General features: G+C 46.1%; 7 protein-coding genes, 2 long non-coding RNA genes and 2 pseudogenes across 11 annotated transcripts; 4 read left to right on the forward strand and 7 right to left on the reverse strand.

The window, feature by feature from the left end:
- Positions 1-3,021: 3,021 nt before the first annotated feature.
- Positions 3,022-9,329, reverse strand: LOC109745056 (uncharacterized; annotated as a pseudogene).
- Positions 9,330-9,867: 538 nt separating this feature from the next.
- On the forward strand, positions 9,868-10,830 carry LOC109745057 (uncharacterized). The gene has a single exon (XM_020304195.1). It carries the CDS (start codon positions 9,868-9,870, stop codon positions 10,828-10,830), a length of 963 nt encoding a protein of 320 aa, XP_020159784.1.
- Positions 10,831-31,976: 21,146 nt separating this feature from the next.
- On the forward strand, positions 31,977-33,233 carry LOC109745058 (GDSL esterase/lipase At5g03610-like). The gene is made up of 4 exons (XM_020304196.1): positions 31,977-32,082; positions 32,203-32,483; positions 32,593-32,869; positions 32,998-33,233. The coding sequence occupies exons 1-4, from the start codon at positions 31,977-31,979 to the stop codon at positions 33,231-33,233; spliced, it is 900 nt and encodes a 299-aa protein (XP_020159785.1).
- A 16,688-nt stretch (positions 33,234-49,921) lies between these two features.
- LOC120968013 (uncharacterized) lies at positions 49,922-66,513 on the forward strand. 2 transcript variants are annotated; one of them, XR_005761937.3, is made up of 2 exons: positions 49,922-50,405; positions 66,101-66,513. It is a non-coding gene; the product is annotated as an uncharacterized lncRNA (long non-coding RNA). The 2 variants fall into 2 exon arrangements; XR_005761938.3 differs by having other exon boundaries at positions 66,106-66,513.
- A 15,133-nt stretch (positions 66,514-81,646) lies between these two features.
- LOC141027690 (uncharacterized) lies at positions 81,647-83,227 on the reverse strand. Its single transcript, XM_073504907.1, has 3 exons — positions 83,030-83,227; positions 82,836-82,882; positions 81,647-82,736 (listed from the first exon to the last, which is right to left on the reverse strand). Exons 1-3 carry the CDS (start codon positions 83,115-83,117, stop codon positions 82,446-82,448), a joined length of 426 nt encoding a protein of 141 aa, XP_073361008.1. The 5' UTR covers positions 83,118-83,227; the 3' UTR covers positions 81,647-82,445.
- Positions 83,228-88,772: 5,545 nt separating this feature from the next.
- On the reverse strand, positions 88,773-93,704 carry LOC109745060 (uncharacterized). Of its 2 annotated transcripts, XM_020304199.4 has the most exons (7): positions 93,121-93,704; positions 91,298-91,334; positions 90,934-91,170; positions 90,816-90,863; positions 89,781-90,211; positions 89,582-89,669; positions 88,773-89,081 (listed from the first exon to the last, which is right to left on the reverse strand). In XM_020304199.4, the coding sequence occupies exons 1-6, from the start codon at positions 93,441-93,443 to the stop codon at positions 89,594-89,596; spliced, it is 1,152 nt and encodes a 383-aa protein (XP_020159788.1). In that variant the 5' UTR covers positions 93,444-93,704; the 3' UTR covers positions 88,773-89,081; positions 89,582-89,593. The 2 variants fall into 2 exon arrangements, with proteins under 2 accessions (XP_020159788.1, XP_073361007.1); XM_073504906.1 differs by lacking the exon at positions 88,773-89,081 and having other exon boundaries at positions 89,166-89,669.
- A 6,196-nt stretch (positions 93,705-99,900) lies between these two features.
- On the reverse strand, positions 99,901-105,424 carry LOC141027311 (uncharacterized). Its single transcript, XM_073504306.1, has 4 exons — positions 104,836-105,424; positions 102,456-102,661; positions 102,005-102,182; positions 99,901-101,918 (listed from the first exon to the last, which is right to left on the reverse strand). Exons 1-4 carry the CDS (start codon positions 105,422-105,424, stop codon positions 99,901-99,903), a joined length of 2,991 nt encoding a protein of 996 aa, XP_073360407.1.
- Positions 105,425-106,937: 1,513 nt separating this feature from the next.
- LOC109745064 (alpha-L-fucosidase 2-like) lies at positions 106,938-117,561 on the reverse strand (annotated as a pseudogene).
- LOC141028091 (uncharacterized) lies at positions 111,246-114,420 on the reverse strand. The gene is made up of 3 exons (XM_073505952.1): positions 114,243-114,420; positions 113,165-114,181; positions 111,246-113,015 (listed from the first exon to the last, which is right to left on the reverse strand). Exons 1-3 carry the CDS (start codon positions 114,418-114,420, stop codon positions 111,265-111,267), a joined length of 2,946 nt encoding a protein of 981 aa, XP_073362053.1. The 3' UTR covers positions 111,246-111,264.
- A 4,576-nt stretch (positions 117,562-122,137) lies between the features above and the next one.
- On the reverse strand, positions 122,138-135,120 carry LOC109745063 (diacylglycerol kinase 1-like). Its single transcript, XM_020304202.4, has 13 exons — positions 134,848-135,120; positions 133,885-134,101; positions 133,697-133,819; positions 133,477-133,605; positions 133,016-133,101; positions 132,699-132,822; positions 124,336-124,384; positions 124,018-124,100; positions 123,821-123,888; positions 123,488-123,565; positions 123,177-123,261; positions 122,975-123,091; positions 122,138-122,812 (listed from the first exon to the last, which is right to left on the reverse strand). Exons 2-13 carry the CDS (start codon positions 134,098-134,100, stop codon positions 122,483-122,485), a joined length of 1,488 nt encoding a protein of 495 aa, XP_020159791.1. The 5' UTR covers position 134,101; positions 134,848-135,120; the 3' UTR covers positions 122,138-122,482.
- Positions 135,121-135,565: 445 nt separating this feature from the next.
- On the forward strand, positions 135,566-140,213 carry LOC109745069 (uncharacterized). Its single transcript, XR_002228442.2, has 7 exons — positions 135,566-135,800; positions 136,346-136,488; positions 136,610-136,756; positions 136,843-137,479; positions 138,066-138,267; positions 139,722-139,796; positions 140,031-140,213. It is a non-coding gene; the product is annotated as an uncharacterized lncRNA (long non-coding RNA).
- The last annotated feature ends 3,339 nt before the right edge of the window (positions 140,214-143,552 follow it).

Below are 143,552 nucleotides of genomic sequence, written 5' to 3' on the forward strand. Positions count from 1 at the left end.
CGTTGGAAGCCCTAGCATGTCGTGAAGCTCTTGCTCTGGCTACGAACCTAGCCTTATCACATGTGATCATCGCCTCTGATTGCCAAGGAGTGGTCAAGGACATTCACAAGCAGGAGGGAGGGATGTATGCAAGCATTGTGAAGGAAATTGTAGAGACAGCAAGAACCATCGATGACTGCAACTTCATCTTCGAGGGTAGAGTTACCAATCTTGAGGCACATAGCCTCGCTAAGCACGCTTTCGGTCTGGATTTTGGGCGCCATGTGTGGCTATTAAACCCCCCGGACCTTCGATGTATTCCCATGAACATTACTAAAGTTATAATAAAGTGTGTTTAGATTCAAAAAAAAGCCAGATTGTAGGATATCTCGCGGGATTAGATGATTTTGGCACACTTTATCAGGGGTTCGATGGTTTGCCCCAGGATTTTCTCAATGACCAGTGGCCCCGGCCCCACCCGTCAATCTGGGGGCGCAAATGATCAAAGTGAAAAGTAAAGTCTGGGTTAAGATCTAATATCTGTATCGCTGAAGCGGCTTTGCCCATTTCACGCACAGTTAACAAAAAGAGAAGAAAATGTGAGAATTAGGGATCGATCCCAGGAGCTCCAGGAAGATAGGGAGCACTGCTAGCCCTCGTGCCCGCCTATGTTAAGTAACAGAGGCGCGACCTACTTGAATCAAGTCGAGCCGGTTTTTTCTTTTTTTTCATTTCTTTTTTCTTCTTCTATTTTTATTTTTTTTCATTTGGTTCTTCAGTTGTTTCTTATTTTCCTTTCTTTTTGGTTTGTTATGTTTCTTTTTCTATATATATATTTTTTGGTTTTCTTTGTTTCTTTTGGTTTTTATTCTATATTTTTTATATGTTAAAAACATTTTTTAGAAAAAATATAACATTTTTTAATACGTGGTCAACAATTTATTTACACACATTTTTAACATTTTTCAAATGATTGGTTAACATTTTTCAAATGCAAGATTAACATTTTTTAATAGATGGTCATTTTTTTCTATACATATTTAAACATTTTCAAATGCTTGATTAATATTTTCTAAATACAATATTATAATTTTTCTAATACATGGTCATTATTTTTTACTAGTAGAATGCCCGTGCGTTGCCACGGGCTAACAAAATATATGCACAACAAAAAATATGCTACTAAAAATGTATATACAAAGAGAAATGTCATGTGATATGGGAGTGATAGACAATTGACATGTGATGATATTTCATACTTGTGATGCGGTAGATAAATGCATCTCCTCGTCATCTTTCTCTTCCCCTCCCTATCTCACTATCTTTTCTTCTTCGTGTGTTTCTCATGGGGGCAAGCACAATCATTGATATGAATAGTCATGAAAATATCATATCACTACAACCAACAATCTATCATCTGCTCCAAAATTGACACCTATGCTTATCATACATACCAGAAAAAACAACTACAATGTTGCAGTCAAGACAAAATTTTGAAAGAGTATTAATGGACCAGGCATTGACAAAATGATTCTGTTAGTGTAATGCAGACCAAATGACATGGCACACACATCAATCTATTCAGGAGGGTTACATTAATCAGACAATTTGTTCAGCACATGGTAGCTATATAAATAGTCCAAATATCATTCATGTTGACAAAAATTAGCAATGTTCACAGCTACATACAAAATTGGCCAGAGACAATTTTCTAGCATCTTCTATTTTTACACAGCATCACATGCCAAGTTTCCAAAGATTGAACTTAATAAAGACATGCCTTCACGTCCATGCAGGAGCTTTAGTGTCGATCTGCCCAATAAATTGCTCCGATGCTGGCGACGAATCTTTCGTTCGAGCTTCTATAGCCCCTCTGCTGCACAGATCTGACCATCTCCACTCACTCGCCTCATAGGCAGCTGCTGCTCCACGTGTTGATCCACTCATACTCACTTCCCTCGTAGGAATACTGAACCATAAAAATATTTTCAGAGTATCAGGATTGTATCATGAATTATGTTCACTTCTATCAACACCTCAAGACACAAAGCTTTTGTGTTTGGTAAGAAAATTCAGCAGATATGAAGGTAAAATGAAATCATCAATATAATTCCCACCTACACTAATGCATGGAACATACATGAAATGTCGCGGAAACTGTTGAAACTTACTTCTCTGGAACAATAATACAGAGCGTTCAATACTGACTTGCACATAATACGCAATTAGCGCAGCTCCCCGCTCGGCCGCCGCCCCGCTGCAGATCCAGCCCCACCTCTGCCCCCGCCGCCGATTCCACCCCGCCCGGGCCTCCGCCCGCCGTCGTACAGGCGGATCGGGCCGTCGCCGCACCGCGCCGCCCCGGACCCGTTCGCCTCCGCTTCGGCCGCCTCCACCCCGCCCCGGCCCCGTCCGCCTCAGCCCCGCCCTGCCCCCGCCGCCTCCGCCCCGCCCTCCGCCCGCCGCCATGTGCGTTGCCATGGGCTAACAAAATATATGCACAACAAAAAATATGCTACTAAAAATGTATATACAAAGAGAAATGTCATGTGATATGGGAGTGATAGACAATTGACATGTGATGATATTTCATACTTGTGACGCGGTAGATAAATGCATCTCATCGTCATCTTTCTCTTCCCCTCACTATCTCACTATCTTTTTCTTCTTGGTGTGTTTCTCATGAGGGCAAGCATAATCATTGATATGAATAGTCATGAAAATATCAGATCACTGCAACCAACAATCTATCATCTGCTCCAAAATTGACACCTATGCTTATCATACATACCAGAAAAAACAACTACAATGTTGCAGTCAAGACAAAATTTTGAAAGAGTATTAATGGACCGGGCATTGACAAAATGATTCTGTTAGTGTAACGCAGACCAAATCACATGGCACACACACCAATCTATTCGGGAGGGTTACATTAATCAAACAATTTGTTCAGCACATGGTAGCTATATAAATAGTCCAAATATCATTCATGTTGACAAAAAATAGCAATGCTCACAGCTACATACGAAATTGGCCAGAGACAATTTTCTAGCATCTTCTATTTTTACACAGCGTCACATGCCAAGTTTCCAAAGATTGAACTTAATAAAGACATGCCTTCACGTCCATGCAGGAGCTTTAGTGTCGATCTGCCAAATAAATTGCTCCGATGCTGGCGACGAATCTTTCGTTCGAGCTTCTATAGCCCCTCCGCTGCACAGATCTGGCCATCTCCACTCACTCGCCTCATAGGCAGCAGCAGCTCCACGTGTTGATCCACTCATACTCACTCCCCTCGTAGGAATACTGAACCATAAAAATATTTTCAGAGTATCAGGATTGTATCATGAATTATGTTCACTTCTATCAACACCTCAAGACTCAAAGCTTTTGTGTTTGGTAAGAAAATTCAGCAGATATGAAGGTAAAATGAAATCATCAATATAATTCCCACCTACACTAATGCATGGAACATACATGAAATGTCGCGGAAACTGTTGAAACTTACTTCTCTGGAACAATAATACAGAGCGTTCAATACTGACTTGCACATAATACGCAATTAGCACGCAGGTTTCATCTAGTATGTAGATGTGGCGAACAGGAGCACGTACTTGGACAGAGCATACCGCATGGGGGCGAGGCTCCAGTCCAACACTTCCCCAGCCCTCCGATTTTATTGCAGTACTTTGTATGTCATAGGTGGCCTTTATTCACACGTCTAGTACTATTTTTCGTTGACACGGATGATATCTTAAATAAAACTTCCTAGACTATTACCTCAAATACAAGCTCCTTTCGTTCATATTTGTGGAGCACTTCTCAAAATATACCAAAATCTGAAAGTAACTAAATCACAGTATTTAACCTATTTTATCTTCTTGGCAAATGAAAGTATAGCTATAGCTTTGTATCAAAAGTGGCAGAAGAATTCAACAGCAGTACATTAACTGAGACCTCGGGTATGGGAGTGTTTCTGTCCAAGTACACACACACACACACACACACACACAGAGATATATCTTGGGAGAATATTGCCTTGAGGCAAGCAAATAACAGATTATAAATTTGACAAGCATGTTGGTTGATATTTAAACAGGGTAATAAATAAACCAAGATGTGAGACTATTCTATGGTGTACCTAATCAAAAATAAAATCCTTTGTGATTCAGTTGTATATATGTAACTGTAGAAAAATATTGACATCCGCAAGAGATTAAAAAAAGCACCATGTCATACCTACACGTATTTGATTGGTTCCCATGTTCTATCCACCTTCCCATTCTCCACTAATTCCTCCTTCAAGTCTCCATCTTCTGACTGAATTCAATCATATCTTAAGCTCATGCATCCTCCTATTTGTATTGGTCTTCGTATGGTCTTCCTACCTTTTGTATTGCCTGCATTTATAGCACAGATCTAAATTTTGCAACCAAGATTTGAGTTCCCAATTAATATGATGTGTAACAAATTTTGTAGAGTACTAATAATTTCTAACGACCATTGTTGGCTTTGCTTTCTTCTACTCGGAAATACCAGAGCATCTTACAAAAATGAGGCTTTCCAATACTACTCTTTACAAGTTTAATCCAAGAAGCTCCACGACCAATTGTAAAGAAAAAGGACAACCAAAAATCAATTTACCCGCACTTTACCAAATTTGGCAAAATACTCTTTGAAGTCCTCCCTTAAAACTATTTCTTTATGAAGCTTGTATGAAGCCGAATCTACATGATTCTATTCTGCAAGAGACACCACTCTTAAGAGAAATAAAATAAAATAGGAACTTAAGAGGTCATCTGGAAGACATAAGAAAATAATGACTACCATGCAGCAAAAATAGCATCAAGACCAGGTGCGAGTTCACACACCCTTATGATGATCTGGTATAGTTCCTAGGGCTGAAATTAGGGAGGAAATTGCAGTAACATTAAACCTGAGCATGCTTACCAATGAGGCGTTGATACAAACAGGATTCTGTCCTGGGCATCTCACTCTTCCAATAAGAAACGTAAAACCAACCTAGAATAGCATATCCGCATAGTCAGGGTAAGACCGGAATCCAAATGCAAGAGGATCAGCGCATAACTTTATGCCCAAAAACAAACATGTCATCATTCTGTTGTTAGTATCAACTACGTACAGATTATTATACAAGATTTCCATTGCCCTGAACATTAGTACAAGAGACGAAAAGGAAATCTATAAACTAAGAAGATTTCCACAATAAACAGAAGAAGCTACTACTGTGCATTATATCACACAATTAATTTATGATGCTAGCGAAGCTGTACAGGAGCCCAAAAGGAAACCTATAGTATTAAGCGCAGACTTCATCTGAATAGCCTTGCTTGTTCGGTGTTCCTAGTTATTGTGCAGACTTTAATCCTAATTTAACCGACCTCATCGGGTCTCGAATCAAATGTACCACAGCTCAAAGAGCCGCAAATCTAAAGATATACTAAAGAGCCGCAACTTTCTTTGCTTCACCTTCCGCCCTAAAATATCAAGTGCCCATTGCCCTGAACATTAGTACAAGAGACGACTTTGAATATATCTTCCGCCCTAAAGATCTATTCAGTGTTCTGCTTGCTTCAAGCTCTGTAAACAACACGGACGCCACAGCACATGATAGTGAGGATTTACTGAACCACACGTGCAGCATTTAAAAGGTGTGCATTACCACATAATCATTTATCTAAAATATGATGGCCACATATAGTTTAGTAGTACATCATAGAGAAAAGCATACATGTATTTTAGAGCTGGAAGGAATCACAGAAGCATGAGCATTGCTCGTAGACTATAAATCCAAAGCCACAAAAAATCTCAAGAACTAAATGAAGTTGGTCTGACATAGCTTCTAGCTGAGTAGCCAAGGTCTAGGATCTGAACCTCGGGCTGGTGACAATGGCAGAATCCAAGTCATTCCAATGGCACAATGGATCTGAATCAATGAACAACGCTGACGATGGATCCCTACATCACAATGAACAGATGCAGATGTTTCAGTCGGGACTGGGGGTGCATCAAGAACTTAGGAATTTGAGCAAATGTGGGTTGATGGAGATGTGAGGAAGCATGTATAACTGGTTACTACCTTGTAGAACTTGTGCTAGGATCTAGACAACACCGGCTTCTGAAGGTCTTCAGGGTGCTGAGCTGCAGGTCTTCAGGGTTTATAATGCCGGCCAGGATTTTCAGCCTCTCTGTGTAGGGCATGTTGATGTCACCCGGGAACCCCTTGACCTTCTTCGTTTCCTCATTCATCACACTCTGCATAACCATGAACTCATCAGAAATTTGTTCAGGCGTACTCAGAATGGGTTATATTATGATGCCATGGAAATGCAATTAATTTGGCTTACCTTGATGCTGTCCTTGAGCCGAGGAGAAATCTCCTTGTCGAAGCTGTCGAATATCTTCAAATACAGGACCGTGCTTACACCGTCGCCGTCATTCTCACCGAACATGGTAGTGGGATAGGTAGGCACAACTGTACAGATTATTTAATAAACTCTTAAGCTCAGACTAACAAATCATTTTTCTCAAAAAAAATGTACTAAGCAATCAACACTACTTGGTTAAGTAGGTGAAGAAACATGAGAAAATTACCTGAACGCTCACAATGAGAAGCGAAGGAAAGGAGTCATGGGGATTCAGCGACGGGAGCGCAATGTGGCACACCTTCCTTGCGCGGGCAAACATGTCTGCTTCAAACGGGGTGTAAGGGGAGTAGTTTGGGGCTAGGGATTTCCTGTTGTCTCTGCAATCAATTTCGAAAGATTCAGTCAGGCATCCTGATAGAAGGAATAGACAGTGGATGAATGCATATCAGGAGTCTCAGTAACATTGCTTCTTACTTGAAGAAGCCTTCCCCCCTCTGACTCTGAACACCGACGGCTGGAGGACCGACCAGCAGCCTTCCGACGGTTTCTCGTCGGTCGAATACGGCAGCCTCAGGCCCGCTCTCGGCGGGTACAGGTACTTCGCCGAGCCAGCTGAATTTATCGTCAGTTTTGTCAGCAAAGCATAAACGAAATGCTGATGAACAATTTAAATGGTACTGCTGGATAAGCAGATGAAAGTGCTGTGGTTGACTCACTCATTTCGGTCATTTCATCGCCCTCATACGATCTCCTCCGGAAGGAGAGCCTGACGATGGCCAATTTCTTCCTCGGGTGGTGCGGGCTGAACCTGGCGACCGACATCCTCTGGACCTTGTAGCTCGGGACCAAGCCCGGGAAAGGCCGAGGCGAGCACGACGTCGCGGTCTGCCGTTCTTTCAGGCTACCAACAACAACAGGAGCAGCAGCATCCGGATCTTCGCTTTTCACGGGGGGTCGGAGGAGTCACCCTGGCACGCCTCCGCGTCCACCAAGCACACCGCGTCCTTGCACGGCGACGCGTTTGTGCCGCCAGCGACGTCTTCCGGGAGACGGGGAGAGGATCTGGATTTACACGGATGGGGAGCATCTGATGCTGAGTACACTGCGAGCCTGAAACGGCACTGCAGGGCATGAGAAACCGGGCGAGCAGAATACCTCCACTGACGCTGGAGTAATCGTTGTCATCCTTGGAGCCGGCCGAGTCTCCCAACATGCTGAAGGAGTCGTACCACGCCTCATCGCAGATCACTGCAAAAACAAAACAAAAATCAGGGGTCTAGTCGAGCAGGTCGGCGCCGGCCAGAGAAAATGAGGCAAACAAACAGCAGCGGCATCTCCAGCTAAATCAAAGGAGAAATCTCTACTACCTGGGTGGCTGGTGCTTGATGGATGCAAAACTGGGTGGATGGATCTCGCAGCTGGCGGACGGCCATCCTTCAACCTGGCTCGGCTTGTGAGGATGGCAGCGACGGTTGTCAGCCCGCGTGGCCTAGGCTACGGGGTGAAAACAGTGTCACGACGCACAAGGACAGTGAGGCACGGGCGCTCTGGTTGGGGCTCGACAGTGTTGAGCAGCCTGGATCTGAGAGATGGTGCCACAGAGAGGAGATGAGTGATCACGGCGCCCAACCGTGGCCTGGGGCAAGGCCTTGACCGGCGTGCGTGGGCTGGCGGCGGCGCATGGAGAGCAGGCGGCGTGCCTGGGCCGGCGGCACCTGGAGGGCTGGTGCCGTCGCGGAGGAGCGGCTGTAGGCGAGAACCGGAGGAGGTGGGGAATGGGGTGCGGAGTGCGGAGAGGCCGGCGGCGGACACGTCTCGGCACAGCGTGCATCCTGCTGTCCCTCGTCTCTTCCCTTGTGCGGCGGCTAGGGTTTGCGGAGGGAGAGCAGCCTCGTTTGTGTGAGGGGCTTCGCTCCCTGGTTCGTGCGATGGGTTGTCGGTCGATTTTTTTTTCCTTAGGTGCGAGGGGATGGTGGAGGTGGGAGGAGGACGAAAAAAACTACGAAAAAAACTACGAAAAAAACCTACGAAAATGGTGGGACGAAAATTGACCGGAGACTATCAACTGCTCCATTAGGAGTAGAGATGTGCACATTTAAGATTTTCAAATTCTTTGATTAAAATTGTAAATGCAATATTAACATTTTTTAACACACAGTCAACTTTTTTCTAAACACATTTAACATGTTTCAAATACTTGTTCAACATGTTTTTAAAATTTTTATTACGTTTTTATATACATGATAAAAAATTCATTACTTTCTTATACATGGTCAACATTTTTTAATACATATTTAACATTTTTTATACTTCCTCCATTCCGTTTTATAGTACGTATAGTTTCCAGCAGCAATACCAATGAGTGAGCTGGCACATGTACTTGGGTCTAATATACCCCTCCACCAACTCTGTACAGCCCCATGTGCGCATCACCTCAGCCACGCGTAATCCCGCCACGGAGTGAAATTGGAGGGAAAGTTCAGGGCATTCCCGCGTCCACGTCTGCGTGGCCAGCCCCACCCACGCCCGCTCAGCCTTTTCAAATTTGAATCAGCTCTCCTGGACGGGACCAAGAGTGTACTAGTACACCATTTTTCTCTCCCCATCTCATTTCTCTCTAGTTCTTCACCCTGCAATGGCAGGGTTAGATTTAAACAACCAGATCAACTGGGAAGATGTCCAAGAAGACTACGGCGGTCTTGCCGGAGAGCTAGACTACGATCTGGAGCTAATCGTCTCGGATGAAGGTACGTCTTGTCTCCCCGCCGAGGTTCATATTTTTGTTGGTGCTCTCGTCTTCTTGCTGATCATTTGCTCACCATCTTGGTTTGTTGATTTGTTTTGCCAGAGGACGAACCTCACGAGCATGTGCATGCTGAAGCTGAGCCTGGCCGTGGACGCGGTCATGGCCGTGGACGCGTAGGCGCCGGCCGCGGAGACACCGGCCGTGGACGCGGTCATGGCCGGCGCGGACGTACGAGGTTGGGACTCACTGGAATATCACCAACCGTTAGGTGGCAGGCTAGCCAACCTCCACTCGGTGACGCCGGCCTCGGCCAACCTTCCGTTCATGTCGATACTGGCATTGACTTGAACGTGGAATCCGGCGGCGGCGGCGGCGGCGACGACGGACATGGAATGCTTGGCATTGACTTGAATGTTGAACTTCATGCAGTCGATGCCGGAGTTGATGCTGAAAATGTTGAATGAAACGACGAGGAACATCCAGCTCCAGCTGGTATGCATGCTTGTACTGGTTCATGCATACATGTGTGCTATGCATTGTGGATCATGCATGCTTGCACTGATCGCATACATGCGTACTGCTTCATGGATTCTGAATCATGCATGCTTGTACCGGTTCATGCATACATGTGTGCTGGTTCATGGATACTGGTTCATGCATGCTTCTAGTGGTCATGTATACTGGATCATGCATGCTTGTACTGCTTCATGCATACATGTACTGGTTCCTGCATGATTGTTCATATAGTTAGCAATGTACAAAGATGAAGGCAAGAAAAAGAGAAGGCAGTACAAAGATGAAGAAAAGCAAAATCTATTTGCCATGATCTTGGAGAGGTCTTCTTTGGGTAAATTGAATCATGGAATTACTAAAGCTATCGCCGAAGAAACAAACATTCCTTTGCGAACTATACAACTGAGATGGCTGGAGGGAAAGAAGGCTGGTGGATTGCAGGGAGTCTTGAGCAAGAGGACCAAGAATTGTGGCCGCAAGAGGATTGCTTTCAATGAAGATGCCATAAAGGATATTGATCTAAGAAAGAGAACAAGTCTCCAAGATCTTGCTAATGAGTTGAACATGGCAAAGACTACCTTATTCAGGCGTTTGAAGGAGGGCAGACTCAGGCGGCATTCTAATGCCATCAAATCAACACTGACAGAAGAAAACAAGAGGGCTAGGGTTCAGTTTTGTTTGTCTATGTTTCAGCCATTAAGCATCCCAGAAGAGCCAACATTTGATGGAATGTACAACGTCATCCACATAGATGAGAAGTGGTTCTATCGCACTCGGAAGAATCAAAAATTCTATTTGGGTCTCAATGAGGAAGATCCGAAGCGTACCACACAAAACAAGAATTACATTGAAAAAGTGATGTTCCTTGCTGCGGTGGCGAGGCCTCGATATGATGATGATGGCAACATGACATTTGATGGCAAGATTGGCATATGGCCTTTTACATTCCTAGAGGAGGCTAAGAGGGATAGCAAGAACCGCGACGCGGGAACAATTGTTACTAAGGTGTTGCCGGCGGTGACAAGGAAAGTTAGCCAAGATTACATGGTGAACAAACTTCTTCCTGCCATTAAGGAGAAGTGGCCTGCTTCGGACCGCGGTTATCCTATAATCATACAACAGGACAATGCCAAAACTCATATTCCCGTCAGTGATCCATGTTTTGTGAAGCCGCAATGGCAGATGGATGGAACATTAGGTTGACGTGCCAACCACCTAATTCTCCTGATCTGAACATATTGGACCTAGGTTTTTTTGCAGCCCTACAAGCTTTATTTCAGAAGTTGTTCCCAGGTTCACTAGATGACATTGTTACCAAGGTGCTCCAAGCATATGGAGAGTACCCCCCCCCCCCCCCCCGAGAGGAGCAACCGCATCTTCCTCACTTTGCAGTCCTGTATGCGGGAGATACTCAAACTTAATGGCGGCCAACACTACAAGGTTCCACACATGAGGAAGGTGGCCCTAGCAGGAGCTGGCCTTCTCCCAGCTAGGTTACCATGTGATCCAGCAATTGTAAATGCCGCGATCGAGTTCCTAAGTGCCACCATGTAGACATGGTCATTGTCTGCTCATGCAACAGTTTGCACTCTGGACATATTTTGGGTTCAATTGATCAGAGAAGTCTGGGCATATTTTGGGTTCAATTGATCAATGTATTCTGGACATATTTTGGCAACAAATGATCAATGTAATCTGAACATATTTTGGCAACAAGTGATCAATGTAATCTGGACATATTGATCCATGTATTCTGGATATGTTTTGTGTTTAGTTGACCAATGATAATTTCCATGCATGCAATTGAGGTTGAGCTATTTAATCTGGAGCTAACCATGAAGCAAAAATAAACATAACATGAACACAACCAAGTTTGAGCAATGTAATTCAAACACTTTCTATATTCACTTGAGAAGATACACATCACAGACTTCCCAAACAAAATACACATCACATCTGTTTACCATGTCCATGCATGCAAGTTAATTTTGATGCATAAACTCACGTCGGATAACCAGGAATTAATAGGTTCAGCATAATATCCCTTACCTCCATCGTCGATTCATCGAGCGAGTCGCCACCGTGACCGGGCATAGAGTCAGGCACGAAAGATACATCATTCTCACCATCCTCAGGCAGCGCCGCTTCACCGTCGTCGGTCTCGACATCCTCGGGCAGCAACTCTACGCCGTCGTCGGTCTGGGCGTCCTCGGTTAGCAACTCGATGCCATCGTCGGTCTGGGCGTCCTCGAGCAGCAACTCTATGCCGTCGTCATTCTGGGCGTCCTTGGGCAGCAACTCTATGTCATCGTCGGTCTGGGCGTCCTCGAGCAGCAACTCTACGCCGTCGTCGGTCTGGGCGTCCTCGAGCAGCAACTCTACGCCGTCGTCGGTCTGGGCGTCCTCGGGCAGCACCTCATTGCCGTCCCGGGTCTCGGCGTCCTCGGGCAGCACCTCTCCGCCGTCGGTCTCGGCGTCCTCGGGCAGCACCTCATTGCCGTCCTGGGTCTCGGCATCCTCGGGCAGCACCTCTTCACCGGCCAACATGAGCTTGTTACTGTACATGCATCCTGTTCGTGTACTTGGGCAGCCGCCAAGTACATGGACACCGTGATGAGCAAAACTAAGCGGCATGGGCGAGGCATCTTCTACACGGACGCCGACATCGGCATCCTGGGTCACGAGCGAACCTTGGTTAGTGTCGCCGACATCAAATCCGTTGACGTACTCGAGCAGGTCCTCCTTATTGAGGGCGTCCAGCCAGTCTCCAGCGCAGCCCTCGCCAGGGATCTCCTCCTCTTCTTCCTCCTCTGTTTCTTCGAATTCCCGCTGTCGCTTGCCGAATCGTTGAGCATCTGGACCGTCCAACTTGGGTGTGTGGCCTATCAACAACTCAATTTGCTGTATTGACGCCTTTGCGTCCTTCAACAGAGCCAGAATCTTCCTCCTCACCTCTCCCTCAACTCCTCCGGCCATGAAGACCGCCGCCTCCGCCACACCTCTCGGCCCAGATCTGTTGGATGGCTACTGACGTGAAGTGGAGAAGATCGATGAGAGAGGGAGAGGAAGCGTTGTGGGAGGTGGGGATCAGCAAGGGAGGTGGGGATCGATGGGGATCAGCGAGGAAGAAGGGAGATCGGTGGGGATCAGCGAGGTGAGGAAAGCAGCGAGAAGAAAGAGATAAGGGAGAGAGAGGCTAGCAATGTGGTGGGCTGGGGGCGCTGGCTGTTCGATTTGGTGGGGGGCATTTTCGTCCAAAATCGCTCGAGGAGGGAGATACGCACTACAGTGTGGAATTTCTCTCAAAAACTTGTACGCACTATAAAACGGAATGGAGGGAGTACATATTTCACTTTTTTTCCAAATGCTTGATTAGCATTTTAAAACAGTTGTTCAATTTTTTTTCAAATTCGTGATTTAACTTTTAAAAATATATGATTAAATAATTCATGCTTTTTTATTTTTGTATAAATTTTTCGTATACGTGATAAAGATTTTCTCTATACACGGTTAACATTTTTCAAACGTGTGTAACATTTTTCAATTCTGTATGTAAAGTTATTTTCATTATAGACATAACTAGAATATTACGAAATATAAGCAAAATACAAGGCAACAAAGTGAAAAAAAAAGCTCAACCCACGGTCCCTGCTGGGATGGGCACTGCTTGACTCGAGCGCTCGCTTCATCTCGCGTGAAGCAAGACATATCAGCGCCCAAGTCATTTCCTATTCGGCGCCTTAAAGGCCGCTTACTGCTGTGTAAACGGTACGCAGCGTCCCACGTGAGTTTTCTACAGGCCGGCCATTGTACTCCTCCAGTTGTTTTTTTTTTCTGTTTTGCTCCGTTGGTTTCCAAGAGAGCAACTAGCTTTTTTGCGACAAAGAGAGTTGCTGACGGTTACCATTTCAGGGGCAACTGCAGCGGTTGCCTTTATTTCTAGCGTCTGGAGCACGCCAGGTGATGCACCTGCATGTCGTCATGTGTTATATTCTGGACGCATCCTTCAAAGCATGATTTTGCTTTCGTTTTCTACACGCGTTTTTAGGTTTTATTTAATTTTTTTGCCTTTTGGATGGCTTTTCTCAGTTTTTTTTATTTTTAAGAGCAACTTCAATGAGGCGATCCAAACGTATACGGATTTTGTCTGTTTTTTTCGTTTAGGTCGCATGTCCGCCTAGCGGGTATGAGACGGACACACTCAACGCATGGATGTACCCAACGCACGATGTCAAAAAATCTATTCTGTCCGGCTCGCCAGCCCCGCGCCAGCAACATCACTCGCCGGCCAGCGCTCCAGCCGCGCCCGCCCGCAGCCGTGCTCGTCAGCAGCGGCTAGCTAGCTAGCTTGCCCGCCCGCGCCATGCCGTAGCTAGCTAGCTAGCACGCCCGCCGCTCGTGTAGTGCCACGCGCTCACGCTCGCCCTGCCGCCGCACCCGCTCGCAAGCCCGTCCGCCGTCGCAGCAGAGCTCGAGCTCGCCCTTGCCTCCCCGTGCGCACCCTTCTGCCCGCACCGTCGTGTTCCTCCGTCGCCGCCGCGTTCCTCCTGTGCCGTCGCGAGGCTGCCGGTGTGGAGCTTTCTTGTCGCGCCGCCGCGTTCCTCCCGTGCTGTCGCGACCTGCACCACCGGCACCGCCGCCCGCCCGCCCCGCTGCTGCCGCCGCCTCGTCCAAACACGGCCTGCACTCCCGGCCGCCCGCCTCCCCCGCTCCCTCCCCGAGCTCGCCGCGCCGCGCCCGCTCCGAGCTCGTCGCGCCGCGCCCGCCCCGAGCTCGCCGCCGTCGTGGCTAGCTTCTGCGGCTGCGACACCGGGCGTGGCGCGGCAAGGAGCCCGACGGCGAGCGACCCGAGCGCGCGGAGCAGCGAGGCACCGGCGAGGGCGATAGGCGCGAAGTAGGCGCCGGCGAGCGGCAGCCTTCCCCACTTCCGTCCGTTGACGAGGCCAACGACGGCGCCCTCGATCCCATCTCTTCCGACAGTGAGAGCGAGAGAAGAAAAGGGGAAGGTGCGGGGGTCGCTGATTTGTGGGGCCAGGGCGGACACGAGAGGCCACCAGCGGATGGGAGCGGATGACGGGAGTGCTCTCGCGGACCCATTTGTTTTCATATTTGCATTCAGTTTGGGTCCGGGGCGGACAGTAAGCGGACAGCGGGTGGACGCTTTGTCCGTTTGGGTCGCCCCATTGGGCCATCTTTTTTATCCGGATGACCCAAACGGATAAAATGGGTTGAGTTGCTCTAAATTCTTTTATGAAGCACAACATATGCAGTTTTTCTATGCAATTCTTCATATGTTGTGTTTTTAAACTAGTGATTTCAGTTTTTCTATGTGTTTGTGCGGTTGGCTTTCTCTGTTTTTTTTCTTTTTTTAAATTCATGAATTTTTTTTATACACACAAAATTTCCAAATCCCTGAATGTTTTTTATTTTTAAAATTCATGAATGTTTTTTATACACGCGAAAAGTTCATGAATGTTTTTCTATACACGCAAAAACTCATGAATGTTTTTTATACTCTCACTAACGTTGATGGTGCTCCATCCACCACTAGGGAGAGGTTGCAGAGCCAATATCTTCATCTCATATATAAACTCTAAAGTTACCTAGATTTACGACTTAGAGTGAAAGGAGGTGCCTTCCACTCTTTCTATCATGATTGTTGTGTTGTGATGTAGATGGTTGGCAGTGTCTTGGGACATGAATGCTAGGGCGACGGCCTTGGGATGGTGGTTCGCATGGTTGGCTCCCCAGCTAGTACCAAGGTGGTGGTGGTGGCTATGCTGGCTGTGGTGGCTATGCCTCTTGGTTGCCTAAAAGGCGGAGGGGTGTAGCGGTGGGTGGCTCAGGCTCGCGGTTGTAGTTGGCAGTTGCGACACCCAGATCCTGATCTGGAGGGTTGTGTGCGTCATGGTTGTCCTGGGCACCTTGTGGTGGCACTGGTGAGCTGTCGAGTAAAACCTCCGCACTTTGGCGCCAACAGCGCTGACACATGTGGTTACCGCTTTCCTCTTGAGGGCGTCGTTGTGGTTCTCTCTGTGCCAGGGTTTCGGTGAAGACCCATGTTCATCTCAGACTTGATAGCGACGCGCTTAGCGTTGTTCCCCTTCCTGGGTGCATTGTTGTGGAACGTAGGTGTCCTAGATTATGCCGTGGCATAGTCTCAAGCCTACTTGGGTTATCTTTTGGCAATGTAACCACGGGCGTTTATATTGACTGGTTATTTCGGAATCTACATTGTAAGAGGGCCTCCTTACTAGTATTTTTATTGTTTGGCCATGTAGTTTGTTTTGCGCTTTATCCATAAAACAGGGTGAGTGCCCGTTTCAAGAGAAGGCCGAGACGCAACAAGCTACCATCGCATCTGCTAGGTGACAACAAAGGCTAATGATGTTTTTTTTTAAGATCCAGCAATTGCTGGAGCTCGTTGATTAAGCAGGAGAATATTTACATGATTGCAGGCGTGACAAGGATCGAAGTAAGAGAAAAATAAAGAGGTAATATCACGAGAAGTTATAGAACTTGCGCTCGATATTAAGTTTAGTGCTAGAATTTTGAAAATACGGATTTATGGTCACGTAACTTGATATCTCGTGCAGATACGGTCACAAAATGTGTATGCGGATGTATTCGTGTGTATGGCCTTACCTGTCAGTGAGTGTCTCGGCCGACACATTTTTGCACAACACACCCTTGTATTTTTTTATTTGCAAAAAGGGAACCATTTTTGCAGAAAACCCCCTCATATTTTCTTATTTGAAAACCCCCTCATATTTTCTTATTTGTAGAAAAGTCAACCACTGTACTATATATTGGTACGAAAGTTTATACACAGAGAAAGAATGCGCCAAGTTGGTCTCGAACTCGGGACCAACGATACAACCCGAGCCATACTAGCCAATCTACCAATCACGTGTTGGAAATATGCCCTAGAGGCAATAATAAATTGGTTATTATTATATTTCCTTATTCATGATAATCGTTTATTATCCATGCTAGAATTGTATTGATAGGAAACTCAGATACATGTGTGGATACATAGACAACACCATGTCCCTAGTAAGCCTCTAGTTGACTAGCTCGTTGATCAATAGATGGTTACGGTTTCCTGACCATGGACATTGGATGTCGTTGATAACGGGATCACATCATTAGGAGAATGATGTGATGGACAAGACCCAATCCTAAGCCTAGCACAAGATCGTGTAGTTCGTTTGCTCAGAGCTTTTCTAATGTCAAGTATCAGTTCCTTAGACCATGAGATTGTGCAACTCCCGGATACCGTAGGAATGCTTTGGGTGTACCAAACGTCACAACGTAACTGGGTGGCTATAAAGGTGCACTACAGGTATCTCCGAAAGTGTCTGTTGGGTTGGCACGAATCGAGACTGGGATTTGTCACTCCGTGTAAACGGAGAGGTATCTCTGGGCCCACTCGGTAGGACATCATCATAATGTGCACAATGTGACCAAGGAGTTGATCACGGGATGATGTGAGTTACGGAACGAGTAAAGAGACTTGCGGGTAACGAGATTGAACAAGGTATAGGGATACCGACGATCGAATCTCGGGCAAGTAACATACCGATAGACAAAGGGAATTGTATACGGGATTGATTGAATCCCCGACATCGTGGTTCATCCGATGAGATCATCATGGAACATGTGGGAGCCAACATGGGTATCCAGATCCCGCTGTTGGTTATTGACCGGAGAACGTCTCGGTCATGTCTGCATGGTTCCCGAACCCGTAGGGTCTACACACTTAAGGTTCGATGACGCTAGGGTTATAGGGAAAGTTTGTACGTGTTACCGAATGTTGTTCGGAGTCCCGGATGAGATCCCGGATGTCACGAGGAGTTCCGGAATGGTCCGGAGGTAAAGATTTATATATGGGAAGTCATGTTTTGGTCACCGAAAAAGTTTCGGGTGATATCGGTAATGTACCGGGACCACCGGGAGGGTCCCGGGGGTCCACCAAGTCGGGCCACCGGCCCCAGAGGGCTGCATGGGCCAAGTGTGGGATGGGGACCAGCCCCAGGTGGGCTGGTGCGCCCCCCCCACAAGAGGCCCAGGGCGCAGGACAGGGGGGAAGGGGAAACCCTAGGCTCAGATGGGCCTAAGGCCCATCTAGTGGGGCGCCCCCTCTCTCCCCCCCTTTGGCCGCCCCCAAGCCCCATCTAGGGCTGGCCGCACCCCTTGGGGGAGGGGGAAACCCTAGATGGGGGCGCAGCCTTCCCCCTCCCCTATATATATTGGGGTTTTGGGGCTGCCCAAGACACGAGAACGTCTCTCTTTCGGCGCAGCCCTACCCCTCTCCCTCCTCCTCCTCTCCCGCGGTGCTTGGCGAAGCCCTGCGGGATTGCCATGCTCCTCCATCACCACCACGCCATCGTGCTGCTGCTGGATGGAGTCTTCCCCAACCTCTCCCTCTCTCCTTGCGGGATCAAGGCGTGGGAGACGTCACCGGGCTGCACGTGTGTTGAACGCGGAGGCGCCATGGTTCGGCGCTTAGATCGGAATCAACCGCGATCTGAATCGCTACGAGTACGACTCCCTCATCCGCGTTCTTGCAACGCTTCCGCATCGCGATCTACAAGGGTATGTAGATGCACTCCCCTTCCCTTCGTTGCTAGTAAACTCCATAGATTGATCTTGGTGATGCGTAGAAAATTTTGAATTTCTGCTACGTTCCCCTACAGTGGCATCATGAGCTAGGTCTATGCGTAGTTTCTATGCACGAGTAGAACACAAAGTAGTTGTGGGCGTCGATGTTGCCAATTCTTCTTGCCGCTACTAGTCTTATCTTGTTTCGGCGGCATTGTGGGATGAAGCGGCCCGGACCGACCTTACACGTACGCTTACGTGAGACAGGTTCCACCGACTGACATGCACTAGTTGCATAAGGTGGCTAGCGGGTGTCTGTCTCTCCCACTTTAGTCGGAACGGATTCGATGAAAAGGGTCCTTATGAAGGGTAAATAGAAATTGGCATATCACGTTGTGGTTTTACGTAGGTAAGAAACATTCTTGCTAGAAACCTATACAAGCCACGTAAAAACTTGCAAACAACAATTAGAGGACGTCTAACTTGTTTTTGCAGCATGTGCTATGTGATGTGATATGGCCAGAAGATGTGATGAATGATATATGTGATGTATGAGATTGATCATATTCTTGTAATAGGAATCACGACTTGCATGTCGATGAGTATGACAACCGGCAGGAGCCATAGGAGTTGTCTTTATTTTTTGTATGACCTGCATGTCATTGAATAACGCCATATAAATTACTTTACTTTATTGCTAAGCGCGTTAGCCATAGAAGTAGAAGTAATCGTTGGCGTGACAACTTCATGAAGACACAATGATGGAGATCATGGTGTCATGCCGGTGACAAAGATGATCATGGTGCCCTGAAGATGGAGATCAAAGGAGCAAAATGATATTGGCCATATCATGTCACTATTTGATTGCATGTGATGTTTATCATGTTATGCATCTTATTTGCTTAGAACGACGGTAGTAAGTAAGATGATCCCTCACTAAAATTTCAAGAGAAGTGTTCCCCCTAACTGTGCACCGTTGCGAAGGTTCGTTGTTTCGAAGCACCACGTGATGATCGGGTGTGATAGATTCTAACGTTCGAATACAACGGGTGTTGACGAGCCTAGCATGTACAGACATGGCCTCGGAACACATGCGAAACACTTAGGTTGACTTGACGAGCCTAGCATGTACAGACATGGCCTCGGAACACAAGAGACCGAAAGGTCGAACATGAGTCGTATAGCAGATACGATCAACATGGAGATGTTCACCGATGATGACTAGTCCGTCTCACGTGATGATCGGACACGGCCTAGTTTGACTCGGATCATGTATCACTTAGATGACTAGAGGGATGTCTATCTGAGTGGGAGTTCATAATCAGATGAACTTCATTATCATGAACATAGTCAAAAAGGTCTTTGCAAATTATGTCATAGCTTGTGCTTTAGTTCTACTGGTTAAGATATGTTCCTAGAGAAAATTTAGTTGAAAGTTGATAGTAGCAATTATGCGGACTGGGTCCGTGAACTGAGGATTGTCCTCATTGCTGCACAGAAGGCTTATGTCCTTAATGCACCGCTCGGTTTGCTGAACCTCAGCGTCGTCTGTAGATGTTGCGAAACATCTGACATACACGTTTTGATGACTACGTGATAGTTCAGTGCGTAATGCTAACGGTTTAGAATTGTGGCACCAAAGACGTTTTTGAAACGTCGCAGAACATGTGAGATGTTTCGAAGGCTGAAATTGGGATTTCAGACTAATGCCCGCATCAAGAGGTATGAGACCTCTGACAAGTTTCTTAAGCCTGCAGACTAAGGGAGAAAAGCTCAATCGTTGAGCGTGTGCTCAGATTGTCTGAGTGCCACAATCGCTAGAATCGAGTGGGAGTTAATCTTCCAGATGAGATAGTGATGGTTCTCCATAGTCACTGCCACCAAGCTATTAGAGCTTCGTGATGAACTATAACATATCAGGGATAGACATGATGATCCTTGAGCAACTCGCGATGTTTGACACCGCGAAAGTAGAAATCAAGAAGGAGCATCAATTGTTGATGGTTAGTAAAACCACTAGTTTCTAGAAGGGCAAGGGCAAAAGGGATACTTCATGAAACAGCAAATCATTTGCTGCTCTAGTGAAGAATCCCAAGGTTGAACCCAAACCCGAGACTAAGTGCTTCTATAATGAGGGAACGGCCACTGAAGCAGAATTACCCTAGATACTTGGTAGATGAGAAGGCAGGCAAGGTCGACAGAAGTATATTGGATATACATTATATGAATGTGTACTTTACTAGTACTCCTAGCAGCACCAGGGTATTAGATACCGGTGCGGTTGCTAAGTGTTAGTAACTCGAAATAAAAGCTGCGGAATAAATGGAGACTAGCTAAAGGTGAGATGACGTTGGAAGTGTTTCCAAGGTTGATGTGATCAAGCATCGCATGCTCCCTCTACCATCGAGATTGGCGTTTGCGTTGAGCACAAACATGATTGGATTATGTTTATCGCAATACGGTTATTCATTTAAGGAGAATAATGGTTACTCTGTTTATTTGAGTAATACCTTCAATGGTCTTGCACCTAAAATGAATCTCGATCGTAGTGATACACATGTTCATGCCAAAAGATATAAAATAGTAATGATAGTACCACATACTTTTGGCACTGCCACTTGAGTCATATTGGTATAGAACGCATGAAGAAGCTCCTGTTGGGAATCGTAGCATAATTTTAAAATTTTCCTACGCTCACCAAGATGCATCTATGGAGTATACTAGCAACGAGGGGAAAGGAGTGCATCTACATACCCTTGTAGATCGCGAGCGGAAGCGTTCCAATGAACGTGGATGACGGAGTCGTACTCGCCGTGATCCCAATCACCGATGACCGAGTGCCGAACGGACGGCACCTCCGCGTTCAACACACGTACGGTGCAGCGACGTCTCCTCCTTCTTGATCCAGCAAGGGGGGGAGGAGAGGTTGATGGAGATCCAGCAGCACGACGGCGTGGTGGTGGATGTAGCGGGATGCCGGCAGGGCTTCGCCGAGCTTCTACGAGAGAGAGGGGTGTAGCAGGGGAGGAGGGAGGCGCCCAAGGCTGTGATATTGCTGCCCTCCCTCCCCCCCTTTATATAGGCCCCCTTGGGAGGGGGGGGCGCCGGCCAAACCCATCTAGGGTGGGGGGCGGCGGCCAAGGGGGTGCCTTGCCCCCCAAGGCAAGTGGGAAGCCCCCCCACCCTAGGGTTTGCAACCCTAGGCGCATGGGGGGAGGCCCATGGGGGGCGCCCAGCCCACTAGGGGCTGGTTACCTTCCCACTTCAGCCCACGGGGCCCTCCGGGATAGGTGGCCCCACCCGGTGGACCCCCGGGACCCTTCCGGTGGTCCCGGTACAATACCGGTAACCCCCGAAACTTTCCCGGTGGCCGAAACTTGACTTCCTATATATAATTCTTCACCTCCGGACCATTCCGGAACTCCTCGTGACGTCCGGGATCTCATCCGGGACTCCGAACAACTTTTGGGTTTCCGCATACACATATCTCTACAACCCTAGCGTCACCGAACCTTAAGTGTGTAGACCCTACGGGTTCGGGAGACATGCAGACATGACCGAGATGCCTCTCCGGTCAATAACCAACAGCGGGATCTGGATACCCATGTTGGCTCCCACATGTTCCACGATGATCTCATCGGATGAACCACGGTGTCGAGGATTCAATCAATCCCGTATGCAATTCCCTTTGTCAATCGGTATGTTACTTGCCCGAGATTCGATCGTCGGTATCCCAATACCTTGTTCAATCTCGTTACCGGCAAGTCTCTTTACTCGTACCGCAATGCATGATCCCGTGACTAACGCCTTAGTCACATAGAGCTCATTATGATGATGCATTACCGAGTGGGCCCAGAGATACCTCTCCGTCACACGGAGTGACAAATCCCAGTCTCGATCCGTGCCAACCCAACAGACACTTTCGGAGATACCCGTAGTGCACCTTTATAGTCACCCAGTTACGTTGTGACGTTTGGCACACCCAAAGCACTCCTACGGTATCCGGGAGTTGCACGATCTCATGGTCTAAGGAAAAGATACTTGACATTGGAAAAGCTCTAGCAAACGAAACTACACGATCTTTTATGCTATGCTTAGGATTGGGTCTTGTCCATCACATCATTCTCCTAATGATGCGATCCCGTTATCAATGACATCCAATGTCCATAGTCAGGAAACCATGACTATCTGTTGATCAACGAGCTAGTCAACTAGAGGCTTACTAGGGACACGTTGTGGTCTATGTATTCACACATGTATTACGATTTCCGGACAATACAATTATAGCATGAACAATAGACAATTACCATGAACAAAGAAATATAATAATAACCATTTATTATTGCCGCTAGGGCATATTTCCAACAGCTCCATGTAGATGGATCTTTGGACTCACTCGTTTTTGAAAAGAATGAGACATGCGAACCATGTCTATTGGTATATATGCATGAAGAAACTCCATGCAGATGGATCGTTTGGACTCACTTGATTTTGAATCACTTGAGACATGCAAATCATACCACATGGGCAAGATGACTGAAAGGCCTCGTTTTCAGTAAGATGGAACAAGAGAGCAACTTGTTGGAAGTAATACATTTGATGTGTGCAGTCCAATGAGTGCTGAGGCACGCAGTGGATATCGTTATGTTCTTACTTCACAGATGATTTGAGTAGATGCTGAGTGTATTTACTTGATGAAACACAAGTCTGAATTATTGAAAGGTTCAAGTAATTTCAGAGTGAAGTTGAAGATCGTCGTGACAAAAGGATAAAATGTCTGTGATATGATCATAGAGATGAGTATCTGAGTTACGAGTTTGGCACACAATTAAGACATTGTGGAAAGTGTTTCACAATTAATACCGCCTGGAACACCATAGTGTGATGGTGTGTCCGAACATCTTAACTGCACCCTATTGGATATGGTGCATACCATGATGTCTTTTATCAAATTACAACTATCGTTTATGGGTTAGGCATTAGAGATAACCGCATTCACTTTAAAAGGGGCACCACGCAATTCCGTTGAGACGACACCGTTTAGAGAAACCTAAGTTGTCGTTTCATAAAAGTTTGGGGCTGCGAAGCTTATGTGAAAAAGTTTCAGGCTGATAAGCTCGAACCCAAAGCGGATAAATACATCTTCATAAGAATACCCAAAACAGTTGGGTATACCTCCTATTTCAGATCTGGAAGCAAAAGTAATTGCTTCTAGAAACGAGCCCTTTCTCGAGGAAAAGTTTCTCTCGAAAGAATTGAGTGGGAGGATGGTGGAGACTTGATAAGGTTATTGAACCGTCACTTCAACTAGTGTGTAGCAGGGCACAGGAAGTTGTTCCTGTGGCACCTACACCAATTGAAGTGGAAGCTTATGATAGTGATCATGAAACTTCGGATCAAGTCACTACCAAACCTCGTAGGACGACGAGGATGCGTGCTACTTCAGAGTGGTACGTGATCCTGTCTGAGATATCATGTTGTTCGACAATACTGAACCTACGAGCTATGGAGAAGCGATGGTGGGCCCATATTCCGACAAATGGTTAGAAACCATGAAATCCGAGATAAATGGATCTTTGAGAAGAAGACGGACGTGGACGGTAATGTTACCGTCTATGAAGCTCGACTTGTGGCAAAGAGTATTTCCACAAGTTCAAGGAGTTGACTACGATGAGATTTTCTCATCCGTAGCGATGTTTAAGTCCGTCAGAATCATGTTATCATTAGCTGCATTTATGAAATCTAGCAGATGGATGTCAAAACAAGTTTCCTTACCAGTTTTCGTAAGGAAAGGTTGTATGTGATACAATCAGAAAGGTTTTGTCGATCCTAAGGATGCTAAAAGGTATGCTAGCTCCAGCGATCCTTCCATGGACTAGAGCAAGCATCTCGGAGTCAGAATATAAGCTTTGATGGAGCGATCAAAGTTTTTGGGTTTATACAAAGTTTGTTAGAAACTTGTATTTACAATAAAGTGAGTGGGAGCGCTACAACATTTCTGATAAGTATATGTGAATGACATAATGTTGATCCGAAATGATGTAAAATTTCTGGAAAGCATAAAGGGTTGTTTGAAAGGAGTTTTTCAAAGGAAGACCTGGATAAAGCTGCTTACATATTGGGCATCAAGATCTATAGAGATAGATCAAGACGCCTGATGATACTTTCAAAGAACGCACACCTTGACATGATTTTGAAAGAGTTCAAAATAGATCAGCAAAGAAGGAGTTCTTGGCTGTGTTACAAGGTGTGAGTATTGAGTAAGACTCAAGACCTGACCACAGCAGAAGAGAGAGAAAGGACGAAGGTCGTCCCCTATGCTTCAGACGTAGGCTCTACAGTATGCTATGCTGTGTACCGCACATGAAGTGTGCCTTGCCATGAGTTGCTCAAGGGGTACAATAGCGATCCGGGAAAGGATCACATGACAGCGGTCGGACTTATCCTTAGTATCTAGTGGACTAAGGAATTTTCTCGATTATGGAGGTGAAAAGGAGTTCGTCGTAAAGGGTTACGTCGATGCGAACTTTGACACTAATCCGGATGACTCTGAGTAGTAAACCGGATTCGTATAGTAGAGCAGATACTTGAAATGGCTCCAAGTAGCGTGTGGTAGCATCCACAAGATGACATAGATATTCGTAAAGCACACACGGATCTGAAAGGTTCAGACCCGTTGACTAATAACCTCTCTCACAAGCATAACATGATCAAACCAGAACTCATTGAGTGTTAATCACATAGTGATGTGAACTAGATTGGTGACTCTAGTAAACTCTTTGGATGTTGGTCACATGGTGATGTGAGCTATGAGTGTTAATCACATGGTGATGTGGACTAGATTATTGACTCTAGTGCAAGTGGGAGACTGTTGGAAATATGCCCTAGAGGCAATAATAAATTGGTTATTATTATATTTCCTTGTTCATGATAATCGTTTATTATCCATGCTAGAATTGTATTGATAGGAAACTCAGATACATGTGTGGATACATAGACAACACCATGTCCCTAGTAAGCCTCTAGTTGACTAGCTCGTTGATCAATAGATGGTTACGGTTTCCTGACCATGGACATTGGATGTCGTTGATAACGGGATCACATCATTAGGAGAATGATGTGATGGACAAGACCCAATCCTAAGCCTAGCACAAGACCGTGTAGTTCGTTTGATCAGAGCTTTTCTAATGTCAAGTATCAGTTCCTTAGACCATGAGATTGTGCAACTCCCAGATACCGTAGGAATGCTTTGGGTGTACCAAACGTCACAACGTAATTGGGTGGCTATAAAGGTGCACTACAGGTATCTCCGAAAGTGTCTGTTGGGTTGGCACGAATCGAGACTGGGATTTGTCACTCCGTGTAAACGGAGAGGTATCTCTGGGCCCACTCGGTAGGACATCATCATAATGTGCACAATGTGACCAAGGAGTTGATCACGAGATGATGTGAGTTACGGAACGAGTAAAGAGACTTGCCGGTAACGAGATTGAACAAGGTATAGGGATACCGATGATCGAATCTCTGGCAAGTAACATACCGATAGACAAAGGGAATTGTATACGGGATTGATTGAATCCCCGACATCGTGGTTCATCCGATGAGATCATCGTGGAACATGTGGGAGCCAACATGGGTATCCAGATCCCGCTGTTGGTTATTGACCGGAGAACGTCTCGGTCATGTCTGCATGGTTCCCGAACCCGTAGGGTCTACACACTTAAGGTTCGATGACGCTAGGGTTATAGGGAAAGTTTGTACGTGGTTACCGAATGTTGTTCGGAGTCCCGGATGAGATCCCGGACGTCACGAGGAGTTCCGGAATGGTCCGGAGGTACAGATTTATATATGGGAAGTCCTGTTTTGGTCACCGGAAAAGTTTCGGGTGATATCGGTAATGTACCGGGACCACCGGGAGGGTCCCGGGGGTCCACCAAGTCGGGCCACCGGCCCCAGAGGGCTGCATGGGCCAAGTGTGGGATGGGGACCAGCCCCAGGTGGGCTGGTGCGCCCCCCCCCCCCACAAGAGGCCCAGGGCGCAGGAAAGGGGGGAAGGGGAAACCCTAGGCTCAGATGGGCCTAAGGCCCATCTAGTGGGGCGCCCCCTCTCTCCCCCCCTTTGGCCGCCCCCCCAAGCCCCATCTAGGGCTGGCCGCACCCCTTGGGGGGGGGAAACCCTAGATGGGGGCGCAGCCTTCCCCCTCCCCTATATATATTGGGGTTTTGGGGCTGCCCAAGACACGAGAACGTCTCTCTTTCGGCGCAGCCCTACCCCTCTCCCTCCTCCTCTCCCGCGGTGCTTGGCGAAGCCCTGCGGGATTGCCATGCTCCTCCATCACCACCACGCCGTCGTGCTGCTGCTGGATGGAGTCTTCCCCAACCTCTCCCTCTCTCCTTGCTGGATCAAGGCGTGGGAGACGTCACCGGGCTGCACGTGTGTTGAACGCGGAGGCGCCGTGATTCGGCGCTTAGATCGGAATCAACCGCGATCTGAAGCGCTAGGAGTACGACTCCCTCATCCGCGTTCTTACAACGCTTCCGCATCGCGATCTACAAGGGTATGTAGATGCACTCCCCTTCCCTTCGTTGCTAGTAAACTCCATAGATTGATCTTGGTGATGCGTAGAAAATTTTGAATTTCTGCTACGTTCCCCTACATCACGTTTGCTATTTTTTTACCAATCACGTTTGCTTTTTTTTTAACACGCAAGCGCTCATATACACGCGTATACACTCACCCCTATGAACGCACACACGCACACCCTACCCCTATGAGCACTTTCGAAAATACTGAGCCGGCATATCATCTTGAAATTTACGAACCCTGGTGGGCTGGGGATACCGTAGTCCCTCTAACCATCCAACCACAGGTTGCTTCGCATTCGTTTTTTTTTTAGTGGTACCAATCATGTTTGTTGACCGAGGATATAACAAACCTATATGTAATAAAGCCGGTCGCATGTGGACCTTAATTGGGCTGCAGATAATGCGACCATTTTGCACGCGCTATTTTTTTAAGATATTCGTATAATGTAGTTAATAAAGTTATGTTCTAAATATATTATATACATACAAATGATCATTAGTAAATATAAACTTGTGCATTATATAAAATATTCCTGCAAATAAATATAAAAATATGAGATCTAAACGCTCTTGTATTTCTTTACAGAGGGAGTACTTAATACCGACATTGAGAATGTTAATTAAATAAGTATGTTCAATGAATCCACAAAAAATTATATACTCATGGCTTATATTTAAATTATCCAAAATGATGAATTCACTAAAATATTTACGAATATTCACTTGTGTATAATTTTCAATTGTGAAAATATTAAAATTAAATTTATAATTAAATATTAGACATGATTTAATATTCATATCAATAGTTTAAATTTAAATTATGAATATTTTTAATTTTACAAACATTGAACTATACAATTGTGTAAGTAGTTATTTTATTGTTTATATAGTGGCTTGAGCACCTTGCGTGCTTACCTTTCGTTGTCGGTTCGAAACCTGGCGGCCACACCTTTTCCGGTTAATTTTCGTCATATAATGGCAGGTGGGACCCACTGCTCATAGATGCGATTTTTTTTTCATTTTAAGCTCTACGTTCAATACATGTATATCTGTTATCCTTAGATGACAACCTAACGTCATGAACCGATTTGCCACCGTGACTCAGGCCATATGCGTTGGTCGCGGGTTCATGACCGGGGCGCCCCTTTTTTGGGGTGTTAATTTCCGTATCTTTATTCGGTACAGCAACAGCTTTTCTGCAAATTAAAATAACACAATGGGTTTTATGCAAAAATGCGTCGGCTGGTCACCTTCACTAATTGACAGATGGGTCCATACACACGGATAGGTTCACATACATATTTCGTGACCGTATTTGCAGGCGATGTCAAGTTAGGTGACCACAAATCCGTATTTTCAAAGTTCTAGCACCAAACTAAACATCGAGCGAAAGTTTTATGACTTTTCGTGATATTATCTCAAAAATAAAAGGCACAGCCAAAGAAACCTGAAGCATCAACCTGGATCTTCCAGAGGCGTTTCCAAGCATCAACTCTCCAAGCATTTAGCGCCTACAAGACGCCAAACAGCTATGGATCTTCTAGAGGGTGACAAAATCTCTCTAACAGTTAGGGCGCGTTTGGTTCATTAGCTAGCCTTGCTTAGCTGGGGTAGATTTTCCTAGCTGGTGTGAGCAAGAGCTCGTAAGAGCAAACCTGGCTGTTTGGTTGCAATGAGCTGTACGCCGGATAGCAGCACGTGAAGACAATTCGAATAGAAGTGGTGCATCGTGGACCATGACTCATGGACGAAGGAGTTATGTTACGGGTGTACAGGGAAGTGGGGTTGCTGTTTTTGTGCCTGTTGGCTTGCCCGCATGAGCGAGCCGAATTGGCTCTCCTCCGTGAGCAAGGTTTTGACAGCGGTTACAGGCTTGATTGCCATCAAAAGCTAGATTTTTCTGTCCATACCAAACACCTGACCTTGCCTAGCGAGGCTAGTTTAGTTCTTGCCTTAGATCCAAAATATCACGCCAAACAGCTATGGATCTTCTAGACGGCAAGGCGGCAAGACTCTCCTTTTCAATCATTCGATGTATAAATTTCTAATTTTCTGTATCCTCTTTTCTTCATAATTTTCTAGTCATCATTGACACTGCAATTCTTTCATTGACTAGTCTCTTTGAGCACTCGAAGAAATTTGAAAAGGTGTTTGGGTTTTTATTCAATTCAAAAAATCTAAAGTCCTAGGATGATAGCAATCTACGGGAATGTTACACTACTTTTGCAAAAGCTTTTTCTGATGATAACTCATCTGATTTGATCTTGATGATTTTGTCTCTAAGTTGAAAGTGTTGTAGTAACTTTGCCAGATGGTTTGATGTCAGAGCTTGAGATTCTTCAATTTGTTATGGATGTAGATTGCTATCCAAATGTCTCTCTTGCCTATCAGATCCTCTCAACATTGCTTGTGTCTATAGCCTCAACTGAAAGAAGTTTCTCTTAACTGAAACTATTGGAAAATTATTTGAGGTCAACTATGTTGCAAGACAGATTGAATGACTTGGCTATGTGCTGCATTCAGAAGGATATCTTGGACAATGTTGATCTTGAGTGTGCCCTTAATGACTTTGCATCAAGAAACGTCTGAAGAAACTTTTTTTGAAGCACCGAAATATTATTGTTGTCGATGGAGACAATCGAATTTGGTTCTTATTTAAGGTAATCATGTCATGTTAGTTCCGTTTTGCTATATTTTTAGTAAGTTCCGTTTTGCTATATTTTTAGTATTTGTGTCGTAATATGACATTGTCCAAAAATTATTATAGTCAAATCTCAAACAAAAGACGTGTGGTTGAAAGTTTATCTTTCCCTAATATTAAAGGGAGGATTGTTTCTCCACTTTTTATTGTCCACGGTGGGACCATCAATTTTTTCGTCCGTCTTTGGTTTCTATATATGTTGGTTCGTTCTTAAGGAAAGAAAAGAAAAATACTGAACTAGAAAAAACAAAACACCAACAACAGGATTCAATCCTTGGCAAATGAGGTTGATACTCGCGGTGCCAACCAGCACGCTAGGTAGCTGTGTGCATCAAATTGAAGCGCCTGGGTGCTTTTGATATAGAGTTGGGCATGCGAAAATAAAGTATGAAGTTGCGCGGGGAGTTCTTTTTGTACTTCTTTTTGAGTTTTTTTACATAATATCGTCCACTGCGACGAGGCCGGCCCAACTAATCGACAACCTGGACTGAGCCCGTTTAACAACGCAACCACAATTAAATGCCCACCTTGTGTTTCTTATATTCAACCCTTCCAATTTATATATCTCTTTAAAGTTCCTGCGTGTCAAGGAAGTGTCTCCGTAATTAGTAAGCAAGGATAACAAGGGATGCGGAATAGAGAACACTTCGGCCCAGGCGCCCAGCCACGTGATGGCAAAAAAAAGGTCTTCAAAATTCATAACTGCCATATTCTTTATGTTCTTTATTATTTATCGGGTACAAACTATTACTTTCTTAGGTAGATCTATGTATATGTATTCATTATTCTGATCGTTACTTGACTCTTTCAAGTAAAGTGCACTAAGTGGTTGTACTAGCTATGTCGTTTGTTTCCTCCTAATGTGTATTTGAATCATATATTGAATATGTTTAAGTATAACAGTTGCGGTATGAGGAAGACATGCATGAAAAAAGTGATTAATTAAATACACGGTATATGTTGTTTTTCTCACTAATCTGTTTTTTTCTTTATTTACATCCTATGTTTCACATGATTTTATGTGTTATTATTGGGTTAGGGCCATATAACATTTTATATAGTTTTCTTATAAAGAATATTTTTTTTTTGCTTCTTTCCACGGCCATCCTGGATTTTTGGTTGTACTGAGTAATACATATTTCAATTCTAGAAAAATATCATTAAAAAGTACATGTTTCAATTCCAAACTTTCTATCTCAGTGGTAACAGCTAATCAAACTTTTGCTAGCTTTAAGAATAATTGTATTATTAATTCAAACATAGCTGACATAAGTTGGTTGTTCGCTGTAACAAAAAAAATTAGATAGATATTTATCAGTTTAGATATATTCTGTCTTTAGGATAGAGGCTACGTATGCGGATAACTTTTTCCATTGTGACGCACTGTAAGGTCTTTCGAAAGCAGCGTGCTAGAGTGTGCTGACCAAACTCATTGCCTTTGAGATTGTCGGTAAAATTGACAAATTTGACCTACGGACGAAATCAAATCACAGAATGAACTGCCCGTGAAACTATTTCACGCGGCTGACCTTTTTGTGTGACGCCCGACACGAAGGCGCCACACTACACTGTGCAACGCCTCACAGATAGGCGCTACACGCCTGGCCAGTGTCGCACCCGTGTGATCCGAAAATTACTAAGTCAGTGTGCAGCGCCTGAGAGCTAGGCGCCACACTATATAGTGTAGCGTCTAGCTTCTAGGCGTTGCACTAGTGGTTGCTTCATTTTGTAGTGCAACCACTAGTGCAGCGCCTGAGAGCTAGGCGCCACACTATACAGTGCAGCGCCTAGCTCTTAGGCTCTGCACAATGACTTAGCAATTTTTAGGCAGTCTGGGGTGCAACGCTGGCCAGGCGTGTAGCGCCTATCTGTGAGGCGTTGCACAATGTAGTGTGACGCCTTCGTGTCGGGCGTCACACAAAAAGCTCAGCCGCGTGAAATAGTTTTACGGGCAGTTCATTATGTGATTTGATTTCGTCCACAGGTCAAATTTGTTAAATTTGCCGAGATTGTCATGTCCGACTCCCACTGTGGTGTAGACCTGTAGTGTACTCCGTACATATACCCGACTGGGTTTCCGACTCCGACCGAGCGTTGAGCCGCTTCTTCTTTATTCCCCAGATATAAGTTGAAGAGAAGAAGTGAGGACCAGGCCAGGGTCGCAGACAAGCTAGCTTTGTATTCCTGATTTCGATCGAGCTTTTTCTTTCCCAAGCAACGCCGTTCGACGCCGCAGCGACAGAAGAGGGATTGCTTCGATGAAGTTTCTTCCGGTCGCCCTCAGCCTCGTCCTCGTCCTCCTCCTCGTTGTAAATCCCAATGGTGTGGAGGCCCGGCCCGCGCCTACCGACGGCCATCAGAAGAAGCCGTCGAGCAACACCTTGTTCGTATTCGGGGATGACTTCGCCGACAACGGGAACCTCCCTCTCACAGTCCCCGTCACCAAGATGTCCCGGCAATGGCCTACCCCTACGGCTCCGGCTACATCGACGCCGATGGGCTTCCGCGGCCGAATACTCCGTCCGGCCGCTTCTCAAACTATAAGATCCAATCAGATTTCATCGGTAAGTACTATGTCATATTGTAATCTCATATTTAGCTACTTAGGCACCTAGTTCTAAATTAATATGTAATCCCTTCCCTGGCGCATCATAATTAACCCTCGATTTGTAAATTACTTGCAGCAACAATGTTGGGTTTGGAGGAAGCCCCTCCGGCGCATGCCCGCGCAGCAGAGAAAACCTGCGACCCCTCGGGCATGACCTTTGCTTATGGTGGCTCTGGGGTGTTTGATAGTACGTCAAACGATGTCCCCATCCTCGCCAAGCAGGTGGAGACTTTCAAGAAGATGGTCAAGGACATGACCATCACAAAGAAGCAATTGAGTCGCTCAGTAGCGCTCGTGGCCTTCTCCGGCAATGATTATGCAAGCACCGGCGTCATCGGCCTAAGTAACCCCAAGGATGTGAGTAGCTAGCATAGAGCGGAATGCATGCATGCATGCATACACCAATTTGAACAATTAATATGTATGTGTATATCTTACTAACTTAGTTTTTATGTGTGCAATGCAGATCAATGCTTATATTGGGAAGGTGACCAAGGAGATTGCGGCCAATGTGGAGCAATTGCAGAAGATTGGGGTGAAAAAAGTTCTCGTGAACAACTTGCACCCCATCGGTTGCACGCCATCACAAACTCGAACCAACAACTACACCGCATGCGATATCTTTGGAAATTTGGGCGCATCGATCCATAACAGTAACTTGAAACAAGTGATGGAGGCTGAGAAAAATGTCCACATTATTGATCTATACACCGCGTTCACAAATATTGTGGATCATGCGCCGGGTATGTGTGAACGTGCATACACAAGTGTCTCATTATTTTTGAAATTTGTAATCTATTAGATGAGAGATCTGATTGTTTGTTCGAATTACTTCATATGAACATTGTTATTTGATGTAAAATTAATACAGGTAAAGGCTCAGAGCTATCCAAACAGTTCAAGCGCAAGATGTCGCCGTGTTGCGAGAGCTTGAATTCAAAGGGTTACTGTGGAGAACAGGGCGAGTCATCGGGGCTTCTTTACAATGTGTGTGATAAGTCCAACAATTTTTTCTACTGGGACGACATGCACCCGACGCATGCCGGGTGGGAGGCGGTCATGAAGCAGTTGGAAAGGCCTCTGAGAGAGTTTATAGATCAAGACTAGCTTAATTAGGATCTATATAATCTTCATAGAGCCATTCATACATGGTGCCTATGTACTTCTGATTGTTTCTTCTTCTTTTTTGGATAGTTTTGAGTATTTTAGAGACTAGTGTTTCTGGATTCTCAAAATGTATGTTATATATTCACTTTCACGATATATGTACATCTTGTTATGTGGAGATTGTCTTAGAAGTAGTAATGTCTTTCATCTGGCACGTACGTGTTCAACACAGATGTGTTTTAGCTTTTCACAAATTCTGCTGGAAAACAAAACAATACTTGGAACTTCAACCCAATTGGCCTCGTTGGATTTCCTCAAAAAAATAGTGAGCATATATGTTCACCTTGACGGCGCGGAGGAACTAGTCTCCTGTCTCCTCTGACCAAAGTCGTTGTTGGAGACCGGCGGGGTACCTTCCGTTGCAAAGCCAAGGACTTGGGTAGCGAAGACGTACGACGCAAAGGAGAATGCACGGCCGGTAGAGTCTCCCCGGCCAATTCACTGAATCCACCTCAGTTTTGACACACGTTGACTGCTATGTATATTTCCTCGTGAATGTGGAGGTGGAATTTCATACCGAGGGGTGCGGGATTAATGGAGATAGATTCAAATTGGACAAACTTCAGAGTTTCACTCACACTTACTTATCCATCTCCACCGTTAATGGTGTTTACTAGCGAACCCTGCACGGCGGCACGCCACGCCCGTTGAGACGGACATATTGTATGCATTGGAATATTTGCCTGCATACCATTTATATCAGAAGGCAAATAAAGGAAAAAAGATTTCATTCATAACTACCTTACATATAATGTACAGGTAAAATAAAAAAGAGATAGTATTACATTCTGGTGAGGATTCTCTTATTCTCACCAAACATGGTTTACTGAAAAGAAACTGATACTGTGAAAATCCTTACGGTGGCAAGACACCCAAGATACCACAATAGTCCAAACATAATCTACCTGGCAGCAACCAACGACATGAGATAGCTCTACCGTGGCAAGATGGAGCGTAAGTGACATCGGAGTTTGAAATCAAATCATCCTGGTGTAACCCCCCGCGGGATTAGTACCAATAATGAAATGATAAAGCGCTTTTGCAAAATGTTCCAGTCGTCCCATAGGTGGGTGTCCACCCGTGTAACTGATGATACGATCTTCAGTAAATGGACGCTGTGGGTACATATGGAGGGGCACCACATGCGAGAAGTCGGTTGCATATGCACGTTGTTTATACGGTAGGATGAAATTTGTTGTATAACTTGAGTCTCTCAAAAGCAAATTGTTTTGGTCACGAAAATTTAGATAAGCAAATATGTATCTTTTATATAGTCAAAAGTAAAGATCTCCGCCTCCCATAGCTAACATTTAATAAAAATTCACATTTCAAATAAAAAAACTAATTAAAACTTACATCTGATCTCAAGTACAACCAATGACATGGTAAAAAAATCAACTATTTGATCACCACAAAATCTTTAATGCGCATTTGATGGAAATTTTTGAAAGAAAAAAAAATTTGCCAAGAAAAAACCCACTTGTTTTTTAACTACTTGACATCATATTGAATTGCTAACTTGCCAACTAATCAAAGATGAACAATGCATGTATCTATTGCATGCCATTCTTTGTCTAAGGATAGGAAGTATGGAAGAAAATCTTGGCTAAATTTTACACACCTTTGTCAGATTATTAATATAACTACCAACGGCTCTTCCCTACACCCATCATCGTATTAGCACCTGCTCCATCACCAAACAACAAAGTGTGCACCCTCCGCCAAACCGCTGTGCAATTCATTTCATCTGACGAAGACCATTTCACATACTACAACAAACAACTTATGGTCAAAAAATTGCTAATAGTAAGTTGGAAAAAACTATTTATAGTTAGCAAAAAGAAATACTTCAATGTAGATCTCAACTATGTAGCCAAGATTTCATACTTCTTCCATTACAAATAGCTAAAAGAAATACTCCTAGTTCTTTATACATACATATATCACCTTTTTTTTTGAAAACCACCACATATATTAATTAACCAACATAGTTATTACAATCACTCGTTACAAAATTCACCACACAGGGTGGAACATCATTAACAAGAATACCATCTGATCTATTGTCAAGACTATACTTAGCAATGAGATGAGCCACCACATTGGTTGAACGATTAATCTTTGAAATTTTGAACCCATTTAGCATCTTGGAGATATTCATTGCTTCGTTCTACAAATCAAAAAGTGCTGACCTGTCAAAATTATCCTTTGCAAGAGACGCAACAACAAACGCACATTCAGTCTCTAAAATTTCAGGATTGTGTAGAGTAATACCTATATAAAGGCCAGCAATACATGCCCGGAGTTCTGCTTCCTCCGCGCTTTTACAAAGCCCAATGAAATCCCAAGAAGAAACTATGACATTCCCATAGGAATCCCTGGCTACCACACCCACACTTGCAGCGCTAATGTCCTCCACAAAACTTGCGTCGACATTTATCTTGATGTATTCCGAAGGAGGGGGTTGCCAGGCCACCTGAGTTCCCAAGGTATTAGGAGCAGTTCGTAGTCCAGGAACGAGGCTTTTACCTTTATTCTTCAAATCCACCATTGGATAGGAGTGGCAAGCAACAAAAGACGTCCAGTAATTCACCACAAAATTAGCAGAGCTTGAGACGGATTCCTTCCCCTTACCAAAAATCAAATCATTTCTCAAATGCCAGGCTCTCCAGAAAATGAAGATAATTCGGTCACGCATCATAGGACTCAAATGATTTAGAAGAATAAGAAACCAATCCCTTCCCGTGTACCTGAACACCTCCTCCGCCGGTAAATCCCAAGTGTCCCTCATAGCCATACGCGAAGCATAAGCCTTCGGGCACTGGACAAGCGCATGAAACATACTTTCATCATCCACTCCGCAAATTGAGCAAGTACTAATAGTGGCTTGGTGATGCACCACTCTGTTAACCTGGACAACCAAGCTATTAGTAGCAGCCCGCCATGCAAAAATACGAATCTTCTGAGGAACATTAGCCTTCCAGTTCAAATCCCAAATTTTCCTCACCCCCGACACAGTCCCACTATATTGCCTCTCATCTTCTACTTTTTCCTTTAAAGTGAGCGCAAGCTTGTACACACTTTTAACCGAGAACAACCCATTCTTCTCAAAATGCTAAGCAACAAATTAAAGTCACCATCCCCTACTGACTGAATGTGCAAACTAAGGATCTCCTCCGCATCATGCGAGTAAAACAGATGCCTAAGCAAATCCTCATCCCAACTCCTAGTACCACTGACGATCAAATCCGACACCCATTTAATTCTGGTCATATTCTTCCTAGCAGTAACTTTAAGGCCAGAGTTTCTAGGTAGCCAGTTATCTCTCCAAATATTAATATTAGACCCATCACACACTCTCCAAATTACTCCCGATTTTAACAGGTCCAATCCATGTAAAATACCTTGCCAAGAGAGTGATGACGCCTGTGGAAAAGCGGTATCAAGGATATGGCCTTGGGGATAATATTTTGCCTTGATCACCTTGGCGCACAAGGATTCAGGGTTAACCACCAATCTCCACGCTTGCTTAGCGAGAAGAGCTTGATTAAATAATCTGAGATCACGAAATCCATGCCTCCCTCACCCTTAGGCCTAGTCAATTTATCCCAAGCTAGCCAATGAGTTCTCCTCCTATCCTCCTCATCACCCCACCAAAAATTCCTTATAATTTGTGAAAGTTCCTCACAAAGCGATGCCGGGAATTTAAAGATGCCCATAGCATACACCGGAAGGGCCTGCAAGACAGATTTAATCAAAGTTTTCTTCGCCCCACGGGACACATATTTTTCAATCCAGTCCGACAGAATTTTGAGAGCTTTTTCTTTGGTAGACTGAAATTTACCAGCCTTCATTCTACCTTGAGGCACCGGCAGACCAAGATATTTGTCCTCAAAACCCTCAGCAGTGATGCATAGGATTACCATAACGGCCACCTGGCTTTCCATACTGCAATTCTTCCCAAACATAATAGAGCACTTATCTGGGCTCAATAATTGACCAGTTCCCTTGTCATAAGTGGAAATAATATTTTTAATTGCCAATGCTTGTTTAATGGTCCCCTTGAAAAATAATAGGCAATCATCGGCAAACATAAGGTGGGAAACACCCGGAGCATGCCTATTGACCTTGAAATCCAGAAGAGCTCCTTTAGTACACGCATCCTGCAACAACAAAGATAGCGCCTCCGCCACAAACAAGAATAAATACGGGGATAAAGGATCCCCTTGCCTAATACCATAGGAAGGGGAAAATGAATTCAAGAGTTGGCCATTGAAGCGTACAGAAAATTTTACTGACGTAACACAAGCCATAATCCATTTTATCCACCCCGGAGCGAAACCCAATGCCCCCAACATGCTCTTCAAAAAGTTCCAGTCAACCCTGTCATACGCCTTTGCCAGATCCAATTTATAAGCACAAAATTCACCCCGGCTATCCTTAAGCGTGCTCAAGGAATGCATACATTCAAAGGCAACAAGCGCATTATCAGAGATTAGTCTCTCAGGAATAAAAGCACTTTGGGTTGGAGAGATCATACCATCAAGAAGCGGTCTCAATCTGTTGACGAGGCACTTAAAAATAATTTTATAAATAACATTGCACAGACTGATGGGCCAGAAATCTTTAATCAGTTGGGGGTTCTTCACCTTAGGGATAAGAACAACAACCGTATCATTTACACCCTCCGGCATGACTCCAGTGTCAAAAAACCTTTTTACAGCACGAATAATATCTTCTTTGAGTAAACCCCAATTCCGCTGAAAAAACCTTGCTGGAAAACCATCTGGACCTGGAGCTTTAAGGGGTCCAATTTGGAAAATAGCATCACTGATTTCTTGATCCGAGAATGGCTTACATAAATCATCATTCATATCATCAGTAACAATTGGATTGACAAGCGGAATAATAAGAGAAGGATCAACCATACCATCGCAGGTGTACAGCTGCTTAAAAAAGGAATTAGTGATTTGATGAATTTCTTCCACCTTCTCAGTAAACGTACCATCGTTCCTTCTCAGCCTAGAGATATTATTCTTTTTGGCTCCCAGGTAGCTTTTGATCCAAAGAACTTTGTATTCCTATCCCCCCATTTTATTTTATCAATCCATGATCTTTGTTTTCATAACATTTCTTCTTTATATAGCAGCTCATCCATGTCTTTGAGAATTCTTTCTCTTTCAACCAGATCCTCAGGATTATTTCTTTTATAGAGCACATCAAGTTTCTTCCTGGCTAGCTCAAGTTTCTTTGGAATATATCCAATGTATTTTCTACTCCAGGCATGTAATTTACCAAGCACTCTATTCAAATTATTGGCCACATCCTTCAAATCCTCAACATACATACCTTCCTTCCAACCAGATTTAATCTGATCCTCTAACATCATACCCTCCCTCTCCCAATAGGCTTCATATTTTAGTTGTTTAATAATTCTACCCGGGCGAGGAAAACCCAATAATTGAATGAGCAGAGGACAATGATATGACCTTGAACTAATAATATGAGAAATCTTGCACTCTGGAAATATCGAAGACCATTGGGGGCAAGCCACCGCCCGGTCCAATCTCACCTTGACATTTTTGTTGCCGTCCTGCTTGTTATTATATGTCCAAGGAACACCATGATAGCCCAGATCAAAGAGATTGCAGTCAGAAAGAACCTTCCTGAAGTTGGCCATCAGCGGCGCGGGTCTCCTATGGCGAGAGAAATGCTCATTCTGCCACATCGCTTCATTAAAATCCCCAGCCATAAACCATGGCCCAACACCGAGGGGTTTGATTCTTCGCAAAAGATCCCGCATGACATACCTTTGACTTGCCTTAGGTTCCCCATATACAAAGGTACTCCTCCACTTTGTGCCATTAGCAGAACAGAAGTACATGTCAATGAAGTGCTCACCAAACTTGTTCAATTCCAGAGTGTAAACATCATCCCAGAACACAGCAAGACCACCACCTTTGCCTTGAGCTGAAACAGTAAACATATTTTTCATACCCAACCGAAAACGCAAATATTCAACATATTATTTATTTTTCCTTGTTTCAGAAAGAAAGATAACATTGGGTTGGTGCGTCTTCGAGAGACACACAAGCTCTTGAACTATACGAGGTTGACCCAAGCCTCGACAGTTCCAGCTTAAGATTTTCATGGCTCCTGACGGGCACTCACATCCGCGCCCGTCAGTTGACCAGCAGCCCCAAGGCCGGTAGCTTCCTTAGATGGTTCACCTATATCTTTCCCCTCACCTACAGATTCCCTCTTTTCCCCCTGATACACTTCCTCTCCCCCATCCACTTCCTTAGTTACATGAGAGACTAACCCATCTACCCCTACCACGGTCTCAACTCTCTCAACACAAACTCTCTTACAAGCAGAAAACTCAATGCTATCAGAACTAGTGCTATTCATGTTGATGATGAAATTTTGATCATCTGGGCACCGCTTCTTGGACACTCCAGAACTCTCAAGGATGCCCACGAACTCAGCTTTGCGGTTGGATAGCTCACTCCCACTGTTCGGTGGCGTCGACACTCCGAACATGGCATGCTTGACTCCGGCGTACTGCACTACAGCACACTCCTCGCGCTCCTCTCTATGGACACGCTTCCAGCGTCCCCATATGGTCTCGGCGCCGCTAGCGTCGAAGCTCGGACCTGTCCTCCATGATCCGGCTTAGCTGGACCCTCCACCGGACCACCCTTAGGTAGCCCACCAGTCTCTGATAGCTACTTGCCTCCCACCTGCATCTCCCCAGGCACCATTTGCTGGGCGCTAGGAACAGCCACGGGAGGCTACACCATGCCCTGCTCAAGTGGCTGGCCCCTGGAAGCACCAAAGGTGTTGACGAGGTGCTCCCCAGGGCCGCTTTTGGCAGCAGCCCCAAACTGGCCCGCGACCACTCCCAGGTTGGTGTCGAGGGGAGCGGCCAGGCCTTGCTGATCCATCAAGTCCGACAGCACCGCATCACTGGGGACACCCTTGCGGGTGACGGTGGTGCCCCCAGCAGCCTGCCCGGACGACTCCAGGTCCAGAGGAGCAAGGTCCGTCGTGGTCGCCGCACCCTCTCCGTGCAGCGTCAAGGGCTGGAGCACCGAACATGCTGCCACGGACAGGTTTTGGACCGCCGTAGCGACCACTGAAATCACCTTATCCGGCAGCTTGGTGTTCTTCATGTGATCATCATCTTCACTGGCTCCCAGGGACGAATCCAGGGGGGACGAGGGGGGGCTAGACCCCCCCAACGATTTTCGTTTTACTCGTTGGCGATTAGCAGCCCGGCAGGAAAAAGTGACTATTTTGCTAATAGCGCCCCCCCTGACCACGTGAAGCCCAACAAAATCACCAAAGCCCATCTTTAGCACGCCTGCAGCAGTAGCCCAACAAAAAGGACAAGATTGCTCAAAAAAAAAAAGGGCCAAGATCAGATCAGGATCGTTTGTTTTTCTTGCGTGCGATGCCTATCGATGAGGTCTAGCCGTCTAGGGCAGTTCTTGACGAGCGCCAACCCTAAAAAAATGTTCTTGACCAGCGGCGTTTCAATCTGAGCCTGAGCCGACGATCCTTGCGCGCAAGAGGGCGTGTGTGTGCTGATGAGGGCCGAGGGCCATCCTTGCATGAACGCGCGGCCGGCCGGCCGGCCGCGACCACATTGAGAAGCGGCGAGCAAGGAAAAGGGGGTTAAGGTTAGTCTCGTTAGTTATTCTATATCAGATTAATCCATGCCTTCAGAACCTCACAATTCGAACTGTGGTTACTATATAAGAATGAAAGATTAATTAGGGAATATATCCCTTTACCGGTTTACCCATAGGACAAGGTTTTGCATTGTTTATCACATCATGTACGGAAAGATTTAGGTTAATTAACACATGAGTTGATTTTGCATTTTCTTTATGATAAATTTTGAGAAAAAAATTGAAATTGATCACAGAAGACACATGTTCTGATGAAGATTTAGGCTGTCTCCCTCACAAAAAAAAACGTAGACTGTCTCCGTGTGTTTCTTTACGAGTCTCTACATTAGAGGCAAAATTTTGCCCGCCCCCCCATGTTTGAATCCTGGCTCCGTCCTTGCTGGCTCCCGACATGCTCCAAAAATCAAGGTTCCTTCGAATCGACCCACCCCATGTTGGCGCCTTGAGCTCGACGGAGTAGTTGGGAGTGCGCTGCTCAGAGGGGATGCTGCAGTACTTGGCCGTCATGTGTCCCACAACACCACAGCATAAGCAAAAGTTAGGCAATTTCTCATATTTGACCTTGAAACTGATTTCCTCAGCAGCTCATCCACCTTGTGAATGACTCGGACACGGAGATGCTCGTTGACGATCTGCTTGTTTTGATGCGACACCGCGACCACCTCCCCCAGCTGGACACCAAGGATCCTGCCTGTGGCCTCGGTCTTGATCGCCACCGGAAGGCCGTGGACTTGCACCCAGACCATGAACGAGTCTAGGCGAACATCAGCGGCGTTGCTCATTCCGTCGAACTCCGCGATCAACACGGCGTTGTTCCTGAAGTGCCACGGTCCAGCCCGAAGCACATGCTTCAGGTCTCCCTCCACGGAGAAGGTGATGACGAAGCTGAAAGGATCGATATAGTTGACTAGAGGGGGGGGGGGGTGAATAGGCAACTAACAATTTTTAGCTTTTCTTTACCAAATTAAACTTTGCATCAAAATAGGTTGTCTAGATATGCAACTAAGTGAGCAACCTATATGATGCAATGACAACAAGCACGCAAGCAAATAAGAGATATAACACGAGTAAACTTGCGAAAGTAAAGGGACGAGATAACCAAGAGTGGAGCCGGTGAAGACGAGGATGTGTTACCGAAGTTCCTTCCTTTTGAGGGGAAGTACGTCTCCGTTGGAGCGGTGTGGAGGCACAATGCTCCCCAAGAAGCCACTAGGGCCACCGTATTCTCCTCACGCCCTCACATAATGCGAGATGCCGTGATTCCACTATTGGTGCCCTTGAAGGCGGCAACCGGACCTTTACAAACAAGGTTGGGGCAATCTCCACAACTTAATTGGAGGCTCCCAACGACACCACAAAGCTTCACCACAATGGACTATGGCTCCGCGGTGACCTCAACCGTCTAGGGTGCTCAAACACCCAAGAGTAACAAGATCCGCTAGGGATAAGTGGGGGGAATCAAATTTCTCTTGGTGGAAGTGTAGATCGGGGCCTTCTCAACCAATCCCGAGCAAATCAACAAGTTTGATTGGCTAGGGAGAGAGATCGGGCGAAACTGGAGCTTGGAGCAACAATGGAGCTTTTGGGGGAAGAGGTAGGTCAACTTTGGGGAAGAAGACCTCCTTATATAGTGGGGGGAACAATCCAACCGTTACCCCCCCACACCAATCCCCCTCGCGGCACTGCCGCTGGGCCCAGAGCGGTACTACCGCGGTGGTCAGGGCGGTACTACCGCATACGAGCGGTACTACGGCCCCCACTGCCGCGGCTAGTACCGTAAAACCCGACACGAAAAAAGACCCCGCGAATCGAGGCGGTACTAGCACGAGACCGCAGCGGTACTACGGCTGGGGGCTACCAGCGGTACTACCGCTCCGGCCCGCGGTACTACCGCTGGGACCAGAGAGGGCACACTGAGAAGGGGAACGAGCCCATCATAGAAGCGGAAAGACTCGGAGGGGGGCAAAGGAAGTGTACGTGATGATTCCGCCCTAGCCTTTCCAAAGCGGACCCCCTTTTGATAGTACGGTGATCCCTATGAGACTAGTCCACCAAACTAATTCGAAAGGACTACACCGTCTTCGCTTCAAGCTCCGACGGGAGGGAATCGTCTCGTGCCAAAAGGATGAATCTCTGAAAACACTCAATGCACACGATTAGTTCGCAAAAGCATTGTCATCAATCACCAAAATATCTTAGGGATAAATATGCCCTTATAATCTCCCCCTTTTTGGTGGATTGATGACAATACGGGATTTGCACAAACGGGAAAGGACAAAGGACATAAGCAAACCCCAAATCTCTAAAATATAGACGGGCTCCACCTAGATGTGTGCCATCAAGATAAGTGCTTTGGACTGCACGACACACATACTAGGATCAACACTCCCCCTGTATTTTAGAGACCAACAACCTAAGCGAGATACAAGAGAGCAGGATATATAACATAATAAGCATGCAACTCATGAGATACCAAATGACTAGAGACATAGATAAAGATATGATAAGGATAAGGTAGCATATGTCTCACACCATATGACTGGAACTAAGGTCTCACTGAACACAAAACCAAACAAAGCACAAGGTAGCAAACACAACGAAAGCACAAAGACAAAGACACACTCGCAACACAACGACGCAAATCCCTAAACTCTCCCCCCTTTGGCATCGAGACACCAAAAGGGGCAAAGAGCTAACCTACGGCTCCAGGTGAGAGCATGCTGAGGATCTCGAACATCAGGACTCTACGTGATCATCTGCACTGCCATCCTCGGCCGGAAACTGCTCGGCATCTGAATCGGTCCACGGACAGTGCTGCTGGATCCACTCCTCCTCCTCAGTGATCTGACCCTCAGAGCCGCTGGTGACTGTCGCACCCAACTGACGCATAAGCTCCTTGTGACGTCCCTTTGCCTTCTTCTCAGCCACATGAGTCATGTACTGACCGTGAGACTCCATGCAGAACAGCTTCTTCATCTTGTGTTTGAGCTTCTTTGCCCAAGAGGCAAAAGTAAAGATCTCCGCCTCCCATAGCTAACATTTAATAAAAATTCACATTTCAAATAAAAAAACTAATTAAAACTTACATCTGATCTCAAGTACAACCAATGACATGGTAAAAAAATCAACTATTTGATCACCACAAAATCTTTAATGCGCATTTGATGGAAATTTTTGAAAGAAAAAAAAATTTGCCAAGAAAAAACCCACTTGTTTTTTAACTACTTGACATCATATTGAATTGCTAACTTGCCAACTAATCAAAGATGAACAATGCATGTATCTATTGCATGCCATTCTTTGTCTAAGGATAGGAAGTATGGAAGAAAATCTTGGCTAAATTTTACACACCTTTGTCAGATTATTAATATAACTACCAACGGCTCTTCCCTACACCCATCATCGTATTAGCACCTGCTCCATCACCAAACAACAAAGTGTGCACCCTCCGCCAAACCGCTGTGCAATTCATTTCATCTGACGAAGACCATTTCACATACTACAACAAACAACTTATGGTCAAAAAATTGCTAATAGTAAGTTGGAAAAAACTATTTATAGTTAGCAAAAAGAAATACTTCAATGTAGATCTCAACTATGTAGCCAAGATTTCATACTTCTTCCATTACAAATAGCTAAAAGAAATACTCCTAGTTCTTTATACATACATATATCACCTTTTTTTTTGAAAACCACCACATATATTAATTAACCAACATAGTTATTACAATCACTCGTTACAAAATTCACCACACAGGGTGGAACATCATTAACAAGAATACCATCTGATCTATTGTCAAGACTATACTTAGCAATGAGATGAGCCACCACATTGGTTGAACGATTAATCTTTGAAATTTTGAACCCATTTAGCATCTTGGAGATATTCATTGCTTCGTTCTACAAATCAAAAAGTGCTGACCTGTCAAAATTATCCTTTGCAAGAGACGCAACAACAAACGCACATTCAGTCTCTAAAATTTCAGGATTGTGTAGAGTAATACCTATATAAAGGCCAGCAATACATGCCCGGAGTTCTGCTTCCTCCGCGCTTTTACAAAGCCCAATGAAATCCCAAGAAGAAACTATGACATTCCCATAGGAATCCCTGGCTACCACACCCACACTTGCAGCGCTAATGTCCTCCACAAAACTTGCGTCGACATTTATCTTGATGTATTCCGAAGGAGGGGGTTGCCAGGCCACCTGAGTTCCCAAGGTATTAGGAGCAGTTCGTAGTCCAGGAACGAGGCTTTTACCTTTATTCTTCAAATCCACCATTGGATAGGAGTGGCAAGCAACAAAAGACGTCCAGTAATTCACCACAAAATTAGCAGAGCTTGAGACGGATTCCTTCCCCTTACCAAAAATCAAATCATTTCTCAAATGCCAGGCTCTCCAGAAAATGAAGATAATTCGGTCACGCATCATAGGACTCAAATGATTTAGAAGAATAAGAAACCAATCCCTTCCCGTGTACCTGAACACCTCCTCCGCCGGTAAATCCCAAGTGTCCCTCATAGCCATACGCGAAGCATAAGCCTTCGGGCACTGGACAAGCGCATGAAACATACTTTCATCATCCACTCCGCAAATTGAGCAAGTACTAATAGTGGCTTGGTGATGCACCACTCTGTTAACCTGGACAACCAAGCTATTAGTAGCAGCCCGCCATGCAAAAATACGAATCTTCTGAGGAACATTAGCCTTCCAGTTCAAATCCCAAATTTTCCTCACCCCCGACACAGTCCCACTATATTGCCTCTCATCTTCTACTTTTTCCTTTAAAGTGAGCGCAAGCTTGTACACACTTTTAACCGAGAACAACCCATTCTTCTCAAAATGCTAAGCAACAAATTAAAGTCACCATCCCCTACTGACTGAATGTGCAAACTAAGGATCTCCTCCGCATCATGCGAGTAAAACAGATGCCTAAGCAAATCCTCATCCCAACTCCTAGTACCACTGACGATCAAATCCGACACCCATTTAATTCTGGTCATATTCTTCCTAGCAGTAACTTTAAGGCCAGAGTTTCTAGGTAGCCAGTTATCTCTCCAAATATTAATATTAGACCCATCACACACTCTCCAAATTACTCCCGATTTTAACAGGTCCAATCCATGTAAAATACCTTGCCAAGAGAGTGATGACGCCTGTGGAAAAGCGGTATCAAGGATATGGCCTTGGGGATAATATTTTGCCTTGATCACCTTGGCGCACAAGGATTCAGGGTTAACCACCAATCTCCACGCTTGCTTAGCGAGAAGAGCTTGATTAAATAATCTGAGATCACGAAATCCATGCCTCCCTCACCCTTAGGCCTAGTCAATTTATCCCAAGCTAGCCAATGAGTTCTCCTCCTATCCTCCTCATCACCCCACCAAAAATTCCTTATAATTTGTGAAAGTTCCTCACAAAGCGATGCCGGGAATTTAAAGATGCCCATAGCATACACCGGAAGGGCCTGCAAGACAGATTTAATCAAAGTTTTCTTCGCCCCACGGGACACATATTTTTCAATCCAGTCCGACAGAATTTTGAGAGCTTTTTCTTTGGTAGACTGAAATTTACCAGCCTTCATTCTACCTTGAGGCACCGGCAGACCAAGATATTTGTCCTCAAAACCCTCAGCAGTGATGCATAGGATTACCATAACGGCCACCTGGCTTTCCATACTGCAATTCTTCCCAAACATAATAGAGCACTTATCTGGGCTCAATAATTGACCAGTTCCCTTGTCATAAGTGGAAATAATATTTTTAATTGCCAATGCTTGTTTAATGGTCCCCTTGAAAAATAATAGGCAATCATCGGCAAACATAAGGTGGGAAACACCCGGAGCATGCCTATTGACCTTGAAATCCAGAAGAGCTCCTTTAGTACACGCATCCTGCAACAACAAAGATAGCGCCTCCGCCACAAACAAGAATAAATACGGGGATAAAGGATCCCCTTGCCTAATACCATAGGAAGGGGAAAATGAATTCAAGAGTTGGCCATTGAAGCGTACAGAAAATTTTACTGACGTAACACAAGCCATAATCCATTTTATCCACCCCGGAGCGAAACCCAATGCCCCCAACATGCTCTTCAAAAAGTTCCAGTCAACCCTGTCATACGCCTTTGCCAGATCCAATTTATAAGCACAAAATTCACCCCGGCTATCCTTAAGCGTGCTCAAGGAATGCATACATTCAAAGGCAACAAGCGCATTATCAGAGATTAGTCTCTCAGGAATAAAAGCACTTTGGGTTGGAGAGATCATACCATCAAGAAGCGGTCTCAATCTGTTGACGAGGCACTTAAAAATAATTTTATAAATAACATTGCACAGACTGATGGGCCAGAAATCTTTAATCAGTTGGGGGTTCTTCACCTTAGGGATAAGAACAACAACCGTATCATTTACACCCTCCGGCATGACTCCAGTGTCAAAAAACCTTTTTACAGCACGAATAATATCTTCTTTGAGTAAACCCCAATTCCGCTGAAAAAACCTTGCTGGAAAACCATCTGGACCTGGAGCTTTAAGGGGTCCAATTTGGAAAATAGCATCACTGATTTCTTGATCCGAGAATGGCTTACATAAATCATCATTCATATCATCAGTAACAATTGGATTGACAAGCGGAATAATAAGAGAAGGATCAACCATACCATCGCAGGTGTACAGCTGCTTAAAAAAGGAATTAGTGATTTGATGAATTTCTTCCACCTTCTCAGTAAACGTACCATCGTTCCTTCTCAGCCTAGAGATATTATTCTTTTTGGCTCCCAGGTAGCTTTTGATCCAAAGAACTTTGTATTCCTATCCCCCCATTTTATTTTATCAATCCATGATCTTTGTTTTCATAACATTTCTTCTTTATATAGCAGCTCATCCATGTCTTTGAGAATTCTTTCTCTTTCAACCAGATCCTCAGGATTATTTCTTTTATAGAGCACATCAAGTTTCTTCCTGGCTAGCTCAAGTTTCTTTGGAATATATCCAATGTATTTTCTACTCCAGGCATGTAATTTACCAAGCACTCTATTCAAATTATTGGCCACATCCTTCAAATCCTCAACATACATACCTTCCTTCCAACCAGATTTAATCTGATCCTCTAACATCATACCCTCCCTCTCCCAATAGGCTTCATATTTTAGTTGTTTAATAATTCTACCCGGGCGAGGAAAACCCAATAATTGAATGAGCAGAGGACAATGATATGACCTTGAACTAATAATATGAGAAATCTTGCACTCTGGAAATATCGAAGACCATTGGGGGCAAGCCACCGCCCGGTCCAATCTCACCTTGACATTTTTGTTGCCGTCCTGCTTGTTATTATATGTCCAAGGAACACCATGATAGCCCAGATCAAAGAGATTGCAGTCAGAAAGAACCTTCCTGAAGTTGGCCATCAGCGGCGCGGGTCTCCTATGGCGAGAGAAATGCTCATTCTGCCACATCGCTTCATTAAAATCCCCAGCCATAAACCATGGCCCAACACCGAGGGGTTTGATTCTTCGCAAAAGATCCCGCATGACATACCTTTGACTTGCCTTAGGTTCCCCATATACAAAGGTACTCCTCCACTTTGTGCCATTAGCAGAACAGAAGTACATGTCAATGAAGTGCTCACCAAACTTGTTCAATTCCAGAGTGTAAACATCATCCCAGAACACAGCAAGACCACCACCTTTGCCTTGAGCTGAAACAGTAAACATATTTTTCATACCCAACCGAAAACGCAAATATTCAACATATTATTTATTTTTCCTTGTTTCAGAAAGAAAGATAACATTGGGTTGGTGCGTCTTCGAGAGACACACAAGCTCTTGAACTATACGAGGTTGACCCAAGCCTCGACAGTTCCAGCTTAAGATTTTCATGGCTCCTGACGGGCACTCACATCCGCGCCCGTCAGTTGACCAGCAGCCCCAAGGCCGGTAGCTTCCTTAGATGGTTCACCTATATCTTTCCCCTCACCTACAGATTCCCTCTTTTCCCCCTGATACACTTCCTCTCCCCCATCCACTTCCTTAGTTACATGAGAGACTAACCCATCTACCCCTACCACGGTCTCAACTCTCTCAACACAAACTCTCTTACAAGCAGAAAACTCAATGCTATCAGAACTAGTGCTATTCATGTTGATGATGAAATTTTGATCATCTGGGCACCGCTTCTTGGACACTCCAGAACTCTCAAGGATGCCCACGAACTCAGCTTTGCGGTTGGATAGCTCACTCCCACTGTTCGGTGGCGTCGACACTCCGAACATGGCATGCTTGACTCCGGCGTACTGCACTACAGCACACTCCTCGCGCTCCTCTCTATGGACACGCTTCCAGCGTCCCCATATGGTCTCGGCGCCGCTAGCGTCGAAGCTCGGACCTGTCCTCCATGATCCGGCTTAGCTGGACCCTCCACCGGACCACCCTTAGGTAGCCCACCAGTCTCTGATAGCTACTTGCCTCCCACCTGCATCTCCCCAGGCACCATTTGCTGGGCGCTAGGAACAGCCACGGGAGGCTACACCATGCCCTGCTCAAGTGGCTGGCCCCTGGAAGCACCAAAGGTGTTGACGAGGTGCTCCCCAGGGCCGCTTTTGGCAGCAGCCCCAAACTGGCCCGCGACCACTCCCAGGTTGGTGTCGAGGGGAGCGGCCAGGCCTTGCTGATCCATCAAGTCCGACAGCACCGCATCACTGGGGACACCCTTGCGGGTGACGGTGGTGCCCCCAGCAGCCTGCCCGGACGACTCCAGGTCCAGAGGAGCAAGGTCCGTCGTGGTCGCCGCACCCTCTCCGTGCAGCGTCAAGGGCTGGAGCACCGAACATGCTGCCACGGACAGGTTTTGGACCGCCGTAGCGACCACTGAAATCACCTTATCCGGCAGCTTGGTGTTCTTCATGTGATCATCATCTTCACTGGCTCCCAGGGACGAATCCAGGGGGGACGAGGGGGGGCTAGACCCCCCCAACGATTTTCGTTTTACTCGTTGGCGATTAGCAGCCCGGCAGGAAAAAGTGACTATTTTGCTAATAGCGCCCCCCCTGACCACGTGAAGCCCAACAAAATCACCAAAGCCCATCTTTAGCACGCCTGCAGCAGTAGCCCAACAAAAAGGACAAGATTGCTCAAAAAAAAAAAGGGCCAAGATCAGATCAGGATCGTTTGTTTTTCTTGCGTGCGATGCCTATCGATGAGGTCTAGCCGTCTAGGGCAGTTCTTGACGAGCGCCAACCCTAAAAAAATGTTCTTGACCAGCGGCGTTTCAATCTGAGCCTGAGCCGACGATCCTTGCGCGCAAGAGGGCGTGTGTGTGCTGATGAGGGCCGAGGGCCATCCTTGCATGAACGCGCGGCCGGCCGGCCGGCCGCGACCACATTGAGAAGCGGCGAGCAAGGAAAAGGGGGTTAAGGTTAGTCTCGTTAGTTATTCTATATCAGATTAATCCATGCCTTCAGAACCTCACAATTCGAACTGTGGTTACTATATAAGAATGAAAGATTAATTAGGGAATATATCCCTTTACCGGTTTACCCATAGGACAAGGTTTTGCATTGTTTATCACATCATGTACGGAAAGATTTAGGTTAATTAACACATGAGTTGATTTTGCATTTTCTTTATGATAAATTTTGAGAAAAAAATTGAAATTGATCACAGAAGACACATGTTCTGATGAAGATTTAGGCTGTCTCCCTCACAAAAAAAAACGTAGACTGTCTCCGTGTGTTTCTTTACGAGTCTCTACATTAGAGGCAAAATTTTGCCCGCCCCCCCATGTTTGAATCCTGGCTCCGTCCTTGCTGGCTCCCGACATGCTCCAAAAATCAAGGTTCCTTCGAATCGACCCACCCCATGTTGGCGCCTTGAGCTCGACGGAGTAGTTGGGAGTGCGCTGCTCAGAGGGGATGCTGCAGTACTTGGCCGTCATGTGTCCCACAACACCACAGCATAAGCAAAAGTTAGGCAATTTCTCATATTTGACCTTGAAACTGATTTCCTCAGCAGCTCATCCACCTTGTGAATGACTCGGACACGGAGATGCTCGTTGACGATCTGCTTGTTTTGATGCGACACCGCGACCACCTCCCCCAGCTGGACACCAAGGATCCTGCCTGTGGCCTCGGTCTTGATCGCCACCGGAAGGCCGTGGACTTGCACCCAGACCATGAACGAGTCTAGGCGAACATCAGCGGCGTTGCTCATTCCGTCGAACTCCGCGATCAACACGGCGTTGTTCCTGAAGTGCCACGGTCCAGCCCGAAGCACATGCTTCAGGTCTCCCTCCACGGAGAAGGTGATGACGAAGCTGAAAGGATCGATATAGTTGACTAGAGGGGGGGGGGGGGGGGGGGTGAATAGGCAACTAACAATTTTTAGCTTTTCTTTACCAAATTAAACTTTGCATCAAAATAGGTTGTCTAGATATGCAACTAAGTGAGCAACCTATATGATGCAATGACAACAAGCACGCAAGCAAATAAGAGATATAACACGAGTAAACTTGCGAAAGTAAAGGGACGAGATAACCAAGAGTGGAGCCGGTGAAGACGAGGATGTGTTACCGAAGTTCCTTCCTTTTGAGGGGAAGTACGTCTCCGTTGGAGCGGTGTGGAGGCACAATGCTCCCCAAGAAGCCACTAGGGCCACCGTATTCTCCTCACGCCCTCACATAATGCGAGATGCCGTGATTCCACTATTGGTGCCCTTGAAGGCGGCAACCGGACCTTTACAAACAAGGTTGGGGCAATCTCCACAACTTAATTGGAGGCTCCCAACGACACCACAAAGCTTCACCACAATGGACTATGGCTCCGCGGTGACCTCAACCGTCTAGGGTGCTCAAACACCCAAGAGTAACAAGATCCGCTAGGGATAAGTGGGGGGAATCAAATTTCTCTTGGTGGAAGTGTAGATCGGGGCCTTCTCAACCAATCCCGAGCAAATCAACAAGTTTGATTGGCTAGGGAGAGAGATCGGGCGAAACTGGAGCTTGGAGCAACAATGGAGCTTTTGGGGGAAGAGGTAGGTCAACTTTGGGGAAGAAGACCTCCTTATATAGTGGGGGGAACAATCCAACCGTTACCCCCCCACACCAATCCCCCTCGCGGCACTGCCGCTGGGCCCAGAGCGGTACTACCGCGGTGGTCAGGGCGGTACTACCGCATACGAGCGGTACTACGGCCCCCACTGCCGCGGCTAGTACCGTAAAACCCGACACGAAAAAAGACCCCGCGAATCGAGGCGGTACTAGCACGAGACCGCAGCGGTACTACGGCTGGGGGCTACCAGCGGTACTACCGCTCCGGCCCGCGGTACTACCGCTGGGACCAGAGAGGGCACACTGAGAAGGGGAACGAGCCCATCATAGAAGCGGAAAGACTCGGAGGGGGGCAAAGGAAGTGTACGTGATGATTCCGCCCTAGCCTTTCCAAAGCGGACCCCCTTTTGATAGTACGGTGATCCCTATGAGACTAGTCCACCAAACTAATTCGAAAGGACTACACCGTCTTCGCTTCAAGCTCCGACGGGAGGGAATCGTCTCGTGCCAAAAGGATGAATCTCTGAAAACACTCAATGCACACGATTAGTTCGCAAAAGCATTGTCATCAATCACCAAAATATCTTAGGGATAAATATGCCCTTATAATCTCCCCCTTTTTGGTGGATTGATGACAATACGGGATTTGCACAAACGGGAAAGGACAAAGGACATAAGCAAACCCCAAATCTCTAAAATATAGACGGGCTCCACCTAGATGTGTGCCATCAAGATAAGTGCTTTGGACTGCACGACACACATACTAGGATCAACACTCCCCCTGTATTTTAGAGACCAACAACCTAAGCGAGATACAAGAGAGCAGGATATATAACATAATAAGCATGCAACTCATGAGATACCAAATGACTAGAGACATAGATAAAGATATGATAAGGATAAGGTAGCATATGTCTCACACCATATGACTGGAACTAAGGTCTCACTGAACACAAAACCAAACAAAGCACAAGGTAGCAAACACAACGAAAGCACAAAGACAAAGACACACTCGCAACACAACGACGCAAATCCCTAAACTCTCCCCCCTTTGGCATCGAGACACCAAAAGGGGCAAAGAGCTAACCTACGGCTCCAGGTGAGAGCATGCTGAGGATCTCGAACATCAGGACTCTACGTGATCATCTGCACTGCCATCCTCGGCCGGAAACTGCTCGGCATCTGAATCGGTCCACGGACAGTGCTGCTGGATCCACTCCTCCTCCTCAGTGATCTGACCCTCAGAGCCGCTGGTGACTGTCGCACCCAACTGACGCATAAGCTCCTTGTGACGTCCCTTTGCCTTCTTCTCAGCCACATGAGTCATGTACTGACCGTGAGACTCCATGCAGAACAGCTTCTTCATCTTGTGTTTGAGCTTCTTTGCCCAAGAGGGCTCTGCCGCAGAAGGCTCTGTCCCAGAAGGCACATAATCCTCATTGTCATCAGCCTCGCCCTCGGTTTCCATGGCAGCAGCAAAAGATGGAACTCCAGATCTAGGAACGGATGTGCCCCAATTATCCTTCTTCCTCAGACGCTTGATCTCATGAGAAACCAACTCTCCAGTTTCCAGCTGCTCCTCAGGATAGGTACGTCTCCAGGCCTTCTCAATGAGCAACATAATGAATGGACCATAAATCGGGCACTTGCGCTCAGAAATAGCAGCAAGAAGTTCAGACCACATAACATGAGAGATGTCCAGGGACTCGCCAGTGTTTGCGTCCTTCTCACGCTGGCAGAAGAGAAGCGTGTCCACGAGATAAGAGTGTACCATGTCCAGATTCCCGATACGAGGGAAGAGAGTCTCGCGGAAGATACGGTGAAGGATGTCCAGAAAGGCAGACAACTCATAGGTTTCCTTCCTGGTCTCAAGGTTGACCTTCCGAGTACAGTAGGGCCAGAGGGCTTGCTTGTGAGTGGAGGTAACATTGCGGTGAGGACGAAATCCGACTGGAGTCTCGAGCCCTTGATCTTCCACCTCAAGCAACTCCATGAAGGCCTTCCACTTGACAGCTAGCAACTTCCCATTAGTCATCCAAGTCAGAGTCCTGTCTTCATCAGTTCCTAGGTGGACAGTGGCAAAGAACCGAGCCAGCAAATCTGCATCAAAGTCCTTGTTGAACTGCATGATCCCGAGAATGTTCAACTGAGAGCACATCTGAAGGGCATCACCAAAGTACTCAGGGTCCTTCTCCATAGCATCCATGTTGATGGTATGAACATTGACAAAGAGGTTCTTCTTAGCCTTGATCACGTCAAAGTAGGTGGCATACTGAAACCGGTTCCAGAACGGGCGATTGACAAGGTTGGATTCTTGGTCTTCCTCATATGGGTTGCGGCGACGCCTGTCCCAGAATTCCTTGCTAGTCATCTCAGTCACCTTCTTGCCACTTGGCTTCGGCCTGTTGGCAGTCTTCTTCTTGAGAGGAGGATTAGCACTTGAGGAAGCACCCACTGGCGGCGGTGGAGCACTGGAAGAACCACCTGCAGCCTCAGATGAGCGGTACCGCTTTGACGTTGAACGCCCGGGGTTGACACGGCGGACTTGCTGCTCAGGATGTTCATCACTGGAACCAAACACACGGACACACGAAACAACCAGAAGGAACGATCAAAACCAAATAAACACAACAAATATGGATCAACATGTGGTAGGAAACTATGGAACTGGGCATCCGGCGGTAGTACCGTGCCTGCACAGCGGCAGTACCGTGCCTCCACAGCGGCAGTACCGCTCCAGCGGTAGTACCGCGCCAGATGGGCGGTAGTACCGCCCGAGACGGGGCACGGAGGATCCCTACTGCCGTGGTCAGATCCGGCACTACCAGGGATGCCAAATTCAAAAATAAACCTACCAAACATCAATCCAAAGAGTCTAGTTGCCTTCTCCAACCTACTCAAGCCTAGATTTGGCCAAAAATCTAGAGATGCAACCACTATTGCCCCTAAAACGCGAGATCTGAAAACTAGACAAGAAGAGAAGAGGAACGGGGGCAATACTGGCATCCATGGCAAGAGGACGAGGTGGGGATCGACTCCACCGAAGGAAATGGAGAGGAACGGTCCGGAGACGGAGGGCCGCCGGAGCCCTCCCGCGGCGAGATGGCGCTGGAGAGAGAGGAAGAGGAACGAGGGGACGAAGCAAATGGGTATGGGGGGAGGAAACCACCCCTGCCCACGACTTAACCCCCTGGCCCCGCCCCTCAGCGGTAGTACCGTGGTGATGGGCGGTAGTACCGCTCCAGCGGTAGTACCGCGCCTTCACAACGGTAGTACCGCCCAGCGCAACTCAAAACAAGACTCAACACCTATGGCACAAAAAGAAAAGAAGGGAAACGACGGCAAGAAGAGAAAACCAACACAAAGCAACAAGAGCACCAGCAAGAGAACAAGAACCACACACCTCTACACGAGAGGGCGGTGGCCGAGGCCACCTATGTTTGAGTCAATTGGTATGGCACCGCGAAGAATTATCCTTGGGCCCATGACCAAAACTCGTCTTTGAAGCACAAGTACCATCAAAAATGGCTAATGTGAAAGAGTGAGATTAGTTTATGCATTATGGGGGGAGGAAGAGTTCATTGAGAGAACAACACTCCCCCTAAGTCCATGCCTACACCTAGACAAGAATGCATGATGAATGTGAGGGGTGTGCAAAGGTTCAAACCACATTGCTCGAATCAATGATATTTAGCTCATGCCTTAACTCGCGAAATCTTGCTTCATCCAATGGCTTCGTGAAAATATCTGCAAGGTTATCATGAGTGTTGACATAGTTGAGCTCGATCTCTCCTCGCCTAATATGATCCCGGATGAAGTGATACCGAATCTCAATATGCTTCGTCTTGAAGTGTTGCACCGGGTTGAGAGAAATCTTGATGGCACTTTCATTGTCACACCAAAGAGGCACTTTATCACAAATGACACCGTAATCCTTTAAAGTTTGCCTCATCCATAAGAGTCGTGCACAACAACTCCCGGCCGCCACATACTCCGCTTCGGTGGACGAGAGAGACACACAACTTTGCTTTTTAGAGGACCAACTTACCAAAGAGCAACCAAGAAATTGGCACCCTCCGGAAGTGGACTTCCTATCCACTTTGTCTCCCGCCCAATCAGAGTCCGAATAACCTACAAGCTTGAAGTTTGCTCCTCTTGGGTACCATAAGCCAAAGTTAGGGGTATGAGCCAAATATCGAAAGATTCGCTTGACCGCCACAAAGTGGCTTTCCTTAGGTGCGGCTTGAAACCGTGCACAAATTCCCACACTCAACATGATATCCAGTCTAGATGCACAAAGGTAAAGCAAGGATCCAATCATGGAGCGATATACCTTTTGATCCACCGCTTTACCATTGGGATCAATGTCAAGTTGGCACTTGATGGGCATTGGAGTGGAAGCCGGCTTGACATCACTTAGCTTGAATCTCTTTAGCATGTCTTGAGTGTATTTGGCTTGGTTGATGAAGGTTCCTTCTCTTCTTTGTTTGATTTCGAATCCGAGAAAGAACTTCAACTCTCCCATCATAGACATCTTGAACTTTGAGGTCATGAGAGCGGCAAATTCTTCATTGAAGGCTTTGTTAGGGGAACCAAAAATAATATCATCAACATATAGTTGGCACACAAACAACTCCCCTTTGACCTTCTTAGTAAAAAGAGTGGGGTCGATTTTCCCGATTTCGAATCCACGATCTTGTAACAACTCCGTAAGATGTTCATACCACGCACATGGGGCTTGTTTAAGGCCATAGAGCGCCTTGTGGAGTTGATACACATGATCGGGGAAATAGGGATCTTCGAACCCGGGGGGTTGTTTGACATAGACCAACTCATTTATGGGACCATTAAGAAAAGCACTCTTCACATCCATTTGTTGCAACGTGAAATTATGATGAGAAGCATAAGAAATCAACAAACGAATAGATTCAAGGCGAGCGACGGGGGCAAAGGTTTCACCGTAGTCGATACCCTCGATTTGGGAGTAGCCTTGTGCCACCAAACGAGCCTTGTTGCGAACAATGATTCCATGAGCGTCTTGCTTGTTCTTGAATATCCACTTGGTTCCAATGACATTATGATTCCCGGTTGGCCTTGGCACTAATTTCCACACTTGGTTATGTTCGAAGTTGTTGAGTTCTTCATGCATGGCATTGAGCCAATCCGGGTCCTTGAGCGCTTCATAAACCTTTTGGGGTTCGACACAAGAAACAAACGCATGATGTTCACAATAGTTTGCTAATTGTCTACGAGTGCTTACCCCCTTTCTTAGGCTTCCAACCACATTCTCCATGAGATGACCTTTGGTGGTGAGCTTGGAAGCGATCTTAGCGGCACGACGCTCCAATTCCTCCTCGGAAGTGAAGTGAGGAGGGGTTACTTGATCATCTTGAGTGTCGTCTTGAGCTTGTTCTTGATCTTGAACTTGCTCGAGGGGAGGAACTTGACCTTGGGCATCATTTGGTGGATCACCACCATCTTGAGGTTGATCTTACCCTTGATCTTGTTCATGAGGTTGAGGGCCTTCACTTTGTTCTTCGGAAGAGTGTGGGTCTTGGGTTGGTGATGGCTCCACTTGAGTGGAGCATTGTCCTTCTCCTTCGGCCACAAGGGGTTCCTCAATGGGTAGGATATATCCAACACCCATTCTTCTTATGGCTTGGGGAGGAATTTCATCACCTACATCACAAGTACCACTTTGCTCCACTTGGGAACCGTTATTCTCATCAAACTCCACGTTACACGTCTCCTCAATAAGTCCCGTGGACTTATTGAGAACATGGTAAGCATGGGAGTTTGTAGCATAACCAACAAATATGCCCTCATGAGCTCTAGTCTCAAATTTAGACAAACGAACACCTTTCTTGAGAATGAAACACTTACACCCGAACACCCGAAAGTACTTGAGGTTGGGCTTGTTACCGGTGAGTATCTCATATGGAGTCTTGTTCAAGCCTTTGCGGAGATAGAGCCGATTTGAAGCATGACACGCGGTGTTGATGGCTTCGGCCCAAAAGTTGTATGGAGACTTGAACTCCGCCATCATGGTCCTTGCCGCATCCATCAACGTCCGGTTCTTCCTCTCCGCAACACCATTTTGTTGAGGGGTGTAAGGTGCGGAATATTGATGCTTGATCCCCTCATCACTAATAAACTCATTCAAGGTGTAGTTCTTGAACTCGGTGCCGTTGTCACTTCTTATAGTCAAGATCTTTGCATTGTGTTGACGTTGGGCTTCATTTGCAAAGTCAATGACTGTTTGTTGGGTCTCACTCTTCCTCTTGAAAAAATACACCCAAGTGTATCTAGAATAGTCATCCACAATTACCAAGCAATACTTTCTACCCCCAAGACTATCAAAGGATGGAGGCCCAAAGAGATCCAAATGAAGGAGCTCCAAAGGCCTCTTCGAGTAAATGAGAGTCGTGGGAGGGTGAGCCTTCTCATGAAGCTTTCCTTTGATACAAGCACTGCAAGCACGATCTTTAGCAAAACTAACGTTCGTTAGTCCACGGACATGGTCCCCCTTGAGAAGACTTTGCAAAGATCTCATATTGACATGGGCTAAACGGCGATGCCAAAGCCATCCCACGTCAACTTTAGCCATTAGGCATGTCGCGGTCTTAGTGGGTCGCTCCGAAAAGTTAATCACATAGAGACCGTTCTCGACATGCCCAACAAAGGCTACTTTAAGAATCTTGCTCCACAAGAGGGCCACGGTATCAATATCAAAGAAAGTGGCAAAGCCCATGGTAGCAAGTTGACGAACGGAAAGTAAATTGTATGCAAGGGACTCAACTAGCATGACCTTCTCGATCGTGAGATCATGAGAAATGACAACTTTGCCGAGTCCCAATACCTTAGAAGACGAGGCATCACCCCACTCGACATTGGTGGGCATAGATGGAATCTTGTGCACGTCCACCACCAAGTCCTTGCTTCCGGTCGTATGATTTGTAGCTCCACTATCGAGCAACCATGATCCCCCACCGGAAGCAAACACCTACAAGAGATCAATGCTTGGTTTTAGGTACCCATTTTGTAATGGGTCCTTTGATGTTAGTAACAAGGGTCTTAGGAACCCAAATGGACCATTCAATATACTCATGAGGAGAACCAACAAATTTGGCATAAACATGCCCATCACTTGCACGACATAACACATAAGAAGGATTAAAATCGCCGGCTTTGTTGGATGGGGTGGAATTACCCTTCTTGACACCGTCACCCTTCGCATTGTTCTTCTTCTCCTTGGAAGTACCCTCTCCCTCCTTCACAAAAGTTTGCTTGAGAGGGGGAGGTCGTTTGGTCTTGTCATTCTTCTTCTTGTTCTTGGGCTTGGGTGCGAACCCAATCCCCTCCTTGGCCAGAACTTCCTTTTGGTTTCTCAAAAGGTCGTTGAGGTTCTTCTCACCTTGTATGCATGACACAAGGCCTTTCTCAAGTTGCTCCTTCAACTTAGCATTCTCCTCAACAAGATGCACATGCTCACAACAAGAGTTAGTAGCATTTGCATTATCAATTAACACCATATGAGGAAAGGTGGCTTTCTCCTTAGTTAGCTTTACTTGGAGTTGATCATGAGACTCCTTGAGGCTAGCATGAGCACCCTTCAAGACTTTGTGAGCCTTGTCGAGAATGTCAAACTCCTCTTTAAGTCTAGCAAGATCAACCCCAAACTTTGCCTTCTCGGAGTTTAGCACACGAGACACAACAAGAGCATGATCAAGATCTTTCTTTAACTTAGCATGATCATCGTTGTATGACTCCTCAAGAGCCAAACGAAGACCACGCTCTTCGTCAAGAGCATTGGAAAGATCCGAAATCTCATCGGCATAGTCACGACTATGCCCCTCCATCTTAGAGATGGTATCTTCGTGAGCCTCGATCATGTCATTGGCTTCACCAACTTGTTCCAAGAGAGCAACGAAGTGCTTCTTGGATTTACCCTTGAGTTTACCCATAAAGATCTCAAACTCATTTTCCTCCACATTTGTCCCCTCATGTTCATCAATGCTATCCGTCGAAGAAGGATGATTAATGATGGTAGTTTTGATGTTGGAGGTTACCTTATTGGTGGCTTTAGCCATGAGGCACTTGGCGGTGATGTTCTCATTGGGTGAGTCGAAGAGAGACACCCGTGGAGTCTTCGCAATGGCAACGGAGGCCATGGCAACCGACTCACCATCTTCATCATCGTCATCATCCTCATTGTACTCTTCTTGTACCACCAACGCCTTGGGAGGAGTCTTCTTGGTGAAGTTGCTCTTGTTTGGGAACGACTTGGCCTTGTCTTTTCTAATGAGCTTGCCACCATTGTCTTCCCTCTTCTCGTAAGGGCACTCCGCAACAAAGTGGCTCACATTGCCACAATTGAAGCAAGTCCTCGCCCGTTGCTTGCCCTTTGCGCCACTTGAATTGCTCTTGTTGAAGTTTGGCCTTGTGTTCTTCTTGCTCCAAAATTGCCTTGAAGCAAGAGCCATGTGTTCATGATAGGCATACTTCGTATCTTCGAGGTTGCCCTCCTCTTCTTCCTCTTCATCCTCTTCCTCCATACTAACCTTGGCCTTTAGAGCAAGGTTGGGCTTATTTACTCTTTGAGAACGAAGAACCGCATTGTCGGCGGTCTTGTCCAAGATGCTCATAGCAACAAATTCATCCAACACTTCACTTGATGACAAGGTGTGGAAGTCCGGCCTTTGACGAATTACGGAGGACATGGCTTTGTGGTAGGGCATCATTGCCTTGAGGAATTTGCGCTTGATCCAATTGTCATCCGTGTCCTTACTTCCATGATCTCGGAGAGAGACCGCGAGTTTGGTTACTCTCCGAAAAAGCTCGCGAGGTTCTTCATCTTCTTTCATTGCAAACTCGTCGGCTTCATCTTGCACCACTTTATAGTTGGAGCATTGAATGCTTGCGCTTCCGCTATAGAGGGAAACAACTTGGAGCCAAGCATCTTTGGCCACAGTGTAAGGCCGGAGATGAGGAAGATCTTCGGGTGGGATTGCTTCTTGGATGATGAAGAGAGCATTCTCATTGAATTGATGATCCACAACTTCTCTAGGAGTGAAGTTACTTCGGTCATGCGGATAAAAACCCTCTTCAATTATTCTCCAAAGGTTAGTGTTCACATGATTTAAATGACGCTTAAAACGATATTCCCAAGAATCAAAATCTACATTCTTCTCAATCTTAGGGGCTGGGCCGGCATGATTCAAATGAGTGGAAGGGAGCGGTCCACCATAGACAGGTGGAGGTTCCACATGGGCAAAGATGCCGGTCCCATTTTTATCACTAGAAAAAGGAGCTTTCTCGCTAGAAGCTTCCCCCTTCTCGGAGGTAGCATCCGTCACCTTGTTAGCGGGATCACCCACTTTCAACGGTGCGGTGGTAACTTTAAGCCCCTCTAAGAATTTATTCAACATGCTTTTGACCTTGGTCGTCATGGAGGTTTTCAATGTGTCTAACGCCACATTGAATTCCTCACGAGAGACCGCGGTTCCCCCATCTCCCGTAGACGAGACTAGATTCTCACCGGAGTGCTCCTCCACACCGTCTACGACGTCAACCAAACTCTTTGGACGGTAAAGTCCTTCATAAAGAGACGAGGCTCTGATACCAATTGAAAGGATCGATATAGTTGACTAGAGGGGGGGTGAATAGGCAACTAACAATTTTTAGCTTTTCTTTACCAAATTAAACTTTGCATCAAAATAGGTTGTCTAGATATGCAACTAAGTGAGCAACCTATATGATGCAATGACAACAAGCACGCAAGCAAATAAGAGATATAACACGAGTAAACTTGCGAAAGTAGAGGAACGAGATAACCAAGAGTGGAGCCGGTGAAGACGAGGATGTGTTACCGAAGTTCCTTCCTTTTGAGGGGAAGTAAGTCTCTGTTGGAGCGGTGTGGAGGCACAATGCTCCCCAAGAAGCCACTAGGGCCACCGTATTCTCCTCACGCCCTCACACAATGCGAGATGCCGTGATTCCACTATTGGTGCCCTTGAAGGCGGCGACCGGACCTTTACAAACAAGGTTGGGGCAATCTCCACAACTTAATTGGAGGCTCCCAACGACACCACAAAGCTTCACCACAATGGACTATGGCTCCGCGGTGACCTCAACCGTCTAGGGTGCTCAAACACCCAAGAGTAACAAGATCCGCTAGGGATAAATGGGGGGAATCAAATTTCTCTTGGTGGAAGTGTAGATCGTGGCCTTCTCAACCAATCCCGAGCAAATCAACAAGTTTGATTGGCTAGGGAGAGAGATCGGGCGAAAATGGAGCTTGGAGCAACAATGGAGCTTTTGGGGGAAGAGGTAAGTCAACTTTGGGGAAGAAGACCCCCTTATATAGTGGGGGAACAATCCAACCGTTACCCCCACTTCTGCCCCGCAAAGAGCGGTACTACCGCTGGGACAGCGGTACTACCGCTTGCCACTGTACGCGGTACTACCGCTCCTCCTCGCGGTACTGCCGCTTGGCCCAGAGCGGCACTACCGCGGTGGGAGGGCGGTACTACCGCATACGAGCGGTACTACGGCCCCCCCACTGCCGCGGCCAGTACCGTAAAACCCGACACGAAAAAAGAGCCCTCGAATCGAGGCGGTACTAGCACGAGACCACCGCGGTACTACGGCTTGGGGCTACCAGCGGTACTACCGCTCCCAGAGCGGTACTACCGCTTGTAGCACCCAAGCGGTACTACCGCTCCGTCCCGCGGTACCACCGCTGGGACCAGAGAGAGCACACAGCTGGGGGCTACCAGCGGTACTAGTGCTCTGGAGCGGTACTACCGCTTGTAGCACCCAAGCGGTACTACCGCTGCGGCCCGCGGTACTACCGCTGGGACCAGAGAGAGCACACTGAGAAGAGAAACGAGCCCATCATCGAAACGGAAAGGCTCGGAGGGAGGGGCAAAGGAAGTGTACGTGATGATTCCACCCTAGCCTTTCCAAAACGGACCCCCTCTTGATAGTACGGTGATCCCTATGAAACTAGTCCACCAAACTAATTCGAAAGGACTACACCGTCTTCGCTTCAAGCTCCGAGGGGAGGGAATCGTCTCGTGCCAAAAGGATGAATCTCTGAAAAACACTCAATGCACACGATTAGTCCACAAAAGCATTGTCATCAATCACCAAAACATCTTAGGGATAAATATGCCCTTACAATGTAAGTGTTGGTTCCAACATTACATTCTAATCCTTACATCCCTGGAGCAACACACACACACACACAGAGACGCACACACAAACACACAAACACACACAAGAAGAGAGAGAGAGAGAGAGGGAGAGAGAGAGAGATAAGGATGGTCGGAGGGCCGGTGGACCGTCAAAGGGAGCTAAGGATGGCAATTTTACCCATGGGTACGGGTACCCGCGTGTACCGTACCCGCATGGGCAGGGTATGGGCACACTTTTATACCCATGGGTAGTACCCATACCCTACCCATTAAGTCATGGGTAGGGTACGGGTATAACCTTGTATCCGCGGGTATACCCATACCCTGCCCGTTTGTGAACTAATGTTAAGTTGTCGTCAGTTAGTCATTAATTTGTCAAGTGACGCGTCTACTCCTATTGAATTAAGAGTATGTTGTGATTTCTAAATTTTGATATATGTCATTTACTCATCTGCCAGTTATTGAGCTGAGATAATTGATTTTTTTTAAATGTGCTATCAATGAGCATAAAATTGTGAACAACTTGTGTACTATTTGTTCTACCCGTTGGGTACCCAATGGGTATGGGTATGGGTAAAGTTTCATACCCATGGGTACGGGTATGGGTAGAATTTTGTACCCACTGACTATACGGGTATGGGTATGGTATTGCTCTACCCTACCCATTGCCATCCTTAAAGGGAGCTGTTCGACCAGGGTGGTGCGCAGAGGGGGTATAATGTTAGAGTTATAAAAGGTGCCCATTCCAATAAAGAGAGTTCACACATACGATGTGCAAGGTTTGCGCAATGGAAAATAAAAGTTCCCGTGTCATTATGATGATACAAGGATACTAGGCCACCGTGTGGGGTATAAGTTTCATGTTTCATTTACAATGTTTGTTCATAATTGTTGTGTCCTCTTATGCCAACTCTGCAAATGTTGGTGCCAACATTACATTCTAATCTATCTCTCCCAGATCTGGCCGCCGGCTCCTTGGGGGCGCGGGGCTCCCTTCCGTTCATGCTGGTGGCCCCGGGATGGGCTCCCCTTCGGTGGCAGATGTTGGCTCCAGCTGGGGCTCTTTCGTGCTTCGGGCTGGTCGGCATGGGGAGGGAGCTCGTGGTGGTTTGCAGTGGCCGTCGGCGTGCTCGTGGCACAGCTGTCGGCGTCTGACGGCGGGGTGCGGGGTGATGGAGGCTGCCTCCTTCTCCTTGGTTTGGATCGACGATGCGCGGGGCTGGGCGGGTGCCGGAGGTGCCGGCCGCACGCGTAACGGGGAAGGTTCAGATCTAGGGTTCATGCTCGGGCGGGCGGGATCAGGGCCCGGGGCAGATCGGAGCATGTGCTTCGGGTAGGAGAGGTTGGGCTTGGCCCGGGATGTGCTCGCGGGTCTCCTTGCGGGTATGGTGCTCAATGGTGATGGCCGTGTTAGCATTGTGTCACGGATCGGTGCAAGTGACCACGGGCATGGCGTCATGTGAGCTCGCTTGCCCAAGGGCTGGGGCTAGCTCGCCGTCGGCCGTCGGCAGTCTTGGAGTCGTGTCCCACCCAGTCCACTAGGATTGGCTAGGAATGCAGGTGTTGGTGCCTCCTAGGGTGGAGGCGCCGACCCAGACTCCTGAACTGATGCCGGGCTAGGAGTAGATGGTGTGTCATCTCTCTTCCTACCGTGGTTGAGTGCGTTGTGATGTGTGCGGCGCACGCTATCTCGCGACAGGGATGCCGGGGCGGTGGCCCCGGATGGCGGTGCACATGGTTGCTCTTCGGCGGGCATCATTGTGGTGGTGGTGGCTCCCCTCCTGCGTTGTGTGGGCAATGGGAGGTGTTGCGATGGGTAGCCCAGACGTGCCCTCTCTGTCGAAGGGCGGCGTCCTGATCCGGATCTGGGGATCTGACGCCGTCGCGTTTCTCATGGTGGCACCGGTGAGTTGCCGAGCGAAAGCTCCGTGCCTTGGCGCCGACGGCGGCGACACTCGTGGGTGTCGCGCACTTCTTGAAGACGTCGTTGTGGTTCTTTTCTCCGTGTCAGGGCTCCAAATGAAGATCTTTGTCCGTATGGACTCGGCAACGGGCTCTGCGCCTTTCTCTCTCTTGGGGGCGTTGTCGTGGAGGTTAGGTGTGCCATGTCGTAGTGTGGGGTGTGTTTAGTTCTCTCGGTGCTCTTTGCACTGGTAGCATAGTCGCATGCGTTGGCCGTGAACTTCTTCGGATATTGCTTTATCTATAAAGCGGGACGAAAGACTATTTCAAGAGACCATCGACTAACAAGCTAGGGCCATTGTACCTGCCAGTGAGGGCAAGGGTAAACGGTCGTAAAATGGATCTTTCAAAAAAAATCGTACAGCAAGAGGAGGGGTAGCTGGCGGGGAGGATGGGGAGGAGGGGCGAGGTTGACTGGTCGTGTGGAGAGAGAGCCTGCCAGTGTTCAATGAATCATGGGCACCCAGCCACAAGCGCTGGCATAACAGCAGGATGCACAGTTGCAAAGTGTGCAAACCTGTCTCAAAGAAGAAATGTGAAGCATCAATAATATGCTCCCACAGAGCTGAACCATTCTATTCTCATACTTCGAGCGTGTTGACCAAGTCTGGGGCCAAGAGTCACGGGAGTAGTTGTGGTCACGGGAGTAACTCTATATATGTGGTGGGTTGGGAGGCTGGTTTTCCAGTTCACTAAAAATGACAAAATAATGGGTACACCCGGTTTTACATTATATCTTCTGGCTGCAAAATACTACTAAACAACGGTTATTTTACAATACGAGGCGTTTTACATTATTTGTTATCTGCTAGAGTTACTCTATGCCCATATAAACTATGGTCCTTTAAAGTAGGCTGCATGGTTTTTTAATTGTTTGGATTATTTACCCATGTGTGGCCTCGCTAGCACAGGACCACTAGATTGACCATAAATTAGAAGACTGTCTGTGAAGACCATATATTAGGCATGAGTCAAGCTTGGAGCTGAATTTGAGACCAACGCCGGTGCCCATTCTAGAAACCTGCTAGTTGCAGAACGCCATGAGTACTGTTGCATGGAAAGTGGGATCATTGTTTGAGATATTTGACTATTCAATTGTTCATGGAAAGAACTTTGCTCTGCCGAGGTGAAGGCCTAGAGACAGCATCGAGCTATGCTCACGGCGACGAGGATGAATGCAGGAGGAAGAAGAGTTTGGCATCCCAAAAATTTGAATGTAATTTTATTTTTTTGGTATGTGTGTGTTTGTAAGGACTTGTGATGCTTAAATACAAAAATGCCTTATGGCCTTACGCAAATAAAAAGTAGCATGCAAATCATACCAACTAGCCTTTTTGTACAAGCCACAATGTGTTGTATTTTTGTTATCAGTTTTTGCATATGCACATAATATAGCATTACTTACATGTATGAATTATTTCAATTGGTGAATAGAGATAAATGCAGTGAGTTTGGGCGTAAAATGTTGAAGCCGTAAGGTGATATCCTCTCGTCATCAGTCATGCGCCGAACAACAACAGAGAATTGGAGGCTCTGGAAGTGGTCGCGCGAAAGCTGAACACCAGATGGGTAAGTACTCTTGAGCAAAACCAAGCTACAATGCTAGCGTTTGACCTGCAAGCTTGTGTGCGTGCTAGCCCACGAAGTGTTTCTTTCTCGTTGTATCATCTGAGCTAAAATCCAACGAGCCCTTTCGTCTTGGCAGTACAAAAAAAAATTCAGAATATGTGTTCTGTTCTAGAACACACTAAAGCAGAAGGCAGTACATGAGGCAAATGCTGTATGTTTTGCGCTCAGCTAACATTAAAATTTAGCCTCCATAGAAGCTGGAGACCCTATTAATTGTTCCAAGAGAACAGGTAGCTTTGAGCATTATGCGGTCATAAGAATTGAACATAACCAGTGGAAGCCTTTTAAAAAAAACACGACTTTATTCATTGCAGATAATAGTTACATCCTTTATGAGGAGAGGTACAATTTAAATTCGAGGTTAACCAGTGGAAGCCTAGCTAACTGTACGTTTACGTATACGTAAACAAAAGCAAGGCTCGCTAAAAGATCTCAACGTTAAAATCTCGAACGTCTGTACATAAGATTACTTGGTTTCAGAACACAAATACAATTATTTCACCCATCAAATTTGATGCACAACATGGAAAATAATGTAGCACCTACCAGATTTCTCAAAATCTCAAACCAAGAATAATTTAGTCACCAAAGTTCACCTTTGATCATCCATCTGAAAGGGAAAAACAGTTATTTCATTTAGCATCCGAACAAGCTTTCCACTACTCATGAGTAAAAAACTTTATTCTGTATTCACCTTTGTTCATCCAAGTGAAATGATGAACAGGCTTAAAACTTGGATTTGCTAACATAATGGATTATCTTGTTTTCCTCTAGTGTGGAATGGTCTAAATCCCATAACTTTTTGGTCAAGGTAGTGATACTAAAACACAGGAATTATGTCAAAGTAATTCACCATATACATGGCATCAAATTCTTGTGCAAAACAATCACTTGAGACACTAGCTAATTACCGAACGAGTTCGTATGGCATCATCCCAACTCTAACTCCACAATTTGGGACATTTTGCCAAAAAACGTAGTACTACTAGCTAACAAAGGGGGAGGACCACTCGTTCCAATAAAGAGGTGTACAGAATTGCTCGCCTTGTGTCACTAGTGTGAATTCTGAAGCATATGCCATTTTTTTCGCAAAAAAAGAAGCATATGCCATTTAGTGTTCTCAAATTCAGATTCAGAAGCAGTACACACAAATAGTGTTTTCAAACAGAAGGGATGAAAAGCTAGTTTGAAGCAGAAGCAACTCACCTGTATCAAGATTTAAGATGGTATAGAGTAGACCTATCATCAAACGACACAATAAACTGCCAAAGAAGTAGATACACACCAGCTCCGATTCAGTCAAGGAGACCAAATCTCAACCCAGGAAAAGCAATTTCTCAAGCCAAATCAAGCAACGGAGAACTAATAGACGCGGGGTTCTCGGAGTAGGGAACTCATACTGGATCCGCGGCGGCAGGGCAGATCCGGCAAGGTCCGCACACCTAAACCTGGGAATAGTTTGACATCCAAATTAAATCCAAGCCAAACTATAGGACTGCATGTCCGTCATTGAAACCAAATCAAACCAAACTTTGTTGACTAGAGTCCAGACCAAACCAAACTGTATGAGCTTTTCACCCAAACCAATCCAAATTGTCTCCTATTTTTGGATGGAATCCACAGATTCAAACCATAGACAGATCCATATGCACATGCGCATCTAACGGACTGGTACTCTAGTAAGAATCCTGTACTGGAATCAGCGAGCGCAACACAGGGGAGGTAGAAGTAGAACCAGCTGATTTCACACGCCATCACGCCGCTAGTGACACCGGCAAAGCAATGGCGTGTACTATGTGTCGCCCCCTTTTGCTCCTTGGCCTCTTCCTCATCCTGACGCCGCTGCTGTGTGGGTGCACCGACGGCGGGTTCAGCGTGGAGCTCATCCACCACGACTCCCCCAGGTCGCCGTTCCATGACCCATCGCTCACCCCCCCCCCCCCCCCCCCCCTCTTGCCGCCGTGCGGCGCTCGTTTTTTTCGAAAAGGGGGATCGCCCCGGCCTCTGCATCAGAGTGATGCATACGGCCATCTTATTAACGAAATAAAATGTTCCAACAAGGTTCCAAAGTCTCCGACTGAAAAGTAGTAAAAAGACAGCTCACACAGAGCTAAAGAGGCTAGAAACACAGACTAGCCAAGATAAGACGCCATAACCGGCTGGCTAAAGATAGATGGGTAAACTAATTGCCTATCCTATTACATGACCGCCATCCAAACCGGTTGAAGATATCCCGAGCTACCATCTCCCAGCGGATAGATCCAGTAACCAAATGCTCCCTGGCCTCCATCGGAGTGAGTAGCGACCATGAACGGATCACGGCCGTGGCTCGGAAAATAACCTGCAAAAAGTGAATACGTGATGTTCTGTTAAAAACCAAATCATTTCTGCAAGTCCAGATAGTCCACAACAAAGCGCAAACTCCAACACGAATATGTCTCGCTAAGTCAGGCTCAATCCCAGTGAGCCATGTCCCAAATAACGTAGTGACAGAATTTGGTGGAGTAATATTAAAGGCAATGTGAACCGTCCGCCAAAGGACTCTGGCAAACGGGCAATCAAGAAAGAGATGTTTGATCGTCTCGTCCCGATTACAGAAACTACACCTCATAGGTCCTGTCCAATTACGCTTAATCAAGTTATCCTTGGTTAAAATAACCTGTTTATGGACAAACCACATAAACACTTTTATTTTCAAAGGAACTTTGACAGCCCAAACATGCTTGGAGGTAGGAATGGAGCTCGAAATAATTACATCAATATACATTGATTTAACCGTAAATACTCCAGACCTAGTCAGTTTCCAGCGTAATTCATCGGGTTGTTGAGAAAGATGTACATCCATTAGTCTCCGAACTAGAAGGAGCCAATCTTCCCAACGATTGCCCACTAACGACCGTCTGAACTGAATATTAAGGGGGGTAGATTGAAACACCGTAGCAACGAACACCTCACGTCGTTGAACAATGCGATATAAAAACGGATATTGAATGGCCAAGGGTGTCTCGCCGAGCCAAGTATCCTCCCAGAAGCGTGTACTAGCGCCGTTGTCAATAACAACCTTTGTCCTATTAAACAGAGATTGTTTGACTTTCATCAGTCCTTTCCAGAAAGGCGAGTCAGTTGGCCTGACTGTGACCTGGGACAAGGATTTTGTCTGTAGGTACTTGCTGCGAAGGATTTGGACCCACATGGCATCAGTCTCAAAAGAAAGCTTCCACAGCCACTTGCTAAGAAGGCATCTGTTCTTAACTTCAAGATTTTCAATACCAAGACCCCCGTGCGGCGCTCGTACGCCGGCTCGGGCTCTCCTGACGCTGACGGCGCGGTGTCGGAGGTGATCTCAGGCACGTTCCAGTTCTTCATGTACGTCAACGTCGGCACGCCGCGCACCCGGATGCTGGCCCCTCGTCGACACCGGCAGCGACCTCGTGTGGCTCAGATGCACCAACGGTTCTGCATCTCCGGCACCGGCACCGCCAGCAGCAGCCGGCGGGACGAACAGCGTGTTCGACCTGTCCTCCTCGTCGAACAGCCGTGCAGGTTGACCGGTCCTATCGTTGCCATGCACGTTGGGCCATGCGGTGCCGTCAGGACCTCATCTCCTGGAGCTCCAGGATGGACGCCGCTGTCGTCGCACTCCGTGCTGCGCCGAGACACCGAGGGCTTCGACCGCCCGGCAGCCTCCGCCTCTGCTCGGTGCGAACACCGGGACGAAAGTGAACTCGCAGCATGCGCTAGGCCTGCGTCGTGCGCAAGCGCGCCCCCATCCCGAAATACAGTTTGGTCGCTGGATTTGGTCTTTGACCGTGGGTTGAAACAGTCTGAAACCATTTTGTTTGTGTCCAAACCGAACCAAACTAATCCAACAATACACAAAACCCAGACCACACCAGATTACGCTAGGGGCTCAGCCCATTCAATCCAATCCAAAGACAGTCTTGTAGGGAAACCGAACTGAAACTAAGGTTTCAATCCAAACTATTACCAGGTTTACGCACACCCTTTGGCGAGATGCCGGAGACGGTGCTGCAGAGGGGCCCGGCGGCGATGCGCTGGGGGCTTAGGGTCTTTTCGGCCAAGGGAGGGACATGGACGCTGCTGCCTCGCTTCCTGCCACGCCTAATTTCTCTTTTGTGCTAAGCCATGGGTGACGGTGAGTAACGGGAGGAGGGGCGGCCATGGTTGGACTCGAAGGAGAGCGAGAGAAAGAAAAGATGCGCTCGAAAGAACGAACCGGCATCCCACGGGCTGCGTTCATGCCCAGACGTGGCGGGGGTATAGCAGCCGATGCTAGCAGAAGACAAAGAAGGAAAAAAAATCAGGAACCTTTCTTGGAATCGATCGACGACGGGGACCTTCGGTGGGCTGGGAACCGTTCGCTCACGGCCCGAAGCCTGGCGCGGTGCAGGCATGCCAGCCTATGGGCTGGGCCTAGTGCCTATGCACATGCGCATGTGGTCCAGAATCTTCTCAAAGAGGAAATAAGCTTCACACACTTGAAATGAAAGAAATGTTTAGAGGGAAAGAGAGTGGACCGGATCCCAAGTAGAACATGTGGCTCAGATTGCCACCTCTAGTGAGAAAGGCAATAGCCATGCTTTTCCATGTATATATATATATATATGGAAAATTCATCCTACCACCCGGTGGTAATTACCCTACATATTTCATATACTACCATGTGGTACTATATATATATATTATTTTATTATTTTAAATATGTTTATAGACTATATCTAAGATTTTTCAAAGCAAGTTACATGAAAAAAATTGCATATGAGCCCATAGTTTTTGTTATATTTGTGAAATACGTACATATTTGTACGTAAAAAAGAGCATACACAAAACATGGTACAAACTACCTAAAAATTAGTATATATACTATCTAATCATTGTTATATACTACATACTACACGTATATACTCTCGATTTTGATAAATACTACATACAACATACAAAACGCAAGTGGTGGTAACTACCAGTGCTTATAGGAAACATTTGTCTACCTTATGCATTTAAAACGGGCAAGAACCCGGATGACCAAAGGCTAATTACAATACAATGTGCCCAAACTTGGAGCATAGAAGCATCTTGTCATTACAAACAATGTTGCCAAATAGAGTTTCTAACTTTTTTGTAAAAATAAGTCATTTTCCATTTTCTAAGTGTGAAAAATGGGTATCTTTTATGAAGCGAGCACAAAAACAAGAGTGTAGAATGGCATCACTCCAATTTTCACAGAAAATATATCATATTTGATGGACAATTCTCAAGTTTTATGGACTTTCTAAATTTCTTGCTATTACCGAGTGTTATGCTCGGTAAAAGTCATGTTTTTTCTGATTGGTCGAGAGAAAGCATACTCTCAACCAATCTAAAAACAACACACGGATCTCAACCAATCTAAAAACAACACACGGATCAATGATGTGGTGTGGTGGCAGCCGCACATCTCTTACTCTCTCTTCTATCTCTCCCTCCTCTCTTCTATATCACGAGCGTGTGTACATCAGCATCTCATTTCCTCATCCGTCTCCTTATCTTCTCTCACATCCACCATCCGCGGGCGGCGGCCGACCACAAGCACCGCCACGACATCGCGAGCACGCCGGGGAGGACAAGGCCCACTGACATTCGTCTCCTCTGGCAGCTGATCTCGCCCTTCTGACGACGCGCCGGATCGGCCGATACGTCGAGGTCATGCGGGACGACCCACCGGACTCCCGCCTGTTGAGTATATGTGTTATGTGCATATTGTGTATTGGGCTCGTCTCGTAGTTCCTTGTGTAGTTGAGGTCTGTGGCCCACCTTTGTACATCATATATACATGCCTATGCACGAGTGCAATACATAGTGCAATTCCGACAACATACATGGTATCGGTTTTTTAGGTTTTCTTTCCTCGCTTCCGCTCCGCCCCCACCCCCGCCGCCGCTGCTCCCGACCGCCACCGCTCGCGCCCTCCTGTCGCGACCCGCCGCCGCTGCTTTCCAACTACACGCGCTGCCGCCTGTGCTTTTCCCATCGCCAACCCGAGCCGCCGCTGCTAACTTTTCCACGCGCTGCCAACCCGAGCCGCTGCTGCCTTTTCCCATCGCTGTTGAGCCGTTGCTGCCGCTTTTCCCATCGCGCCTCCATCCCAGCTGCTGCTGCCGCTTTTCCATCTCCACGCGCATCGCGCCAGCCGCTACCCGCCGAAGCTGCTCCCGACACGAGCCGCTGTTGCCTCGACCCGTCTCCCGATCGCCAGCACGCTACTCGCCTCGTCCGCCTTGTCTGCTCGCCTTGCCAGCGCCCGCTCGCCTCGCAAGCCGCCGCTGCCGCTGACCCAAGCCACCGAGTCGCCTCGTCATGTCGTCTGTCACCTCCTTCGCGTCGACCAACTCCAACCCGTTCGTTGATGCCAACCCTCTCGACGTGAACGACATCCGCAACCTGAACATCTTCGAGCGGGTGCCGGCTCGTCTCTCGCAGGCGGACTCCTCCTACTACACGTGGAAGACGTATTTTTTTCTCGTGTTCCGGGAGTATCACCTCATCGACCACGTGGACGGCATCGTCGACTCCAGCCTCGTCCCCGAGTTCCATGACTGGTCCACCATCGACACCACGATCATCCGCTGGTTCTTCCTCACCATCTCGACGGACCTCTTCCATACGGTCGTGGCGGACGGTGACGATGCCTGCGCCGTGTGGACCAGCTGAATGGGCTCTTCACCGACAACCAGCTCCAGCGTCGCGTTTTTTTGCAGCAAGAGATTTTTGGGTGTCACCAGGACAGCACCTCCGTCGACGACTATTGTCGCCGCCTGAAGACTCTCGCTGACGAACTCCGCGATATTGGCGCGAAGATCGATGATGACCTTCTCCTCAGCACGCTCACCGCCGGGCTCAACGAGGACTTCGGCAACGCCGCAGCGAACCTTAGCCTCATCCCCAACCCGTGCTTCGCCAAGTTCGTTGCGTACCTCCGCTTGGAGGAGCGGCGAATGAAGCACGTGAAGGCGCGGGCCATCCACACCGCTCTCACTGCCGGCACCACCCACGGCGCCTCCAACCGCCCCGGTCGCCCCCCCCGCTACGCCACCAGGCGCCACCGCCGTACCCAGCCACCCAGCAGCTGGGGCTGCTCCCGCTGCCCTATGGGCCGCCTGCCCCTCCCGCTCCTCCCGCCGAACGGCGTCACGTGGGCCGACTTGGTGAGGGCCGCTGTGGCGGTCAGCAGCAGCAGTCGTAGGGCGCCGGCCAGCCCCGTCAGCAGCGGCAGCAACAGTAGTTCCAGGTGCCCCCTCCGTGGGCCTCCGGCTACAACCCGTGGACCGGTGTCGTTCATGCCTACACCATTCCGGTTCCACGGGCTCATGCACCGACCCTTCCCGTGCCGCGCCCGCTGGCGCATCAGGCGTACTACGCGGCTCCGCAGCCGTACGGAGGATACCTACTACCGCAGCTGAGCGGCGCCTACGGTCTCCCTGCACCCCCCCCCCCCCCCCCCGCCGCCCTCGCCGGCCCTGCCGTTGGCGCCTTGGGATCCGGTGCTCCTCGCCGCGCTGCACGACGCGCCTACGCCGAACAACTACACTGGAGGCGGTGATTGGTACATGGACACCGGGGCTACGGCTCACATGTTTGCTCATCCTGGTAATCTTGCCTCCTTCACTCCCGTCACCATCGACCGCCGCATCATTGTCAGCGACGGTTCCACCCTCCCTATCACACATGTCGGGCACACTTCTTTTCCTTCTAATTCCATGCATGCCTATTACTTTGTCTAACATACTTGTGCCACCTCATCTTATTAAGAACATTATTTCCGTTCGTTGCTTAACTCGTGAAAATCCTGTTACTGTTGAATTTGACGGGCTTGGTTTTTGTGTCAAGGACGCTCGAACCAGGTACTTCACCGATGTGACGGTCTCGACGAGCTCTATTCGGTGCATCCGCCGTCCACCTCCACCAATGCACCGGTTGCTCTCTCCGCCGGCGTCGATCTCTGGCACGGTCGGGGTCATCCCAACCCCGTCACACTTCGTCACACATGTCATGCCTGTCGTGTCGGCAAACATGTCATGCCTGTCACACAGTTTCAGTTTCAGTTGTAATAAGATAGAGGGTCACACATGTCATGCCTGTCATGTCGGCAAACATGTTCCCCTCCCGTTTAATAACTCCACCACCATAGCTTCTTTTCCTTTTCAGTTGATTCATGGCGATGTGTGGACCTCTCCGGTTATCCTTGATGATTATTTTCATTATGTGTGGACGTTTCCTTTACGACAAAAGTCAGATGCACTCTCCACTTTGACAGCTTTTTACTCCTATGTCAGCACGCAATTTGGGCGCCCATCCTTGCTCTTTAGACTGACAATGGACAAGAGTTCGACAACCTTGCTTTCCGCACTTTTCTGTCGCACCATGGCATAGTTTTTCGTCTCACCTGCCCGTATACTTCACAGCAGAACAGTCGAGCCGAACGCGTCCTTCGCACTCTGAAGGACTGCGTTCGCACGCTCCTGTTCCATGCTAATGTGCCGCCTCGTTTCTGGCCGGACGCACTCGCCACTGCTTCACTTCTCCTTAACCTTCGCCCTTGCCGCCCACGGTGGAACTATGCAGTTCACCATCTTCTCTTCGGTACGCCCCCATCTTTTGATGGCTTGCGTATTTTCGAGTGCCTTTGCTATCCTAGCACTGCCGACTCCGCTCCTTACAAACTCGCACCTCGTTCTGTCGCTTGCGTCTTCATCGGCTACCCCTCCAACTCTAAGGGTTATCGGTGCTACGATCCCGTCTCCCACCGTGTGTTCACTTCCCGGCACGTTTACTTTGATGAGCATGTGTTTCCGTTTCAACAGGTACCCCCCGCTGTTCCTCCCACCACCGGTGACACAGGATCCTCAACGCCGCTCCCAGGGCGCTCGCGCGCCTCTCTTGGCCCGCCCCTGGCTTTGAGCCCCCCCCCGCATGCGGCGCCTCCTACAGCCCCGACGTTGGCGCCCGTGGCCCCCCGGTGCCTGTAGCCGGTCCGGTCACCCGCACCTGTACAGGCATTTTTCGCCTGAGCTCGCGCTACGCCACGGATGACTACGTCCATGCGGCGTCCACCTCTGAGTCGTCGCCGTTGCTTTCCTCCGTTCGAGCCGCTCTTCGTGACCCGCTCTGGATGGTTGCGATGCAAGAGGAGTTTGATGCCTTGTTGCGCAACCGGATGTGGCAGCTTGTTCCCCGTCCCCGGCACGCCAACGTGATTACCGGGAAGTGGGTCTTCAAACACAAGCTCCATCCTGATGGTACCCTTGATCGCTATAAAGCGCGCTGGATCGTTCGTGGCTTCCGACAGCGTGCTGGCATCGACTTCACCGACACCTTCCCTCCAGTCATAAAGCCCGGCACGATACGCACGGTTCTTCACCTTGCGGTCTCCCGTGCTTGGCCGGTGCGCCAGATGGATGTCTCCAACGCCTTCCTCCATGGTCACCTCGAGGAGCAGGTCTTCTGCCAGTAGCCCACCGGGTTTGTTGACCCGGCGCTTCCCGACCACGTGTGCCTGCTCTCGCGGTCCTTGTACGGACTTAAGCAGGCTCCGCGCGCTTGGTACCAGCGCATTACGGCGTTTCTTCACCAGCTTGGGTTCCGCTCTACCTGCTCGGACGCCTCACTCTTCGTCTATCATCAGGGCGCTGACACGGCCTACTTGCTACTCTATGTAGACGACATCATCCTGACGGCATGTACTACTGGTCTCCTCAGTCAGCTCACGGCTCGTCTTCGCGCTGAGTTCGCCATCAAGGACTTGGGTCCTTTGCACTACTTCCTCGGTGTCGAGGTGGTGCGCCGTTCGGATGGTTTCTTCCTTCATGAGCGAAAGTATGCTCATGAGCTCCTGGAGCGCACCAGCATGCTTAACTGCAAGCTAGCCGCCACGCCTGTTGATACGAAGCCAAGCTTTCTGCCACGGATGGTTCTCCTCCTTCAGATGCTTCTTTCTATCGGTCTATCATTGGTGCTCTTCAGTACCTCACTCTGACTCGACCGGAGATCCAGTATGCCGTACAGCAGGTGTGTCTTCATATGCATGCCCCCCGAGATGTTCACTAGGCTGCCGTCAAGCGGATTCTCCGCTATGTCTGTGGTACTATGGACCATGGCGTCACGCTTCACACCTCCGCCGACACCGCCCTCACCGCCTACTCCGATGCAGACTGGGCGGGCTGCCCTGACACTCGTCGCTCCACCTCAGGCTATTGTGTCTACCTTGGACCCTCACTTATCTCGTGGTCGTCCAAGCGGCAGCCTACGGTCTCTCGTTCCAGTGCTGAGGCTGAGTATTGTGCGGCAGCTAACGCCGTCGCCGAGTGTTCGTGGCTTCGCCAGCTGCTTCAGGAGCTCTCTTGCCCCGTTGACCGTGCCACAATGGTCTACTGTGACAACGTCTCGGCGGTCTACCTCTTCGCCAACCCGTTGCATCATCGTTGGACCAAGCATATTGAGTTGGATATTCATTTTGTTCGGGAACAGGTGGCCCTTGGCCATATTCGTGTTTTACACGTCCCTACTTCCCAACAATTTGCAGATATCATGACCAAGGGCTTGCCTACGGCGTCATTTGAGGAGTTCCGGTCCAGTCTTTGCGTCAGTCGCGGTGCTGCTTCGACTGCGGGGGGTGTTGAGTATATGTGTTATGTGCATATTGTGTATTGGGCCCGCCTCCTAGTTCCTTGTATAGTTGAGGTCCGTAACCCACCTTTGTACATCATATATACGTGCCTATGCACGAGTGCAATACATCGTGCAATTCCCACAACATACACCGCCTGCACGTGCTCGCCTCCCCCGTCTTTGCTCCTCGTCACAGCCTAGCTGTTATTCCTTTTCCGAGCGCTCCGTCTCTTCGTCGACCAAGCAAGCAGCAGCACCAGCGGTGCAGCTAGCTAGCTAGTATGCTGGTGTGTCTAGCTAGCTAGTACGCCGATGTTGTGGCTAGCCGGTGCACTTGCAGCTCAGGAAGACGGCGAGGATCAAGAGTAGCAATAGCGCACGCGACAAGCAGCAGCGGGAACGCGATGGCAAGCAGCAGTAGCGATCGGCGGCTGCAGTTGACCACCAATGGATTTGGGCGTGTTAAAGATATATTATGGCGGCTGTTATTGATATATTATGGCGGCTGTTATGGCACATGGCTTGGGTTACACGCCCTGGTAGATATAGGATCCTTTATTGTTATGTTGTTACTATGTCTTTATCTTCCTCCTCTAACATCACTCTCTCTGGTAGGAGTCCTACTAAATGCATCTTGTAACTCTCATGACCAGATCAATATAAACTCATGCGAGCTTCTCTATTGGGAGTTGAGACGCTTTATCCATCTTGACTTGGTATCAGAGCCTCCTTCTTCCATCACATCTAGCAAACCCCTCACCACGGCAGCGTTCAACTTCCACCTTGAGCCACCATGCATGTCCTCCTCCACCCAAGTCTCTTCCCTTGGCCTCAATTGCACCACATCCAAGCCTCTCAACCGAACCAACTATGTCCTCTGGAAAGCCCAAGCTCGCTCCCAAATCATGAGAGCTGGGCTATATGGGTACATCGATCAATCCACACCCAGATCCACCAAGACCATCGTGACCAAGAACTCCGATGGAAAAGAAGAGACCGTTCCCAATCCCGCCTACAACTCCTGGCTCGTCCAGGACCAGCAGATCATGGCCTATCTCCTCCGGAACCTCTCCAAGGAAGTTCTCGTTCAGGTTGCATCCCTAGAAAAATCCCACGCGATCTGGTCAGCACTCGCTAACATGTTCGCCGCCCAATCCCGCTCCCGCGCCAACAATTGCCGCATTGCCCTCTCAAACGCCCAAAAAGGCTCACAGAGTGCAACAACTTTATTATTGCCTCTAGGGCATATTTCCTTCAAAACCATATGCTACTTGATCCTTTGAATGAACAAACCGAATCTACAACTCCTTATTAGCACCTCTTTCCCTCACAAAATGATAGTCAATCTCTATGTGTTTGGTTCTTGCATGAAAGATAGGATTAGCAGATAGGTATGTAGCACCAAGGTTGTCACACCAAAGACATGGGGTTGGTGTGTGACATATGCCAAGTTCCTTAAGAATGGACTTCACCCATATAATCTTTGCTGTTGCATTTGCCAATGCTTTGTATTCTGCCTCAGTATTTGACCTGGAAACCGTGGCCTGTTTCTTTGCACACCATGAGATCAAATTAGGTCCAAAGAAGACTGCAAAGCCACCTGTTGATCTTCTATCATCTATGCAACCTGCCCAGTCAGAGTCAGAAAACACACTAACAAGTGTGGATGATGACTTGCTAAATATTAGGCCAATACTCAAAGTATTTTTCACATATCTCAGTATACGTTTGGCAGCAGTCCAATGAGGCGTAGTTGTTCGTCCGAGTTAATTGTTGGCGCGGGAGCGGGATTGGGCGTCAAACATGTTGTACCTATACGTGCCTATACGTCGAACGAACAACTATGCCGTGTGCAATATCTTTGGGAACTTGGGTGCATCCATCCATAATAGTAACTTGAAACAAGTGATGGAGTCAAAGAAAAATGTCCATATTGTCGACCTATACATTGCCTTCACTAATATTGTGCATCATGGATCAGGTATGTGTGAACATGCATACACAACACAAGTGTCGTATTATTTTAAAATTTGTAATCTAATTAGAGGAGATTTGGTGGTGTGTTTGAATTACTTCATATGAACATTTTTATTTGATGTACATTATATAGGTAAGGGCTTAAAGCTATCCAAACAATTTAAGCGCAAGTTGTCCCCGTGCTGCGAGAGCTTGGATGCAAAGGGCTACTCCTGACAGCAAGGCGAGTCGTCATCAGAGCTTTTTTACACTGTGTGCGACAAGTCTAGTAAATTTTTCTACTGAGACGACATGCACCCGACCCATGCAGGGTGGGAGGCAGTGATGAAGCAGCTTGAAAAGCCTTTGAAAGAATTTATAGATCAAGACTAGCTTAGGCTCCATATGATCCAGACTAGCAATTCATGGTGCCTATATACGTTATGATTGTTTTTTTTTCTTTGGATGGTTTCAAGTACTTCAGAAGCTATATCATTTCTGGATCCTCAAAATGTATGTTATATATTCATCTCCGAGATATATTTAAAAAGGAAAATACAGAGCATATGCACTTGATTTCATAAAAATTGTTGCTGGCCGCGTACATCTTAAGTGTATGTTTGAGATTTCTTTGAAATAGAGATAAAAGTGGACCGAAATGCCTCATCCCATGATTGGCGCTCCTGGCCGCGAAGCGACTCGACGGCGGACACCAGCCGGGATCACTACCACCGCTCCACCGACCGACCTACACCAGAGATACCAAGGGAAAGAGAGAGAGAGAGAGAGAGAGAGAGAGAGAGAGAGAGAGAGAGAGAGAGAAGGAAAAGGATGGAAGCGACGATCCGCTCGTGGGCAGGCGAGGTGAGGAAAGGCTTGGAGACATCAGGAAGATATACACTATAACAGATTTTTAATATATGTTTGTGATGTCTACTTTTTTTCATACACGTTGTACATTTTGGTATATAGCTCGAAGAGTTTTGATACACATTTAATATTTTCCAAATAAATGATTAACATACTTTTATTATATGTGTTGTTTTTTATATTTGTTCCAAAACATTTTTTAACATGAGTTAAAAAATTTAATCTCACAAACAATTTTTTTAATGTTATCAACATTTTTTTAATTGAAGTTAACATTTGTTTTACTGCATTAACCTTTTTTTAATTTCGATCGTTTTTAAAAATTGATAGCTTTAAATTTTGGAATTTTTGTATTTAGAATATTTTTAAAAATATAAATAAATAAAGAACGGACAAATGGAAATTGAAAGAAACGGTAGACTCGCTACTAGGCCAGACCACTATATCCATCCTTTATGCGATGCTGCCTTCCAACCTTGCATTAAGCCAGACACACCCTCCCACCCCATATCCATGCTGACATGTTTTCTTTGAAATGGCATGCATTGGCACAGAAATTCACAACAAAATTGTGCCTTTCTGTTGAGCATGGCCCATGCCACATATATGTGTCAGCAAGCAGACCTATCTTACCTGACGGAGCGGCACTCAAGTCTTCACAAGTGTGATTTTATGTTCTTGAACCCGGTTTTTCTAGAAAGAGGCAGGTGGGTGCGGGTATACAAATTTTTTTTGTTAGCTAAGTGTGCGATGAGTGTTAATCAAGTCATTTAAGAACTGCCTTATCATTGTTTATCACGCGAGAGTATATGCCGTAAATAATGTGATCGTTCAATTTCCATGCTTTGTCTACCCTTCTTAAAGGAGAAGAAAAAGATGAACCGAAAACTTCATGCAATGAGTAGCTCAATCTCAATTACATGAGGAACAATAGAAATCTCATGACCATGATGTCCAACTTATAAATACTCCCGTTCAAGTCTAGCCTGTTCAAGACTTGCTCGCAAATGCCAAATCAACGAACCAAGAACTCTGGAATATTGGAGAAAAACAAGAGATGAGGAGCTATCCGAGCAATTCAAGCGCAAGATAGGGTGCATCCATCCATAATAGTAACTTGAAACAAGTGGGAGTCAAAGAAAAATGTCCACATTGTCGATCTATACACTGCCTTCACTAATATTGTGGACCATGGATCATGATGACCTCGAAAAGCCTTTGAAAGACTAGCTTAGGCTCCATATGATCCAGACTAGCAATTCATAGAGCCATTCATACATGGTGCGTGTATATCTTATGATTGTTTCTTTTTTTTTCTTTGGATGGTTTCAAGCACTTTCGAGGCTATATCATTTCTGGATCCTCAAAATGTATGTTATATATTCATTTTCGAGATATATTTACACCTTGTTATGTGAAAATTATCTTAGAAGTAGTAATGTCTTTCATCTGCCACTTATGTGCGCACAAAGATGTGGTTTAGCTTTTCGGAAATTCTGCTAAAATACAGAATAATACTTGGAACTTCAAACCAATTGGCCTCGTTGGGTTTCCTCAAAAAATAGTGAGCATATCTGTTCACCTCGACGGCGCCGGGCAAAGTAGCCTCCTGCTGCCTCCTACCGAAGTCACTGTAGGAGACCGGCGGGGTGCCACCGTGTTGTGGCGGGGAGAGTCTCCCTGGCCAGCCTCCACTGAATCCACCTCGATTTTGACACACGTTGACTGCTATGTATATTTCCTTGTGAATGTGGAAGTGGAATTGGACAAATTTCAGAGTTTCACTCATACCTACCTTTATCCATCTCAACCGCTATTGGTGTTTTTTTCTATCTCCTGCATTATTGAGAACGAGGGAATATCAAATCCAGCAGAAAATGTTAGTGTGTCAGTTCATGAATTCTTCCATTTCGTTGCTGAGAATGACTTCTGTGAAATTAAAAGCTGGCAACATAAGCTTCACCCTTTCTAAAGTAAAAGCACTGATATTACTAAATTATGACACAGGAGAAACACAACACCACTAAACACCTATATCTAACAAGAAGGAAGGCCATATCTGACAAATAGAATGGCCAGCCAAAAGAAAAAGAAAAAAGGTAAGGGAAACAAGCTAGCTATACCCTATCCACCACTAGTTGTTCTTGGGCGGGTGGTTCCGTGGTCTACGGTAATCAGCGGTGAAGGGTATGTGGCCATCGAAGTAAGCCCCTGGATGAAGTTTCCTACCCCTAAAATAACAGTCCATACTCAAATCCTTCCCTCCTCCATGCCCACATTGTCCAACAGGATGTTTTGCACCTGAGCTTGCTGTGCTTCTATCATCCGTCTTCTCCATGGCTGCATCTCCAAGAACCATCTTTCCTCTTGTCAGTGCATTGCTTCTGGTTCCCTCATCTGTTATGGTTCTGTCAACGGTGGGCTCCTGCATATCAAGACTAACTTTAGTTAGACATTATCCCCGGCGGATAGTGCATTTCATCGAAATACCTACAAGTTTTTGACAACCCCTTGCAGTACTTACCAGCCTGGTTTCCGGTCCTCTCTCGCTGTCAGTTGCCGTCGGCAACTCTGAGAACAAAGAGTAAGCATGTCAGAGTTTTGTTCAAAATCACAGAAGAGCATGCCTGTGCCAGTGTGAACTATAAGAAAGAAAAGAGCAGTCGAATGAAAGGCCATATAGCTCTGGCATGAACACTCAGGAGCATCGGTGTATACCTCTGTGCGCAATGGCGACGAAGGGCTCAAGGGTGGCCGATAGGACGGCCACCCCAAGCAAGAAGCTTACGCAGTTCAACGGCTGCATAACTAACCGTGGCCCTGTTCGTCGAGTATGTCGGTCGTGCAACTAACGAACAGGAAAGGGAAGGAGAAAAGCAGGACACTGAGAGGGCGGATTTATAGTGACATTCGACACCTCATTGGTCAAAGCCCGACCTTGTGGCACGTATCTCCCGCGCATGGAATGCCGCATCTGTACTTGCAGGCCATATAGTACTCTGATCCCTCGGCATTTTCTTATTGGCTTGAGTATATTCACGTCCTTGGGAGTGCTCAAAGTTTGTCCCTTGTCGTTTGGCAAGCAGTAGTTTCCGATGATCTCTTGTGAACTGTGAATTAAAACTGCTCCAAGGATCTGCCATTGCTTGCGGCTGAAGATTTTGGGTGCATTGGGCATTCTGCCCGCGTGGATGCATGCAACAAGCAAAGTGTAGTGGCCAACTAGAAAGGATTTCGGTGACCAAGGCCAGAACCTAGGGCTTCGACCTCTCCTCCATTTGATCTAAAGTAATGGTTCTGGTTCTCAACACGTACTCCCAGACGATGTTTACTTATCAGACTCCCAGACGATGTTTACACATCAGACTCCCAGACGATGACCGCAAACAACCGGTGGCGGGCGCGAATCAGACGGGCGCGCACGCAAGATCGCACACACACCTGTGTTACACCACCGCCGTTGTCGGTGCCATTGAATTTCAGGAGCTTAGGAGTGAACGCTCGTCGGCGGCAAAACCATTCGCAGTCGGCTGAATTTGGTCAGTTTTCAGAGGTGGAGAAGCACATGATTCGACTTTCGAGCGTCAACTGTTGCAGACTTGCAGTTGGATGGGTTTGGTCGGTACTCGGTACACTGATTCGGCTTTCGAGCGTGGACTAACTTGACGGTTCCTCTTTTCAGCTGCTGATGGCTCTTAAAGCACGAGCGAGATGCCGAATGAGAGCTTTGGTACTGGTGCTTTGGGGAACAGGCACTGGCCCCGGAATGCGTTCTTGGAGACGGTCAACTCGGTCTCCTGGGACTTCAGGCTGTGCCAGCTGTGCTCGTGTACGTCCTCGCGATTCACACTTGGCCGAGAGGTTCATGGAACCGAAGTTCTTTCCGTTTGCCTATTCGCTGAACCTACCAAAAATAGGTATACGTACATTCGAATTTGTTGTGGAGAAGCAGCAGTCAGGCGACTTCAGAACGCACACGTACGCCAGCAGCAAAAGGCAGCTCTTGCGTTTACCATGCGAGCTGCTAGCACGTGCAACGCCGCGTCGGGCTCCGGCGACGGCATCATTTGCGCGCACTGGGAGCGGCCGGAGCACGAGGGCGCGACCTCCGAGCCGAGCGGGCAGGCGGGCCCGTCGCTTCTCGCTTTTCTTTCTCGGCGCGTCCCTGGTTCTGGACGGATGCAGCAGGGACACATTTTCTTCCTTGCAGGGGCAGCAAAGCGGCTCGAACCGAGAGCTGATGTAGTACCAGCGAGTACTCTACCTTTTCACAACTTCCGTGGATCAACTTTTCCATCGTCCTAACTGTTGTTGTGGGCTGCTTTGTGGTGGATCTGGATGGATGCGCTGCCAGCGCTAACGTACGGCAAGCCAATCTAATAGGTGTAGGTTTTCTTTATTTAGGCCACGCCCAATGCAGGGGGTGCTTTGCCTTAGACGCCTCTGTGAGAACAAAGGGTACTACACATGATCACATAGCATTTCTGTGGGAGTCTTTATTTCCAATGTTAAGTAGGAGTACTACCTTCTCTCGGGTTTACAAGGCTCGGACACATTTTTTGACACTCATTTTCACCATCAAGTTAACTAACAAAATATTAAAATGTAAGACATTTTTGGCTCTAAATTTAGACCAAAAAAGGTCTTATATTTTGATACAGATGGATCATTTACTTTGTCTTGGAAAAATGTTGTCAATGATATTATCTTTCAGTCTCAACTCATTGTGTTGTACTCCCTCTGTTTCTAAATATAAGTCTGTGTAGACATTTCACTATGGACTACATACATAGCAAAATGAGTGAATCTACACTCTAAAATCATCTATATACATCTGTATGTGGTTCATAATGAAATCTTTACAAAAACTTATATTCAGGAACGGAGGGAGTACAACACGTGGTTAAAGTTGGCAAATTCGAATCGTTCCTGCAGCTGGAATTAATGTCCTTCAAATCAAAGGACAAAGCTTATGAGATGCACAACACCTATGCCATTAAGGTTAGGTTCAGTATTAGAAACAGCCAGACAAAGCACCAATCAGATAAATTGCAATAACCGAGGACATTGAGAACCGAGTCAAAGGACACTACGATGACGGGTTGCGATGCTTGCTTGTGATCAGTTGAGTGTCAGCAAAGAGGAGATTCGGACAGCGCAAAAGGTTGTATCGATCACAATCATTATCTTGTTAGTCCAAATAAATTGCATATAAGCTTGAGGTCCCAAAGATGTGTTAGAGAAGTGGACAGGAAGCTAATTGGCCAGATACACGAAGTCGGGATGGTGCCAGATGTATTCATGGAGTTTCACGGAGGAGTCGAGAAAGTGTCATTCTCAAGGATGGATTGCAATAATGAGATCGATTGCAAACGCAATAAGTATTCAGAATCCAGTGATGCGCAAACAGTTAGAATACTTGAGTAATAAGCATACAGAGGATTTCTATATATTTTTATGCCATTCAGATAGACGAGGAAGGTGGTCAAATAGCTCATTTCTTTTGGGCATATGTTAGTCTATCATGGATCATGCATGCTTTGGTGATTTTATATCATTTGACACCACATTTGAGACTAGTAAGAGTGAAATAGCCTTTGCTCCGCTCCTTGGAACCAACCATCACAGGTAGACAATAACTTTTGGGTATGCTCTATTATTTAATGAGACAACTAAATCATTCATTTGGCTCTTTGAGACCTTTATAATGGCAATATCAAGCAAGCGTTCAAGCACAAGTTTACTAATCAAGACGCGACCATGGCATCAATAATTGCTTATGTATTCTAAAATACAAGCCATCGTCTTTGTTTGTGGCACATTATTTATGTTAATGCTGCTAAATTTCTCGAGCATATAATTCATAAGCATCCTGAGAAGTTACCACCTGATTTTAAAAGATGTGTGTAGAAAGACATATCCTAGTTTCATGTAAAAAAAAAAGAAGCGGCTTGAACTTTCAGGACAACAAATAGATGGAAAATTTATATGGCTTGGGGAAAAGGTGGATGCTATCTAATGTGCCTCTTTTAAAGTCGATATGACCTCGACTAAAAGGAGCTAAGGTACGAATAATCTCTTGAAGAAAATATTTCGTATGAAAATCGGTCTTTCATAACTCCTTGTAGAATGTGAGAAGGTTTATGTTAGTCTTCGTAAAAATGAGTTGGTAAAGATTTTAATTCACATGTAAAGAAACGGATTTATTACATCCCAAATTTCCCTTTGTTGAAGACCACAGATGAATCATATACAAGTAGGGTGTACTCAGAGTTTGAGAAACAATTTAAAAGAAATTTGTCACTGTATTGTAAATTGATACAAATTGAGTGCTCAGTATTGACATATGACCACTACATGTTTTCCAGAAAATACGAATTCATATGTATGTATACAGGTTTTAAATTGCAAATATGGTTTCGTAAAATATGGCTTCCATATGTTATAACTATATTGTGCGAGCATGTCTTCAAAGTCTTCAATACGAATGATGTTTTCATTTTGCCATCGCAATATACACTAAACAGAAGGACGAAATATGCAAAAAGAGAATTTTATATTAAGAAACAATTGAAACTGCATGTTACACATATCTCATTCTCATGAAAGATGGCATCCGCTACAATGAAGTGATCACTATCAAAAGAACTTATGAATGATTTGGAGAAATTCATTGAAGTTGGACTTGGAAGCACATAATCATCTAAGCGAAGATGCAAGAAAATTTGGTTTACGTTTCCTCGGGCGATAAAAGGCGCCAACGGTAAACAACCATGGTCAAAGGTTGCCATACACATCATTTTCCAAGGTTGACATTACAGGATTAGCATATCCCCCGTGTATATAGATAGTTTGCCATTTGCCTTTTTATCACCCAAGGACTCGAAACGATATTGTACCTTTTAAATTGGCTGTAGCACATTCAGTCAAAACTAGCAGAACCTCATGGGTTTTTTCTTGCATCTTACATAGAGAATTATCGAATGTACAACTTATCAATGGCCTTTTTTGAAATCATCAAGTTCTTTTGATAACAAACACTTCAATGAATGGATGCCACCCTTCATGAGATACATGCAACATGTGTTTTCAAACTTACCTTCCTACTTGTTTCTCAATATAAATTTTATTTTTGCACATGTTGTCCTTCTCTTCATAATATGTTGTGATGGCAAAATGAAACATTATTGATATTGAAAACTTCGTTTTGACTCCCTCCGTCCCATAATGTAAGACGTTTTTTGATACTAGGACGGAGGGAGTAACAGTTTACAAGACAATGAAAATGGTCTTTTAAAATTCTTCCTCAAATTCTAAATGCACACTCCTTGTATATGTTCAGCTACATTCTTCAGCATAATTTCGGATATTTTTTCACATGAATTAAAATCTTCATCAAACTTAATTTCACAAAGATTAGCGAAAACCCTCTCACATTCTACAGGGAGTTTTGAAAGACTAAGTTTCCCAGAAAATCTTTTCTTGACAACATTATGCATTCCTTTGGTCCTTTTGAGTAGAGGTCATATCAGTTGTGTAAAAGAATCATGATAGGTAGCATCCCATTTTTTTCACAAAACTTATAGGTTTACCATCCGTTGTCCTCAAGATTGTACTCGCACAACAAGTCAAGCCACTTGTTGTTGAAGTAAAACTCTTCGTGCACGCATCTTTAAAATCGGGTACAAACTTCTCATGATGCTTATGATACATGTGCATTAAGATAGATGTGTCACAAATAAAGACGGTGGTTTGTATTTCAGAATATATAAATTGTTGCCCATGCCATGGCCGCATCTTGATTAATGAAAATATGTTTGGATGTTTGCTTGACATTGACAAAAGGTCTCAGGTAGACAAACATAACGTAGCAGACCCAAAAGTTATTGTCTGTTTATGTTGGAACAAAATTTCGTTCTTTATGCAGTGGTTAAATGCCCCAATCGATTTTGTCATCGATAATTGAAACAATGGGCAGTACATACGTCACAAAGAATTTAACACAAATAGTAGAAATGACGGAAGAAGACATCATGTCCAACGGGCTTCTGAGTTTCTATTCACTACCTACTATCTAACAAGGAACCAGCTAAAACTCTTGAAATGTACTACAAATTAGAAGAAGGAAAAAATGACCCATTCACACTAACGCATGCAGGTTGATACAGAAGAAGCCCATTGGAATTGGATAAACTAATTTGGAAAAAGGCGAAGACTAAGTGATGTTGTACAACTACTTCAAAATTCATTTGTTTTTCCCCGAAATAGGATGTTTTGTACCTAAATTTCCTAAAAACTATGATGTCAAGCGATGTTAGCTTCAATTATGATGGCTTACAAATTTCTTGTTCATAATTTCAATCATTTTGCAATTGTCTACAATGATCCTTAAGTCGAACTTTATAGTTTTGACCAAATTATAGAAAGAAGTATCAACATCTACAACACCAAATCAATATCATTAGATACATCATGAAATATATTTTCATACTGTATTTATTTGGTACAGTATAATTTGATATATTTTTATATGAAGATGGTGAAACATTATAAGTTTTGACTTAGGACAAAATATATCTGAGAGAGTAATAACCAGCCACAACAATTAACATGCAAGCTGTTCTTGCATGATTCTCTAGCAAGTATGTGTCCGTCCTAGTTTACATGTCATCCTTGTATTTCGAGTTTTAATTACATTGACAGTGACCCACATTTCATTGGTCAGACTGATGGTCATACTTGAACCTCAAATGTGCAGGCACCATGTAAACTGCGACGGAGGGAGTATACATTGTATTAACAGAGAAACAGGATAGCTAGAACATGAGCGTTGAACTGAACAAAGATGATGATTACATTGAATGATCCAGTGATTCATTTCAAGTTCAAGCTCCATGACAAAGCAATCAAGTGACAGAAATCCATATTTGAAGAGAACTTCTTTCCAGAGGGAAGACACAAATTCCCAGTTTAGTTATCTATCAAATGTTTCTATGAAAAAGAAAAACTAAGACAGTGTAATGATACAACAACTTATGTACAGTGTAACAATGGTGTTGCTTCATACTCCGTGGGAGTAGCATTGTTGATGCGCCAAATGAATGGCTTTGAAAACTCAGGGGATCGGGAATGAATGATCATTTCTTCTCACGAAACAATTCAGTGTGCATAACCCTCACCCAAATCAATACACCTTCCACAGCAAAACTAAAAACACCCAATTGAATAGATTATACAGATGAAATAAATACAGATACTATCAAAACTAACCTTCCACTATTTTCAGCTCCCGGAAGTGGAAGTTACTTTGAAGCAGTCAATATTGCACAATTTAACCGACCTCATCATCCCTCCAAAGCTGTCACACAATGCATTGCAAGAGTCAAGAAGACAAGATAAGGATATGCCCTGTAATAGGAATCCACATTAAACAGTAAAACAAACAGAGTGCATGTAAGAATATACAGACCGGTCAATGCTTTTCCGTGGCTTATCAGATTGATCCACACTAGCCCGTGGTTTGTCAGGATGATCTACACTCTTTCTGCCTTTATCCTTCCTATCTATGCTGCTCCTTGGTTTCTCCCGTCGATCTGTACTCCGCCTGTGATCAGTGCTTGACCTTGATTTGTCCCTCACATCCGTGCTTTTTCTTGAACTCTCCATACTTTCAGATCCTGTTTCAAGATCTGAAGGGCCTGAACTTTCTGGAGAATCATCTTTCAGTGGTGGGGACTTCTCTATGGCTGTGATGAACTTCTTTAGGTGCTTAATGTATTCGGGATAGAGTTCCAAATTACAATGGTTCCCACCTTTGACCCACAAAGGCTCATACTTCACTTTGGATAGTTCCCACAGTGCTCTCCCATGAGAACAGTCAACAACATCATCAGCCGTACCCTGCAGATGAAATAGTTTTAATGCAATAAATAGGTGAGGGAATATTGATGTTGCTATGGAACAGTCATCTCTTCCCGAAACACCATAATAAGAAATTGTTAAATTCCCGTCCAAGGAAAGAGTTGTACTCTTCAAAAGGAAAGGACAGTCACATAGGCACAACAGTACAGCTATGTTGAACTTAATCTATCGCTTTACATGTGATTGTTTTACTAATTACATTATGCCAAATGAATATTCTTAAAACTTATAAGACCAGTGAGTGAACAGGTGAACTGGCTGTTGGACAGGCAAACCAGCAGGTTGACCGATGAACCAGTGAACCAACAGCCTGGCGGCTAGGGTCATCAGTTCGGTTTTTAGAACTGTGCTAGAAGCATCTAACTTGAAACATATTTGAAGAGAATGGAGAAAACAATATAGAGATAATCAAATCTAAAAAGGGCTCGAATCCATCCCCGCGCCACCAAACTGGTACGGGGCCAACTATTGATTTCCTTTTCATAGGAGGAAAGAACACCACCAAAATTAAAATACAAAAGCATTTCATGTCATATGGAGTTTTAAGACCTTTAGGGAATCTTGCTGTCATTAGAATACTCACATGGATTACTAACACGGGGCATTTGACCAATGCAACTTTGTCAATGTTCTGCAAACAAAAATATAGGGATCAGATCAAGGAAAAGATGAAACTGAAAGAAACAAAGTAAAATAATCACCTTATATATGTCAAACCAGTATGTATGTTTCACAGGATACATTACTCTCAAGCCAGACGAAATTGGGCTATGTAGAACCACTGCTCTCAAATGAGGCAAACGAGATGCCAAATCTAAAGTAGGGCCACTGCCAACTGATTGACCATACAGAATGATGTTTTCCTCGGAGGCCCCATAAGTTTCTATGAGACACCTATAAGCGGCCTCTATGTCTGCATAAGTGTTCTGCTCACTTGGCTGCAGAATCAAATAGAAATAAATCAAGTCAGCTATGCAAACCGATGGTAGCTGAACCTCTTAAAACAGAAAGCAAAGGGGAAGAGGAGAGGAAAAGTACTTTCCTAGAAAAAGATTGAGTCTATACCTTCCCAGATGATTGCCCATATCCAGAATAATCATAACTGTAAAAGCGGGAAAGAATATACTTCATTAGTTACTGCGTGAAGCCAAAATGGGTATTAGGATCAGTGAAATATATGTGACACTGCCAGCAGGATCATGACTGGTAAGTATCAACTATCAACAGTATCAAATGGAAGAAAACATACATATCATAAACACAAACACAGAGCTTAAAGCAAGTACAGTAATATATAAGAAATCTCCTTGAAATTTGCATAACATATTGTAGCTGCCACGCATCAAAGCAACAACTGGTCTACTCTATATTATAAGGTCAAGAAAACTAGAGATAGACCCTTTGGAAAGTCAAATATGCAAACAGATGATAGAAAGGACAAAGTGGTATTGGAGCTATAAGACAGATACAAATGGTGCTCAACTGAAAAAAAATGACTACTCAAACAAGATAAGCTGGAGACACGATAGAACAATTGTTCATTGCTCCACACACAAGATTTGAAACTGGGTATGCCTAATATCAACTGGACAACTCAATTAATCTAACCAGTAAACAGCCCATCTGGCAGTCTATCAATTATAAACATAGTAACTGATCAGGAGTGCCCAATTCCCTCATCAAAAGCCTGACCCACTCAAATGAGTAGATGGAACAGAAGCTACCAACAAAAGCTCCTTCGTTTATTCACTACTACCTACACCTACACCGAATCTAAACTTGGAACTGGAAAGAAACGGACAATAGTTCTAATCAAAGTGCCCAAGTGGGAATTCATTATTTTATCAAGATCAAATCAAATAATCCCGGGGGGGGGGGGGGGGGGGGGGGGGGGTCCATTAAACAGAAGAACCAAGAATTAAATTAAATGTGAACTCAATGGCCTCACGTTTTAATAGACTTCGGCAAACAAATCTATAGCTAAAACTTCTGGTCAAACCCAACCAATTTTGCAGGTACAACAGAAACAATAACCATAATAATTATACAAGAATCTAATTATAAGTGAAGTGAAAAAAAAAGGTAAAACCCCCATCTTCATCATTAACAGTATAAGATCCCTACACTAGGAAAAATAAATATCCAAACGGAGCAAACAACAATGATGCAAACCTTTTATTTTTTATTTTTCCTCAGGGCAAGAATCTTAATATTGGTAAAAGAACATATGAATGTGCCAATGAGGCATTCAGATTTTGACCAAAAATGGCGACCAAACTACATTCCGACACAATGGATCTTCAGTCCTTACCAACTGAATTATTGAAGGTATGATCAGAAGATTCACAATTCAACACTAGAATCCAAATGTTTCATTTTACGTGCACAGATACGAGAGTTGTCAAACGACTCTAGCAGTGACAATGACATAAAGTAGACGTTCCCACCACTGACTAGCACAGCACACTAACATCCAAACTTCGCAATCAGTCCTAAATCCTCTAACATTTATTAGAAAAATAATGATCGACTTCAATCAAATCAACAAATTATTGACCAGAGTGGCCTAGTCTTCGGACCACCCAGCCGATAACAACGGCCTCACGGACATTCCCATCCCGTGGGTTCAACAACCTCAATCAAATCACAAAAGTATCTAAAGACTAATACTACTTTCCATGAAGGCGTGGATGCACAACCAACTGCCAGCACGACCTTGAAGATTAAACTTCCATCGACTTTTTACGGAATAACAGAGCCCCAATAAGCAAAACCCAAGCAGTCAAGTTCTACTAAATCCAGTTCCTACCACCGTAATCAAGCAAACTAACGCTAACAGCACCATAATTCATAACGAAATGTTACTAACAGATGGGAGACGTAGTTACCCCATGAGGTTGACGTTGAGGTGCGAGCTGAGCTCGACGAAGAGCTCGTACATCTGGCCCAGGTCGGCCGCGTTGCCGTGGGAGTAGAGCAGCGTGAGGCGCGCCCCGGGCTGGCGCACGTACATGGCCACCACCTCCGAGCCGCGCTTGGTCGGCAGCCGCCGCGCCTCCACGCCGCCCCGCCGGGGCACCCCGCTGAGCTCCACCACCGCGCCGTCCGCGGCGGCCGCGGCCGGCGAGGGCGGGGGCTCGACGCCGTACGACGGCGGGGAGGGCGGGAAGAAGGCGAAGCGCGCCGCCACCGTGGAGGCGACGGCGCCCATCGCCGCGCTCGCCGGGCGCTAGGGCTGGGATTCGGGGAGGCGGAGGCGGGGGCGGCGGAGCCCGAGGAGGAGGAGCGGGGGAGGGTGGAGAGATGCGGGGGCGTGGCGAGTTCGGTATTTTAATGGGGGCGGCTCCGTCTTCGCGGAAGCTGCTGCGATCGGAGGGGAAAAGGGAACGGGGACAGCGGCGGAGGTGGTTTTGTTAAGCTGCGGGTGGGGCCTCCCGGTCGAGTGGTTAGAGTGGCTAATGATCCCAGCCAGATCAAGAGTTATCATTAGGGCTTTGGAAAAAGAAAGTTGTCATTAGGCTCTTGAGTGGTGGATCATGTGTGTTTGTGGCTAATTTGGAAGGGTTTAGGGCACGTAACGAAAATTTGGTCACCATGCGATGTAGCCAAGACGTCCCCGGTGAGTCGACGCATCCCCTCGCCTCCGATCACCGCTCCGACGATCGGGTGGCGTGGACCTTATTTTCTCTCTCGGTGTTTGTTTGTTTTCTTGTGTTTTTCGTTGTTTTCGTTCCTAGAGAGTGGCGGCATGGCGGTGGAGAGGTAGGCGTCTTTTTCAACATCAATGTGGGGCCAGTGGAGGTGCCTTATGGCGGGTCTAGTTGTCGAGATCCTATGAGGCTATGTGTTCCTACTCTATCTTCAACCACGTCAGACAAGTTTGGAGTACGTCCATGGTCGATGTTTAAATGGCTAAGCCTTTGTCTTATCATTGTAATTGAGTTTCTAATGCATTGCGAAAGCCTATCGGTGGCGATTCTAGTATGTGTAGTTTATATTGGTAGCTAAGATCTCATTTGTCATCTATTTGTATTTGGTTGTCATGTATCTAATTATCACATATTGTTTACTTAACTACGTGTCATATGTACGCTTCTCGATCTAGAACAGAAGTGGTCACTATTCATATCAACGACATATATGTTGAACTAGACCATGATGGCGCGCGTTGCCGCGCCCGTTAGTTTTGGTGATAAAATTTGCAGAATTTGCATAGATATATGGAGATATCAAATATAGTAGTTGAATTTCTATATATTTAAATCATATAGTTTCTCAATATTGGTGAAATTACATAGTTAAAATTTAATGATTTCAAATAAAAACCAAAACCCAAGTAATCAAGTAGATTGAAAGAGGGACATTTTTTTTTGAAAGAACAGTACATGTGAATGAATTATTGCATCAAATTAGTAATTTCAAATGCCATGGGACTCTAATAAGTGAACTGTGATTAAATATTACATAGACTCATTTGGTCTCTTTCTGTATTCCTCTATGAGGTAGATTATTCTTGAATTTGGAATTGTTAGTCAAAAGGCTATACATGACCACAAACTCACCATACTCAATGAATACAAAATAAGTTACAATTGGTGAGAACTTAAACAGATGCATGTTCATAGAACTACTTGGCAACTAAGTCAGTGGTCACTGTTACTTGGACCTCATTTTTTATCAAGCTATCACTGTAGTATGCAGTATCATATCATCACGTAGATGAAAACTGAGATTTCAATAAGGTGCCATTAAATGGAGTGTTGATAAGTACTGTAGTAAAAATAGAAAATACGTCAAACCAAAATGACCAAAGATGTAGCGAGAACTCTCTCCAATAGCTATACATGATACACATCCATTTCGAACTTATTAATTTTGACACACACTTAGTGGCACATGATACACATCCATTTCGAACTTATTAATTTGGATACACACTTGGTAACATCACCAAACAACAGCAGTGCCAAGAAAATATATGCATATAATTTAAGGGAAAAGGGTTAATGTATATATTGTAGGACTGATGTAACTTTAAATTATATGAAATTATACCTGAAACCGTAATCTCTATTATGTTAAAACAAGTAGCAGTGGATAGAGAATGCTCTTCTGTGAAAAAATATCAGTACTAAATATATCCTTCAAACATTATTTTCTGGAAACTTCCAACGGAGCATTTAGATATCCAACATTAGCAGCTCTGTTAAATGAATCTTGTGCCCAGGAGACACCAAAACCTCAAACAATATAGCTTCATCTTGCATCTGCAGCGCACATAAATAATTCAAGTGGTCAAATGTTGAAACCATTCGCAAACGACAAATCTACAGATATTAGTTCCTAAGCAGGTCCCTATTTACCACTAATGGAAATGATAATGTTCAATAATTACAAAATTAATACAAGGCGAGCTGTTATAAGCAAATACTGCTAAAAACATCACAAATGGCGATGATGCAGTGCCAGATTTACATGGCAGCCTTTTTGAAAAACCATCTTTTTTTCTCAGTTTGACCAAGATATCCTACTTATTACTCCTCTTGTGGTAGATAGATAACACCTCTTGGTCGAAAAACAGAATGAAATTAGCTAACTCATGGCCATGACTGACTGAGGATCTATATCTATGGTTTCTAACATATATAGCAATTTGACGACAATCCACTTACATCGGGCCATATAATCATCCTATAGACGGGGATGTGGAGAGGGCTGTGTAAAGGAACTCACCACTGGCAGCCTCTCGTCTCTATCGAAAAAGGCTTTCGCCCCGCTTTATAAATAAAACAAACCATCACAGTCAAACGGTACACATAAGTTCACCCACACACACAGTCGCACGGACAAAGAGTACGAATAGGTTCTGCTGAGGGCACAGCTCAACAAGCCCAAAAGAGAAAAACAAAGAAACGACTGCGGGACAACCGCAACCGCAACATCAGAGGGGAGCTAATCTGGCTCGGGCGGTGGCGGAGGGAGCGGCGGCGCCAAGCGGAGGGCCATCGCGCGAAGGTCGGAGATGATGGTGGTGATGGTGTCTCGGTCCTGGTGACGGCTAAGCGGCCGCCAGAGCTGCAAATAACCACATAATTTGAACACAGCATCAATAGCGCGTCGGAGAGGAACCCGCTGAATGACAAGCTTATTACGCACAGTCCAGATCGTCCAGGCGAGAATCCCAATGAGCAGCCACCTAATGTGGCGGCCCGATATGGGGGTGGCCTGGATCTCGGCAAGGAGGTCAGGGAAGTTGGTGTTGCACCAAACCCCACCGATCACCTCGCGGAGGCAACCCCAAAGGAACTGGGCGGACACGCACGAGAAGAAGATGTGATTCGAAGTTTCTTCCGTCCCGCAAAGGGGGCATAGACCGTCACCCGGACCATGACGCTTAATCACCTCCACGCTAGAGGGAAGACGGCCACGGATCCATTGCCACATGAAAATCCTGATCTTGAGTGGCAGACAGATGGTCCAGATATACTCGAAGATAGCCAGGCTAGGAGAAGGGCCAATGGCGTGGTATAAGGACTGCGTGGAGAAGCGGCCTGAAGGTTCCAGGCGCCAAGACAACCGGTCAAGAGGCTGAGAGAGGTCAGGCTCATGAAGAACGACGGCATCAAGGAGATCGTGCCAAGCGGCGACTTCCGGGGGGCCAAAAGGCCGCCGGAACGCGAGACGCCCTAAGTCAATAAGGGCCGTCTCAACGGAAATCCTCGGGTCAACGGCGATGGAGAAGAGGTCAGGGAATCTCGCAGCGAAGGGGGGGGTCCCCAGCCCAGCGGTCCAGCCAAAACAGCGTGGATGACCCAGTTCCGATCGAGATGGATGTCCCAATACGGAGGACCAATAGGAGCTGAATGACAGATTGCCAGAACTGGGACCCACCGGTCCGGGCGCAGAAGGCGAGGGTTGACCACGCAGGTATTTCTGGCGCACGATCTGCAACCACAGGCCGCCATCGCCATTCACAAAGCGCCAGAGCCAACGAGTGAGGAGTGACAGGTTCATGCGCTTGGAGGACATGATACCAAGACCACCTTGATCCCGGGGATTGCAGATTTCAGACCAGCGCACCATATGGTACTTTTGCTTGTCGCCCTCGCCCACCCAATAGAACCGGGCCTGGACCGAACCAATCTCATGGTGGAGAGTCTCGGGGAAGCTGTAGAAGCTCATGATGAATAGGAGGAGGCTGGAAAGGGACGAGTTGATGAGGATCGTACGAGCCGCCTTAGAGAGCCAACGACCCTGCCACGGCTCGATGCGGTGTTGGAGCTTGAGCACCGAGGGCCGTAGGTCGGCCACGGTCAGGCGGGAGTCACTAATGGGGACCCCAGGTAGGTAGTGGGGAATGTCCCCAACCGACAGTTAAGCCGGTTAGCGATGCTCTGGCTCTCATCGGGCGAATAGCCCAGAATCATCACCTCGCTTTTATCAAAATTTATTCTGAGGCCTGACAGGTGATGGAAACACAGCAGGAGGAATTTGAGGTTCGAGATCTCAGGCGCCGAGCCTTGGACCATGATGATGGTGTCATCAGCGTATTGAAGAAGGGAGACGCCTCCTCCCTCCACCAAGTGCGGGGTAATGCCTAGTATGTGGCCGGCGGCCTTGGCCTTATCCAGGATCGAGGCCAAGGCATCAACCACCATATTGAACAGAAACGGGGAAAAGGGGTCACCCTGCCTAACCCCACAGGAAGTGGGGAAGTAGGGCCCGATTTCCCCGTTGATGTTCACCGCGATATGGCCGGAAGACACCATCCGCATGACCCGGGTTACCCAGCGATCATTGAACCCTTTTCTAAGCAGCACTTCCCGAAGGAAGGGCCAACTAACCGTGTCATAGGCCTTATGGAAATCAATCTTCAGGAAAACCGCCTTGAGGTTTTTGGATCGCACCTCATGCAGGATTTCATGGAAGACTAAGACCCCATCCAAGATATATCGGCCCTGAATGAAGGCGGATTGATTCGGGTGGGTTATGCGGTCAGCTAAAGGGGCCACCCTATTGGCGTACCCCTTGGCAAGGATGCGGAAGATCACATTGATCACCGTGATAGGGCGGAACTGGCGGATGTCGGAGGCGCCCGGGACCTTGGGGATCAAAGTGATAATGCCATAATTGAGGCGCTTGAGGTCGATGGAACCGACATAAAACTCCTCGAAGATGGCCATGATCTCCTGTTTGATGGCGGGCTAGAAGGTCTGAAAGAACTTAACCGGCAAGCCGTCAGGACCCGGGGCGGATGATGGGTTCATCCCTTTAATTGCCAGCCACACTTCCTCCCCAGAGAACGGGGCCGTGAGAGCCGCATTGTCCGCGGCCGAGACACACTGCGGTCCAACCCAGAAGTGTGGCGCAAGAGCTAAGCCCCTCCTAGGGGGGCTGCAAACAGGGCTTTATAGAAGCCGTCAACATGGGCACGGATGTCAGCGGGCCGCTGGAGGAGCGTCGCGCCATCCCACAGAAGGGGAATGGTATTACGTCGCCGCCGGCCATTGGCGATTGCCTGGAAGTAGGCGGTGTTGGCGTCACCCTGGAGAACCCACTTTTGGGTACCTCGAAGGCGCCAATACGCCTCCTCGTCGGTGTATATGACCATAAGCTGGTCTTCAAGGTCATAACGCTGCATCCACTCGTCAGGAGAGAGGCCCACCGAGTCGGCCCGAAGATCCAGGGCCTGAATGGAGTCAAGGAGGGCCTTTTTGCGGAGACGGAGGTCCCTTCCGAGATTCGCGCCCCAGTCTCTCGTCTCTATTGTATGCACGCGTCGAAATCCACCACTGCTCCCACGAGCGAGAGTTTTGCGTCTCGGCCAATCGGACGAGGGTACACCTCTCCTGCTAGCGGAGCGGCGAGCATCCACACCACGAGCTGCCCGACTACATGCCCTCTTTATCACCCGGATTGAGCTAGGAATATAGATCTGATGCGGTTATTGAGGGGCAGGTGGTACGCGTGCCAGATGAGAGGAGAAAACAAAAACGATTAACAATGTTATGAAAGATTCGAGGTGATTTAAAGAGATAGTAAACGGGGAGTAGCACATCTTCATTACCATCAAGATGGGGAGGGAGACGGTTGGGCTCCATCGCCATAATTTCGCCACTGCCCGGAACGGAGAATCAGGAAAGAAGACGCTGGGCGTTTTTTTAGACTAATCTGAAGCTTTTTTTTCTTTTCTTTTTTTTGAAATTGGAACACTATGGTTCCATTACTCAAACAGGCGCAGCTAGATCGCTGGCCAACAGCACACTTAGGCCCCTTCCAATGCTCCACCTTGTACAGGTGCTAAGCCTTCCACGTAGGTAAAAAATCTGATGTGGCAAGTTATTTAAGAGGAGAGAGATGAGTATGGTGACCCCAGGAAGAAACAATGCTAAGCACATGAACCTAGGCAAAATATTTAAAGAAAGGAAGCCCACCAATACATGAAGAGCTTTAGTTGCTAAATCATTAAATGAAGCAAGCTTAGCAACCATAAGTTAAGCACCTATGCATTGGGGAGTATAGTTGCTAAGCTATTTAATGTGCTTAGCACCTCATCTAAGCACCAATGCATTGGCAGCAGCCTTACATCATCCGGCACTGCCTCCAACCACAGCCGTTGGGGCTCTTGGCCATTGCTACCCAACGCAGCAAGGGTGTGGGCGATTTTATTAGTCTCGAGGAACAAATGGGAAGGCAAATGTGCTGAAATTGAGACGGATAAACTGACGGATATCTCTGAAGAGAACACCTTCCGGGGCCCGATCATACTCGGAGCTCTGTACTGCGTGCAGGAGGGTTTGGCAATCCGATTCCACCACTATGTTGGAGATTCCCCATACTGCAGCAGCCGACAGCGCCTGAAGGCATGCCTCCGCTTCAGTCTGGATTGCACTGACTGCATGTTGAATCTTTCCTGCCCCCGCCCCGACTGCATCTCCAGTATTATCACGGATTACAAATCCCCATCCTCCGGACCCTGCAGTATTATGGAACGCCCCATCGACATTGATTTTCAATTGGTCCCCATCAGGCTTTGTCCATCTGCATGCCGGCCTGGCGGTCCGTTCCGTCACTGAATTCATTTTGCGCTGCAGGTGTTCCAAAGCCCAGGATCTCACTTGAGCAGCCGTGTTCTCCACTGGGCAGATCTTCTCCCCTTTGTTTAATTTATTCCTTTGGTTCCACCATTTCCATAGCATGCATGCCACTAGCACTTCGTCTTGTTCACGAAGTGTGATAATCTGCTGTACCACTTGCCTGGCATTTGCACAGGCACAAAGCCGTAGTCGAACATCTTCCAGCTGCATTTCTCTCCAGAGTTTCTTCACCTCCTTGCATCTTATGAATAAATGGCACCCGTCTTCATCCAGTCTCCGGCAGCACAAACAGAGAGTATCACATTCAATCCCTTTATGACTGATGTTCGATTTGACAGGCACGCTATTGTGAGCCAGACGCCACAGGAACTGTTGCACCTTGGGTGGGCAGGGTATGTCCCATAGCTTTTTCCAGTCAATCTCCGGCTGTACTGGGTTGATAGTAGTAGGAACAGCTGCATCATCTCTAGCTTTTATATAGACCTGATACGCCGACTTGACGGAGAATTGGCCCCTCCCATCATAGTGCCACGCGTGAAAATCCTCAAAATCCTCTTTTATAGGCGTTGCCAGTATGACAACAGCATCTTCAGGCCAAAAAATGTCCCGGACTAGCTGCTCATCCCAAGTCATTGTCATAGGGTCAATAAGCTCCGACACTGTAGTAAGTACACAGTTGCCACGCGGGGTTCGAGGTCGTCGTGTTCCATCCTTGGCAAGCCACGGACCAGACCAGATGTTTATGTTGGTTCCATCTCCCACCCTCCATATAACACCTTCTTTCAGCAATTGCACACCTTTAAGGATACTGCGCCAAGTATATGAGATTCCCACCTTTGGTTGAGCATCCAAAATTGATGTATCAGGGAAGTATTTGGCCTTGAGGAGTCGGGCACATAAAGAGTCAGGGACCGTGAGCATTCGCCAAGCCTGCCTAGCGAGCATGGCAAGATTAAACCCATGCAAATCTCTAAACCCCATACCCCCTTTACTCTTTGGTCGCGTAAGTAACTCCCAGCTTAGCCAGTGAACTTTTTTCATATCATCTTGCTGAGCCCACCAATATCTACAAATCATTGCCCCCATTTGCTCACATAGTGATTTTGTCAGGTCAAAGCACGACATAGCAAAGGTGGGAATCGCTTGTGCACAAGCCTTGATCAACACGTCCTTAGCTGCCCTTGAGAGTAGCCGCTCGATCCAGCCTTGAATCTTCTTCCATATTCTGTCCTTCAGGTACTCAAAGATCTGTGTTTTTGCTGCACCAACATACACAGGAAGGCCGAGATATTTTTCAGTTCTAGCATCTGCCCGTATGTTCAAAATATTCAGCACCACTTGCCGGTCCTCACTCCTTGTATTCTTACTGAACATCACTGAAGACTTATCAAAATTTATCATCTGCCCCGAACAATTCTCATATAGTTCTAGCACATGTTGCAGTGTCTTGGCACTTTCGCCATTGGCTTTCATTAGTACCAATGAGTCATCTGCAAACAACAAATGGTTGAGACTTGGAGCAGTACTACACAGTTTTAAGCCCTTCAAACTACCATCTTCATCAGCTTTATTTAGTAGTGAAGAAAACCCTTCAGCACACAGCAAAAAAGGTAAGGAGACAGTGGATCTCCTTGGCGTAATCCTCTCCCTGGGATAATCTCCTCTGTGTAGCTACCATTGATTTTGACTCTGTATGACACCGATGAGATGCAGAGCATGATTCTGTCAATCCACCGTCTGTCAAAGCCCATTTTTTCCATCATTTTTTCCAGAAACTTCCACTCCACCCGGTCATATGCCTTACTCATATCCAACTTGATAGCAGCAAACCCATCTCTCCCCTTCCTCTTATTCTACATATAATGTGTGCATTCATAGGCAATCAAGATATTATCTGTAATGAGCCGGCCAGGTACAAATGCGCTTTGGTTTGGAGATATAATGTCAGAGAGGATTTGCTTGAGTCTATTTGCCAGTACCTTTGACACCAACTTATATACCACATTACATAAACTTATTGGTCTCAGGTTCTTCATACTATCCGGATTTTTTGTCTTGGGGATCAAAACCACACAAGTATCATTCCACCCTACTAGCATAGGCCCTCCATTAAGAACACTCAGTACCTCATGCAAGACTTTATCACCAACTATATCCCAGCATTTTTTGTAAAACAAGGAGGGCATACCATCTGGTCCAGGAGCCTTGAGATCTCCAATACTATCAAGGGCAGCCAGTACTTCCTTCTCAGTGAACTCCTTGCAAAGCAATTCATTCATGGCTGGAGTCACTCTTGTGTCAATGTGGCACAAGAGTTCCTCCATGCGGGTACCTGCAAAAGAAGTGAAGATGTTTTTAAAATAGTTAGTTACTACTTCCTTCATGGCTCCCTCCTCCTCCACCACACTCCCATCCTCTCTCCTCAACTTCTTTATTCTGTTCACCCTTCTCCTCTCCGACGCATAGGCATGTAAATTTTTTGTATTTCTATCCCCCCCATTTAAGCCAGTCAACATGAGCCCTCTGCTTCCAATAAAGCTCACGTTGTTCCTTGAGTCTTGCAAGTTTAAACCGCAGTAGCCCTTCTCTTTTAACTTGATCCGGCCCAATTTGTCTCCTCCTACAAGTTTCCAGATCTTTCTTTAGCCGGGAGATCCTCTTCTCAAGATCCCCAAGGACATTCTTATTCCATATACATAGCTTGCTCATAACTCCCTTCAGCGCCTCCCCCGGCCCACCTTCTGCTGGTTCTCCCCTATCTCCCTCTCCCATTCTTCTTTAATAATCTCCTTACAATCTTCTTCCTCCAGCCACCGAGCTTCAAATCGAGGCACCATATTTCCACCCGACCTCACTCTTCTTTCGGCCAACCCTGTGGTATCGATGATAATAGGACGATGATCAGAGTGGCGGGGGTCTCCATTTGTCACCGTGGCAGCTGGGAATCTATCTCTCCATTCATGCGAGGCAACCGCCCTATCGAGCCTCTCCCGAATGTACTTTTGTGCGGTGTGGCTATGGTTACGCCACGTGAAGACATCTCCCATAAAGCCGAGGTCATGCAGCTCACACTCCTCCAAAGTCATCTTAAACTTGTCCATACACGCTTGTGACCGGGGCACCCCTCCTTCCTTCTCCCAAGAGTGCAACACTTCATTGAAGTCCCCCGCACACAGCCAAGGCTTGCTATTCTGCTGTTTTAATGTACGCAGCAGTTTCCAAGTTCGCTCCTTCTCCTCCATCTTCGGCTCCCCATAAATTCCTGTAAATCTCCAAGTGAAACCATCCTCTTCAGTAATCCCCGTGTTGATGTGGTGTCGCGATACAAACCCAATAAGCTTCACATCCACCTCTCTCTTCCAGAATAGAGCTAAACCACCTCCTTTTCCACAGCAGTCCTTCACCACCATGTGAGGCATACCCAGTTTCCATCTTAAACCCTCCAACCTGTCACGCACCATCCTTGTCTCTGACAAAAACAACATGTCGGGGTCCTCCCTCTTCTGGACGTCCGGAAGGCCTTTAATTGTCGGGCCGTTCCCCAACCCCCGACAATTCCACGTTATTAGCTTCATTGATCCCCGCAGGACTACTTCGGCAGCCCCGCTTTAGTTGTTTTTGGTGGCTCGACCTCCTCGGTAGCATCCTGGTCCTCCTTCCTCATCTTCTTCTGTGTGTTTAGGTCATCTATCTCCATATATTCTCCTCCCCGCTTCCCCACCATACTGCCAATCACTTCTTGGGCCGCCACAAAACCCTCTCCATATATTCTCATGCCTCTTGAACTTTCTGCCCTTCTTCTCCTTTTCATTCTTCCCTCCATTCTTACTGTTCAAAGCACTATTATCCGTCCCACTTTTACTTAAGTCTCCCTCCGCATGATCTTCTCCATGACCTCTCTCTCCCCCCATTTCAGAAGCATTCTGCGAGTGTGGATCAATCTGCATGTTACTTTGCATATCTATCTCCTTGTTTACTTCAACCACCTCCTTAGGGAACGACAGTTGTTTAACTGCATCACTCCTATTTTTACATTGATGTCATGCTTCTCTGCTGCTACCTTAATCTTCAGTGGGCTCGTAACCTCCTCACCCCCTCCACCAGTATGTCCACTACTTCTAGAGCTTGTCCCATCCTACCTCCACGTGGGGGCATCGCTGCCTGACCCACCGCTTCCTCTGCCAAAATTGTATATCCTCCGGTCTCCCTGGTTCTGACCGCCACCCCCACCCCTACCTCCACTAGGGTTCCTACTCCCGCCGCTCCCTCTTCTATCATACCACTTCCCCCTTCCTCCTTCGTCTCCCTTCTTGTATTCCTCCTCTGCCCGCATCCAAGGACCAAACTGAGGTGCTTCGCCCTTTACCGGTTTTGTCACACACTCTTTTTCACCATGACCAATGATACCACATGTATAACAAAAATCGGGCAAGTACTCGTATTCAAATCTACACCAGAGAAACTTCTTCTTCCTCCTCTTCTCGCTGTCCTTTCCCTCCACCGTACCTTCGGTTTTCTCCTCTTCTCTCTCCAGAACAAAGCCTCTCATCAGAGGTAACTTGATGTCCAGTTTGACTTTAATTCGGAGAAATTTACCCGCCGCCTTGCCATCATGACCCACATCCACCTCCACTAAATCATGGAAATCCTTTCCAATCAGCTCACCCGTATCCCGGTTCATCGATCCCAATGGCAGCCCAAAGTCACGGATCCACATTGGTATGATGTTGAACTCGTACTCCTCCACAGTCTTGTCCGGGTCGAACTCCTCCATGACCAGTAACTCCTTATCAAACCACCACGGCCCATCCTCAAGCGCTCTTGTCCATCCCGATGCTTGCCGAAACATGAACAAAAACGTGTTTTCTTCTAGCTCCTTACAGTCCACCCCCTTGATTGGGCGCCAAATCCTTCCCAGCGTGTGCTCAACTACCCCAGCATGCGCCGGCCTCTCTGAGAGCAGCCTTCCCACCGCTTGCAGTTCATCCGACACCCAATCGTGGCCCTTTTTCTTTTCGTTTGCACCGATCTTCAGGCCCCTCCTCTCCGCCACCGACAACCTCAGCCCCTTCATGAGCCCATCTACTTCCTCCATATCTCCTAGCGAAGCCTAGTCGCTCAGGACCACGCCGAAAACCTAGGGATGAATTGGTGTATTACGACCGTGCTCCCTAGTCAACACGGAAGGCCTATGGTGGTGGGACGGGATGAGAAGACGGCGGACGGTGATGCGGCAATGGTTTGCTTTGGGAGGACGCGCTCACGATCATCCACAATCACACGGCGAACGATGACACAGGCTAGCGGCGGCCAGAACCCTAGACGAGATCCGATCGCCCCTCCGTGATTAACGCTAACCGTCACCCAGGGGACGGACAACTAATCTGAAGCTGGGCAAGTGGCTAGGAGCAGATAATGCTATTGGGCCATCGAATCAGCCGGCCTAGGAGCCACGGCCCAGTTCATGTAAACGCACCGAGGTCGGTTTCCGGAGCAGCGACCCGATTAGGTTGGGCATGCGGGACTCGCAGCGTGGCGCGGGTGAACGAGAACGAATGACGGCGCGTGCTATCGATCAGGTACGTACGTGTAGTTAATCCGACGGCAAAGGACGCCAAATCGCTGTGGAGGGGCGTAGGTAGCTCAGTCTTACTGTTTAGTAATTAGCAACCGAGGAAAAATATTGCAGTGTCGTGGATGAGTTGTTGGAGTTTAGGAGAACAAGGACATGGTGGCAAGAGTTCCCTCTCTCCGAACCTAGAGGAATCACCATGGAAAACATCCATCCGACGGTGGAAGTGACTGCTTAAAACATGGCGGTGTGCACTAGAAGAACTAAAGGAGGCGATTGTCGCCGGGGAGGAGCCTAGTGAGCAAAACAACCATTTTACAGTAAACTAACATCAATGAATATCAATGGCATGTTTTTTTTAATTCTTTTTTAGTTTCTTTCCAGTTTGAATTGTGTGTTCAGTGTTCTGTTCAGGAGTGGTAAGCGAGAGAAAACTAAAAGCACTATAATAACAAAACAAAAAAAAACCTTGAACTTTGGAAGCATTATTAGAAAAGGAGTTCCAACGGAAAAGAGAAAATGCTGAGGCGTCAAGCCATCAACTTTTGCGACAAACTTCCATAAGGTGCGGAAAGCTAGCATGTGAAGCAACTTAAAATGCTCGACATGGCCTGGATGGAGAGGACACGCTATTACTTTCTGATTAGGATTTGGCGGTCGTGCTTAGAGCTAATAACAATTGTCACTCGCATGTCGGCCGGGGTCTAACACTCTGGGCGTCATATATCGTTCGCCACTTACTGTGGACTCTGTACACTGTCAATGACCTTGTTTAATTAGCAGGCAGTTCATACCTTGTTTAATTAGCAGTCTGAATTTTGTGATACACACACTTGCAGACCATATTTATAGTTTTCTCTGAGATTTCTGACTAGACATGTTACTGGTTTGGTCTTTTTGGGCTATGTTATGGTGTACTCTGCTTCAGGTTAAACTCATCTCATCTCATTCAGCCAAAGGTTAATCTGTTTGCTTCAGAAATCAAATCAGGCATAGTATAATACATTTACAAGGAAATCATTCTAGGCTATGTATGTTTCCAAACATTGACTGTTTACTGAGAACAAGGAGAAATGTAGTATCCATACACCAAATGTATCACACACCAACTCATTCATATGCCCACACATGATAGCCAAGCCAATACATACAGTTATTACCCACACACCAACTCATTATTCTTAATCAAGCCACACATATTAAATTATTATCCACACAGCAACTCATATACATATGCATACACAATGACCAAGCCACACACACACACATTAAAATGCGCATTTGTCAAGGGGCCATGTCTCGACACACTGTAAAACCCCATTGAACCTGTAAACGTTACCAGCTTCCACTGTGGCTTCGGCAACTTGCCCGCCATAATGCAGCCGTAGAACTGAACTATTTCTGTTGTTAAACCACAGCACTGCTTCCTGGAGCTCCCCTTTCTCCCAGAAGATGCTGACAGTGGTGTCACCCCGGGCCCTCAGCCCTTTGACACACCCTTCAGGCCACTTGTCGCGTGGAAGCGCGGGCAGTAGATGCAGGTCAGTGGGAGTGCTCTGAAGCAACATTTCAGCGATCGCAGCTGAGAATCTGCAGGACGGTACAGAATTGGAGATGCTAATATTACTTTCAGACAACAGCCACATACCCAGAGTTGGTTAATGGTAATTACGCAACCCGGAAACTGTCAAACTGATCAGAGAGAATGAAGCATATATCGTATACTGAAAAAGTAAGAACCTTTCGTACCCAAAGTTTCCATCGATCTGGAATGGTGGGTGTGCTGTCCACAGATTGGTATACAGTCCTCCTTCGAACCCAACTTTTTCACCAGGTGGAACCAACGTGATTAACTTCAGGATCATTCTGTATGCATTTTGGCTGTTAAGAAGGCGCGCCCACAAAGCCATCTTCCACGTGCTTGACCATCCAGGTCCATCTTCCCCTAGTAAGAAACAATGATGTATTAACTTCCGATTTGAGGAGAAATGTCCCTTTATTAGTAAGTGTTATGCAAACCTCGTTTGTGAAGACTATTAGAAATAGCTTCGCGAATCTCAGGATTTCTCTGCATGGTTATAGTATGACCAGGATAAAGACCGAAGAGATGTGACAGGTGCCGATGGGTAACTTCAGTGTCCTTAAAATCTTGTGCCTCCGTGAAAAACACCAAGATGTGAGTCATATTATAATAGAAATAAATCCAAACCCAAGCAGAGCTTGAGCATTTACCCATTCCATGAGTGTTTGATCTTCAGCAATCGTATTCTGAGGGAGCCTTGGAAGCGCTTCCTTGATATTCTGGACCAAGGAGTATCAGATTTTCCCAAAATCTGTTGCGTAGTAGCATCAAAATATTATCTCTGAGAGATGATGGAGTCAACACACATTTCACAAACAAAAACAAGAAAAAACTACACCAGCATATATTTTTTTATCTTTCTGATTATATTTTATAGTGTTATAACCAGTTACGGCATTAATTGTTACCTCTGCAGAAGAAATGACTGCCGAGAATATCTCTCGGATGATTGCGATATCCATTGTAGTTGAATAGCTTACACTAGCTTGCTGACCACCAGTCCCTGGAGCAATGAAAACATGCTCGGGAGAAGTAGATGGGTTTGTTTCCAAAAGACCTCGAGGTCCCTCAATCAACCAATCAGTCAGAAACAGCGCGCATCCTTCCAACAATGGATATGCAGTGTTCTTCAAAAAGTCCTAGAAGAAACATACAAGAATAATAAGAATTTCAAAACTGTGAGATGCCAAATGATACTGCTGTAGGAACACTGGGACATCCTTGATACAGTTTTAACAAGAAATATAGTTTCAGAAAACATTCCAGTGTTGCAGAACCCCATAATTATGTGAGTATCAAGGTAGTAATGAATCGAAGACAAGTTGCACAATAAGAGAATAACAATGTGATAACATAAAACTTGCAAAACATTGAGACGTTGTAAGACTATATTTGCAAAATAATATGAGGTAGTAAGAATATTTATATGAGCTAACAACATTAAAGCATATCTATTTCTTACTTTGTCCAATAAATACTGGTAGTGCTCCCAAAGATGCGTACAAAGCCAGGCACCCCCCATTGGCCACACTGAGAACCTGGCATCTTCATTGTAAGCTGATGATTTTGCCCATATGTCTGAGACGTGGTGAGTTACCCAGCCACTTGCTTGGTAATTGATCTGTCACAAACAAAGAATTCCCCCAGCAATCAGATGTTTTGATTCTTCTACACGTTAAGGATGTTATGAATGGAAGAAAGACACTGATTTCCTCTAGGTAACTTCGCCTCAGTTTAGAGTTAACATGGTAGGACTAGGGTTCCTATCGGGCCTCCGGCGTAGATTGTACGGACAAGGGGGAGGAAGACGAGGGCTGGAGCGGGCGCGCTGGCGATGGGGCGCCGTCGCGGCTAGGGTTAGGTGCGGCGGCTAGGGTTCCGACTCCTTGGGGAGCCGGGCAACAGAAGAATATAATATCTTTATTGCTTGCCTCAAACGGTGTCTTACAACTAGTATTTATAACTTTAGCCTAAGATAACTTGCCTAATATAACTTGCCTAAGATAACTTGTGGGTCAAGCCCCTAATACTAATGCCCGGTGGGCCTCTTTCTGGTATAGACCAAACCGGTCATAACATCTCTCCCCGCCTGCGCAAACAGCTCGTCCTCGAGCTGAAAGTCTGGATAGTGTTGGCGGAATTCGTCACGCTGCTCCCAAGTAGCCTCCTCCTCCGGAAGGCCCGCCCACTGAACGAGGACGAACCAGACGCCACGACGGAGCTGCGCCTGCAACACCTTTGCCGGCTCGGGAAGAATGCGACCATCATCGAGTGGAGGAAGCGCCGGAGGAGCCGCCGGTGGCTCGCCACGGAAAGGCTTGAGCAGCCCAACATGGAAGACGCCGTGGATGCGAGCGCGGGCTGGAAGCTGAAGACGATAGGCCACCTTCCCAATGCGCTCCAAGATAGGGAAGGGCCCGGCGTAGCGAGGGCCGAGCTTGCGCTTCGCGCGCGGGTCGAGTGACTGCGTAGAGCGGTGGAGGAGACGCAGCCACACCCAATCACCCACCGCGAACTCCGCCTCGCGATGATGATCGTCGTAGTAGTGCTTGGCCAGCTGCTGTGCCTGAAGGAGACGCTGACGAACCTCAGCAAGCATCTCGTCACGAGTGCGGATAAGGTCACCCGCAACCTCCGTCCGAGCCGTCTCCGGGTCCACCGGAAGTATAGGCGGGGGTGGTCGACCATAGACCACCTCAAATGGCGTCGCGCGCAGGGCGGAGTGATAAGAGGTATTGTAGCAGTACTCCACCCAAGAGAGCCAATCCACCCAAGCGCGAGGCCAATCACCTGTCACACAACGCAAATACATGGCAATGACCTTGTTAACCACCTCGGACTGACCATCTGTCTGAGGATGGAACGCCGTACTCAGGCGGAGTTGGACACCCGCCATCCTGAAGAGATCGCGCCAGACATGGCCCGTGAACACTGGGTCCCGATCACTGACGATCGAAGCAAGGAACCCGTGAAGACGGACGATGCCGTCGAAGAAGGCCCGGGCCACTGACGCCGCCGTGTACGGATGGCCGAGCGCGATGAAGTGGGCGTACTTGGAGAAGCGGTCGACCACCGTGAGAATGACCGACTTGCCGCCCACCTTGGGAAGGCCCTCGATGAAGTCCATGGAGATATCCGCCCAAACCTGAGACGGCACCTCCAAAGGCTGAAGTAAGCTAGCCGGCCTCAGGGTCTCCGTCTTGTTGCGCTGGCATGTCTGACAAGACCGAACCCAGTCACGGACCAGGGCGCGATCGCCAGGGATGTAGAAGTCGGCGCGAAGACGATGGAGGGTTTTCTGCACACCCTCATGACCCGCCGAGTGGGCGAGCTGTAACACCTGGTGACGGAGATCATCATGCGCCGGAACAAAGATCCGGCGCCCATGGAGAAGCAGTCCGTCAGAGAAGCGCCAAGGCTCCTCCAGGTCGCCGGCCGTGAGCTGCTGCTGAAGAAGGACGGCGTCGTCGGCCGTCGCAGTGGCGCGGCGAATGTCGGCGAAGAGACCGAACGTCGGCCCGGAGCGGATGCACAGGGCCGCCCCGGCGGACTCGTCGGTGGAGGAAGCAAGGTCGGAGTCGCGACGGGACAGCGCGTCGGCCACGATGTTAAGATGGCCCGGCCGATACTCGACGGAGAAGTCGAAGCCGAAGAGCTTGCTGATCCACTGGTGCTGCGGCACAGTCGACAACCGTTGGTCCAGCAAGAACTTCAGGCTGTAGTGGTCCGTGCGAATGTGGAAGGACCGTCCCCACAAGTACGGCCGCCAATGACGAACGGCCTATACAAGGCCAATGAGCTCCCGCTCGTATGCCGCCAGCTTAAGATGGCGTGGAGCGAAAGGCCGGCTGAAGAAAGCGAGGGGCCCATCGCCCTGATGAAGCACGGCGCCGAACCCGGCGCCCGAGGCGTCACAGTCCACCACGAACGGGCGGTCGAAGTCGGGCATATGGAGGACGGGGCCCGTCGTGAGGGCCCCCTTGAGGGCCTCGGACGCCGTCGTCGCCTCGTCGTCCCAGGCGAAAGCATCGCGGCGAAGCAACCGCGTGAGGGGCGCCGCGATGAGCCCGAACTCCCGGATAAATTTCCGGTAGTAGCCGGCTAGGCCGAGGAACCCGCGGAGAGCCCGCGGCGAGTGAGGCGTCGGCCATGCAGAGACGGCCGCCACCTTGTCGGCGTCCATAGCCACCCCGTTGGCCGAGATGACATGGCCGAGGTAGGCGACGGTAGGTGTCCCGAACGAGCACTTCGAGCGCTTAAGGTGGAGGTGGTGCGCCCGAAGCTCGTTGAAGACGATGGCGACGTGCTGGAGGTGCTCGGCCCAGGTGGCGCTGTAGATAAGAATGTCATCAAAGAAAACAAGCACAAACCGCCGTAAGTAGGGTCGAAGGACGTCGTTCATCAGGGCCTGGAAAGTCGTCGGGGCGTTGGCGAGGCCGAAGGGCATCACCAAGAACTCGAAGTGGCCATGGTGGGTGCGAAACGCCGTCTTGGCGATGTCGTCTGGATGCATGCGCACCTGATGATAGCCCGACCGGAGATCGAGCTTGGTGAAGAAGCGCGCCCCATGGAGCTCACCCAAGAGCTCGTCGACCACCGGTATAGGGAACTTGTCCTTGAGCGTGAGCGCGTTGAGGGCGCGATAGTCAATGCAGAAACGCCACGTGTCGTCCGACTTACGGACGAGAAGCACCGGCGCGGAGAAGGGCGACGTGGAGATCCGGATGATGCCTGCCGCGAGCATAAGGGCACACTGTCGCTCCAACTCATCCTTCTGCAGCTGAGGGTAGCGGTAGGGACGAACCGCCACGGGGGTGGAGCCCGGTACGAGGTGAATATGATGGTCGTACACCCGGGCGGGTGGAAGACCCCGTGGCTCGTCGAAGAGGTCGCTGTGCTGCTGTAGAAGGGGATCCAGCAGGGGGTGCTCGGCCTCCTGGGACGCGGCGGCCAGCTGGAGGTGTGGCACGGCTGGCGCGGCGTCCCCAAGGCCGTCCCACCGGATGCGGCGGCCCAGCCGCCAGGACGTCATCGAGAGTGCGTCGAAGTCCCACAGGATGGGCCCGAGGGTCCGGAGAAAATCCACCCCGAGGATGAAGTCGAAGCAGCCGAGGTCGATGCCTGCACATGTAATGGAGAAGTGCTCGCCACCGATGGAGATGGGAACGTCGCGGGCGAGCCCATGGCACCGGAGGCGATCGCCGTTTGCCACCGTGATCCGCAGGCGCTCCCCGCCCGTGGTCGGCAGTGCTAGCCGACGCATGGTCGCCGTGGGCAGGAAGTTATGGGTGGAGCCAGTATCCAGCAGGGCCACCAGCCGCTCGCCATGGACTGTCACCGGTAACAACATGGTCCGTTCGCCACGGATGCCGGCGAGAGCGTGGAGGGAGACGACGCACGCCGTCGGCGTGGAATCCGCGGGCGTGTCCGCGGCCGCCGCGGTTGGTGGCTCGTCGGTCGAGTCGTCCGCCTCGGTGTAGTCGACCGTCTCCAAGTAAAATAGGCGGGGCAGACATGGGTCGGCGTGTAGGGCTCATCACAGTTGAAGCAGAGGCCCTGACGGCGACGCTCCTGCTGCTCGGCTGGTGACAACCGACGGAAGGTCCGGGTGGTGGCCGGAGGTGCGGTCGTCGTGGCTGGAGGAAGCCGGCCCGGTGATGGTGGAGTCGGCGCGGGTCGACTGGGATGGCGGCCGCCCTGGCCAGCCGGTTGCTGCAGCGCCTGAGCCTGCTGTTCGAAGGCCCGGGCGTAGTACATGGCCGTCTGGAGGTCGGGGGGGGGGGGATCCCGGAGCTCGACGTCCACGCGAATATGGTCCAGTAATCCGCCCACAAATAACTCGGCGCGCTGAGTCGCGGAGACGCCCGACGCATGGCATGCCAGGGCCTGGAAGCGGTCGGCGTAGTCCTGCACCGTGGATGTGAAACGCAAGCGGCCGAGGGCCGCCAGTCGGCTCCCGCGGATAGGAGGCCTGAACCGAAGGAGACAAAGCTCCCGGAAGCGCTCCCATGGTGGCATGCCGCCCTCGTCCTGCTCGAGGGCGTAGTACCAAGTCTGCGCCGCGCCTCGGAGATGATAGGACGCGAGCCAGGTACGATCCGAAGCGAGCGTCCGCTGCCCTCGAAAGAACTGCTCGCACTGGTTGAGCCAGTTAAGGGGGTCCTCCGTGCCGTCGTAAGTGGCGAAGTCCAGTTTGGTGAAGCGAGGGGGTGTCGGGCCACCGTGCCCGGGAGCTGCAGTCAACGGTAGTGCGTGTGCCGGGTCGGGGATCTCTGGGGCGTAGTTCGCCGAGCTGGAGGGACGGTCAGATCGGAAGGAGGGCATTGGGTGTTCCGGCGCCGTAGTATACACCGGGTCCGGAGACGAATCGGCGATGGCGAGGGCGGAAATTGCACCTGGTGAAGGGGCCGGGCAGTAGGGCGGGACGCGGGTGGTGGTGCTGTCGATGGCGGCAGCGCCTGGTGGTGCTGCTGCACCGTCGCTTGCGTCGCGGGGGCCGGCGGTGGCGCTGGGAGGAACTGCTGAGGCGGGCCCCCCAGCGATGCGGTGGCGGTCGGCCACGCTGGCCAAGGCGTTCCCGCGGCCGGGTAGGGCAGCAGGAGCAGCAGCGGAGGCGCCCCTCCGTAGGGCGCCTGGAAGGCCGAGGCGGGCCACTGTAGCGGCGGCGGCCCATAGGCGGTGGTGGCGGCGCTCGGCGGCTGGTTCCGGCGAGGTAGAGGGTGATGCCCCGGACGGCCTGGACGAGTTCTCGCAGGGTGCCCGACACCTCCTCGGGCGTAAGGAGCGGGGGCGGATCCGCTGTGGTGGTGGTCGTCGATGGCGCGGTGGTGGTGAAGGTCCCGGACGTGATCGCCGTCATCGGCGAGGAGGTGGCCGGCGGCAGCGGTGGTGGGGCGGAGGTGGATGGCAGCGGCGGCGGTGATGGAGGAAGCGACATGATCGGCCTGGTGTCTCTGGATACCAAATTGGTAGGACTAGGGTTCCTACCGGGCCTCCGGCGTAGATTGTATGGACAAGGGGGAGGAAGACGAGGGCTGGAGCGGGCGCGCCGGCGATGGGGCGCCGTCGCGGCTAGGGTTCCGGCTCCTTGGGGAGCCGGGCAACAGAAGATTATAATATCTTTATTGCTTGCCTCAAACGATGTCTTACAACTAGTATTTATAATTTTAGCCTAAGATAACTTGCCTAAGATAACTTGTGGGTCAAGCCCCTAATACTAATGCCCGGTGGGCCTCTTTCTGGTATAGACCAAACCGGTCATAACATAACAAGTATAAGCACAATTATCATAAACAAACATACTGTTTGCAGGACTTGGCAATCAGAACAAAATCTAAAGTTCAGTGGCTACCTATCTACCTTTGTGTCATGGATCTAAATCAGATAGTCTACTGTCAACCTTTTTTTATTTTTGTGTGCGACATGCACATGTGTGAATGTGTGTGTGTGTGTTTAGCTCCCGTGGCGAGATAACACATCTCTAGCAACTGTCGTGGGACCTAAGAAATTAAACTGTTCAGTAAGTAGATTTCAGTCATGCCTTTACAAAGTTGGTCATCTGTTGTCTGGTGGCATATGACATATTTCTCCCTAGTATAACTTCCCAAGGTATTACAATTCTATTCTCATGCTACTCACATTTGTGGTAACCTCACTGTTTCACTAAAATCAAATATTGAAAGCAGTAGAACTTACTTTTGCAGTCTTAGTTCCGTTAACTGCAAGAGATGCTATGAAATCAAGTAGTGGTTCTTGGCATTCAGTAAGGTTGCAAGGAAGTGTTGGCCAATAATTCATCTGAAGATTTATGTTGAGGTGCGGAGCACAGCTGCAAAATTAAAACAGTATGAATATTTGATTCTTAAGGCCCTACTCACATATCTCCCAGTTGCCTAAGTTAGCAAGTCAGATATTTTATAGTCAATTCATCAGCAAGTGCATGTATTAGAGTAGGTAGTTATCGCCTCACATATAAAAAACAGATAAGGGAAATGAAAAATAAAGGATATCGATGCAATAACTTTAGACATAAGAATAACTTACTCCCATCCAGGCACGAGGTCTTGATTCCAAATTCCTTGCAGATTAGATATCTGTGTTCCAGGTCGAGAGCATGAAATGAGCAGATATCGACCATATTGGAAGAGAAGTTCAACCAAAGAAGAATCCTCGTCGCTTCGAAAACCATTCACTCTTTCTGCTGTAGTCTTGATGGCTTCACCAACTTCTTTCATGTTTATTTTTTCTATAGCTGCTGCTTGTGATAGCCGCAGACTAACACGGTGAAAAAGACCCTGGTAATCTTTCAAATGAGCAGCTTTGAGCTGATCAAATGTGAGATTCCTACTCATATTCATGGCCCTCAGAGCAGCTGATTCAGGATCCAGTTTTGAGTCTGACGGATTCACAAGAGGCCCGTTGAATGAGGAAGCAGCTGTAACCCGCAAAAGCACCCAATCTGCATTGTCAATTCTCAAACTTTGATCATTTAGAACTGCTACTTTTGCAGCAGTGCCGCTCATCTGCAGGCTAAGGACAGCTGCAAACCCGATACCAGTAGCATCGTTGGCTTCATTTTCTTGTAGCTTGTGTCCTTGTGCTGGACAGGTGCCATCCATGATCATCTCATTTGCATTCATTACACGAACTCTGTGGTTTAACTTACTATTTAACGATAAAGTCAATGATACATGTTCTGATTTGTTTGCTGAAATCTTGGTAACAATGACCTGGTGTGGATTTGAGCAGAAGTGCTCCCTTGTGTACTGAACTTCTCCAATGTTGTACGTGATAATTGTGGTAGCAGTATGCAGATCAAGCTCCCTTTTGTAGGAACTATACTCCTGATTGGATATGTCAAACTCTAGATTCATATCTCCAAGAGGTTTGTAGACCTTCATAGCATCAAGATAAGATTGTGTTATGAACTTCTATTGCAGATGTGTAATACTGCATCTTGCAACAATAACCTTCAACTTGAAAACCAATGGTAAGTTTAGTTCAAATTCTTCGGCTATGATATGCTATTTTTGGAAATAATACTTTTCAACTTATAACAGGTTAACAAAACAATGACCTTTTATCATGGTTTTTGTAAGTAAGAAAAAAAAGGTCTCTTCCAACATTTTTTTGCCGATGGTCCATACAGCCATGGTGCAATAAAGGCTAAAATGTTGCATATATCGTCAACTAAATCCCCAACTATAACGAAGTAAAACACACATTTAATGTGCAGTAAGATGCATCATATCATAATTCGGAACAATACTCAATGACGGCAAGGGTCAAGGAATTCATGGTGCTAGGTCCGGCCTCACCGCAACACAGCAATCAATAGCATGCTCCGACGTGCAAAGCAGAACACCATGGCATATAGCATACCTCTGTTAGACCACCGAAAAGGCCCGAAGCCGCATTGGTGGCATCCACAAACCGTCCCTCGTCGACGAGCTTCCTGACGGCGGCAAGGGCGGCAGGTGCTTTCGGGTCGGTGTAATCTCCCGGCACACCGCTCCAGAGAGTGTCAACTGCAAGAACAATTATGGTTACTTTATCCTTTCACTTGCCATGATACTCATATAAGGGAAGGGACGATGGTTTGGTTCGGGAGTTTCGTCGAACACCCTCCAGGCGCCGTTCTTGGTCGAGTCATGAGTCACAACCCGGTTTGCTGATCTGATCCCGGTACGTGCTCCGTTTAAACACCCGTCGTGAACAAGGAATGGCAGGCGGCTGAACTCGAGACCGGGGCAAAGGCGTAGGCAACGGGGGAGGCAGCTGGTACGTACGGTTGAGCTGGAGCTTCTCGGAGGCGACGCCGCCCCAAACCATGGCGCCGAGGCTACCGTTCCCGATCGGCGCCGAGTCCGTGAAGTGCTCCGCCGGCGACGCGAACACCACCTTCAGTGGCCGCTCCCCCGCCTCCTCGTCCGCCCGCCGGCGCGCCCGGACCCGGTCGCCGTCCATGAGTGGAGTGGTGGTCAGTGGTGGAAGAGGGAGGAGGAGATCTTGGAGAAGCGGTGCCGAGCGAGCGAGTGCTTTGGCAGGGGAGGCGGCCTGCGGGGGTTTTTCAGGGTGGCAGAGCTTCCATTTTCGCAGTGGCGTGTTACGCGTGTACCGTATTTGGCGCCAACGGAGAGGACAAAATGCGTCGTGTAGCGTAGCTTCAAAATGGCAGTGCGCGCCTTGCAAGGCTGGCTGATCCGTCTGCGTGAGCGATGGATGCGGCCATTGCGTGGCACTGTGCGCTGGTGGAGTGCACGGCATGCCATGCCGATCCCGATATGGCGAGCATCGTGTCGTGCACCGGCAAGGCTTTCCTTTCTTCATAGGGAGGCTTTTGATTTCATGTCGTGCTGTGGCGGTATTGCTCGCACCGCATTTTAGGCCCGGCCTCTTTTGTGATCGTTATACATCTGGCAACAACATTGCTAATCTGTTCTCATCTAGCGATCGTGGTATGGAGAGTGGAGTGCACGGCACATTCGTATGATTATTGTTGTGGACCAAGTTAAAGGGCCCGTGCGTTTCGACGGGAGAAAAAAAAATCATAATCGCCAATGACTAAGACCGCATTTTGCTGCATCATCGAGATGCTCTATCTCCCCCTTTCGAGTTGGTTAACCGAGTGTAAGGAGCTATTACCTTCATTAGTTGATATGTTATTGAGAACCTAAAATCATGAGGACATACATTTATGTACACAAACTAAAATAAATAAATGTATAAGAAATTGGTGTTTAATTGGTAAGTTGACAAATGTTCATTAGTGATTACAAGATTCTTTCTGACCTTTAAAAACATTATGAGAGGGTTTGCACGTAACATGAAAAATATTTTTCTCTCTCTAAGGAGTGCACAAAGAAAATTGGCCTAGTTATATCAGGTCAGTTGAATACATTTGTTGAGCTTAATCAAATAGCAAGTTTTCATGTTTGCCGACCAAAGATTTTACCCACCCAATAGTAAAATCTAGCAAATAAAGCAAAAACCAGTAAAGATAGGCAAAGGATTTCCAGACTCTGTGCCATGGGATTGCTCCTATTGTCGAAAGGTTAAAACTTAAAACCATGGAAATTCGTCGCCTGAATGAATGCCTGTGTCGCCGAGCAGTTAAGCTATCTGCGGCCATCTGTGGCCAAGGTGCCGTGATGGCACTCCTTGGATAGGTGGAGTTGCGCGTGTGAGCTTCTCCTCGAGGTCGTGCACCTCGGTAGGCTTGCCAAAGAGCTGCCCGTGAATGTCATCGAGCACAGCCTCGCGGTGTAGTGGCATTTGAGGCGACGGGGTATGGTGTGGTGAAGGGAATCCGAAGGTTCACGGGTTCGCTATTTCTTAGAACAATGAGATGGGTTCGAGGGCGGAAAATCCTATATGACGCTCTCTGTGTTAAGGAGTTGACCAAACTCACAGAGAGCACACCAAGCGATCTAAAATGGGCAGGCCCTTTTTGTTCATAAATTCAAAAAATGTTTGGAAGTTTCAAGTTTTATTCAAATTTTCAAAAAACGTTTGTGTTTTTGGAAAGTGTTTGGAATTTTCAAAAATGACATATTTTACATAAGAATTTTAAAAATATTCATGTTTTCAAAAAATCACAAACTAAAAATGTACGGGAATATATAAAAAGTTCACGTGTGCCAAAAGTTGTTTGCTTTTAAAAAAATTCAAAATTCAAAATGTTCTTGATTTCAAATTTTGTCCACAAATTCAATGAAATGTTCCCGTTTTCAAACTTATGTTCAGGAATTAAAAAAGGTCTCCGTTTTTTAAAACTTGTTCACAAATGCAAAACAAGTTCCTGTAGTTAAAATTTATGCACAATTGAAACATTGTTCACAGTTTTTTTAAACAGTTTGTTAAAATTTGTTCGGAATTAAAAAGAATTATTCTGAATTTCAAGAAGAGTTTCAAAAAAAGTCAAAATATTCGATCTGCCCCTGCAGTTAATTCTTAAACTTTTGTGCGGCATAATAGTCACAAATATGCATAGGCTTCACTGGCTAGCAATATGCCTCCGCAAGGTGTTGGTTGTGAGTTAGATTCCTCAGTATTACACCAAAAATATTTATATTTTTCCACTGCTTGTGGGCTGGCCCAGACGGGGTCTCCCCCTTGCGAAACAAAGCGTTTTTTTAATCAAACGAAACGTTTTTTTTTTCACTTACAGGTGACATTGGTGGGCAATATTTTACAACTTTGAGGGCAATTTACGTGATGGACGAACAGAAATTTTTGTCCATTTTTAGTAGGTACAAATATAGATAAAGATTTCAGGTGGGCTGGGTACGCCGTGCGTCCATGCGGCCGTTCAACTAATTTTTTTTACCCCCTCAAAAAATAAAGCTAATGTTTTTTTCAGGTGGGCTGGATACATACAGCTAATGTGTTGCTTTGTTTGCATAATCTTGGAGTGTCCTTTTTATAATTTCAACAACTACTGTATGGTCCCTTTTATCTAGTTTTGCTTTGTATACATAATCTTGGAGAGCCCTTTTTTTATTTTGAATAAATATAATCATCACCCCTGTTCATTTGCATCTTTATGGAGATTTTGTGCTTGGCTTTGCTATTTTACTCGTTGTGCTTCACTTTTATCCCTTGGAGTAACAGAATTGGCAATATGCGGCTATAATTCTGCGCTTCACTTGTATTTTGTTAGAAGTTAAAGGATTTGGGTGGCACTTGTTTCAGTGATCTATCTTGAGCATATTATCTTTGGTTTAGTACCAGAAATTAAGTCTTGCATGCTTAGGATGGTAATTAAATTGATGGAAACACTAGAGGAGAGTCTATTTCAATAGCTGTGTTTTTGGCTTTGGTTTTAGGTAATTCTTATCACTAAGGATTTGTATGCAAAGTAGCTATTGCTATTTGAAGATAGGATAATGTAGTCATTGTTTAAAATGAACCTTTGTCTTTCTTTCACCTAATAAAAAAATGGGGATTCTAATGAGAAGCTGGAACTGATTAGTTTTATTTGCATGCAGCCATTATAGACTAGCGTCATTGATGCGCCCGGGTGCGAACGATGTTCTTGAACCTACCAATCAAACCAAATGGGATACTTGGCTTGTTTGTACTATGCTCTAGTAATGTCGTGAGCCACTACTTGGTTGATGAGTTATTTATGATTAACATAAGTCTCTGAGCTTTGAGCTTGAACTACATTAAACCTTTATTGCTAGCCTCTTTGGTAGTGAGCATTGCTCGCTCTCACATTGAGGCATGGTGCATCATTCGCTAGTACATCCAAACCCCGTGGGAGAAATTTCACTTGTTCTCCTACACATAAACTCAATCATCTCCTCAAAACAGCCACCATACCTAACTACTCATGACATTTTCATAGTCGTTCAGAGTAAATTGCCATGCACTCCCATTTATGTTACATGATAGAGATATGTTGTCATTATCATATGCTTTGCATGGTCATTATAGCTGGCACTGTGTTTTTTATGACTTTTCCATTTTTTTCATTATAAACATTGTTACACTAGATCATTGCTATCCAAGTACACTGCCAGAGGTATCATGTAGAGGGATTCTTTCATGTTCATAGCAAGAGCTATGTTTGCATTTGGATGAAGTTGAGTAATGATCATTATTGAAAGGTGTTGCTTCTACCTTAGAAAATAAGAGATCCAATTTTTTTTAGAAAATAGTCCAAATAATAAAAAAAATGTGTCAAGGAGGCACCAAAAAAGTGTGTGTGAAAAAGAAGGAGCAACACCGGTATCCTTTTTACAGTACACATGCAAAAGTGCTTCAAAGTAACGTTAAGTGCTCATACTAGAAAATTTCATGAGTGCTTCAAAGTAGCACCACTTCATTGCATTCCATTATCGAGAGTACATGATTTCATACATACTACTGGGGAACTTCACATTATAGAACTTGACTTGTATACTCCAATGATGAGCCTCCTCAAATGAGCTCTAGATCTTCATGAGCAGGCAAGTTAGATGCACTCCCATTAGTCCATAGGAGAGCTCTCGTTCATATTTAGCTTCATGTGCATCCTAATTGTATGGCAACAACTACTTCTTGCACAATATGGATCATAAGGTCTTTCTCTTGTCCTAATGTTCAGCTGCATTGTTGCAAGACTTTCTGAAAAATAATACACAAATATATTCTTATGCGACCTCCACAAAGGTAACAAACTATGTATTTCGAGAGTAGGATATTTTGGACACCGAGCTCCACGAAGGCCTTAATTTCAAAAATTTCAAAATTCAATCTTTTTAGTTTCAAATATTCTAAAAAATACATATTGATACAGGGATGTAATGCGATGTGTATAAAATATCAGGATGAGACACCTTGAATTGCGAGCTGCACAAAAAACTTTCATGGACTTTGAGGGTGAACAATACTATGCTAAAAAGCTTTAGATTTATGTTTTTTGTGTACCTCTCATTTTAACATATTTTGACCTGAAAATTTACACATGTACATTATGTCTCTAGGTATATGTGTAATTTTTTCAGAAAAACTAAAAAGTTAGAATTTTGAAGCTATCAAATTAAGGCCTCCATGGAGCTAGGCCTCCATTTGGCAGTTTCGATGTACTATTCACTATAAAAGTACCTGATTTTTTATACAACTCACAAAGAAAATACTTCATTATGAAAATTTACACACATACAGTATACATCTAGAAGTAATTGTGTATTTGTTTTAAAAAATGGAACTTAAAAATATTTTTGAAAAAGCCTCACTCCAACATCTGCCCTCTATAAATTAATAACGAGGCAACGGACCTATAGAAAACAGGAGTACAATTCTGTAAGGAATAAGTTGCACGTTTCTATCAAGATTCTGAATCTATACAAAGTTGCATTAACAAATAAAAATAGCTGCTCCGCGCTTGGTTCACTAAACTCCAGCTATACAGGGTTTTGCATGAAGCTATTTGCATATAGTGATATCACTTTACTGGACAAATATTGTGAACCGGCAAGATATGATCTTTGTCATAAGAATGGATATGCAGCTCAGCTGAGATGAGCAATGTCGATCTCATCAGGGAGCTTGAAGGTCTCCGCAGCCCCAAACTTCCTCCTGCCATCCTCCCACTCCTCGTCATCCACGTCGTTCTTGTGTTCGTCACTGTGGTCGTTGTGGCCGTGTGACGACAACGGGTCACTGAGGCTCATTGACTTGCAGGGTTCGTTTGCTAGCATGGTCACCTGGCCTTGGTGTGAGATCTCAATGACAATAGTGTCATCGTCCTTTGGGAGGGGCTGCTTCCAAGGTTCCCCGTCGACCCTCATGAAGGTGTGGTCCACCACGCCTTTGTGGAACTCGAAGCGGATCCTGTGGGCCTGGTTTTGCAAGATGCCAGCATGAGATTGCAGGGTGGGAAGAAGAGAGTTTTGATGCAGGAAGTTGCAAAAACACATTAATGCACTGTAGCAAGCAATCTTGTCCAATATTCAGTTGTGAGATGCCAACAGGACGGGAGGGACGAAAGAAACACTTCATACCTGTGCAAGGCGATGGCCGTGCCCATTAGGAGCCAACAGAACCAGCCCGTGCCAAGCATCGCGGAACCCGACAACCTCAATAAGGCCATCATCGACGTAAGGCAGTGTGAACTCCGTCTGCACATTGCCACGGAAAACATATGAATCATATCAACATGCAGCTCAAACAAAAATTGATGGGGCATGGCGCATGGGAACTCACATTTATTCTCCTTGCGCCAGGATCGCCCCATGGATTCAAACCTCCGGAAAAACTAGGTAGGTTCACACAGACGATTGATCGAATGCTGCAAGAGATAAAGTAGCACAGATTACAACTCCATCTACTACCCAAGAATGTTACAGAAATGATGTCATGATATAAGTAGACCACAAAGAGTATGTTGTAAGACAGAACAGAAGAACAGAGTGACCAAAAAATTCCATCATATTTGTAAGCATGTATGCTTAAATTACAGTATACAAGAATAGAATAAAATGCACTGTAGTGAACTGGAAGACATCAAAGTTCACCTGTGATGAATTTGTAGTTCTTCCCAGTGGCCACCAGGCTTTTTCATGACCTTCACCTTTGCAAAGTGAGGAATATTCCTGGAACAAAGCATTCCAGCTTATCAACAAAGGAGATGAAGATACCAACTTCACAAATATGTAATGTATAACCTTTTGTAACCTAAAATAGTCAAGAAATAAGCTGAAGACTTGATCTGAATTACAAATAAATAAATTAGCCTTGAAATGTGGCTTGTAAAGTACACTCCCCTTGCACTTTATTGGCAGGGCTCTTGGAGTTCTGTGTTCTGTTTTTCATATAAAATTAGGGGTTGGATCCAATCAACAAACTACCTCGAAGACGGATGACTTAGAGAAGCGCAAAACCATCCTTGTTTAAGTCCAAGCTTAGCATATTGTCCCTGTATAGATGATTGCATTAACAATTCACAAGGCTCGGCATAACTTGAAAAGCACTATCTGGTCATTTGTCTAATCGACAACACGGGATGGTAAGGAGATTGTCTCCTGAAGAATACAAAAAAAGAAACCTGATTTGTCAGCTGATTTTTGAATTTATCTGGATTTCTCTTCCTTTCAGTATGAAATGCATAAGATATTTCTGCATCCATCCCTGCAACATGCAAAAACATGATCATCATGTCTGACAACCCAGGTTTTTCACAGCAATATATGCTTGAGGGTTCATGAAAGGAACTTGAGATTTTTAATCTGCTATGGAATTAAACAGCTAGACACTGTAGGGTACATACATAAAGTTCATTCATAAACAGTTAAACAAGTAGAAAGCGTACGGTATGTGGTTCATGTTGGCAATAAATTAGGTAGATACATAGAGAAACCCTTACCCATACTAAAGTAATTCCAAAATCCTCCGCGGAATGTGTGGTAACCTTCCTGGAGAAACAAGGAAAAACAAACATGGAAACTTTGAATTAGATTTGGTAACAAGTTGTCTTACTTTGATGGAACATATTTATCAAGAAACATAATACCATAAGAAATACTTGCACAAAGATATATTTTTTCTCGACATGCGTGTTGGGATCCTCCTTATGTGAGATGTGAGGAGATGACCATTTGAAGACTCTAGTCAGTCCAAAGTTTTGCAAGAGCCCACTACCAATTAGTGTTGTGACCTAAGGACATTTTTAGACTTTGAACAAGGGGAAAGCAGGATGTCTAGCCTCCCATACAGAAGCCACCAACACAAGCAACAAATTTCAGGTTAGCCCCCATTGGAGAAGAGAAGAGAAAGCCAAGAGATAAAGGAAGGAGAGGAAGATTAAAGAAATAAGCTTGCCATCGAGCAAAGGTATCTCATCCCCAAAGGTTTTTATTCTTCAAGCTGTCGTTCCAATATGTTGGTTAGATTCTTCCAATCCCTAGCTCTTGCAGCCACAAATCTTATTGTCATCCAAGATAGAGAAATCTCGAGAGAGCCTAGAAGATTAGGGTGGCTTCGGCTCGTGATTTTTACCCCAACTTGGGGTTTTCTGTGTAAATATCTGGTGTCTCGGTGTGTTGATATTGCTATTGCAGTTCAGAGGTTCTCTTGACTTGGACAATGATTATTTGTTGTGTGGGTTGCTTCCTCCATATAGGTTGTTGCATATGTTTCCTTCCGTGCTGAGCAACGACCCTTGAGTTAGTACATTAAGTGGTGCAAGATTATTTTGTTTCCGCTGCAGTTTTAAACCATAAGTATGCTAATTCACAACAAAGTGCTATCAGAGATAGGTTTCCCAGGAGGTTTGCTTATCCCGGTTGCTTGGTTGTTGTTGGAGTTGCTGCTCACAATGTCCATGGAAGCCCATGATGTAAGACATCCTTTGCTGGAAGCCCATGATGTAAGACATCCTTTGCTGGAAGGATTTATATGAGCCAGTTGTGAAAGATAATATACCTACCAGTGTCATGGAAGAAGAATGGAGAGTGTTGAACCGAAAAGTGGTATATATGATTCGTTTGTACATCAATCGTAATATATTCCACCATGTTGTAAATCAAACAAACAGGTATGTGATGTGGCAGAAGTTGGAATCCATGTATGAGAAGAAGAATCCATGGTGGCCCCGGTAGTCAAAATACTTGCAAAGATTGAGTGCCGAGATGGCAGCAGTGTGATTGAGCACTTGAATGTCTTCCAATGCCATATAAATCAACTCTCGACCATGAAGATCAACTTTGAGGACGAGGCGCAATCATTATTGTTGCTGAGTTCCATGCCTGATAGTTGGAACACCCTCATCATGTCACTTGGCAATTCAGCTCCGGATGGTAAGCTGGTATTGGAAATGGTGAAGAATAGTATGTTGAATGAAGAAGACAAAAAGAAGGAAAAGGGTGAGAATGACGCCTCTTCTGCTGATGTGTATTTGGCTAAAACCCATGGGAATAAGGAGAACCGTGAACGCAGTCATGCACGATTTCAGCAAGGCATGGGTTAATCCAGGGAGATCAAAGTCAAGATAGAGAAAAGAGTTTACTTCCTTTCATTGGGGTAATCTGGGAACACAAGAGTGGTTGCAAGAAATACAAAAAAGAGCTTGCAGAGGGTAAACATGCAAACAAAATCGAGCAAAAAGCTAAGAATAACTCGACCATGATTGCACAAGATAAGGACTATTTAGTTATTGAAGATGAAGAATTTTATAATGTTGTCCGTGATGATGCAATGAGTTGTGGATTCAGGTGCGGCCTTTCACATTACATCACACAAAGAGTAATTCAAATCCTACACTAGTGGCATTACTAGCCAAGTGAGGATGGGAATAGTGGTTCGTCCACCATTCGTCAACACAGGTTGCAGGTTGGTGCTCGATGACGTGAGACATGTTCCGGATATAAAGTAGAATCTATTATCTGTGGGCAAGTTTGATTGTATCAACATAGGGTTGTTGGAGACATGCCCTAAAGGCAATCTAATGATGATTATTTACTTATGTATTCATGAGTTATTTGTATTTTCCTTGAACAACATCACTGATATGTATCAATAAATATGTGACTTGTTTGTGAGACTATATATTATCTGATTTTTTTTTAATGGTCCATAGTCGATAAGGTTATGCGGACACACACCCTTTGACTAGTATACGATTCGGTTGATGACTATGTTTCACAAGTCATGGGCATAGAGATGCCAACCCGATAGTATGGACTCGGGGATGGAGATCACCGAGCAGACAAACCCACTATGAGACGCAATGAGACCCACTACGAGTCGCAGTGAGATCAGGGGCGGAGCCAGGAATTAGACATAGGGGGGCGAGTCGGAAATTTAAATTTTCACAGCCCGTGACGAGTTATAAACGACTTCCTTAAACAATTATTTTTACAAATAGAATCTAAAGCTTAGCTCGTAAAATATTGTACCAAAGATAGATCAAACATACAACTAATAAATTTAATTATAAAATAGAAGGATATCAATAAGCAGCAATGTTTATTGGGTTTTTAAAGAAACTTCTTATCGGTAAAAATTAACATATCGTCTTACATGCTTGACTAATAGGCTGCTAGGTAGTAATCCATAAAACAGACTGAACCAGGTACTAGTATAGTGTACGCCAGCGTACCTTTCAAGCCTTAGATCATGCTTGTATACTCGATGGAATCAATGACATGGCTAGATGGCTGAATAAACAAAGCGGTTAATTACATGGAAGCAACTTGCATCTTTGCCTTAGTAGTCTCCTAGCGTCGGCGGCACCGGCGAACGGGAGCAGCGCCTGGCTGTTGGCGAGCGGGATTGGGGGTGCAGCGAGCCATTGAGCGGCGGCAAGAAACCCTAGCGATTAGCGAATTGGGAGATAGATTTTGGATCAGATAAACACACAGACTTAAAGAAATATCAAACTTGTAGGCCTCCTGCCTCTAAACTGATGGTTAGAATGGGTGGATGGGCTACTATTTGGGCTTTAGTTTGCATGGCCATACATTAGCATAATTTGACTTGAGGACCTCACATGTTCTCAGGATGAGGATCGACTCACTTAGGGTCTATCAAACGCTACTCCGCAACTAAGTAGTTATAAAGGTAGCTTTTGGGTGAGTCATGAGATATGCAACGAGACATGGTTGACCAAGATGGGATTTACCCCTCCGATATGGAGAGATATTCTCCAGGGCCTCTCAGTTGATCAGATTCAGAAAGCATGGCCATGTGACTTGGGTTAAGTGTTAACCCGGTTCAGGAATCTGTATCACGGTTTCGAGGAGAGGTCGAGCTACCACAAGGGTGACAAGTACTCGCCTTGAGCTCTGCTCAACAACATATATTGTGAGGCAAAAGGAATGTTGCATATGACATATTGTCGAGGTTCATGAACCAACTTTATGCACACATGGGAGTTGGCATGTTCTGGTAGGAGCCACTACCAACTATCGACTCGGGTGGTGTCCATGTGTAGGTGAACCTATAGGGCCGCACACTTAAGGGGCGGGAGCCATTCGGATTGGATCTGAGTGGAAATTGGGTGTGGCTTCAAGTGTTCAGCCCACGTCGGGATCTATATAAAGGGGAGTGGGAACACCTTTTAGGGTTGATCTTTTCTCTCCCACCACAGCCACCGCTGCCGCCACTTCCCACGCCCATATGTCACGTGACCGGACCGAGCGGTAGCCGCCCGACGCTACTCCTCGTATATGTGGATATCTTGGAGGCATCACATATGTGGTGCTTGGATGAACCGTTCACGGGAACGGCAAGGAGTTATTCAAGGGATCTGGGAGGAACTATTCACGAGAGATCGGCTACACGAGGAGGTGACTAGGTTGATCAGACACACGCACCACCAATTGTACTTTCACTACCATGACTGTGTGTCTAATAGTAAAACCTGATCCGTGATCTATCCCCAGCACTATGATCTTGGTTGCGCGGTAGAAATTTTTATTTTGTGCTAGCATAGCGTTCCGCGTGCCTCAACAAGGGTTACATTTTGTAAACTCCCGCCAAACTATGCGGATAATGCTCTTGATATTATGCACACTCATGTTTGCTCTATGACTGAAATAATCCCTTCATGGAGCATTATAATTTGTGACTTCCATTGATGACCATTCCAGAAAAGTTTTTGTATATGTGATGGAAAACAAGCATCATTTGCTCGAAGCCTTCAAGGTGTTCCATGTGAAAGTTAAAAGAAGTGTGTGAGATAATACAATGGTGGTGAATATGAAGGTCCTTTTGAGAGGCATCGCAGAAAGTATGGCATCAGGCTAGAGAAGAGTAGTATGGCATCAGGCTAGAGAAGAGTTCACCAAAGACACCTTAGCTCAATGGACTTGCAGAGATAATGAACAGGTCAATCAAAGAGATGGTCACAACAATACTCTCTCATGCTAATTTACCTAATCCATTCAGGTTGAAGCATTAATGAACAATGTGTATGTTCTATCTATCTCCCTCACTTCATGTTGCACGTGATATTACTCAGAGAGTTTGGTCAGGGAAAGAGGTGCCATACAAGAACTTGAAGGTTTTTGGCTGCAGTGCATGTTCCAATGGACGAGGGGTCGAAGGTTGATAGCAAGACAAAGCAGTGCATCTAACTCAGCCGACCAAATGAAGAGTTTGGTCATAGATTGTGTGATCCAACCAATAGGAAGATTGTGAGAAGCCAAATGTGTTGTTTGTCGAAGATGAAACAATTGAAAATATTAGGAAACTAGAGAAGCCTTATAATGATGATGCCAATGATGGTCCACCTGATTCAACGCAGGTGCAACAACAAAGAAGCAAAAGAGGTATATTACCTTCCATCAAGTATCCACCACATCAATATGTGTTGAGTGATGCACGTGAGTCCTCATGCTATGAGAAGGCAATGCCTGGTGAGTATAAGAATGAATAGTTGGAAGCCATGAAGGATGATATGAAATCCCTGTATGAGAATGGCACCTTTGAGTTGGTGAGTTTGCTGAAGGGAAAGACACCTCACATCCAAGGTACAAGGCTAGATTGATCCTGGAAGGTTTTAAACAGAAAATGGGTATTGATTACAATGCTCCGGTGGTCACCACAGATAGGAAATTGAGCAACTTGATGTGAAGAAAGCATTCCTACATGATGATCTAGAGGAGGAGATATATATGGAGAACCTAAAGGAATTCATGGTTTTAGGCAAGGAGCACTTAGTTTGCAAATTGAAAATAGTTTGTATGGTTTGAAGCAAGCTCCTCGGCAGTGGTACAAGAAGTTTGATTCTATTATGACTGGGCTTGGTTACATAAAGCACAACCCGATCATTGTGTCCTTATGAAGAGGTATGCCGAGGGTGATTTCATTATTCTCTTGCTTTATTTTGATGATATGTTGATTGTTTGGAATGGTACAAAGATGATTGCTCTCCTCAAGAAGTCATTGAGTAAATCATTTGTCATGAAGGATTTGGGACCAGCTAAGCAAATGCTTGACATGAAAATCTCCCGTGATAGATCAAACAAGTTGTTTTGGCTCCCACTGGAAAGATACATTGAGAAGGTACTTAAAATTTTCAACAAGATGCAACATCTTCTAACTCTCCGTTTGCAGGTCATCACCAACTGGCTGCTAAACAATGTCTTACAAGGAAGAAGGAGAAAGAAGAAATAAGTTTAGTACCATACCAATGTGTTTTGGGCAGTTTGATGTATGCCATGGTGTGGTGTGCACTAGGCCTGATATCGCCTATGCATTTGGAGTTGTTAATCAGTTCATGAAAAATTCAGGCTAATCCTGTTGGAATGCAATGAAATGTTCTAGGTATCTCAAGTGAACTTCAAAATCATGTTTATGATTTGAAAGTGGTGATCATGTATTGCATTGCTATACACATGCAGATTATGATGGTGACATTGACCATAGGAAGTCAACCTCACGATACCTGGTGACTTATGCAGGGGGCAGTGTCATGAAAATCAAGATTGCAAAAATGTGTTTTGACGTCGACCGTAGAAGTTGAGTACATAGTTTTGGCTGATGCATGCAAGGAAATGTTGTGGATAAAGAACTTTTTGCGGGAGATAAGCATGAAGCAAGAGAAGTATGATGTGTTTGCAACAGTCAAAGTGTTATTCACCTTGCCAAGAATTCAAGCTATCACTCTTGTATAATTGGATTTGAGATATCATGAATTCCAAGTTGCTACAACTTGAAAGATCCTTACCAATAAGAATGGTTCGGATATGATGACTAGGATATTGCCAAGCGAGAAGCTACAAGCATGTTGCAAGATAAAGGGCATGACGAGCCCACCTCATGGGTCAGAGGGGGGATTTGTTGACATGTCCTCATGTGGGTTGTGAGGAGATGAACCTTTGAAGCCTTTACGCAGGCCAAAGTTGTGCAAGTGCCCACTACCGATTAGGGTTAATGACCTAAAGACATTTGACTTTGCACAAGGGAAAGGGGCCTCCCATCCAACAACCAACAACAAGTGACAAATATCACGTTAGCCTCCATTGGAGAAGAGAAGAGAAAATCAACAGATAAAGGGAGGGAGAGGAAAATTGAAGGAAAAAACTTGCCATCGAGCGAAGGGGTCTCACTCTAAAGTTTTGAAGTTCAGATCCACCATCTTGTCTCCTTCAAGCTGTGGTTCCACCATGTTTGGTGAGATTGTTCCAACCACTAGCTCTTGCAACCACAAATCTTGTTGTCATCCAAGATATAGAAATCTTGATGTATGAGAGTCTATAGTGCTACCTAGAGAAGAACTTGTTATATCTCATCTATGATAATAAAGAAAGAAGATTTGGATGGCTTCGTACTATGGTTTATTATGTGTGAGCACCTGTACTACAATCGGCAACCACTCCTGGAGGCGCCATTGAAGGTCGAGAAGCTATTCAGCATCTCCACGGAGAAGACTGAAATGTTATTTCTTCCCATGAGTAGACTGGGCCTTGGGCCTTTTTCTTACTTTACTATGGTCGTGGGTCAGTTCCAAAAAGAATAAGATGGTGGTGGGTCACTCCTCAAAAAAAAGATGGTGATGGGTCAGGCTGGGGCAGATGGCACACTAGTTCAGTAAAGCCATTCCTTTCTAGAAGATGGAATTAGGTATCAATTGATCCTTCCCTTTAAAAAATGCTATCAATTGATCATTGTCTAAAAAAACTATTAATTGATCCTAAAAATCGATACTAGGGAATAGCGAACAGGGACGACACTCTCGGTACTCTTGTCCTCCCTACTTTGAATCAATATTTATTCATATATATTTTTCAAATTGATTCCATGTTATAAATTGTCGGCTCACTGTTGTATTAACTTTATTTAGTGATGCATATTTTATATATTAAATTTTGACCTTCATATGTTCATATAGGCCCATTCTATTTCTTATCTTGCTGATTTTGCATTTTAATTCATAGAAATTTCTTTGCTATCGGTTTTACCATACCAAATTGCAACATCGCAAGTGTAATTTGGCTCATAAGATGGTAGCCGCAATTTGGCTTGATATCATGTGCTACCTCTAGCGGCAAACGCTTGATCTTCTATGACCAATGCTTTGATCTCTCGTGCGTCTTGGCTGATGATGCCCCCATCATCGCCTCCGCGTGGCCACATCGAGAGGCCGAGTCGCCAGGAGGAAACTACACCGCGCTCACCAATCACTGTGACCACTAGAATTTAGATCAAGTATGTCTCTTGATAACATTTATAAATTACTTAACATGGATATTGTTTTCGATGCATTTTAAATGTTTATTGATAAAATTGTATATAGGCATATATTGATTATTTTGATGTTTATATTAAAGGGCCCCTGTTCTAGTTTGGCCCCGGGCACCCAAAATCTCAGGACTGGGCCTAGGTTTATACCCCAACTTGGGTGTTTTCCACGTAAAAATTTGGTGTCTTGGTGTGTCTATATTGCTACTACAGTTCAGATATAGAGATTCTCTTGCAGTGAAGAGATGCTGTCTCGGTGTGTTAATATTGCTCCTACAGTTCAGAGATTCTCTTGAAGTGAAGAGATGTTGTCTCCGGGTGTTGTGTGGGTTGTTCCCTTCATATATGGTATTGCATATGTTTCCTTCCGTGTTGGGCAACGATCCTTGAATTACATGAAGTGATGGTGAGATAACTTTATTTTCACTGTGGTTTTAGACCAAAAGTGTGCTAAATCACAAGAATGTTCATCAATCGTGTGACATAATTACTTGACCCACGCCCAAACGTGTGACGCCATTACTTGCATAAATACATGCTTACCACATCGTGGGAGTCACCACTTGAGACACGGTGGAACGCATGAAGTGAATGAGGCAACTCTAAAGGAGCAATGGGTTCACACGGACCTTCTTTTGGAGCTCGCATCCTCAAAATTAGATGCCAGCTGAAACATTAAAGTGGGCTTCAGATTAGTACCTTGCGCATGCATGAAATACATATATGAAGCATGAGGAGATAAAATTAGCACCGAAGCATATACATTGTTGTTAATGTTGACAAGGTAACCATTTTTTAAATCTTTCGAGCAAGCCTTACATGCATCAAATAAATTGAATAAGAAAATATTAAGGTGGCACCTATCAATTTTAATCTCTTTTGCATGCTTCACAAGCCCAAGGAATAATTTTACAGCCTCTTGGTCTGTAGAAGGATTCTTCTTTCCCTGCGATGTAGAATTCAGGATGAATAATAATACTTCCCTACATATAGGAAGTGTGAAAGAAAGAGCTAAATTTGTCAGCCAATAGCATTGGCATCCAAGCTGCAAGAAACCAACAGACATTAAAGAACTTCTACATGTACCGCAGTTTAAAGTTTAAACCAAATAAAACATTAAAACATAACGGCTTCACGCCATGCACAGTACTAGTTCATGCATTGGCACAGACTTCAGCTGAATCATCACTTCTCTGCTACCTTTAACCATGGAGAATAAAGAAACATGATTTGGCTTTTAATGGTTGGAGCAAACTTGAGGCATAAAAAATGAATGGAATTTGTTTTACACACATACTGTACACACTAGTTGATCACCTACCCATCCAAATGAAAATGGAAGGTTGTTTCCAGTTCCCAGAGGTACGGTGGCAATTGGAGGTGGGTGGGAAAGCTTAAGATCACTGACGACCCCAAGCAACCAACTCGCTGTACCATCGCCACCTGCAACCTATCCAAATCTATTCAGTCAAGAGCATGAAATGGAAAGCCAAGAAAGGCATCATCTTCGCATAATATAACTTGAAGATGGTATCACTTACAATTAATCTCATAGTCCTCCAAATTTGAACGGCAAGAATGTCTCCTTCCATCTTGAGCCTTTCAACATTCACATATAAACGCTGCAAAACCTTATCCGGAGCCTCTTCTGAGAGATCAATAACCTGAAAAAGAACTCAGTGGCTCTGACAACAATTCCAAATTCAAAATCCAAAGACAGAATAAGTACCTGGGCTTCATTCAGAAGTTCACGGTATGTTTTGATCAAACTACTTCCAAGTTGACCGCCAGATTTAGAATTGATGAACACTAATACAGGACACTGTGGAGCATGATCAACAAGTACTTGTTGGGCATCTGGTCTCAAGACGTAATCTGGAATGCGGTACTCCTCCAAAGGCCCACATGGCTTCGGATCTCTAGGGGTTTCTATCTCCTCTTCCATCCTGCAGATTAGGTGCACACATTTTAATGATTTAGTTTAACTCAGCAAACTACAATGTCAATGTATAATGATATTTGTTGTATTTAGCATCACGCAAACAACAAATCAAACATATTGACGTCGAGAAGGGTAAATAAAACCCCAAGGGCATAATGAAAAGGGGAATTGAGTTAACCATGAAATAAAAACCTAGGTAAGGCCTTAAATTATCCACAATCATGAGATTTATGTTTTTTAGTTCCTCCAACAGAATAGGAAATTTCAATATTATGTAAGAATTAGCAATCCACTAGATCTAATATTATGTAAGAATTAGCAATCCAGCAGATCTATATTCATATAAGAAACATGAGTGTGAGAGATCTGGAGCATTTTGGTCTTCCATCTTCCTAATTCTTCAAGTATCACGTAAGATTATAATCCTAAATATCATATACAATAATTAAAAAATCATAAGAGGGGGACATTCCACCCTTTTTCTTAGGAAAAGCATAAATAATATGCAGCAAGATATGCAATAATCTTGTCACAGGACAAAAATAATATGCAGCAAGAACAAAAATAATAACCAATTTTTCTCAAGAGGACGGATGCATGCATGCATCTATCACCGCGAAATCATTCACGAAACGGCTATACAGAAGGTATTCTGATCACCAAGGTGCTCGCTAAACAGGGAATTCTCGAATCATGATGTCTAGATAAGAGTAATTTAGCGCGCACCGCGTCCGCCGTTTGATTGCGTACCTGAGATCCCGAGGTGCGCCGTGTACGGGCTCCGCGCGGCCGAGATCTAGGGCGTGTGTGGTTGATCCGATGCTCCGATTTGGAGGGGAATGAATTGGAGCAGGACGAGTGGTATGGTGGGGGAGCGATGAAGAGGGATGATCGGAGGCGCTCCCGTTCTGGATTCACCCGCTCTTTCTCAATCGTTTTGGGCCAGCATGTGCACTGTTCCTCACTCCAAAAATACACAAAGAAGTATGTCCAGTCAAAATATAAATAAAGCCAAACCAAATATAGGGTGATTCCTAGCATACCTAACAAAGACTACAATGCAACATGACACACAAGGGGAAAAAAGAAATGCATATATGTGGATGCCAGTCAGGGGTCGGCGCACCAGGGCCAACGCCGAGGTTGCCGGACATGGCCATGACCCGACCCTCTTGGCCGAAGTCGATGGTGCACGATGCTAGTAGACCCATGTCCGGGCGGGGATCTCTGGGCTCAAGGCACCAACAGTGCCGCCCAATGCACGAGCCAGACCCCCACAATTGCTTAGCAGCCAAATTCGCGCTGAAACACATCGCCTTGGTTGGGGAAGAAGCCAGAGAATCTCTACTTCTAATGGATGACTTGGTGAATAGTCTTCGCGGTTTAATTTCGCTGGTTTTTTTGTCATCCTCCCACCTCCGGTTTTTTTGTCATCCTCCCACCTCTGTTAACTCGCAACCCTCCCGGAAAAAAACCGTGCCAAAAAAACCCTACGATCGATGCCTCGTAATCATGGTGAAGGAGCGACGACCCCTCGATCTATTCGCGACGCGAACGCCGCCGCCTGGCAGATCCCAGGCGCTAGCCGTGGATCCCTTTGCCGGCTCCGAGGGGTCGTGGAGGCGCCGCCGCCGAGGTCCTAAAGGAGGTGCCGCCGCCATCGTTGTGGACCTCCGGGTCGCCACCGGGACACCTCTGCTGAGGTACGCCTTCGCCTTCGCACGCCGCCTACCTCTCCTATCGCGATCCCCTCGATCCCCATTTGCCGCCATCGTACGCACCTCGATCCCCTCGAACGCCCGCGCACAGCCGCCCTCTCCCGTCTCCCCCACACATAGCTGCTCTCTTCCCCGCCAGTGCTGCCCTCTTCCCCGCCCTCAAGCGGGGATGCCCCAGATCGAGTCTCGCAAGTCAGCGGGGCAGCGGCCAGATCTGCCTCGGCCACATCTCGTCCAGATGGATGGCTCTAGGAGAGGTAGATCAAGGGGACAGGTACCGTGTGGGTCTTCTCTTTCGGGACGCCGCTCCGACCCGATCCGGTGAGGAGGCAACCTCTGTGTGCGGCAACGAGGGCGGCGGCCGGCTGCGTGAGAGGTCGATCTGGTCGTGCCTCATTGATGGGATCGGGATGCCCACCGCCGACGGCGCTGCCTTGCTACCAAAGGGGCACCCTGCCGCGGCCAGGGACTCGCTACCGTCGAAGCACGACACCTCACCGCCACGTATGTTGCGTGTTGTTGTGCTGCAGGTCCTTGGGGTTGGGTGCGGCAACTCGCGACTCGAAGATGATCTTTTCTGGTAGGGCGTCGCCGGCGGCGGCGGCACCTGCATAGACCGTCTCGGTGCAACAGAAGAGTTCGGAGTTCACTCCCCGAGAGAACAGCTCTGCATGTACATTTGTTGAAAGACTGATCTGCTGAACTTTCGATGATTTCGATTTGTCTCTGACATAACCTTTCCTCTTTTCGTTGATACGTCCGAAAGAGATCCTTATTTCACCTTTTGTTTATAGGTATTCAACGTGAGGAATTTCATACTTTTGGAGTGGAGGAGTAAATTGCACAAAAGTACCACAATTGGGGCATTGGAAACAGATTGGTACCAAGTTTCGTAATTTTTACATGTCAGTACCAAGTCTGGGACTAGACGGTACAAAAAGGTCTAAATCGCGTATAAACGCGTATTGACAGTGTATCTGACCGGCAGGGCCCGCCTGTCAGCTACTGACGTGGCATTTTTTTGCAGAAACCCCCCGCACGGTGGCGCCCGGTCTGGATCGAGGGGAGGATCCCTCGAGCCCGAGCTCCCACTCGCATCACCGCGGCCCCCGCTTGCGCCGGAGCTGCCCCTGCTCGCACCGCCGCGGCATCTGCTCATGCCGTCGTGGCCTCTACTCGCGCCTTCCCTCTCCGCCGCGGCCTCTCCTCGCGTCGTGGCCTCTCCCCCCTCCGCGGCGGCGCCCGATCTGGATCGAGGGGAGGAGCCCCTCGAGCCCGTGCTCCTTCGCCTCCCGTAACCCCCGCCCCGCCCTGGCCTCCTCCTCGCCACGCGTGAGGACGAAGGAGGTGCGGGGGGTTTCTGCAAAAAAAAGTGCCACGTCAGCAGCTGACAGGCGGGCCCCGCCGGTCAGATACACGGTCAATACACGTTTATACGCGATTTAGACCTTTTTGTAACGTCTAGCCCCAGACTTGGTACTGACACGTAAAAATTACCAAACTTGGTATCAATCTGCTTCCAATGCCCCAATTGTGGTACTTCTGTGCAATTTACTCGGGGTGGAGCTATCAAATATATGTGTGCTCGATGTTGGTCTTTTAATCCGGATCCCTCGCTGAAGGTGCTTGATGTTGGTGTTTGAATACTGCTGCTGTACTTCAAGGTCTGTAGAAGCTCTTGCAATGGATTCTTTTTAATGATATTATAGTTTATTTTCGTTTAGATTTGGTATTGTTGGTCTGTCCACTTAACCCAGTCTGTGGCAGCAGCTTTTCATGTCGTTTCCTCGCCAACATATGTCATAATTTATCATGTACGCGTGCAAATGGTTTTTGGCTATAGTATGAGTATATGGTTCAGAGAAGTTCGGTCAGATGAAAAGCATGCTTAGCATCTCATAGTCGTAGGCTATTCCTTTTAACATTGAAGCCATCCAGGTTTTCAATTACGGAGATGATTTGGAAACTCAGCATAGAAAATTATTTACTCTAATGCAGATTACACATATTAAGGCCTTTATTCTTTTATATTTGTGCTCGTACTAGGCAATATAAGGTCTCCAGTGCAAGCATTAGCCCATCTTTAGCGCTCATAAGTACACTCTTGCTAAGATTAATCTTTGATATATATAATTCATTGCCTGGATATAGTTTGCTCTGAATGTTTTTTTGCTCTTTAGTCTATGAAGAATTACAAGGAGGAGGATAATAGAGCAGCAACTAGAGCTGACCATTGGCCTATAAATGCAGCAATGTTCTTCTAGAGGTGTGATGTTGGTGGTGATTTTCTTATCCGGGGATATGGATGGGGCGGGTCTGTGGGCACCATGCTGACGCGGAGAAGGAGGTGCAGGTAGCAGGGTGCTTGAGGTGAGGTGGCTGCAGGGTTGCTCGAGAAGAACAGGCTCATCAGCACCACCTAGATGCCTTTGTCATCAGCAATGTGGACAAGGTGCAAAAGGGATATCTCCCTTACCTCTTATTTAGTCTGAAAAATTTAGCAATGTTTGGTTTGGCAGATTTAACAGTCGTTGGTTTGGAAATTTGTTACCTATAGAAGTATATGAATAACATGACTAATATTTATTGAATTTATAGGGTTATTGTTTTTTTTCTACAAAGTCAGTTGTTACATTAGGAAGAACATCGTCTAAAATCTTGACAACATAAAGGAGCATAGAGTTAATAGATTATGAAATCCTGATGCACCCTTCACTAATTTTTGAACACATTTATATTATCCAGGTTCCGACCTCATTCGCTGTGATGTCTTTTTTATGTGGGCGAGCAAAACATTTTTGGGAATGATACTCCCAAACTTTGATTTCTTGGTTGTCGAATCATGGTGTTGATTAGATTTTATTTAACCTTAAATAATCTATTTATATTGCGGCTGTGTCTTTTAGCTCATCCTTTAGTTTCTCTTCTCCACTTCGCACAAGATTTTATTGTAGGCTACCAAGTACAGTTATACCACTTAAATTCTTCCTATCTGATTATGCAAAGCTTGTTCTATACTCATTGAACTTTGTTAGATAGTAGGCCATCCTATCATTGTGCCTAAATATATATGTTTCCCTGTGTTTATAGTATCTTAGTCCAGTAAAATGAATGTTCTCGAGTAATTAGAGGTATTTGGATCAAGTGAATGTGGGAATACCACTAAAATCGAAATCATAATTAAAAAATATTGACCTTTTTCTTCAGGGCGTCTGTTCCTCCTCCCATGGTCAGCACCACCAGCTACTCTGAATCTCCTATCAGAATAGTATGAACTATTAAATAGGGAACTTAATGCTTATCATTGTTGATGTACATATGTACAACTAACAATGTTTGTGCTGCAACCAGCTTACTTTATTGAATTTTTAACATAGCTTTCTATTTCTGAGGCAACGCATGAGCATGGCGTTGTCGTGGTAGAGCCCAAAATGAATGGTGGTTCCAGTATAGAAGTAGGAGGTACTAGCACTAAGATGGGAAAGCGGTTGCCACCCTTGTCCCTTGTTGCTGGCCTGCCATGACGACATCAATCACTGGCTCATTTAGAACACGAGTTACTGGATTTAGTGAGAAGCCTGAGGGTTGTGAGTTAGCGGGATGGGGGTTGGGGTTGGTCTGTTCAGCTACGGTTGTCTAAGTGGAATAATTTCACTACATTAGAAAATGTGGCAAATTGCATGAGCAAGTGGTTCAATAATTTTTTCAGGGGATGTTGCCTAATTTCTACAGTAAGCAAATAAACAGTGTGATGAACTTAATAACTCTCTATCTTTATTTGCTATTTCTCTTATTCATACCGTATTTTCCCCATTTATACATGTAATGATGGTGAACTTAGACTTTGTGTAAGGTGAGCCATTCTATTTCCTTGAGCTTAACACCTCTGTATTCTTATTTCTCCAGAAAGCTTTCAGACGATACTCACACCATCCGATTCCTTGAAACATGAAGTGTTTATCTGATCTGTTACAATCCAAGGTTTGTTTATTAGCCATATTATTTATATTCATAAGTAGTATATAGTTGCCTCAGAACTGTTAATATGATTTTGGATGATATATTATGATGCTAACAAGGAGGTTACTGGAGCTCATTAAAATAGCAGTATGAAATAAGCCTGCATATATTTGTTGGTTTTCAATTTAAGCCTTTCAACTCAACTGAAATTATTATTTGTACATTATTTACTGACATTTACCTCCTGTTTTGCAGGCTATATAGAATGTTTGCATGTTTTAATCAAGAAGTCCTCAATAGGTGGACTGGCTCAAAATGGAGAAGCATGCTGGTAGCTCTTCTGTTGATTGTATTAAGCATTTAAGTTCGTAGCAATTCATAATGTCAATATCTTTGGGATGCTTTGTAATATTTTAGAAAACTGTGTTTTTTTGGCCTGATCTTGCGTGCTGTCCATAGACGTCCCCATTTCCTTCTCACATATGGTATTGGTTTTCAGATAGCTTAGACATACGGAGACAATTTGGTGGTGTCAATTCTCTCTCTCTCTCTCTCTCTCTCTCTCTCTCTCTCTCTAATAGAATAACGAACAACCGATAAGACTAATATTATAGACCTTCTCCTCGGTCCTACCGTGCATTATTTGACTTTTGTGCTAAGACAAGGAAAATATGTTGTGAACTTGTGAGTTGTGACCTACTCCCTCCGTTCCTAAATATAAGTCTTTTGGAGATTCCAATCTGGACTACATACGAAGCAAAATGAGTGAATCTATATTCTAAAATATGTACATATATACATATGTATGTAGTTCGTATTGGAATCTCTAAAAATACTTGAATTTAGGAATGGAGGGAGTATATTTTCTGGCAAGTTTTAGCCTTTTTATTTGCATTTGATGCTGCAAGTCATTTCACCCTTTCACCCTTATATTTGATGTTAATGTCTGAGTGTATGTCTAATTAGGGTTTCTCTTCAGTTGGTTGGTGTTCGAATATGAGTTGATCGCTTCCCTTTTATGGCATATCTCCTATTACAACACACACATTTCCTTTTGAGTTTTATGTGAAAATGCTTTTGAGCCGATACACAAAATATGAAGTTACATAACTCAAATAAAATTGAAAAATTGTTACGAAAATACAAATAAATGCCAATAAATTTTTAAACAATAAATGTTATCAAAGATTGATATGTCTACCTGTCACAAGAGAGGTAGGAGTAGCATGTTCTAGAAGATGTGTTTTTCTGTAGTACTTTCTAAATGGTAAATTGTATGGTTTCAAGCGCCTAAATCCATATTATGTAATAGTTTGCCAGCCAATTGCGTATTGCAATGAAGTTTTTGGTTGGAACATCTTGAAACATTTGTTTAAAGGAAAAAATCCTTCATGTTTGTTTTTAATTAATGGATAATAACAATGCACATTCTTTCATGAGGCAATCGATTTTAAGAACTAAAAAAGGCATTCAAGTGTTATTATCATTTGTAATGCATTGCAGAATAAAGAGTTCAATGTTTGTGTACCACCTTTTTTTATTTTGCGCATCAGGTGTATATGGTCGAATTACATTTTTTTTATCGAAGTACATTGCAAGCGAAGAGATTCCAATTACTTTTTTTATTTGTTATTGTCTATCTTTCTATGTATGTAAATTTTTACATGCAACCAATACAAATTTTCAAATGCCCGTGGCAACGCACGGGCAGTCTACTAGTGAAACGTGGGGATGGAGAGGGGCGGGGAGGAGGTGGGAGAGGCCTTGTCACCACCACAGAATAGTCGACGGCGTCACAAGAGAGGCATGGACAGGTCCCTCGAGGGGACAACGCGAGGATTGGGGGGCACTTATGTAGAGGGTCACATTTCATGCTCACAATCAGCACAAGCTCGTGTCGAGGATCACATCCAACGTTGTAGCACCCATCCCTCTCCTCCTACATGTCTCCTGCACCCACCCCATGTGTGTCGCCACACCACGCTACAGACTATGGTTGCTTCCTCTATGAGGTAGCCATTGCTTCTTTGATAGTTAGATTGCAATCAAAATCATGTGGCTAGCTCTTACCTCGTGGCCAAACCTTACCGAACAAGTTTGAAGTTTTTCTACCAGTCGTAGGGGGGAGCCACGTCCCCACCACTCGTTGTCTTGTTGTATTACCTCAAAAGCACGGCAAGCCATCGAATACATAGGACAGTTGAGAGCTACAAAAAGGGAGGGGGAGGATAGGCCACATGTTAGACAGACGATATAACACAATTCCACAAGGCCGCGGTGCCTTCCTTAACCTGATCGCTATTAAACTATTGAATTCATGCTTCACCCAGTTGCTCCAAAAATCCGAACTGATGGAGAGAGGCAGGAAATATATGTCAATACTCCCCCTCACATCTAGGCTATTCTATTCCTTAGACGTGATATTGATGTAGGCAGTGGAATCTTTTTTTTAATACTGCAATGCTAGAGTCTTGATCTCAAGACCTTTTGGCTCTGATACCATACCGAATTCATACTCCAGCCAGTTGCTCCTAAAGTCTAAACTGATGAGAGACCGGGGCAATATATTTCAACATGAACCTATAGTTCCATGGGTTGTTGTCCGTAACCTCACGATAAAAGCAAGGCCTCCACAGTGCACCACCTGGAGTTGAACACCAAGCCGTGGCAAGCTTTCCAAATGTGCTAGAGGATAATGCTTCTCACAGCATCCCACACCCCCGCGACGGAGGGAGGAGACGCAAGTAGAGCAGTGGTAGAAGAAATAGACATGGCAAGCCCCAATCACCCGCTAGGCCACCGCCGCCACCGAACACAGGAGGAATAGGTGATCCTCGTCCTTGATATTGCCACACCTTTCATAGAGGGCTGAGGGGGGAGTAATTTTCGTGGTGCAAGTTCTTCCGGGTGCTAAGTCGATCCGACACTAGAAGCAGTACAAAGATTTTGAGCTTGTTGCGAAGGCGCGCCCTTCAGATCATGCCAGCCCACGCGGACTCGACGCCATTGGAAGAAGTGCACCTCCCCCCACTCGCCATAGAGCGAGCATCGATAGTCCTACACTAGCGCTGCCAATTATCTACTCGTCGACCCGGCCTTTTTGTTTGCGTGCTCGTCCGCCGTTTGAGCGAGACAACGTCCAGTAGTTCCCATCATTCGTTATTTTTTGTTTTATTACTTTTAATTAAAAAATAAATGAAATATGTTTTAATTTAATTTTAAAACTGTCCATCGTGCATTTAAAAATGGTTCATGCAGTGCAAAAATTTAAAAAAATGTATGTTAAAAATTATGACATTTAAAAAATGTTAAATCATTTCAAAAAAATATTTGTGTAATTTAGAAATTTTTTTATAAATGTAAAAGTGCTATTGGAATTAAAAAAATGTTTTGTTCAATTCAAAAAGTGCCCATGGCAATTGGAAGAATTGTTCATGCATTTCGAAAATATGTTCGTGACATTTTAATAGAATATTTATAAAATGTAAAAATTGACACAAAATTTTATACAATGTTTTGCACCATTAAAATTCTAATTCTTAACAAATGTCTTGCATGGTTAAAAAAATATTAATGTTATTTATGAAAATGTCCGGTGTGTGTTCACAAAATGTTCACCGTGTATTAAAAAAATGCTCAGTGATTTGACAAATGTTCAAGTATATTTCAAAAGAAAATGTTCAATGTGTATTTGGAAAATATTTAACTTATACTTGAAAAATGGTTAACATGTTTTTGAAAAGGTCTACATGTGTTAGGGAAAAAATGAAAGAAAAC

The sequence above is a fragment of the Aegilops tauschii genome, chromosome 7 (genome assembly GCF_002575655.3).
Source record: "Aegilops tauschii subsp. strangulata cultivar AL8/78 chromosome 7, Aet v6.0, whole genome shotgun sequence".
NCBI lineage: Eukaryota > Viridiplantae > Streptophyta > Magnoliopsida > Poales > Poaceae > Aegilops > Aegilops tauschii.

Bases quoted from the DNA above. Each gene is read 5' to 3' on its own strand.
- LOC109745057 (XM_020304195.1), top strand. From the start codon at position 9,868: ATGTACAAAGATGAAGGCAAGAAAAAGAGAAGGCAGTACAAAGATGAA.
- LOC109745060 (XM_020304199.4), bottom strand. From the start codon at position 93,443: ATGGGCGCCGTCGCCTCCACGGTGGCGGCGCGCTTCGCCTTCTTCCCG. The intron at 90,212-90,815 runs GTGAGTATTCTA...TTTCATCTGCAG, and splicing joins GCCCCGTGTTAGTAATCCAT to GGTACGGCTGATGATGTTGT. The intron at 89,670-89,780 runs GTCTGTATATTC...ATTGTGTGACAG, and splicing joins CCACGGAAAAGCATTGACCG to CTTTGGAGGGATGATGAGGT.
- LOC141027311 (XM_073504306.1), bottom strand. From the start codon at position 105,424: ATGGAGGAAGTAGATGGGCTCATGAAGGGGCTGAGGTTGTCGGTGGCG. The intron at 102,662-104,835 runs GTACGGTGGAGG...CTTCTTTTGCAG, and splicing joins AGAAGAGGAGAAAACCGAAG to GTACCCGCATGGAGGAACTC. The intron at 101,919-102,004 runs GTAGCTACACAG...TGTGTGCTGAAG, and splicing joins ATACAGAGTCAAAATCAATG to GGTTTTCTTCACTACTAAAT.
- LOC109745063 (XM_020304202.4), bottom strand. From the start codon at position 134,100: ATGGAAGAGGAGATAGAAACCCCTAGAGATCCGAAGCCATGTGGGCCT. The intron at 123,092-123,176 runs GTGAGTTCCCAT...GGCAATGTGCAG, and splicing joins CTGGCGCAAGGAGAATAAAT to ACGGAGTTCACACTGCCTTA. The intron at 122,813-122,974 runs GTATGAAGTGTT...TTGCAAAACCAG, and splicing joins ACGGCCATCGCCTTGCACAG to GCCCACAGGATCCGCTTCGA.
- LOC141027690 (XM_073504907.1), bottom strand. From the start codon at position 83,117: ATGCAGCCGTTGAACTGCGTAAGCTTCTTGCTTGGGGTGGCCGTCCTA. The intron at 82,883-83,029 runs GTATACACCGAT...CTTTGTTCTCAG, and splicing joins CGTCGCCATTGCGCACAGAG to AGTTGCCGACGGCAACTGAC. The intron at 82,737-82,835 runs GTAAGTACTGCA...CTTGATATGCAG, and splicing joins GAGGACCGGAAACCAGGCTG to GAGCCCACCGTTGACAGAAC.
- LOC109745058 (XM_020304196.1), top strand. From the start codon at position 31,977: ATGGCCTACCCCTACGGCTCCGGCTACATCGACGCCGATGGGCTTCCG. The intron at 32,083-32,202 runs GTAAGTACTATG...AATTACTTGCAG, and splicing joins GATCCAATCAGATTTCATCG to CAACAATGTTGGGTTTGGAG. The intron at 32,870-32,997 runs GTATGTGTGAAC...AAATTAATACAG, and splicing joins TATTGTGGATCATGCGCCGG to GTAAAGGCTCAGAGCTATCC.
- LOC141028091 (XM_073505952.1), bottom strand. From the start codon at position 114,420: ATGTCGCTTCCTCCATCACCGCCGCCGCTGCCATCCACCTCCGCCCCA. The intron at 114,182-114,242 runs GCACCCTGCGAG...CGCCGGAACCAG, and splicing joins TACGCCCGAGGAGGTGTCGG to CCGCCGAGCGCCGCCACCAC. The intron at 113,016-113,164 runs GTCGACCCGCGC...AACTGTGATGAG, and splicing joins CCAGGGCGGCCGCCATCCCA to CCCTACACGCCGACCCATGT.